At 39.6% G+C, this 140629-nt stretch overlaps 12 protein-coding genes, 1 long non-coding RNA gene and 8 pseudogenes across 21 annotated transcripts in view; 10 read left to right on the top strand and 11 right to left on the bottom strand.

Moving 5' to 3' along the window:
- LOC111330240 (apoptotic protease-activating factor 1) overlaps positions 1 to 17906 on the bottom strand; it is a 23380-nt gene extending 5474 nt beyond the window's left edge. For 3 of the 4 annotated variants that reach the window (XR_015992559.1, XM_088736314.1, XM_088736315.1), the window contains exons 1-16: positions 17470 to 17906; positions 14069 to 14392; positions 12845 to 13731; positions 11796 to 11988; positions 11338 to 11531; positions 10907 to 11091; positions 10254 to 10383; positions 9376 to 9501; positions 8939 to 9064; positions 6391 to 6516; positions 5210 to 5335; positions 4463 to 4585; positions 3086 to 3211; positions 2866 to 2985; positions 417 to 542; positions 163 to 288 (exon numbers count right to left, since the gene is read on the bottom strand). Coding sequence is in view for 3 of the 4 variants with exons in the window: in XM_088736314.1 (XP_088592440.1) it covers positions 163 to 288; positions 417 to 542; positions 2866 to 2985; positions 3086 to 3211; positions 4463 to 4585; positions 5210 to 5335; positions 6391 to 6516; positions 8939 to 9064; positions 9376 to 9501; positions 10254 to 10383; positions 10907 to 11091; positions 11338 to 11531; positions 11796 to 11988; positions 12845 to 13731; positions 14069 to 14392; positions 17470 to 17791 (3360 nt within the window). In the remaining variant the exon portion in view is untranslated. The remainder of the gene's footprint in view (positions 1 to 162; positions 289 to 416; positions 543 to 2865; positions 2986 to 3085; positions 3212 to 4462; positions 4586 to 5209; positions 5336 to 6390; positions 6517 to 8938; positions 9065 to 9375; positions 9502 to 10253; positions 10384 to 10906; positions 11092 to 11337; positions 11532 to 11795; positions 11989 to 12844; positions 13732 to 14068; positions 14393 to 17469) is intronic. The other variant, XM_022935064.2, reaches the window with a different exon arrangement.
- Positions 17907 to 21189: 3283 nt separating this feature from the next.
- LOC111330291 (uncharacterized) lies at positions 21190 to 26545 on the bottom strand. The gene has a single exon (XM_022935129.2). The coding sequence runs from the start codon at positions 26285 to 26287 to the stop codon at positions 23456 to 23458; it is 2832 nt and encodes a 943-aa protein (XP_022790864.1). The 5' UTR covers positions 26288 to 26545; the 3' UTR covers positions 21190 to 23455.
- A 1240-nt stretch (positions 26546 to 27785) lies between these two features.
- On the top strand, positions 27786 to 36413 carry LOC111330292 (protein kinase C and casein kinase substrate in neurons protein 2). Its single transcript, XM_022935130.2, has 4 exons — positions 27786 to 28690; positions 30613 to 30733; positions 34231 to 34364; positions 34748 to 36413. The coding sequence occupies exons 1-4, from the start codon at positions 27891 to 27893 to the stop codon at positions 35022 to 35024; spliced, it is 1332 nt and encodes a 443-aa protein (XP_022790865.1). The 5' UTR covers positions 27786 to 27890; the 3' UTR covers positions 35025 to 36413.
- A 939-nt stretch (positions 36414 to 37352) lies between these two features.
- On the top strand, positions 37353 to 42325 carry LOC111330272 (uncharacterized). Its single transcript, XM_022935103.2, has 3 exons — positions 37353 to 37511; positions 39187 to 40547; positions 40826 to 42325. Exons 2-3 carry the CDS (start codon positions 39211 to 39213, stop codon positions 41055 to 41057), a joined length of 1569 nt encoding a protein of 522 aa, XP_022790838.2. The 5' UTR covers positions 37353 to 37511; positions 39187 to 39210; the 3' UTR covers positions 41058 to 42325.
- Positions 42072 to 48314, bottom strand: LOC111330271 (uncharacterized). Of its 3 annotated transcripts, XM_022935100.2 has the most exons (5): positions 47961 to 48314; positions 46801 to 46934; positions 44381 to 45533; positions 43482 to 43629; positions 42072 to 43384 (listed from the first exon to the last, which is right to left on the bottom strand). In XM_022935100.2, exons 3-5 carry the CDS (start codon positions 45519 to 45521, stop codon positions 43153 to 43155), a joined length of 1521 nt encoding a protein of 506 aa, XP_022790835.2. In that variant the 5' UTR covers positions 45522 to 45533; positions 46801 to 46934; positions 47961 to 48314; the 3' UTR covers positions 42072 to 43152. The 3 variants fall into 3 exon arrangements, with proteins under 3 accessions (XP_022790835.2, XP_022790837.1, XP_022790836.1); XM_022935102.2 differs by lacking the exon at positions 46801 to 46934; XM_022935101.2 differs by lacking the exons at positions 46801 to 46934; positions 47961 to 48314 and adding an exon at positions 46254 to 46759.
- Positions 48315 to 49070: 756 nt separating this feature from the next.
- LOC111330273 (uncharacterized) lies at positions 49071 to 55709 on the bottom strand. 3 transcript variants are annotated; one of them, XM_022935105.2, is made up of 4 exons: positions 55530 to 55709; positions 51085 to 52283; positions 49744 to 49888; positions 49071 to 49453 (listed from the first exon to the last, which is right to left on the bottom strand). In XM_022935105.2, the coding sequence occupies exons 2-4, from the start codon at positions 52223 to 52225 to the stop codon at positions 49288 to 49290; spliced, it is 1452 nt and encodes a 483-aa protein (XP_022790840.2). In that variant the 5' UTR covers positions 52226 to 52283; positions 55530 to 55709; the 3' UTR covers positions 49071 to 49287. The 3 variants fall into 3 exon arrangements, with proteins under 3 accessions (XP_022790840.2, XP_022790839.2, XP_022790841.2); XM_022935104.2 differs by lacking the exon at positions 55530 to 55709 and adding an exon at positions 54193 to 54331; XM_022935106.2 differs by lacking the exon at positions 55530 to 55709 and adding an exon at positions 54193 to 54329 and having other exon boundaries at positions 51085 to 52278.
- On the top strand, positions 54455 to 56086 carry LOC148722290 (uncharacterized). The gene is made up of 2 exons (XR_015992560.1): positions 54455 to 54540; positions 54693 to 56086. It is a non-coding gene; the product is annotated as an uncharacterized LOC148722290 (long non-coding RNA).
- Positions 56087 to 63266: 7180 nt separating this feature from the next.
- LOC148722289 (electron transfer flavoprotein regulatory factor 1-like) lies at positions 63267 to 66200 on the bottom strand. The gene is made up of 3 exons (XM_088736320.1): positions 66042 to 66200; positions 65319 to 65391; positions 63267 to 63689 (listed from the first exon to the last, which is right to left on the bottom strand). The coding sequence occupies exons 2-3, from the start codon at positions 65367 to 65369 to the stop codon at positions 63480 to 63482; spliced, it is 261 nt and encodes an 86-aa protein (XP_088592446.1). The 5' UTR covers positions 65370 to 65391; positions 66042 to 66200; the 3' UTR covers positions 63267 to 63479.
- A 2084-nt stretch (positions 66201 to 68284) lies between these two features.
- LOC111330289 (thymidylate synthase) lies at positions 68285 to 75648 on the bottom strand. 2 transcript variants are annotated; one of them, XM_088736316.1, is made up of 9 exons: positions 75563 to 75648; positions 74271 to 74474; positions 73555 to 73767; positions 72536 to 72727; positions 71664 to 71764; positions 70529 to 70603; positions 69744 to 69815; positions 69410 to 69548; positions 68285 to 68736 (listed from the first exon to the last, which is right to left on the bottom strand). In XM_088736316.1, exons 2-8 carry the CDS (start codon positions 74449 to 74451, stop codon positions 69411 to 69413), a joined length of 972 nt encoding a protein of 323 aa, XP_088592442.1. In that variant the 5' UTR covers positions 74452 to 74474; positions 75563 to 75648; the 3' UTR covers positions 68285 to 68736; position 69410. The 2 variants fall into 2 exon arrangements, with proteins under 2 accessions (XP_088592442.1, XP_088592443.1); XM_088736317.1 differs by lacking the exon at positions 75563 to 75648 and adding an exon at positions 75131 to 75235.
- A 6-nt stretch (positions 75649 to 75654) lies between these two features.
- On the top strand, positions 75655 to 83812 carry LOC111330290 (uncharacterized). Its single transcript, XM_022935128.2, has 4 exons — positions 75655 to 75853; positions 77255 to 77313; positions 78579 to 82948; positions 83172 to 83812. Exons 1-3 carry the CDS (start codon positions 75670 to 75672, stop codon positions 78735 to 78737), a joined length of 402 nt encoding a protein of 133 aa, XP_022790863.1. The 5' UTR covers positions 75655 to 75669; the 3' UTR covers positions 78738 to 82948; positions 83172 to 83812.
- On the top strand, positions 83183 to 83812 carry LOC148722288 (uncharacterized). The gene has a single exon (XM_088736318.1). It carries the CDS (start codon positions 83183 to 83185, stop codon positions 83693 to 83695), a length of 513 nt encoding a protein of 170 aa, XP_088592444.1. The 3' UTR covers positions 83696 to 83812.
- Positions 83409 to 87205, bottom strand: LOC148722287 (uncharacterized; annotated as a pseudogene).
- Positions 87206 to 90866: 3661 nt separating this feature from the next.
- On the top strand, positions 90867 to 92793 carry LOC148722286 (uncharacterized). Its single transcript, XM_088736434.1, has 3 exons — positions 90867 to 91530; positions 91844 to 91900; positions 92159 to 92793. The coding sequence occupies exon 3, from the start codon at positions 92170 to 92172 to the stop codon at positions 92683 to 92685; it is 516 nt and encodes a 171-aa protein (XP_088592560.1). The 5' UTR covers positions 90867 to 91530; positions 91844 to 91900; positions 92159 to 92169; the 3' UTR covers positions 92686 to 92793.
- Positions 92794 to 99024: 6231 nt separating this feature from the next.
- Positions 99025 to 99602, bottom strand: LOC148722285 (uncharacterized; annotated as a pseudogene).
- A 3027-nt stretch (positions 99603 to 102629) lies between these two features.
- LOC148722284 (uncharacterized) lies at positions 102630 to 106813 on the top strand (annotated as a pseudogene).
- Positions 106814 to 116679: 9866 nt separating this feature from the next.
- On the top strand, positions 116680 to 117686 carry LOC148722283 (uncharacterized). Its single transcript, XM_088736671.1, has 2 exons — positions 116680 to 116822; positions 117046 to 117686. Exon 2 carries the CDS (start codon positions 117057 to 117059, stop codon positions 117567 to 117569), a length of 513 nt encoding a protein of 170 aa, XP_088592797.1. The 5' UTR covers positions 116680 to 116822; positions 117046 to 117056; the 3' UTR covers positions 117570 to 117686.
- A 1016-nt stretch (positions 117687 to 118702) lies between these two features.
- On the bottom strand, positions 118703 to 120163 carry LOC148722282 (uncharacterized; annotated as a pseudogene).
- LOC148722281 (uncharacterized) lies at positions 119491 to 120917 on the bottom strand (annotated as a pseudogene).
- A 3963-nt stretch (positions 120918 to 124880) lies between these two features.
- LOC148722280 (uncharacterized) lies at positions 124881 to 125663 on the top strand (annotated as a pseudogene).
- A 5701-nt stretch (positions 125664 to 131364) lies between these two features.
- On the bottom strand, positions 131365 to 131942 carry LOC148722279 (uncharacterized; annotated as a pseudogene).
- A 3477-nt stretch (positions 131943 to 135419) lies between these two features.
- LOC148722278 (uncharacterized) lies at positions 135420 to 139886 on the top strand (annotated as a pseudogene).
- Positions 139887 to 140629: the final 743 nt, after the last annotated feature.

Raw genomic sequence — 140629 nt, 5'->3', positions numbered from 1 at the left:
GATTAATACAGATATTGGCTACTTTGAAAGTGGAATTTTAAGTGCAATGCCATGCTGGATTGCATATAATGCTTAATAATTACCACAAACTATTCACAGTATGATCCTCTTTGGAACTCAAGGGCAAATTAACAAACTAAAAATATAACGTTGTATGTATACCTTGGCAGAGCAATCTTCTGAAACTGACACTAATAGTTCAGAGCCCTTGTTGAATGCACACCACCTAACACGACCACAATGCTCTTTAAATTCTTGAATTGTTTTGCATGTTGACTTCTCTAATATCTAAAATGTGGAAAGGAGGCAACTATATCAGAATACAGTCTAATGTCAAGTGATTCCAAACTGAAAACCACCAACCAGTTCAATCCCCTCTGAGTCAGAGTAATATAGTACATAGTAATTATGTTTACCTTCACACATCCATCATCAAAGCCAGTAGCAACCAGATGTCCATCACTGTTGAAACTAATGCTAGTAATTTTTATCTGGTTGACTTCACTTTGTGATAACAGTTTGGTGTTTTCGCCTTCAAATACCTAAAAGGAAATATAAGGAATAACTGCTAATAAGTTACAGCATGAAGTTAAGGTGACCAAATACAAGAGGTTTCACAGATTTCTTGTAATTTCACAGTGTCAAGAAGCAAACCATATTTATTGACTTTTGAAAATAGATGGATTTCACCCAAGCAGCAGGAACAGGAAGAATCTTCCAGCTTCATGCAACATAGTAAACAGACCAAACTAAAGAACAACTGCTTAGATACTTTAACTGAATTGTCACTTATGACAGTTTATAAACAGACAAAGTGAGAACCACTCTGTTCAAGATATAATAACAAGTACCAAATGTATGAAAGTGATCCTTGCAGTAACCTATTTAACATGTAGTAGTGGAAATAAGGCCCAAAAAAAATTCAGGCCCATACGGGATTTAAACCCATGACCTCTGTGATACCAGTGCAGTGCTCTACCAACTGAGCTAGCAAGCCAACTGGGAGCTGGTCATTATGTTGGTTCATATTAAACCTGTCAAAGTGGTAAATCAATGAATTTGAATATTTGAAAATCATATATGCAAACTATGGTTTCATGAAATGTATGAAAGCAATCTTTGCAGTAATGAACCCCACTTATGTAGTCCCAGTAGTGGACATAAAAGTTTCTTACAGTATCTTGAACCTGAATTTTCACATGCTAAAGTTTCATCTCAAAGGTTTAAAGCAAATCCAGTCACTTACTTTTTCTTCAACTACACCTAACAATACTGGGTCATATAAGAATGACCTATGTTGGACCTGTGTAATACTCTGACCTACATTGGCCCAACCAAAAAGGCCACAACAGCAGAATGACAGAACAGTCAAAAAATTACCCCAAATTGTATGAAATTTTACAGAATGGCAGAAAATCACCCCAAATCCTTAAGAGAGAACTACATAAAATATTACCCACACCCAGCCAATGGATATGGGCAGTCAATGACTTCCTTTGGTACATCACAGCAGTCACTTGGTCGCATATGTAAGTTAGTAAGATCTAAATTGAGCTTACCAACCCTTTTTCCTCTCACGAATTTAATTTCAGAGTGTAAACCATGCGCGACTGAGATTGCCGCTGGATGATAATGACTTGAAATTAAATCAGGATAAGACCAATGTATCCTTAATTCATTCTAAATTCCAAAATGGAGTCTTGCTTGATCACATTATTCTTGGAAATGAAAATATCTCCATTGCTAGGTCAGTTACCAACCTTGGTATTATATTTGACAACAACATGACTTTTGATGATCAAATTAAACATCTCTGCAAAACCTCGTTCTTTCACCTAAGAAATCTGTTCAGGATACGTCGTTATCTGACTAGTGACTGTACCTCAAAGGTTCGCATATTGAATATTGTAATCATCTATTCTATGGCCTACCTAAGCATCAACTTATAATAAAATACAGAAAATACAGAATACAACTGCTCGATTTGTCACTTGCAAGGGCAAATATGATCACGTCGTTCTCTTACTGGTGCAGCTTCACTGGCTTCCTATATCTTATCGTACTGTGTTCAAGCTTCTGTTGCTGGTGTACAAGTCTGTCAATGGTCTCTGTCCATCATATGTTTCTGATCTACTTAAGATCAAGTTATCATCAAGATCTTTATGTTTTCTAGCTCTACGGACTATCTTGTGCAACCTGTGTCAAAGTCAAAGACCTACGGGGACAGAGCTTTTTCTGTGTGCGCACCAAGTTGTGGAACAGTATTCCTTTTTCAATTCGTAAATCTAACTCCGTAACTATTTTTAAAAAGAACATCAAGACTTTTCTCTTTTCAAAATTTGTAACTAGTAATTCTCTTCTGTTTGATTGAATTTTATCTATGTGCATTAGGTTATTTTATTATTTTATGGTATTGTAAAGTGCCCCGAGAAGCTTTTGATGTGTGCTCTATATAAATATTATTATTATTATTACTATTAAATCATGATCTTAGTTTGCTCATAATGTAGCAATATCTTCATGTTGTTGGCTGTTCAGTTTGTTGGAATTATTGTGACTAAGCAGATCTGCATCAAGCAGAATGCACTTGTAATTTATTTATTGCCATAACAATCAACCCAAATAATGGAAAAAATTAATTCATAGCGGCTTTTTAACCCATTTATATCTGCAAGCTTTTCATCTACTTTTTGAGTACAAATTGGCCTGTTGTCTTTATCCTTTAGTGGAATGTGTGTTCTATTATTTTATAATTTTGTCTTTTAGGATTTTGCTTAATTTTCCACCATTGCCCCATTTTGTCATTCCACCATTCCAGCTTTTGGGGTTGCCCTTCTTTTTCAGTAACTAGCTAACCTTACTTACCATCAACCTGTTAGACATGTCTGTAATGGCAATAGTCAGGGAATCCCCACTGAACATCACATCAAACACCATCCTTAGTTTCACGGACTCTTGAACATTGGTCCTGTCAACTTTCCAGATCTACAGTTTTGTTAGTAACTGAAATTTAGGATCATTAACAAATCACACTAATCAGTGAAAATTTGAAAATACTGCAATGTGGTGCTTGCCAGGACCTTACCTTAACAGTCTCATCATCGGAGGATGACACCAACTTGCTGGCATCCTGTGACAAGGCAACACAGTGAACCCAACCTGAGTGGCCTCGGTACACACCTATGCTTCCTTCATTGACTGTATTCCACAGCTGTAAAAAAAAAAAAAAATAAGAAAAAAATTCCTCTTTTGGTCAGTACATCTGTCGTAGGTGACAGATATTTAACCAACAAAAGTGTCAAGTACTTGGTTACAATTATCATGTTTAAAATTCTAGACAAATCAAATTCAACCCTTTAATCTCATGATCTGATTGTAAATCCTCGCCTTGAGCTACCACACATTTCCTTGTAAATTAGTTATAAGAATTTGGTGTTAGATCAAGATAACTTCAACCTGATAAGTTTGAGTACTCTCACTACCTGTTTGCTGGATAATGTATGGATAATATGGGGAGAAGTTACATGCTAATCACTTGTGGAAGTTAAAGGCCAGTATTTCAGTGGTCGAACAGTTTTTGCGTGTGCTTTTGCGGATTCAGCGCATGCACAAGGGTTGCAAAAAACAAACATGCCATCAATAGAGCAGTCATTTTGTTTACTGAACTCATACCCGCACTATCTGTGCTATTTTTCTCAAAAGTTGCCGCAGTGTATTGAGAGCTTAATCTTTTATTACAAAGATATATTAGAAAAGTTAACGGTACGAACTTAACCCAGCAATTCTCAGCTTTTTTGTCATTACCGAAAGAACCCAGTTAATTGCAGCGCATGCGTAGTAAGTAAAAAACTGCGATTGAATGGAAAATTGCTTTCTCGGAAATATGCCCATTTCTTGAGAACCACTCATTAGAATTTTGCGAAATTTGGCATGAAAATACTTTAGGAAATTAGTACCTGGACTATTGAAAAAAGTTGATTTTCAACAAAGGAAATTCTAGATAATCAAGTGAATCTTTAACAAGGGATAATTAGAGATCTCTCTGTTAAATTGTTAGCAAAATGGTGTTAACTTGTGAGTATTGTTACAAGTTCATAGCATGCAAATTATTAAGAAAATCTAATAACTAGATTTTGTACAAATAAACAAAACCAATTTTAAAGGCCTCTTTATATTTATCCATGTCGCCATGGCAACAGCACAGACGTCACCTCAACTATCAAAAAAACAAAGTTTGCGTTGATAACTTACTTGCTGCCAGTTTTGGCGACTGAGAGGTCAAGGGTTTTAGAGAAAATGGCGAAAGAAACACAGGTATCAAAAACTGTGTTCAGCCACCTTAAGCAGGTGTAGTTGAGTAAAGGATTTTAAGAATTTAATCAAGTTTCAAAAAAAAAAATTTAAAGAGGTGCTTTGAATTGTATGAAATTTCTGAAATAAATATGTGAGATTGAAAGCCTACCTGTACAGTTGTATCTGACAGACCCATCACTAAAATGCTATCATCTTGTGAATATGCTAATGAGAGAGTGGTGGAAGAAGCATAAAGGGTCTTTAAGTTTTGACCAGTTTTGGAGTCCCAAATCTAGTGAAGAAATAAAATTTGTTCATCCTGGTTAGTAGATTTAGGATACTGCTCACCTTTTTCAAAGGAAACTCTAGACTTTTGGCATAAAAAGTAACCCTGGAACTTCAAGAATTTGGCCAACATGAAAATGGGAAAGCAATGGAGAAAGAAAAGTTCCTTATACCTGGCCTTAACCATTTACACTCTTAACATCAGTATGCATATTCTCCATACAGTTCCCTATACATTTCTTAAGGTGCCAACAAGGAGAATTTGTTTAACAATAAGAGCTTACTTTAGCTGGTGATCATTTCCTTTATTCTCCTGACCTTATCATGTGATTCAGGGATGATATTGTAAGGAGAAATTAGATGTTAGTCACTCTTAATGGTCAAAGGGTTGACCCTCAGTCCACATAAGCTATTACTCATGATTCAAATTTGAGTTCCAAAGAATATCAGAAAAATTATTTTTCAACTGCTACAAATTCCATAAGGAAAAAAACTATTTGTAACAATTGCTGTACTGTTGGAGAGCTTCAGACCTGTTGAAATAATTTTTCACTTTCTAGTTTCAAATCATGATTATCCTACAAAAGTCTATAAAATCTAACATGAATAATTATAAAACTTGTGTTCTAACCTTGGCAACGGTATCTGAAACTGAAACTATATTTTGTGAAGTTGGCTTAAAACAGCAAAATGTCACTGCACTGGATGTTCCTCCCTCAAGGGTAAATAACTCTTGCCCTGATATTGAATCCCAGACCTTGTAAGGTACAAAGAAAAACAATCCAATTTACCACATGTTAATGAATGATGGTTGTTTGTAGCTAACAGAGGACCCTCCATAACAACCATCACTACCATAAGCCTCAGGTTTTGAAACTTTCAACCTTAATTACATAGCATCATAATCAATTGAACACAAGCAATGTTGGGAGAATTTGAAACAGTTGTGCAAATGCGAGACACAGTAGAGGGTTTGGCTAACTATCTTGAATTCTCCTTACCCCCCCTGAATGTGTACATATTCCTATCCAAACACACCCCTTGACCAATGAGAGTGAGTATACCATCTTAAATATCTTATAATACACTTCTGAAACCTATTAATAGAAGGAATGGATAAACTGGTTTCTTAATTTTGCAGAGGCACATTCACTGGATGACTCTTTACCCACCGTTTCTAAGTTTAATAGGAATTTAACACCTTGGTTTACTGTGGAGGAGAGAAAAGCAGAGAACCCAGAGAAAATTCCTCAGAACAAGGAGGAAACCCAACAACAAACTTGACACTCATGTGAAAACACATTCAGGAGTCACAATTGAGCAACTGTGGTCAGAGGGAAGTTCCCTAGATGTGCTCCCTCTCTTACATGTATTTGGCTTAGTATGAACAAGGTAATTGTGTTTTATCAACCGAGTTAATAAATGTAACTGTAGAGAGCTTCTACTTGACTCTGTAGAGTCAAGTGTTAACCCTTTATCAGAGCAAGGACCCTTGAACATCAGCTTTACCGATTCTTTACAGAAGCCAGTTTACATTACCAACTTAGTTGATAAAACCAAATTATCTTGCAGTACCCCCACTGATGCAGCAGCAGAGTTTCTGCAGTAGAAAGTTATCCCCTTTAAAAATCTAAAGATGGTTGACTGTATATTTTGTACTGTAAACCCATTCTTAGAAACCTTTACTATTGATTCAATTCATTGTACGTTTTCTCTGAAAAGTCTAAGCTCCTGGCTGCCCTGAGGTTTGAATTTCTGACGATTGCTCAAATGTTGAAAAGGTGTTTGGGATTGATGTCTGTGCCACAATACCTTGACAAGAGTGTCATCGGAGCAAGACACAATTCGCGAACCATCAGGAGAATAAGAACAACAGCGGACAATATCTGCATGACCGGTAAAATTGACATATTCTGTGCCATCTATACTATTCCACACCTGAAATTTCCATGTTACAAAAAAGTTGGCTCACAGAATTAAAAGTTAAGAGCCACTGACCATAAATATCGAGAATCCGCCGACAGTTGCAAAATTTCGTAATTCGTTTTATTTTTTCTAAGGGACCCTTTTAATGAACCTTTTTCAAAAGTTATATCAACAAGTTCTATCGCACTTTTTTTTCTCTGAAAAACTGAAAAGTTTGAAATACACCTTAACAATCGTTGTCCCCCTGTAAAACAATGAAAAATTATGCTACTCCAGCAACTTCGTACACTACAATGCATTGCAATCCCGCTTTTAAATTTTGTATGCTCGCAGATGGTCCATTAATCTCTTGGAAAATATTAATTTCTTGTAATTTTGTTACATTTAAGTCTGAATAGTGACCTGTTGAAATAAAGTACTTTGCATTCCTTTTACAGAAGTAAAATAAAGGTCAACTTCAGTGGCCTATGGAACAGGTCTGCCATAATTTCTATACTTACAAATCGTAATGTACATCAACTTAAAGCTTTATCCTTGTATTTTAATTCCTCCAATTCTCTATCCTGGCCCACCATAAGCGGCACTTCCAGCTTTACAAGAGTTTGGGCTATTTTGTCAAAAATGCAATGCAAACTACTGAACAGCTGTAACAACCCATTCAAAGGCCATTAAAAGGTCTTGTATGATCTATTTACAGACCAAATTATATATAATTTTAAAGCTTTATCCTTGTAGTTTAAGTCCTCTAAGTTTCTTTCTTGGCCCGCCATAGGTGGCACGTCCAGCTTTAAAAGAGTTTGGGCTAAATATTGACAACAAATGTAATGCGATCTGTTGAATGACTGTCACACAAGAGGTCAAGGTCAATTTTTTAACTTGGCTAGAATTGTACAAAATACATAACCTCTTGTGTGACAGCCGTCAACGGATTGCATTACATTTTTAGTCATTTTAGCCCGAACTCTTTTCAAGCTAGATGCACTGCCTATGGCAGGCCAAGAAAGAAACTTAGAGGACTTAGACTACAAGGATAAAGCTTTAAGATGATATATATTTTGGTCTGTAAATATATCATACAAGACTTTCTTAAAGGCCTTTCAATGCATCATGACAGCTGTTCAGTGGTTTGCATCGCATTTTTGACAAAATAGCTCAAACTCTTGTAAACCTGGAAGTGCCGCTTATAGCAGGCCAAGATAGAGAATTGGAGGAATTAAAATACAAAGATAAAGCTTCATGATGATGTACATTAGGATTTGTAAGTATAAATGGCAGACCTGTTCATAGACCACTGAAGTCGACCTTTATTTTACCTCTGTGAAAGAGACACGGAGTACTTTATTTCAATGGGTTACTATAATTCAGACTTAAACGTAACAAAATTACAAGAAATCAATATTTTCTAAGAGATTTACGGACCATCTGCTAGCATACAAAATTTAAAAGTGGGATTGCATCGCGTTGTAGCGTACAAAGTTGCCGAAGTTGCATAATTTTTCATTGCTGTACAGGGGGACAACGGTCATTTAGGCGTATTTCGAACTTTTCAATCTTTTGGAGAAAAAAAAATGTGATCATAGAACTTTTTGATATAATTTTCGAAAATGGGTTATTAAAAGGATCCTTTAGAAAAATAAAACTAATTATGAAATTTTGTAACTGTCGGCGGATTCTCGATATTTATGGTCAGTGGCTCTTAAATGTGACATCCTGTGAAAGTCCTCTACCATCAACTTGTTCAACCATTCAAACAATAGGAATTAGAGAGTAATGTTCCATTTATGCAGAAAATCAAACAGACACATTATGCCATTATTAACTGCAAAGAATGTCATCCTGATGTACTGAACATTAAGAAATGAGTCAATTGACATTTGTCTGTTAAGTTATTATACCTTATATCTCGTAAATTTGTCTAGTTCTATTATTATTATATTTATTAATTCAAAAGTCTGTTTTTATTCACAAATCAACTCGAAGTTTACAGCGAACATTCAGTGCGATCTTTACTATATTCTGTACTTCATTTTTGTTACCTTTTCAACTGCTTTTATTAACCCTTTACACCTTTAACATCAGTATACATATTCTCCATACTGTTCTATATACATTTCTTAAGGTGCTGACAAGGAGAATTTTTTGGTTGGTGATCATTTCCTTTATTCTTTTGACCCTTGTGTTTGTATCTGGGGCAAAATTGTAAGGAGAAATTAGATGCTAGTCATTCTCATGGATCAAAGGGTTAATTTTTTCATATTGCATCTATAACTGAAAACAAGGCCTGCATAACTTATAGTTACTAGACAACTTGACTACCTGCAGGTCCATGTTAATGTAAGGTTGTAATATTGAATAAATTAAGCGTGAAAAGTGTGACTGTATAATTTTATTTTAACTAAATTCATTTTGTCTATTAATTTAATGTTAGTAGTACCTTGACCGTCTTATCAGCAGAGCAAGAAACAATTTTTTGGTCATCCGGTGAAAACATGCACTTGAACACTTCTTGATTGTGGCCACTGAATGTCAGCAGTTCCTTTCCACTACTACTATCCCAAATCTACACGAGAATCAATTGAACCAGAAGTTAACTCCTGCTTTTAATTTGTCTACACATGAGTTAAGCATTTCATTCCAAAAAGAGAATACTAATACAAAGTGCAATTACATTTTTTAATTACTAAAATCCTCACTCAGTGAATACTTGCACAGCAAATATTCACCACAGTGAAAACCTTGGATCTCTGTAGTCTGCTAAAAGCAATTAAATTGCAATGTGCAAATGAAAACATTTTCCTTAACAGGGCTAAATATAAAAGACAAATTAAAGCGACTTCCAGCCAAAAATTCAAACCATGGTAGTGGACAAACCTTGACTTTGTGATCAGCTGAACATGAAACGATTCTTGCATCATCAGTGGAGAAAGTACAGCAGTATACTGCATCAGTATGGCTGGTCATGGACAGCAGCTCTTTGCCTGATTGACCCTCCCATACCTAAATGGAATTTAAAGACACCCTTACTGACATTTTTTTAATTTCATTTCATTTATTGAACTGTAGGCATCTCCTTCTTCAACTACTAATAAACAAAAAAAAATTCTGCAGGCCTGATTGACTGAAAATGAATGCATTTTCTATGTAACAAGAGTACAAAGCTGTCACACAAATGCAAAGTTGTAATATGAGTGCAAACTACAAATAGCACGCATGTGCTGCAAAAATTTGACCTGTCTTGACTTTCTGTGGTGCTTTTTTCATGCAAATTATTAATAAGCAACAAAATGATTCTTCATGCAATTTGGTTTGAATAAGCACTTGTAAATTTTCAAAGACTACAAATTGCACCTGCCAGTAATTTTGTTGTCTTTGAAAAATTTACTTGCACTTACTTGCACTTATACCAAGTTTCACTTGAAATCATGTTTTTAATACCTATACTAATTAAAGAGGAAAATACTTCACAATTCATCAAAAAGGTATGAGTAGTGCATGCCTCTGGCACAACTTTATCTACTAGTTCACTGGCTTGGGATTAACCTTAAAACAGAGCTGAGCAAACCAATGTAGCAGGTGGGGTAGCATACCCTGAGACTAATACTGTGAGCTAACAATTTACACAAAATGAATAACGATTAAAACCTTTTTATCAAAGTAATACACTTATCCTAAGTAAGAAATTGAAAAACCTAACACTCCATAATTTAGTATTAAATTGTATTCATCAAAGGCCATTCAAAGTGCAGTACCTTCACTGTTTTGTCAGCACCACAGGATACCACTCTACTAGCATCCTGCGAAAAACCACAGCAGTACACAGCTCCTTGGTGAATTTTCACCGTTATGAGAAGTGTATCCTGGGACTCTTCTCTTTGGTTACTATGGAAACAGTTGGTCAAGTTATCTCAAGAATGCCAATCCCTGAAGGCATAGGCAGAGTTTCTAAAAGAGAAGTCTTCTACCAACATCTAAGTAGTATCTGGGGGCACGCTAGTTGTTTGAGATCAATGCGGGCGATTGAGTATTAAAAGTACTTTGGAATTTCATTTATTTTGTTCCACTTCACTCTGTGACTGGTCTAGTTGACTAATTAAAAGTCATCCTCACAACCATCAGATACAAGACTAAAACCACCTGAAACTTGCTCTTTTTTTTTTCCTGAGCTTTGAGCAGTTTGCCCTCATTTACTTCTCACTGGACAGTGGTCTGGTGATGTCAACTTTTTGTTCTGATTAGCAATCACTAAAAATAATCATTTAGATTAATGAAAAAGAAGAAGGTCATATGCTCCTTAGAGCTCCTCTAATGGCCACTCCCTTGCTTCCCTTCCTTATTTGTGTACATCTAAAAATTGATAACTAACTTTAGCCTTAAGCTATGGGCCCTATCAAGTATATCTTACCTCCAATCAAGGTAAAAATTCCCATCACCTTGTGCCTGAATGGCTTTGTCATGTGCCTGTTTATAGACTTCGGAGTCTCTGGATTCACTTAGACCCATCTGGATTAAGTCTGGAAGAGGTTTCTCGACAAACTGATGGGCATTCACACTTACAAAATGGTAGAAATCACCAATGACTTTCAATTCCTAGAGAGAATATTTATATTTATGGTTAAACAAGGAAGAATCTTCAGGATTCTATCAATAAAAAAATTCCTCGAATGAGCTCAAGTGATCAAAACTTGATAGCAGCAACACATTCAACGTTCAATATTTATCATATACTGAAATACTAATGAAGTACCAGTTGAGCTTTCCTGTGAAAACATATTATCTTCACACCTGAAAATAACATGATATCTTCACACATGAACATAACACCGTTATGGTTACCTTGCTATCTTTGCGTCCTTTGATTGACAAGTAGTCATTCAGAAGATCGGCAGGTCCAGTAACATCAAGTTTAGCAGCCAGCCAACTTGGATCTGTGATAAGTTTCTGAGCCTCTTCTACCAGACCTGCTCTAAGCATGTGTCGCAGAAGATTCCGGTGAATGTAGCCATCATTTGTCATCTCACTAAAGTTTCCTGAAATTATAACATCTCACTAAAGTTTCCTGAAATTATAAGGATATCTGACAAATTATTTTTTTACAAAGGAGAGGGAGACTTCCCTCATGGTTACCTAAAACTTCTTGCTGATTTCTCAAGATGTTGATCTTTCTTTTGATTGGCCGTTGAAGTTGGCTTAATTTTAATTTTATGACACTCGATCAGTTGAATACAATCTGGAAGCATTGAGTCGCATAATGTGCCTATGCTCTGCCAAGGATTAGCCTTCCAGTAGCTTACCCTTATACACCTTTCTGTATCTATCCACCAGCTTCTTGTGCAGAGCTTCCAGATTTGTAGCCTGTTCTTGAAGGAAAGTTAGCTGCAAGTTATGCACAGTGTACCATGTACCAATTGCATCTTCTGAATTCACCGTTCTTCTTGCCAAGGATTTGTTTACCAAAGCTTCCATCCAGTCTTCTACAACTTCAAACTGCAAAAAAATATATTATTACATTAATTAGAAAGCTTTCTAAGCTTATCTAGCTGTAATAATTACAATCCAACCAAGCAGCCATGGTATGAAATATATAATTGAAAGTCAAACAAAGACAGTCTACCTGACTGACTGACTGACTGAGCGACAAACTCATTGACTGATTGACTGACTGACTGAATGACTGACTAACTTGACTGTCTGGCCAACTGACTGACTGACTGACTGGCTGTCTGTTTCACTGACTGACGACTGACAGAATGACAGAATGACTGAATGACTGAATGACTAACTAACTTGACTGTCTGGCCAACTGACTGACTGACTGGCTGTCTGTTTCACTGACTGACGACTGACAGAATGACAGAATGACTGACTGACTGAAGACTAACTAACTTGACTGTCTGGCCAACTGACTGACTGACTGACTGGCTGTCTGATTGACTGACTGACGACTGACAGAATGACTGACTGACCACTTGACTGACTGAATGACTGACTGATCAACTAACTGGCTGTCTGTCAGACTGACTGACTAACTGACCAACTGACCAACTGACCAACTGACTGACTGACCAACTGACTGACTGTCTGACTGATTGACAGAATGACTGACTGACTGACCACTTGACTGACTGATTGACTCACTGATCAATTGACTGACTGTCTGTCTGACTGATTGACTAGCTGACTAACTAACCAATGAACTGAACTCACTGACTCACTGAATTATGGATTAGAACAAATGGACTTGCTAAACAACTGCTCAATAACCCAACCGATTATTAGTTCTGTCTAAAATAAGACCTGCAAGGGTTTATTTTGTAAACAAGTACTGCTGTAGTTACTACACCTCCTCGTCCCACAGTATAGAGAGGACCTGGGCAGGAACTTTGCAATCTTCACAAAACACAGCAAAGCTTTCATAAATGTCCCTCAGTTCATCAGGCAGGTTATTAATGCTCATGCGAATTGCCTCCGTCAAAGTGGGATATTGATATTCAAATTGCGTTTTAAGCTTACTGACATTCTTCTTTTTCAGTTGGCTGACATAATATTTCCATCTCTTTGGATGATCTCGAAGCAGAGCACCTATCATGCTTATTGCTAAGGGAGAACCATTTGTCAGTTGAAAGATTTCTTTTGCTTCAGCTGGGAGGTTTGTCTTGGGTTGCTTTGTCCACTCTGCCAAAATTTGAAGTGATTCTCCTTCTGTGAAACCCTCACTGATGTGAACTTTAGCTTTTGATCCACCCACCATATCGGTGATGGCTGCATCACGAGTAGTAACCATGATACGACAACGGACATCAAAGAACTTTACATCACAGGAATCCCAAAGGTCATCCAGAATTAGCAATGACCTTGGGTGCTGGTGAGCAAAGAGCATTCTTAACCTGTCCTTAGCTTCTTCGGTGTTTCGTGGAGGTTGTCGACTATGATCAGAATCAAGTCTGGCACAAAGATTCTGCATGTGCATGAGAAGTTTAGGTTGATCTACGGGGCCTATTCGTATCCAGTGAACACCACCTGGGAAGCATTCATCCAAGACAGCTGCACCTCTTAGAGCTTCAGAAGCTAAGACAGTCTTTCCACAGCCAGCCATTCCATGCAGAATAACCCAACCATCTTTCTCTTTTAAGGATTTTAATGCAGTTCGAATTTTGTGAATATCTTTTCCTCTGTGCGCAAAAACTGCCGGCCGCTGCGGTACACCACCCTCTAAAAGGACATTTTTCACTGAACAAAGAAAAGCATTACAACTTATTGTGAGAAATTGTTGTAAATGCTGCTAGCAAGTGCTCAATACACATGAGTGTAGAGCAAAATGCAATTCAAACTGACTAAAATAAAACACATGATTCCCCATTACTCTGAGTATCGTGCTTTTGCACTCATCAGAGTAACAGGGAATCATGTGTGTTTCATTTTCATCAGCTTGAATTGTAGTTACAATAACTATGATGTAAAGGGCATTTTAGGAATACACACTTTTTCATGGCACAGACAAAAATCAAGACATACAGTTTCTAGAGTATACTTGTCTTTTAATCGATGTATAATTCTTGCTACTCACCCCTTTCTAATAATTCTTTGGCACTCGATTCTTTCCTTGGAGCAGTGGCATCTTCCTTCAAAAGTTCTACCAAGTGAGGATAGGGTTCTTCCAATGCCTCACGAAAATGATAAAAGGCTGCATCACTTTTGGTTTCCAACAAGTCTAGCAGCTTCCTAGCCTGTCCTCTTGATGTTGTTTCTGCTCTGATTAGTTCAGTATCATGAACATCAAACACCATTTTACTCTGAAGAAAGTTTAGTACATCATCAACCAATAGATCTTCAACAATTTCCACCCGCTTGGTAATAAGGAGATTAGTATGGTCCTGAGTCATGATTTGAACTATGAAAATAAAAAGATTTCAGTTAATAATTTATACCTTTTGTAAATCTTTGCAACTTCGCAAGATGGTAACCAACAAAGGTTTCTGAAGCATTCAGTGTCTGAGAGTATTGGCACACAGCTCAAACCCATATGCAGGAGAATTTAGAATCTGCTACAGGGTGGCCCTCTGGGTTAAAGTGTGAACTCTGGAATGAGATGTACATAATGTCACCCATCACTCAGAAGTATTTAAAGATATGTAGTTAAATAGCAAGAAACCCCATTTAAAAGGTCGGCAAAGTTGTGGACAGCAAATCAAAATACAAACAACAAGCAAAAAAAATACTCAGCAATACAACAAACCAAAGCATCTAATAGGTTAATATTAATTATTGAAATACTTGATTTTATATGCATTTCATTAAAGGCTGCAAAAACCAAGAAAATAAACAAAATAGATTGGTTTGTGACAGGTTTTGAGTAACGTTCATGTTAGATTGGTTCAAGAGTCTCACGCTCTCGGAAATTGTCCCCAAGTTTGTTGCTTCAGTGCTCTAAGATACAGTATATGATGTCCTTCGATGGTCTAACTTTAACTTTACTTTAATCATTTTCTTAACAAACTTAACACATATACAAAACTGAGGGGAATGCGAAGAAGCAAGTACAGGTTCTCTTACAAAAAGCCACCAAATAAAAAAACAAAAAAAAACACTACACATACCTATACATATATATATAATTATAATAATATAATAATAATAAATTAGGTTAATTCAGCATCTAACTAGTATAAATAAGCCTTGCAAAGACTTTGAAAATCAGACAGAGACTCAGAATTTCTGACATGCATAGGTAAACAAATCCAGGCTTTAACTGTTCTATTGAAATAGGAATATTTTAGCATGTTTGTTCTCGCATATAACGACAACAGATTCTAACTGAACTCACTTAGGTGCAAGAAACTCAGAATAGACTTTTGAAAGAAAAATAACTTGGCACTGTTTCTCTTGAGGCTAATGGTAATGCTTTTGAAATAGTGAAATCAGCTAAGATATCAGGCGTCACTGTAAGGAATCATCTTAAATGGAACAATCATGTAGATAATATTACTATGAAAGCGTCTCAAGGAATTTAATTGCTTAAGAGACTCAAGCGTGCTGGCATAGACCGCGAGGCTCTAATTCTATTTCATTGTGCATGCATACATTCCATTCTAAAATATGCATGTCAGGCCTTCCATACTAGTTTGCCAGCCTATTTGTCCGACCAAATAGAGAGGGTTCAGAAAAAGAGTCTTAAGGATCCTATTCCCAGAGGTTTCATATAGCAAGGCCCTGGAAGATGCAGGTTTAAAAACACTCTTCTATAGGCATGAGGAATTATGTAGCAGTCTGTTTAAACAAATAGTAGAGAGTGGCCTGCATAAACTAGCTGGCCTGCTGCCTGTGCGCAATGACAGTGAGAGATATAATTTTAAGACTAGGCGTATATTTTCAATCCCAAATGTAAAAACAACGAGGTTTAGAAATACTTTCATAATGCACTTTGCAATTAAACAATTGTAAATAGAAAATCAATACTAGTATAATTAGGAATTTTCATAGTTTGAATTTTTAAACATGTTGCATATAACACAGGTAATTCAGCTTATAGCTACATGTTGTGGTTTTAAACGATTAAAAAAAAAAGAGAGAGAAAAAAAGAGTCTTCAACCAGTCAAACAAGGTTTCAAAACGATTAAAAATTGAATTTTATTTTCTACATCATTCCCAAATTGTACAAATTTGAAAAAACTGCAAGTACAATAAAGACCTTATATTAATGAAAACTGTTTGAATAGCATATCACCAGTAACAAAACTTGTAGATATGCTGACAGACAAACTCTCAAAGACAAGGATGATCTCAAAAAGACAAGGATGATCTCTCAAAGACAAGGAAGATCTCAAAGCATCTAAGAAAGGGGTTTAACTGAACTTCAAATTCAAAACTACATTTCACTTTTATCATCCAACTCAATCACATAGTAATAGTAATCAAAGTTTAATGTCTTTACGTGGGACATGGTTACCCATATTACCTGAGCCAGAGGCTCATGTATGAAACCAAGACAACAACTCACCCATCCCACCCCAGGGGAGGACATCCATCACACAGTAATCTCATGCGTGGGAAATTAACGTCTCCTGCCCCTAACCCTGCAGGAGATGGGACCTCCATTTATTCGTCCCTATCAGAGAAGACTAGAATATCTAAACCATTTCTTGATGTTATAGAAAGGCAGCATATTCTTCTCAATTATTTTAAGACCTTGAGTGTTGGTCCAGCCGGGGCTCAAACCCTCAACCTCCTGCACATCAGTCCAGCGCTCTATCCACTGAGCTAACCAGGAGGCAGTGGCATGGAGACAACACTTCACAGAAATCACTGCTGCTACTTGAAGAGCAGAAGTTGTGAATCAGGAACAATGGTACAGTCCATTTTCTTTTTCTCTTGGATACAAATCCGGGGCAGGCATAACCATCCTGTCAAACAGGTTTTTTTTACAGTACAAAATAACCAACTGTCCAAATATCTGTGCAATAGCATAGGATATTTGTACCCACTGCGCGTTTTATTTGCACTCTACTAGGTGCACATGGATAACAGGGATAAAATATCAATACATAAACACGTTTACTCTGAGTCTGTTGTCGGTGATTAGGACAATATGAGAAAAACGAAAGTCACGTTTACATGTTCGTGATATTGACTCAAGCACCATCTACTAATGCATTACCCTTCAAACTACAATCCATTAAAGTACTTGCTTAAGAACCCTGATAGCAAAAGAAACGAAGGTAAATGAGAAATGCAGCGGAAGTAAAACAACGTGTTGTGTTTGGCCATGTCTTGTCGCCTGCAGTAGGACACCTAATTAGGCCAAGGTAGCTCGAAGTACAATAAATGATTCCGCTATGTTACGGAATTCACCTATGTCAGGATTAAACGAGTTCCATTCGTATCAGTGTCCAATTAAAATATTACACAGGAAACTAGCATCACTGACTTCTTCCACAAAAGGAAAGGCAAAAAAATTTGACTTATACTTACGCTGCAAAGGTGAATCCGTAACGTGATTGAGCCTGTTCTCATCTTCGCCACTCTCATCATTCGATAACAGTTGCGCGAGATGTGGGTATTTCTCTTTAAGAACGGTGAAAAAGTGATCAAATGCGTCGTATCCCTTCGATGAAAGAATGTCCAGAAGTTTTTCTGCTTGTCTTCGGGAAGTTAGCTCCCTTCGAATGACCTCAGCGTCGTCGGAGTCCAGCACAAACTTGCTCCGCAGGTAAACGAGCACATCGTCCACCAACAAATCTTCCACGATTTGTTGCCTAAACTTAATCAACAAATGTCTGTGCTTCTCTAGCATCTTACCTTGTCTCTATTAAAACAATCGTTTCTGTTTTGATAAAAATAGTCAATGACTTGTCTTCCAGATAAACTTCCGGCCATTTTGAGAGTTCTTCCACTTGAATGCGCATGCGAATAGAGCCTAAGCGGAAACGAGGGCGCTGTCACACACACGGAGGGATCACCGTGTCAAACGTTTCTTGGTTCGGGAAGAGGGGTGCGTCTGTTCTTGACAGACATTACATTTTCCTATTTAATATCGAGTATCACTTTTGAATCACAACTTGACAGATCAGATCCTGCATTTATCCTCACAGATACAAGTTTGACAATTTTTTTCGTGATAATTAATAAAGTCAGGTCAGTGTAGGTAGGGCAAAAAATATGCTCCCCTGCTAGGCTTCATTTTGAAAGACATATTAGAAACCTCTGAAACAACTCAGTTCTTGTGGAGTAATCCTTGTGGACTGTTATCAAGACTAAAATGTTGACCTTTGAGAAAAAGTCATATTTTGAGTAATGCACCACACTCTTGTGAAAACATTCCCTCAGGCTGTCAACATGCCAGTCCCTGTAAACAACAAGTCTTGTTCAGGTCTACCCGTACACAGACAATCAAAACACATGGCTACTTCTCAGTTCAAGCCTTTTGGTCGAAACGACTCAAACTTGATGTCCTGTTGAACTGACAGGATTAATAATTCTAACCAGCTGGTAAAGAGTAATTAGTATAAATGCAAGGGTAGTTTTTTTTTTTTTTTTCCACAAGTTTATCCTCAAGAAATGAGGGGGAAGAGAGTTATTAAACATCTAACCATTTTTGGCTGCAAGAGGTAGTGGGATGAAGTAAAAAAAAATTTCTTGCTATCATATAACAAAACGGTTTAGCTTGTGTCAGTATAACAATAATAACAACTTAATAACTTCTAGAGCGCTATTTTCATTCAATGATCAACAGTGCTTAACAACTTAGAATACTACAGTAAATTCAAATTTATAAAACTAATTACATGTACATTAATATTAACAATGTATGTTAAAAATAAGAATAATATGGAATATCCATAATAAGGATCTTAATTAGGAATAAGGATCTTAATGAGGAACTTAATTAGTAATATTAATAAAAGTAATTGTCAGACAGGGTACTTTGAGAAAGCTGCACGAAATAAATAGGTTTTCAGCTTACATTTAAAAATGGAAAATGATTGAATATCATGTAATTCAGCTGGCAGAGCATTCCATAAGTACGGGGCAGCAGCAGAGAATGATCTGTCCCCCAACATGGCAAGCATTTTCCCCTTAGGAGGGTCAAGTAATAAACTTTGATTTGATCTAAGATTATATATATAGACCTAGGCTTGATGTTAATTAGTTCAATGATATACCTAGGCGCCCATCCATGAATAGCTTTAAATGTTAAAATTATGATCTTAAAATGAACACGATGTTGTACTGGTAACCAGTGAAGTTGACAAAGTGCAGGAGAAAAGTGCGAATACTTACTTAAACTCAGTACAAGTCTAGCCGCAGCATTCTGTACACGTTGCAATTTGGCTATTTGCGACTTAGGAAGGCCATACAAAAGTCCATTACAATAGTCTAAACGACTAGTGATAAAAGCCTGAATAAGCGTTAATAACGAATCGTGAGATAAATAATTCTTAATCCTCCTAATATTATGTAGGTGATAAAATGCGGAATTACAAATTTTATTAATGTGCGTTGACATAGACAATGTATTATCAAACCATGCACCGAGATTTCTAACACAGGAACTAGGATATCACAATCACCTGCGGAAATATTCCATTCATCGTTGATCTTACCTAATTGTCTAGTTCCTATTAAGATCAACTCAGTTTTATCGTCATTAATCATTAGCCTATCCCTAATCATCCAATTTCTTAAAATCACAAACACATCTATTCATAGCACTGACAGTTTCATCAAGACTAGACTTATCATCAGACTTGAAACTAAGATACAATTGTATTTCATCTGCAAAGCAATGCACACTAGGAAGATGTTTCTTTATGATAGCGAATATCTTTCATGCATAAACTATGAATAATAAAGATCCAAGGCAAGAGCCCTGTGGAACACCACAGTCCAATTCAAAATAATTGGACAGAGTACCATGTATAGAGACCCGCTGGCTTCTTTGAGAAAGATAGGAGTGGAACCATTTTAGAGCATTCCCACGTAAACCAACATCATTATGCAAACGATCGAGTAACACATAGTGGGACACTGTGTCGAATGCTGCGCTAAGATCCAATAGAACCAATAACGTTACATGTTGGGAGTTCATCTTTAAAAGAATATTCATTACTCTCAGTAATGCAGTCTCAGTACTGTGGTATTTTCTATATGCAGACTGGAATAAGGGATAAATGCTATTTGCCATCATATGTTAATGCAACTGATTGAAGACAGCTCTTTCAGTAAGTTTTGACACATGCTGAAGATTACTGACTGGCCTATAGTTCTTAAATACCAGATCAAGACCGGTCCTCTTTAATAATGGATTAACCAGTGCACATTTCCAGTTTAATGCGAACGAACCAGACTCCAGGGACGGATTAATGACTTTAGTAATAACTGGAGGAAGCATGTCAACACAGTTAATCACCAAAGACATTGGCATGGGATCCAAAATACAACTTTTGTTAGGAAAACCTTCAATGAGTTCACGCACATCTCCTTCTGACAATGGTTTAAATGATCCATCAAAGCACCAGACCATGATTCGGTATCATCGCCAAAAACTTCTAATAAAGCTGAAGATGTTAATTTATCAAGCTTAGCGTGAATCATTCTGATCTTATCAATAAAGAACGTGCCCATCTCATTGGCAAGAGTTAATAAATCATTTGTACTTTAGATGCTACTAATGATGGCAGCTTTTTCCAAGTATTTGAGTCGCTTCAGTGTGGAGGCAGATGACTTCCTAAAAGCTTGCAGAACAGGCATAATTTTGGACAGCAAGTGCTCAATATTTTCTTGGTATTATTCATAGCTGCCATCTTTGAATTTAACAGCAGCAAAGAGCTAGTGAGAGAAAGAAATTTAGACTAAGGGGGTGGACAACAGTCCAAAGAAAGGAGAGAAGAGGGGGGAAGGTCAAAAGAAATTCTTGCCTTTTCCCAGTCCCTTCCTCTTACCATGCATTTCAATGGCCATTCAAAGAAACAATTGCAAGCTTGTAATGTTAACTTGCCTCACTAAGACACCTGCACTGGAGGTTAACTACCTAAAAGTAATCAGCATCAGCAATCATTGCACCTCAGCCTTTACTCTCATAATCAAAATACTTGATGTCAATATCACAGCAGGCTGAGCTTGCAGCACGATAAATACGACTGTTTAAATGTATTAAAAAATACACTTATTACAGAGAAAACAACAACATGGTTATTTAATGTTTGTTTACTTAAGTCATAACTGTGTTTAAAATAAATCATACATACCATACAAACTCTACTGTCATTACGTGACCATCAAACTTGGAAGCAAAATGATTCAAAGTTCTCTTTTACCACTATTAGGCAATTAGAACACTAAATTAGCTTTGACCGATGCCAGCCTGTCCATATTGGTGCCAGTCTTTCGTACACTGTAGAAAATGCTATGGGAGAGAAACAAAGACTTTCTACCTCAACTGTGAAAATTGTGTAAGTTGAATCCCAGGTCTTTGGAGGACAGACACCATCGGTGTCATTGATGACCTCAACATTAACAACATTTTACATGTATCAATTAAAACACAAAGATTCCATGTTGCCATGGTTCTGTACAGTAATGGAACACAGAAGATATCAAAATGTAGTAAGAACATCAACAACTTGCTCAGCAGCACCTGTGTGCTATTTTTCTGTTCTCGTCACATTTTGACATCATCTGAAAAGAAGCACAGCAACATAAATTCAATTTGTTAAATGCAAATACAGCCATTCCTCTTTGCTTTGACACTCTGCCAAAGAGAGTGCTATGGATCACTCCTGCAATTTTATGATTTACATTGTAAAAAGACTGTCACATAGGTGAAGGCCAGCTACAAATTAAAGTACAATAATAATGCTACCACTATGATGAAATCTAATCCAATAATTTACAGCAGTGTCAGTGTTATTGCTCTAACTGAAAGCCATAGTTAAAAACACTCTTATGATCTGTCAAAGAAACTTTAAAACTTTTAAGAAACAGCCAAATGGTTAAAATATTCCACTGAATAAAACTGATGCATTTTGGTATAGTTTCACCAGAACACCATCACAACAACATTCATTCAGTGTTAAGGATGTTCTTGGTGTACAATTTTTACTACCTAATATTACATTTATCATAATCATGCATGATTTCAAAACTTGTTTTACTTTACGACTGGCAATAATCTAGACTTTAAGCGGCTTTGCCTGTATCAAAATAAACCCTTTGACTTTGCTATGATTTCACTGTGATTCAAGATGTGTTAAAATGCATTGTCAAGAAAAAACAGTAGTTACAAATAATAAAGACAATCAATGTTTGATTGACAGATTTAAACCTACAAGGTTATTAATGATTCATTAATGATTACCATAGACTACTAAAATACAAATATTCCCATAGATTTTTGCAAAAAGACTGTTGTGACCTGTAAAACTACATCAATCAACCCAAACTATTACTGATAGAGATATCTTTAAAAAATTGCATGAACATATGACAAGAAATGCAATAGAATACTTTTTGTATGCTAAATACACCAGTGTATATCTTGCATGAAATAAAATGATACACTTACAACAGAGGTTAACATCCTATCTGGATAAAATAGTCATCCAACTTCACAAAACCAGGCTTGACCTGTGATGTCTTCCCATCACAGAAAATTGCTTTTCACAACCTGACACACCCTTTTGTTGCTGTGCAAACATATTTTTGATTTCAAGATTCAAATTCTCTACTTTTTCTGACCAAATCAAATATTTTTTTCACATTGCTGTTGTTCCAGCTGATTTCCTCAGTGGAGGCCTAATTTTATACATAAGCATTGCTGTAACGATAATGAGTTCTTGAACAAGTATATATAGTAATAGAGTATCTGCTTTAAGCTTCCTTTCTGCCATTGCTCCCTGCCATCATAATATCAGTTTGAAATGTTCTCTAATTTTCTCCAAAAATTTATGTTTTAGACTACTGGATCTCCTAACTGCTAGTGTTCTAATGCTGCATTAGGCTTAATGTGTTCCATAAGTTAATTCACATATAACAGGCAATACAAAACCATGCTTTGTTTTTCAGTTGCAAAAAAGATTTTAACTCTAAATAACCAAGTGCCAAAATTTTGCAATAAGATCTCATGCATGTTAATGCACATGTAGTACATAGAATGCCTGGCACTCAAAATAGCTGCTCTATAGAGTTTTCAATTTACAAAGTTTCTGATCCATGCTTCTGCAAGCAACTCTTTCTTTTCACATGCAATAATGTTAAAGTTAGGCTCTTGAGAACTTTCATTTATCAATCAGACCCTCTTTTTTCCTATTTCTCACTATGTTTAAATCCCAAAGAAAATAAAATCTCAGTTTACGATAATTACATTAGAAACCAAAACACATGCAAATATTTGACAGGTGTAGACAAACCATTCAAACCATTGTTTATGATATAAAGCTTTAACAACTCAAAGTCAAAGTTAAATACCATCCCCTATAGGCGTTATCTTGGCCACCTCTGGAGTGACTGCAACAACTTCTTCCACCACCTCTTCTTGAATCATGACCTCTGGGGTAATCTGACCTTGATTTAATGCCTCTTGGATTATTTCCGCTGGGTTTATTTCTGGAACATTCACCCCATCTGGACATGGTTTTTCCTGGTTAAGTTCCTGTCCAGTTGTGGCCTTTTCCACTATACTTTGATGGCTTTCACCTGTAGCAGTAACAACTGATTGTCCATTAGGTTGCCCTGTTCCAGCAGTCCCAGTACCCACAGACACTTTGTACAATGAGTCAGTCATGGTACCTACAGATGACATAACAGCAGACTGGTCAATGCCACCAGCTGATAAAAGTTGGTTGCTTTCAGTGTTAGTACCGACTGTTGTTTTTCTTATTTCTTCAGTTTCCACAGCAACAGAAACCCTGGATGGGAAAAACTGGCCAGGTATTGCCTGTATGTTAGGAGGGAAGGTATTAATAGGCCTTGCTAGGTTTGCAGCAGTGGCAAATGGCATTCCCATGTTTGGAATTGGACTCCCACTCATGGTATTGAGAAAGGTACTCATATGGGGAATCTTGGCGTTAGTGCTTGAAGAAGGAAAAGTTACTTGCATTTCTGGAAGGTTCACCACACTGGGCCTTACAAGGCCAGCAGCTTCACTCCCAATGCCCACTGCCCCTTGACTTGAGTCTTGAAGAGTTGGTGCTCTGGGTGTGACGGCAACCTGACTGGCTTCCACATTACCCCTCTTGGCTGGAGGCTCCCCTTCCTTTTCTGTTACCCCAGTGGGTGTATGGCCTCTTATCTGGGAGGCCAATGCTGATAACATGGATGACATTGGTGTACTGGTTGGAGGTAAGTTACTGAGGTTGGCTAACATTTCTGCAGCAGAAGTGGTTCTTTTCCTTCCTCTTCTTCCCTTAGGTTTTGGAGAGCTTGCATTTTTACTTTTGGGGTCTGTTCCAGCAGGGTCACTTCCCTCCCCTGGTTGCACAACAGCCACTGTTTCTGCAGTAACACTCTCTGCTATAGGTACTGATGCCACTGTGGTGCTGATGCTAGGACTAGCAGTTCTTATTGGTGTGGCCACTGCACCTCTGATATCTTGAAAAGCTTGAACTTGGCCAGCCGGTCCAGTCATGGGCATTGGAGCAAGGAATGCAACACTTTGACCTGTTCCTTGTATACCCTGCATTGGAGCAATAGGAAGAAGGGTAGAAATGCTGTGCAGGATTTGGCCATCTTTGGTCATAGTTGGTGCCATACTACTAAATGTTTGCATCCCAGGAAGGACTCCACCTTGTGAAGCCGACAAAAATGCACTTTGAGACATGCCTGGCACAAGTCCTTGCATCCCAGAGAAAGGCATTCCGGCAACAGTGCTTCCCTGTACACCGGGCAAAGCTTGTCCTGCAGTTACAGGAATCCCAGGTAACAAAGTTCCTTGAATCCCTGGCATTGTCATGCTGTAAAGTGCACCAGATCCTGGCGGTAATCCTTGGAGAATAGTTCCCTGAGGACCAAGAACGGGCATCCCCGGAGGCAAAGTCCCTTGTGTTACATTTGTAGTTGTGACCGGAAGACTTGCAAGCTGAGATGTTGAAGAAGGCGGTTGTGAAATGGGCTGAGTGTTCTGAATAACACTCGGTGCCATTCCAGTAGCGGCTGGATTTACTTCTAGTGTGACAGCGACTGGTCCTTCAACGCGTGAAGGATTAGGCATAAGAGCGGCAGTCGCTGCGGCTGCTTCGACGCTGTTCAGAGAAGCGACCTTGTTTACCGCTGCTACAAGACTTGCCTCGGGACTAAGACTCGATTCCATTGGTTTTAGAACTTGTGCTTGCTTGTTTTTGATGCTTTGTATGACTGCTTCGCTGACTCCTTTAGACTGAGGGGTTGTTGACCGCTTTCTGATTCCTAAGCGCTCACGCCGTCTTCGCTGTCGTTCACGGTTTCCTTTACGAATTATCTCCAATTGCTCGCTTGTCATGGTTTCCTTTCGTTTTCGTCTCCATTCTCGATATCTCGCCCTCAGCGCTTCAATTTGGTCACTACTCATCCTTTCTTTCTGCTTCCTTTTCAACTCGCGTTGTTTTTCTCTTCTTGCCGTGACCTCATCGTTATTCCCCTGCATTTTCTTCTTTTCACGCTCTCTAAATACCCGCTTTGTCGCGACGTCTTCGGGTGATTTTTCAGTGTGTCTCTTCGGTTCTCGCGTTCTCCGCTTTTTCCCGTCTGCTTTTGTTTCTGAAGTCTCCGTGATTTCTTCGGTTCCGTTTTCTTGTGGTTTTTCATCGATTACTTCCACCTCACTAGCGACAACAAGAACGCTGCTCTCGTCTGAAGCGCCATCAAATCTTGAGTTATTGTCGTGACATGGTGGTGAAATGGCGTTGTTTGCTGATGAGACGGTATCGGATGAAATTTGCTCAGTTGCGCCGTCCTTTCGAGATTTTTGCCTCGTTCTCGTCGATCGCTTCGGTCTCGTAGCTTTCGAAGTTTCTTTGTCTACTTCTTCTGGTACTTCTGTCTCGACTTTCAGAGGTAGCATTACTTCTACAATCGCACAGCCCTCAGACAGAACCTCAAGATCATGGCTTGGGTCCACGTCGTTACTGGTTGTCGATGGCGCTTCACTCTGGCGTGACATCCTTAGCTTTTCGCGCCTTCGTCGCTGTCTTTCTCTATTCAGTCTTCGAATTCTTTCTGTCCGACTCTCGCCCGATGTTTCTGTGATGGATTCCACTGTGTCTGTGTCTTCGTTACTCACTCCTGCATCCGTACTGTCATTAGCTTCGCTATTCATTTTTGCACAAGATATCGCATATCAAACCATCCAAAGTATAAACACGCCAGAAAGCAGGACTACGTCACGCGATAAACTAAAGGCCTTTCGACCAAACTTTTACGTTTCCAATTCGCACACAACAAAAGACAAATCTTTGAAGAATTGCTGTTTGCTTACTGGGTACGAATTCGACGTACCAAGGACTTAAAATAGACGATTTTGGCGTCTAGGTGGCCATATTGGGAATCAGTCAATCAAATTTTTGAAACCTAGGGAAGAGACGAGCCTCGTTTTCATGCTGGGGTGTGACGCGTTTGTTGAATGGCAGTGGCTATTGTCACATGTCTATAGGAAATGTACAGGAAAGCTCGATATGAAAAATATTTGGGATAAACTGCTGGTTTCTCGATGTTTCAACAGGTCTAACAACCTGCACCTCTTTATGCAACTAAGGAGTCGTCATTGTCAACCTGACTGAGTTAAGAAAAATCAAACAAGCCGAAGTTATGTGACGTTAATAAGCGTGATTGTTTCCACTTGGCTGACTGTTTTGACACCCGACAGTAACGAAGTATTTGTTATCAATTCGTCCCTGGCCGGATACAAATACTTTGCAATGACTTTTGGGCATGATAATGCGATTTTGCGTGATCTTTTAGCGCGTCTTTTATCAACTGGGCGAGATGTCTCCGTTGAAATTTTCCAAAACTTTCAAACCCACTGATTTACCGCTAATTTAAACAACTACAACAAAAAACTTCACGCTAGGGTAGAGAATATTAGGGTTGATTTTCCACAAGAATGTTTATAAAACAGTACATATATCAGATGTCAGAAGCGGCTTGTGTGAGTCTCCGCATACTCAATCATTGACCCGGTCAAGATAAGTTCAATATAACATGAAAGGCGCAATTCTCAACGAAATGTGTTGCCAATTACGGTGCGGCCTTCAAGTTTTAGACTGGGGTTGATCGACAACCAATCGGTGCTGAGCTCAATTTATCTAATCCTTCAAAATCCTCCCGAAGAAATTTCCGGAATAATATGTTGGATTAAGAGGCAGGATCAGCAAAAAATATTAAACAGAAGCAAAATAACAAACAAACGAAAACATTCGAGTTAAAATATTCAAATGATGAACCATTCAAATCTTTTGCAAATAATATGTCAGTAATCAAGTCCTTTAATTTACCTACACGTTTCCCAAAGAACTGAATACATTTTTGGGGCGGAAAACCTGAAATTCTTTAAAAAGGCATGGCTTTTTTTACCTTCCCTTCCCTTCTCCTACCCATGCAGTGGGTCTGTGTTGTACCCTCTGAAGACTTTTTGCTCTCGCATCAAACGAACTTTTACGAGAGTGCTCTTACTTTCAGTGTGAATTTTCACTGCTGTTTAGAGTTCACTTCTAAAAACTTAGGATGCACTTAAAATTCTTGAATTAGGGTCCTTGGCTACCAAAAGCCCGCGTTTCCTTGCCAGCGTTACAAACAGTTCTCTGCGCATGCGGAAAGAACTGGAAGACCCCACACCTTCCAAATACTGCAGTTAAATAAATTTGAAAAATGTGAGTGAACTTCGAAAGCAAAAATTCTGGAAATTATTTTGTTTAAAGGAAATTATGTCTATTCGAGGCACACCAAGGGGTTCTGACGAAAACCTGCAGTATAGTGCAGCTAGTGACAGTTTTTGGGATGTTGGAAACTTCAAGCGCACGGTCAAACGAATAGACGATGGTGCAAAGTTATGTGACGAGTTTATGAAACTTGTCACAGAAAGAGCTGAAATAGAAGCAAAGTACGCCTTGAAATTGAAATCCTGGGCCAAGAAATGGGAAGAATGTATTAAAAATGGACCAGAATATGGCTCAATGGAAGTTGCCATGCGAGGCACTGTCACTGAAGCCGAGTCAAGGGCAGAGATTCACTTGTTATGCCGTGATAAACTCATGGACGACGTGCACGAATCGATTAAAAGGTGGAAAACAGAAAATTATCATAAAGGAATATTTCAATGGAAGGAGACCAAAGAGGCCGAAGAAGGATTTACAAAAGCTCAAAAGCCTTGGGCAAAGCGATTGGCTAAAGTTGAACGATCGAAAAAGGCGTATCACACTGCCTCGCGAAACACCGAGCAAGCTCAAAATGTGGAGAATCAGGCAAATAACGACACCGATTTGAAACCAGCTGAGAAACTAAAAAAGTTGTCGGATGCAACAGAGAAAGCGAAACGAGAAATGGATAAATGTAAAGAAAAGTACGAACTGCGCCTCGAAGAAATCACATCTTACAACTCACAATATGAACGAGATATGATTCAAGAATTTGAAAGGTGTCAGGAGAATGAAGACCACCGTCTTGTGTTTTTCAGGGACACTCTAGTGAAGTATCACAAATGTTTGGATATATCGGATAGCCCTGAGTAAGTATTTGGTACTATGTAATAGAGATTTGTAGAGTAAGGAAAGGTATGCTTCAGTTTTCACTCTAAATATAAATTGAACATTGTACTCGAAGACCGTACATGTTGTCGTCCTATTTATATCTTTCTTGACTACTCGTGTTCCGCGTAATTAACTTCTTATTATGCAAATATTACAACAAATCAAACGTAAACATTTTAAACCCACTTTGATATGATTTGCATTTTTAATCCAGTTTCTTGCAGTCTGATCATTTGTTGCTCTGCGTTTGTTTGGTTTTTAATGCAAAATAAGCTAAGAATATATACTTTATTTTATTTCATATTTGCTTGGAGGGGTGCAGAAAGTGAAATTCTGTTCCTCTAGAAAGAAATTCTCATCACTCCTTTTAAATTGATTAATCTTCATCTGTGCTCATTTAACTCTAAGAAGATGAAATTAAATACGGTCATCACTTGTGTGACTGTTTGTGTTTATCCTGGGCAGCAGACCTGAAAATATATGCTTGTTTGTATGCCCGCCATGACGGAAATTAAAACAAAAGAATTCAGGAAAGCATTTATCCCATAAATAACAACACTTTGAAAAATTCTTTGACTTTTCACTTATCAGCCAATGCATTGCTGAGAAGTTTACTTATTTGGACTGTCTCCAGCCAGTTTCATACTTCAAAGAAGTTCTTCCAGATGAAATATGTGAAGTATTTTGATATGAAAGTAAAATTTTCTTCCAGTTCCTTTGTACTAAAAGTGTGCAGTACTGTCGTCCTAGTTTCAGAGATATGCTGAACAGCTTTTTGTTTACAGACAGCATGGGGTCAGTAGTGAGCATCTTGCATCAAAAGTTGATGGTCCAGTAAATATGGCTATTTTGTTCTCAAGATAAAGAGGTCAAGATACTTTTGTGAAATGTTATCCAAATCATAACAGGCTCTGTAAAAGATCTGCTAAGAAATGACAGATGTCAGAATCTCTTTTACGCACACCTTGAGATTGATTCAGTTTGCCACAGTCTTAAAAATTATCAGCTGTAAACTAGTGTTACTTCAGTCTCCTAAAGAGATCATTCTTTAGGAGACTGAGAATTGTGCTAAAAGACTGAGATTGTGCTACTCCTCAAGCTAGTAACAAGCTTTGATTAAATCCTTGGATGAATTTTAGATGTAAGTCAGATATTGCTCTTTAAATGAACAATTAATTGTCAAAAATACCTTAGTTCATTTAGACTTACCAAAATATTCAGTTTTGGTAATGGAGCTATGTTTTGGTGCAATGTTCCTGAAAAATTAAGCTCAAATCAACCTCAAATCAACCATCCTAAGCAGCATTCACTTCTCTTTGGTCTAATATGCTTGCTACAATGTAATTTGTCTGTGGGAAAAGGTCACTGTCTCCCATCAAAAAGACCAACTCAAAATGTTATTAAGAAGCTCCCTCAAATTCCTCCCTTTTTAAAAAATGATTTTAAAGACTTAATATTCTTATCTCTTCTTTGGGTATTATGCCAATAGATCCTCTCTTAAGTATTATTTGAGGTTTGAATAGTTGAGAGGTCTTGGAAAGTATCTCTTTTTTCCATCTAGTGCTACATTTAACACAATTGGCATAACTAGGCAACCATTTGCTACAGCCACCATGCATGCAATATCCAATCCTGGCTGACTTATCATTTTGTGAAACATTCATTGTCAGCTGACGTTTGATTTTTGTAAAGTGACATTTTGTTGATGCTTTTTGTGTTTGAAAATTAACATTGTTTTCTTGATCTAGGATTTTACATGGAGATGTGATGTATTTTAGAACTGAACTCAAGTTCTGCTTCTGTTTTCAATTTTCTTCTCTTCCTTTTTTTTTTTTTTTTTCCTTAGTTTGTTTGTGACTTTTCAGAGGAGCTGCAAATAAGAAACTCTCCTTTTTTGCAGGTTTTCTGGGGTCTTTGTCAACATGGGCCTAACATTTCAGAAGGCAGATGCCCAGGCAGACTTAGACTGGTGGTCACTCAACCACGGTGTAGGCATGCCACAGAATTGGCCAGTGTTTGAGGTACATTCACATTCTGTATATCTTCATTATGAGATTCCCCAAGCGAAGCTACGTTTTATACAATAGAGTAATAAGCTCGGACAAGATATATATCTTATTAACCAAGCGCGAGGGCCATACTGAGAGGATATTGGCCCAAGGTCTTGACAGTATGGACTGAGTGCAGTAAGGTCCGTACAAAAAAGACTGAGAGCCGATATTCTTCCAGTACGGTCCCGAGCAAGCTTGGTTAATAAGAGATTTATTATACGACTGAATTTCAAAGGGACACAAGTGCGGTATCATTCGGGACCATTCGGGATCATTCAGGACAGTGCCCGGTCCAATACTTAGAGAATATTGGACCGGCAATAGAGCATTTTGATTGGTTGATTTTTGTTATTGGCCCTCTGACTGCCCGAGTCGTGTAATAATGAAGGAAAATATTCCTTGAAGTGAAATGCGATGGCTGTTTAGGTAGTTAAATTAAGATTAGTGGTTGCAAGTTATCTCAATGGAATATTTTCATCATATCATCACCCTATTAGTACCATAATGATTCCATTTTAAGGCCTTCGTACCAGTAAGTGCTCCCTCTCTAGTAAGCACCTCCATTCTAATAAGCACCCCTATTCTCTTTCACTGGTAGCACTGCTAGAGTACATTCCCCACCGTTATTATGCAATTATTACACGACTCGGGTAGTCAGAGGGCCACTAACTAAAATCAACCAATCAAAATGCTCTATTGCCGGTCAATATTCTCTCAGTATTGGACCGGGCACTGTCCCGTATGGTCCCGAATGATACCGCACTTGTGTCCCTTTGAACTTCAGTCGTATAATAAATCTCTTATTAACCAAGCTTGCTCGGGACCATACTGGAAGAATATCAACCCTCGGTCCGTACTGTCAAGACCTTGGGCCAATATTCTCCCAGTACGGCCCTCGCGCTTAGTTAATAAGATATATATATTCACTGTATATTTGTTACTTTAAAATTTCTCATATTGTTACTTTTTAGATAAACATAAAGCTTTGTTTCATGCATTCTGCTGTTTCTCAAAAAATAAATGTGCCCTGTTTCAAATGTGCATCCCCTCCTCCCCCCTCAGCCCTGGCCCCCTAGTGGTACTTTAAATAAGTAAGCACCCCAGACTAAATTGAATAGTTACCATTTATTCAGACATAATAACCAGTTATTTTCTTAGGGTATATTCATCATTGTTTTTTACAAAACACATAGTTGTAGTGAATTGTCTTGAGTTCAGCTGTTCTGTGACAACAAGAAACTATACTCGTTTATGATATGGCTAGTACCATGTCTCTATAGGAAACATGCCACAGTTAGCTAGTAGCTAAGACAGGATTTGGTTGCTCAGTTAGGATGTTCAATGTATATGAATCCATAAACAAAATCATCTCTACTGGGCAATGATTGTTTTCTTAACAAGTGCTTTTCAATGGCACTCTTGACATGATATTGGCCTTGGTTGCTAAACCACTTTTATTTCTGTAATCGCATTGAAGAAGAATAGAGATTACCTCAGACTTAAATATTAGAAAAAGATTATCTTTTCATTCAATTGTTTCTTATCTCTCATTCATTTGTGATTTTACTAGCCTTTATTTCATTGGATGTCAATTTTGTGTCATTGCACAAGAGGCAACTTCATCATAGCATCACAGACAAGTCACAGTTTAAACACAGCTGTTTTTTTTTTTAATTTCAAGAGGGTACCTTTCAGGAAGTGTATTCTTTGTTCACTGAATGGCTGAAGTGTCTTGAATTTTATTGAGCTCTAACTAGAAATTTTATAGGTTGTAGTGTAAAGTTATGCTTTTCCTTTATGTGTTTAGTACACCTTCTCAGGGTCTTAAAATAATTGAGAAGAATATGCTACCTTTCTGTAACATCAAGAAATGATTAGATATTCTAGTCTTCTCGGATAGGTGCGAATAAATGGAGGTCCCGTCTCCTGCAGGGTTAGGGGCAGGAGACGTTAATTTCTTACACACGAGATTACTGTGTGATGGATGTCCTCCCCTGGGGTGGCATGGGTGGGTGGGTAACAGTACCCCCATTGATACCAGTGTTTACTACACTGAAGGGGCTATCCTATATAAATATAGATGTCTACTCTACTCTTCAGTGGGAAGGTAGCTCATGTCACTACTGCCTCTGAACCAAGAGTGCAGACCTTTTCTGGTGGATTCAGTCCTAAGAATATTTTCTTTGCCCATGTGTAGGAGAGGAAATGTCCTACTAGTAACTTATTGAAAAGAATGTTGTATAGACAATGTCAGGGTGGACCACTGAAAGAGCAGAAACTACTTCAAAACAAATCCATAGATAAGGAGAGCACTTGTGAGGCACCCTACAAAGTACACAGTTTTCATTCAGACACAGAGGATAATTCTGCTTGGAAGAATGGCCCTACCATTTCTGAAAATCTCATGAGTTTAAACACAGGTGAATGCATTGATGAAGGATTTTTATACAGCACAGTTGAGTCAATAAGTAACTGCTGTGCAAGAGATTCTAGCACTGTTGGAAGTAACTATAAACACATACAAGATGGAAATATTTCTGAGAAGGTAGACAATGAAGAAAGTGCACATGGTAGCAGCAGGACTGAAGTGTTGTACTGGGAAATACTGGATGTGTCATGCAGAAACCAGGTAGTTAAAGGTAGTAAGTCACAGGAACACCAGTAGTTAAACATTTAGTTGGAGTTTGATACTTTGGATAGTACAAGGCAGTTAGAATCAGCTTAGAAAAGAAGGTGCCAAGATTTTACTTAAAACCTTTTGTCTGACAAAGCTTTAGAAAGTTGAGCATTTGCAGTGAATGGTTTTAAGCAAGAGAAGCAATTTCCTGAAAAGAGTGACTTTCTGATGAAGAGAACGGTTAAAAAAAAAAGTACTGGTTACTCATCAACTTTTTTTGCAAGTGAGCATCAACATCAACTGAAACTGTTTGGTTGCTACTAAAGGAAGAGAGGTTGTGCCATTTTAGGTTAAATTTGCTCTTCCTCTGATTGCTAAATACAGGTGCAATCTCAATTGTTTTATATTACTTTTCCAATAATGCTAAACTACCTACAACTTGAAAGGAGACCGACTAAGATAGAAAACAGAAAAGAGAAAAGATTTAAATCAATGGAGAAAAAGTATGTTTTGAGATGGTGAAGATTGAAAATCAGCAATTCAGCAATTTGTGCAGTGTTGCTCCTGTCATTTCCCTTTGGAGATAACTGAAAGCAATATCATTTTTTCTAGTATTTTTGATTAAAAAAAATACACGTCCAAATTCATCACTTTTCCTAGGGACATTCAAAACCTCATTTCCAGCATCATGTTCCTGAACAAAACACCTAATGCTAGAATTAGCTTCTTCTAACTAAAAACAACAACAAACCAAATCAACAAATGCACTCTAAGATACTCACTGACAGTGACGTCAAAGCTTCACACTTGGATGCTTGAGTGTCTTAAAAGTTGAACTTTTTTTTTTCAGGAATACAATGAGCCCCCTCCAGCGAAACGGCCATTAGTGTCACAAGGGCATGAACAAGCACCAGCTGCATCCACCTATTCGACAACTCAAAACCATTTTGAAGAACACACTGATTACCCTCAGCACAATGAAACGTAAGTTTTTGAAATGAGAATAACTTGCGGGCTTGAGCTTTCCAAATCTCCTTGAATATTTTAAAGCTTGCAGGGCTATCAAGACATTCTAATGATTAAGAAGTGTGCATTTAGGCTGTCAGAACCAGACTGTCTCACATGAGTTTTAATCAACCTTGATACAAGCTAGTAAGTCATGTTGTTTTAAAAGCGTGTAAAGTTTTTGGCAAAGCTTACAACAGAATGATAAATCAACAGGATACCTGTACTTAAATAAGCTATGTGTTCAAGAGGTCTCTTCTTTTGTTTCCCTCTAGGGAATCAAGATGCATTGGTTATGAAATGATTCCAACTATATCACTTGCAGTGTTAATTTACTTTTGTTTCATTGTCTTTGTTGATAGAAACAACCCATTTAACAATTACACATCAAATACAAATGAAGACTTCAGTGAACCATCAGCTCCAGATGAATGGGACATTGAGCCTCCTCCCATTGAAGATGCAGGTGTCCCAGTCAGGGCCTTGTATGACTTCCAAGGTGTGGAGGACGATGAACTCAACTTCAAAGAAGGCGATATTCTTACACAACTTTCCTCGCAGGATGACCAAGGCTGGTGTCAGGGAAGATTTCAGGGTAAAATTGGACATTTTCCTGGGTCTTATGTGGAGCCACTGTAGAAGGAAGAAGCTCACAATAGCAATGTAATATTCTGTTTTTTAAACAGAACTTAATTTTAGTGTCCCTTGATAGTCTTCTCCCCAATTGTATGGAACATGGCATCCTGAAAACTCAATAAAATCTCATAGTGCTCGCTGCTAAGTTTCCAAATATTATTTTGGAATAGAATATCTTAAGTATGCAATGATAGTTATTGCAACAAATAGTAATGATACTGATAGTCAATAGAATATGTATAAACACAGCACATTGTGGTTATTTGTGGCTCACGAAAATATCAATATCCATTTCCCTTCGCAGACAGTGTGTCTGAAATTAAAAGGTGGCATGCAAGCAAACTATGCTGTGGATAGACTTTGGTTTGAATCGTTCAACTCCAGAAACTCCAGTTAGCTTTTACACCTTTTTCCCTTCCCCTTTTTCTGTAATTCTGTTAACTGCTAAACCTGAGTGACCAGCATCAAATTTCTCTTTTTAATAATACTACCGAATCAGTCAATAAGATCATGAGAATAAAAGAAATGATTGCCAACTTAAGAAGCTCTGATTGTTAAACAAATTCTTCTTGTCAGGTTCTAAGGAAATACATAGAAAAGGTACAGAGAAAATGGATACTGATGTTTAGGTGTTAACGGTTAACCTTCCTTGAGTGGGTATTGATATTTTCAGAAATCATCATTAATATATACTTTGCGGAAGGTTAGGTTTAGGAATGTTCATCATGATTATTGTCGGTTTGGAGAATACAAATACAATTAATTTAAAACTAATCATTGATAAAATTGTATGGTTTGGGTTATATAATTTCTCCTTGTCTAACAAATCAATGATATAAAGATGAAACTTCCTTTACTACCACCATTATATAAAATGGTGTACTGGTATACTTTTTGAATATGAAACAGAAATAAAATGTACTTCAATGGTTAGAAGGTAGCCTTATTTATGTAGCTCTGTTGTTTGAGTGTAGAGTAAGAAATGTTTCTCAAGTTGATTCTCAAACTTTCATATCGTAGATGAAAGGAGAAATGTATTCAAAAGAAAGCTATGATGTACCCTATTTGTTAGAATATATTAAGCTCTTCAGATGGATATTGAAATGTATTTTCTCCCAATTGTACATTATTTACTGCAAATGCTCCATTACAAGAGATTTCAACAAGTTTCTGGATAAGTTGAAATCTGATCAGAGATAAAGGTTACTGAATGTAAAGTATATTCTGTGAGGATCACCTGGGATAAGGTGTATTTCAAATGAAATGCATTCAAGTTATAATTTTTCTCTTCTCTGCTATCTCAGCAGGGGCCCATCACTTGGGCTCCTGGTCTCAGTTAATCATAGAAACAATAAGTTATTGCCCTAATAAATGTTATATTTTAAAGGACAATTTTATGGTAATGCGTCATGGTTATCGAAGCACGTTTTTTTTCCAAAAGACTTGATTTCCAACTGTCATGGGGGGGGAGGGGGGGGGGTTTGCTAATTCCTCATGTTTTCACAACACGTCACGATTGTTTCGTTGATCAAAAGTCAGTAATATTTTAATTTATTAATCCGTTTGTTGACATTTAATTGACCACGGGATTTACAGCCCATTGCATAATCGCTTAAGGTTGACCTTTGAGTTAATGTGACATTTTGCCGTAACACGCGCTCGAGAGCGATCAGTCCTTTTTCTACCTCGCTACCTGAAGTGTCCTGAGAGAATTTTGCTAACCTGTTTCTCGGTACTGGAGTTTTGATTGGATTGCGCCACAGAAGTGAGTAGTGTGTTTGTAATCAGTTGGCATTTTAGTATCATTCGTTTTCCAGCATGAAATTATCAGGAATCGCTTGCTGTTAGATCGCTCAGGAATTATGTATTATTTTTTGTAGATCGAATAAAAACCAATTAAAAAGATTATACGATTCCGTGTCCAATCAATTACTCGCGGGCCACTTTCCTCCACGATCCAACGATTTCGATAAAATTCTCGTGGTTTTCTGATCGTTACTCTGTTCAGAGAGTAGAACTTCACTATTATTCAGTCGTAACAGCATTACATGGCTCTAAAAGAAAGTTAACCCATTTCACTGACTTGACAAACTTTTTTGTCTCGCAATTTTTCTGTTTCCACGCCCTCTTTATTTCAATTATCGTTTTCATTTTTGACAAGATTTTGTTTTCCTTAGAGCCACTGTGGGAAAATTGTCTACAATGTCCACTGCAGCCTTGCAACAAATGTGGTGAATCTAACGATTGTCCGCTTCACAACCGTAAAGGAGACAAGAGGCGGGAAACGGCTGACATACAAAGAGGTCATTTGTGACGTATCATACACACGATGAATGAAGGGGATCCCCAGAGGACTCTCATGTCATATGATTCCACCTTATGGTAGACTTATGCTCTCGGAGCGTCCATCTACGAACCGGTAAATCTCGACTACGAAGGGAGACTTCTCCGATCTTTGTGGACAGAAATTTCGCTATCGCTGGCATTAAGGTAAGGAATATTGAAAATATATCTTGACTTTTGCTTCTGTACTATGAAAACCGAAACCAGCCACACTTTCGCGAAGAGATAAAACGGCAAACACGCAAACTAGCGCTCAGATATTTTATGCTTGTTTAAGTATTGCGATGTCAACACCAAACTATCATTACGACTAAATGTTGATATGCAGTGTTTCTATGAAACACATGTGTAATAGAGAAGCTAAAACAGAAACCGAAGAGGGTTTGAACTACGCGTTCCTGTCCTTCGACGGCAACGAGCTAGCGACGGTGACTTCCAGAAGAAAGGCCGATTTCCCGAAACCAGCATATCATAACCCTACACCTAACCCTTCTGTTCTTGTGCAACTAACCGTTAGAGACTGACGTCCGCTCACCCGAAAAATCATACTTCTTAGATTTCGTTGAGAAACGAATGCTATTGTTTTTATTAACAATCCGTAAATTTCATTCCATTGTCTGAAAAGTGTCTAGTAAAATTCCTCTCTTCGCGTGCGATCATCTCGCGTGGCCTTCCTACTCAAGGAAAGCTAAAGTTTTCGAGTTTGTCATTACAATCGGTGTCAATCTTCTTAGTGCTCAACCATCTTGGTCTTCATTTAGTTTTTTTCCCTGCTTCATCTGCGTTTTTCTTCATCGGAAAAGTTTATGTGAATATTTCTTTCAAGTGAACGACAATCTTCAGCAACTCTAAACACACACTGCAAAATTTCGTGACGTAGCTCATTTTTCATAATCGGACAAATTCCACCAAGCAGATTTATAGTATTTAATCTTGACCTACAACTAATATGTTACCTAGTTGACCTCTCAAATGTCTAAATTAAACATCCTTCCCCCTTGTGTAGGCGGCTGTGAAACTCGACAACAGTTTCAGTGAGGGCTCCTGTCTCAGTACACGGTGTCTGAGACATCAAAAGTAAAAGTTTTTAATTTTCCTGCCTCTTTTCTCAGTCTTACTTTCTTCTTTTTCTTGTAGAGTCTTGAATTTCATCCTGAAGGTTGTAATCAATGTGCCCTCTATGTCATCACTACAGGTTGTTAGACTCGAGTTTTTACAAATTTATCCCAAGTGTTCGAAGGTATAATTCACAAATCCGTCTTCCTTGTGTCTAAACGAGTCTACTTTGAACAGCTCTCTTTACTTCTGGTGACATTCTTTTTAAGTTTTGTTTTTGGTTTTTTTTTATTTTTTCCCAGTATACTGCACTTTTACTAGCTCTCTCGAAGTTGTATCTTACTACCTTTTCCATTTGCTTATTTAGCTCCTTCATTGGGAGATATTTATGACGCATCTTTTCAAATCCTCAATGTTTGACCAGCGTAACAGGCCCCCCCTTTCCCACTCCCTCTTCGGATTCTTTTTCCCCTCCCCCTCCCCCTCCCCTTTCCCCGTTTTTCTCCTGCTCCGCTCCCATCGCATTTTAAAATGATAAGTAACCAAAATTTTTTAATGTCGGCACTACAGGTTAGTTAAGTAGAAATATTAACAATCCCCGGGAAAAGCGTGTGATATGTTGTTCAAGACCTGCAGGGTGATATACAGCACATTGATTTACTGCCATAATACAAGATTATTGGATATAGCCACAGGATCAATATAACGGGCTGTACTGGACTGTAAATGTGTTGTTTATATCTTTATTACTATTACTATTTTTCAGTGTTAGCTCTGATCTTGTGGCAGTATGCAAGAGCACAAGTTTTCGACGTTCTTCGAGCCTTTCAAAATCAAATCTGTGGAGAAGCTCAAGCAAACAACGCGAGACGAACGAATCAAGCATCTGAAACAAGCCAACTACAATTTGTATCTCTTGGACTCGGATAATATTATGATTGACCTTCTGACCGATTCAGGGACTGGGGCGATGAGTTCTGAACAGTGGGCAGCTGTCATGCTTGGAGACGAGTCGTACGCAGGCTCCCCGAGTTACAGAAAGTTTGAAAAGGTCGTCAAGGAGATCTTTGGCTACCGTCACGTGATCCCCACGCATCAAGGGCGTGCTGCTGAGCGCATTCTCTTCCGGTGCACAATAAAAGAAGGAGATATTGTGCCTAACAACGCACACTTTGCGACGACTTTGGCCAACATCGAAGCGCAGGGGGGGCACGCGATCAATTTTTTGACACCCGAAGCTATGGAGCCGAGTACAGATATGCCATTTAAGGGTAACATGAACATCGGTATGCTAGAAGAAAAGGTCGCCAAGAGTAAAGCCAGAATCCCACTTGTTATGATCACCATAACTAATAACATGGTCGGAGGTGAGCCTGTTAGCATGGAGAATATCAAGGCGGTCTCAAAACTGTGCCGAGCTCACGGTATTCCGCTGTTCTTCGATGCCTGCCGTTTCGCTGAGAACGCCTGGTTCATCAAGATCAAAGAAGAAGGTTATGCCAATCGCACACCCAAAGAAATCGCACATGAAATCTTCTCATACGGAGACGGGTGCACCATGTCAGCAAAGAAAGACGGCCTCGCAAACATCGGGGGATTTTTGGCAATGAATGACTCTGAACTCGCGGCACAATGCCGGAAAGAGCTCTTGATAACCGAAGGGTTTACGACTTACGGTGGACTCGCCGGACGCGATCTCGAAGCAATTGCCGTGGGGTTGAACGAGGTTCTAGAAGAGGACTACTTGCGTTATCAAGTTGGCTTCGTGAAGTTTCTGGGGGACTTACTCGTAGAGAACCAAGTTCCGATTGTCACGCCACCAGGAGGCCACGCAGTGTACATCGATGCAGGCGCAATGCTGCCTCACATCCCAAGGGAACAGTTTCCCGCGTGGGCCCTTGGGTGCGCACTTTACGTCGAGGGAGGTATCCGGGGGGCGGAAGTTGGCGGGGTGATGCTGGGAAAAGCAAAGAATGGCAAGGAGTCTTCCCCAACGGGAGAGAACACAGAGGATGAGGTGAACACTGATGAAGAAGATGATGAGGTTTTTGAAACTGAAGTGGAGGAGCATGAAGAGTTGTTCCGTCTGGCCATTCCTCGCCGCACCTACACTGAATCTCATATCAGGTACGTCCGTTGTACTGTAAAGTCTAGCAGAGTTCTTGCAATGTGAGTGGTCAAAATATGTCACGTGGCATACTTTTCTTTAGCCCTTATGACAGTTGACCACTGAAGCAGGAATATACTGCCCTCGAAACGAAATATATCTTGAAATCCTGATTCTGCACATTCCAAAGGAATTGTATGGAAGACCTCAAAAAATTTCCTTGTTCCCTTTTTAGACTTTTCAAGGGTCATTCTTCTTAACTAAAGTTTACCAATAATTGCATGAATACTCTTTACAGATACGTTGCCGAGGTCTGCGCCCATATTTACAGGAACCGCTCTAAGGTTTGTGGCTATACTATCGCGTGGGAACCACCCTGTTTGCGTCATTTCACCGCCCATCTGGAACCTATTCGTCCGCCGTCAGGGGCTACCGAGGAACCAGATAGAGTGCGCCATCCGTCAGCTGTAAAAGTGTCCAGTGGTCAAATTTTGAGGAGACGCAAAAATTCATCGATGCAGTTTAGTTAGTAAAATTTGAGACTCAGCAATTAACTGAAGCTTCAGAAGAAATTCCGATCGATTTTGATTGCGTTATTACGAACAAGTTTGCTACAATTGTTTGAAGAAGTATTATTCAACGCTTGCATGTCTGTATGCGGTGCCTGTAACAATCGTCACGGTCACCACGTGGGTAGCACTGGGAACGACATTACAGAACGTGACGTAATGCAGTCGTTGAATAATCAGTCACGTTATGATACTCGACACATTGTGTTATCTCCCCCAAACCACGGTAGAACCCCACCAACTCAACTCCCAAGGAAAGCTAAAAATGGTTCGAGTTAGCGGGGGTTCGAGTTAGCGGGGATTCGAGTTAGCGGGGGTTCGAGTTAACGGGGGTTCGAGTTAGCTGATAGGGAGTGACTGAAAAAAATAAGGTCAGGGTAAATCGGATCTTATTCAAGTTACGGCGGGTTTGAGTTTACCAAGTTCGAGTTAGTGGGGTTCTGCTGTATCACAAAAAAGATATGGGCCAAAGCAGAACATTGGGATCTTTTTCTAGTTTTGTGATTTGATTTTTAAGTGGTGGACCGAGGGGGAAGTGGGGAGGGGGGATACTTGCGCCAATTTTTTCTTTTTTTCGGGTAGGAGCCACTGGCCTCTGAGATCCCCTACCCCATTATAGTCTATACTGTGGCCAATTATAGACCCAATCTTAGTTTATTTTTGGAAAGTGTAATTTTGCTATGCCAACAGACCCATTGAGGTCACTTTTAACAGCGTATCTTCCCATTCTTATTCCCCATCAACCAGAATTTTCTTACCCCCAAAATCTCGAAAATGTGCCACCCCATTCTAGTAACTATATTGAAATGCAACCCCATTGTAAACTTCCTCATCATCATTAGCCTATTGCTAGGAAGAGCCTTCCCCAAGTAACGGACACCCCGTAGAAGGGCGTGCCTGCTCAAGTCAGATCTTATATCTACTAAATTTTCTAATGACAACTCTGAAGGTTTTTTTTTTGGGGGGGGGAGGGGGTTACCTTTTGGTTTTAGTCTCTTAACACTCAAATGAAAAGCGCTCGGCGTGAATTATTTTGAATCTTATTTCTTGAATTCTGTTATTGTTAGTCATGGTAAGATCTATTAATAGATCACAAATTTGTTGCATTTTACACTATGATAAAGAAAACATGAAACATTTACTATTGAGAAGACTAACAAAGATGTATTTGATGGAATTTATTTACTTGTTATGTATTAAGATGGCCAAAATGAATTAAGGTTAATCAACTTGTGTAGCCATTTTCTTTTGTCGTCGAAGCGTAACCATTCTAATGGGCGAACTGTGGCGGGAACTGATATTACCTCTCGGGGAGGAGATATTTGATTGGATATTATCAGCATTGATGCCGAGGCATTGCAATCCAACTGAAATTTTTGAACGCTATATTATTTATCTACAGATATTCTCAATGTAGTGTTGAAAGTAATCCCGCATTGCATTTGTATTGCTTTACTTTGCTCTGATTGGTCCAGAACACTCGCACCACTCTCTCAACCAATCAGATGCAAAAATAAAACTAATCACGACTTGGTCGCCCTCGTTTTCCAGCGCTTTAGGCGGTTTGGTTTTTTTACTTTGAATTCCCATTGGCCCTTAAAAGTATTTTCATCTCTTTGGATTGGCCGTTGTAATTACTTTGGATTTTGTTTTACGACTCGCATTCGAAGTGCGCAATCGGTTGGTTAATAATTGAGGGTTGAATAGGAACAGGCGTTATCTGGTTCAGTAACTATAATTAACCAACCGATAGCGATAACTGATATATATAATCATATCCGTACACTGAACTCTATTCGACACATCTAAAATATATATAAGATTGCCAAAGTGCTGGATAGTGCATTATCCTGAGCTGAGACGAATTCGAGGTCCATTAAAACGTTAAATAGGAACGTGGCTAATATCTGCGTTGGCAGGGGTGGGGAGGGTATGACATGATAAGTTAGTTTTGTTAATTTAGTTAATATTGTAAAGTTTGGCCACCAAAATGATTGGTGGTACGAGCTTTAGCCCTTCGTAAGAGCATGCCAAACTGTGATGAGTTTCGCTAAAGTTACAAAAATTGGTAGGACTGTCGACGAAGAGACAGTCCGCGCACGCGTGATAAGAATTCCTCCATGTCATCGACGTCGTCCTCCTCAGGCCCCTCTTCTTTCTTGGCAGATGGAGGAATGGGTTCCAGGTGAGCACTGAAATGACGCAAGACTTCCGGGGCCCAGGTGATTCTGTATCCGTTAACCTTTCTTTTGTGTCTGTATACGTATTGCAATACTTCGGCGACGTACCTATAAAATGGACAAAGCCGTAATCAAAATTTGACCCACGATCAGGAATCCTAGCGCTTTGAAACTACCAACGTACAAACACAAATTCGGTACTCACTTCATGTGTGACTCTGTATACGTCCTTCGTGGTATGGCAAGGCGTAGCAGTTCTCCATTTTCGTCGTCTTCTAGCTCATGGTCGTTTTCAAGAATCTTTTCATCCTTTCCATGCATCACCCCACCTAACTCACCACATCGAATTCCTCCTAAGAAGTTAAAGAAGTAGGAATAAGCGGCGGAATAAGTGCAGGAAGAAGTACACTGTCCCACGCACCTTCCAATTTTGTTTTCTGGTAATGAAGTAAAAAGCACGCCTTACTGTGCTTAGACTACTATCGTATGAAATGTATAATATTTTTTATAGATCTTCTTGAAAACTGTATGCTAATAGATTGCGACTTGAAATTTAATGTTATTCTAAGTGAATGAGTGCACCATTAGAATGCTACATCATTCCATCATTACTGATAGAAATGTGTACACGTTTCTTGTCATAATAGGATAAAAAAAAAAAGTAGTTAGGGACTAGAAACGGGCCCCTTGGACCAGTCACTATTTATTACCTGGACGTGGGGTAGAGGTGGGGGGGGGGCTTGGATTTCAGGTTTGAACAGGTGGAATCAGTCGTCGCCAACAGAGTAGAAAGGGGGAGACTCTAGAAAATTGACTGCTAATTAAATTCTAGTGAGGGGGGGGGGATCAAAACAATACAAAAGAGCCTTAAGGGCGTATCAGTTAAATTCTATCATGACACAGACATAATCCATCTCCCCGCTCCGGGCGATAACTAATTAATGGCCGGTTTCCTAGATCTTCCTCGTGGGCTTCGGTTGTTTCTCAGTGATGTCCGCGCATTTCCTGGCGAATAAAATAACTTAACAGGGAAACGTGATGAATCCCATAAAATCAAAGATCCCAAAGGCTTACACCCACCCATTAACACAAACTTTGATTTACCTTCCACATATAAAGCGCAACCCAAGGCCCAAGCTGGGAACTGCTCTTTGGGAATATGCGGCAACATAGCTGCGGCGTCGATGTAGACTGCATGTCCACCTGGTGGAGTTAACACGGGAATGTGATGTTCCTTCAGCAAATCTGCCAGCATTTTGACAAATCCAACTTGATACCGAAGGTAGTCTTCCTCTAAAACCTCGCGCAATCCTACGGCCATCGCTTCCAGATCTCTCCCCGCTAACCCGCCATAAGTGAGAAACCCCTCCGAGATGATCAACTCCCGGCGGCATTTGTCAGCAAGATGCTCGTCGTTCATGGCCAAAAATCCCCCAATATTCACCAGACCATCTTTCTTGGCAGACATGGTACAGCCATCAGCGTACGAGAACATCTCACGCGCGATTTGGAGCGGCGTGCGATATGCATAAGCCTCTTCACGCGTTTTTATGAACCACGCATTTTCCGCAAAACGGCAGGCGTCGAGAAAAAACGGAATTCCGTGCAAGTGGCAGATCTTGGAAACTGCTTTGATATTCTCCATACTGACGGGCTCTCCACCGATAGCGTTGTTAGTAATCGTGATCATTGCCATAGAAACGCTTTCTTTCATGTCCCCCGACAGTAACTCTTTTAGTTTGTCGACGTCCATATTTCCTCTGAACGGAATTTTTACTTTAGTATCGAGGGCCTCGGGGACTGGCAAATTTAGCGCTTTAGCTCCGCAGTTTTCTACGTTGGCCTGTGTTGTATCAAAATGCGCGTTGTTTGGGACCACATCCCCTTCCTTGAGACTGCACTGAAATAAGATCCTCTCGGCAGCGCGGCCCTGGTGCGTAGGGATCACGTGACGGAAGCCGAAGATTTCTTTCACTACTGCTTCAAACTTCCGGTAGCTTGGTGAGCCTGCATAAGACTCATCACCGTTCATGATAGCAGCCCACTGGTCAGAACTCATGGCGCCCGTACCAGAATCTGTCAACAGATCAATAATGATGTCTTCAGAGTTTAGCATGAAGGGATTGAAATTTGCCTCTTCAAGACGTTGGACCCGCTGAGCTCTTGTGGTATGTTGTATCTTCTCAACTGATTTGATACGGAATGGCTCGAAGAACGTTTGAAAACTATGCTCTTTTAAATCCATTGGTTCTGACTCCTATACGGGAAGGAAAAAGATACAACTTTTCTTTTTTCTTTTAAGAGTAAAACTTTAAGTCTTCAAAATCTAATAAGATCTAATAAGAGAATCCTTAATTAAAGTATATCGATAATTGCATAATTACATAGAAAAATTATTAATATCGATGATAAGAGAAGAATGAAGGAGAGCGGCTTTGTGGAAGACTTAAATACAGAAAGGATTTCACTAAGTATTGAATACTTAAGATATTTTACTTTTGGAATAATCTTGTGTATGTAAGAAAAGGAATTTTCGCTGTCTATAATACTAAGCAGTAAATTTTATATTCAAATCTAAAATGTTCTTTTGCATACTCCCTTAGCCGGAGAGCATGGTTTCTCATTCCATAGTCTTGCATCAATCCTTTAGGAGGTATTTTTGTACTACAAGGTTTAAGTTTTTTCAAGCAGAAATTATCAGAAGTATAATTAATATTCTGACGAAAATATCCGAAATCTGCTATAATAGGTGAAACAACTGCGAACGACTCCGAGTTTCCTTCTTTTCAATAACGAAAGGAAATTTGTTTTTGTGAGCTCTAGATCAACTAGTTTGGCGATATATACCATACAAAGGCAGTGATCGTTTTGACCTGTTAGAAAAAATATAAGAGAAAGGGATATCATAATCATTTGATAATAACTATTTCGGTATGAAAACAGGGAAAAGAGTTGTGAAAATTGGTTTTACAATTACCCAAACGAACAGAAGTAGAACAAGCCGTCTTTTTGCCAACTTTCCGATATACCTGTTCCCCCTACTGAAGAACTAAGCTCAGCGTCTAACCCCTTAATCAATTTAAGAAGGACATTTCCCAGTTTCTAGCTATTTTGATTACGCTAGAATAGAAGGAATATTTGCTTCCGTTTACTGAAATTAAAGCCTTAATTTGATTACGCCTTGAATACGCGTAAAACTTTTGAGTGCGTACGCTTTATTTTGTCAACAGCCTCAGGGATGTTTACAAAATGGAGCGTCTACTCTTCAAATGTTCACATAATGTTTTTTTTTTTTTAACAAACACATCCTACCCTTTGAAATTAGTCGTTTTCCTCAACTTAGAACGATACCGATAAACTGATGATGAAAAATTTTGCAAAAATGAAAATTAGACCTATATGGGAGAACATAAAAACTAACACCAGAACTGGAATCCATTACAAGTTGTGGAAGCTACGAATGTTTTTTTAGGTATCTAATAAATGCAACTTGTTACAACCACTGACATGGATGAGAGATTTACTTTTGTGGTCGCTCTTCCTTGAGGAATATCTTCTTTAGAGTGGAAAACCTTCAGCTCTTAAACCTGTAAAATGAGTTCTCGCATTTTCAACGGATGTTTTACTTCTTTTTATTTACAATTCTCCCGGAAGAATCCTGTTAAAAGATACAATTTCAAACGTCACTTAGGTGGCGAACGTAATATATTTTGAAAGTACAAACTTGTCTTTCGCAACTTGTTTATCTTTTTGTCGAAACATGTCGAAAATAAGTAGGACAGATCGAATAAAATTAAGTAAGGGAAATTTTGCAACGGTACACTGTTCAGGTATTTACTTCTGCCGTTAATTAAATTTCACAACAATTTTCAAGTGCAACATGTCAAAGACCTTAGAGATAACTTACGGATAACGTAACTCCCATGCGTGTAGATAATGATAAAGATGATAAGGAAATTATACTGTCTTCTTTAACTTCGTTGTTCTTGCTGCAGTTTGCAACTCAAGTCTTTCCTCGCACAATCTAGCCTTTCGTTGCAGTAGAGTTCCACCTTTGTCTAGAAAATTATGAAAACCGAATTTGCCCCCTCTTACAGATAAAACAAAACATCTTTATTCCGTGTTTTCATTTTTGTATTGTTTTTAACTCGTTAGCCCTTAAGAGTGTCCAGTTTCCAATTTCACCTGATAAAATCACCCCCGAATCAAAGGTAAAGGTCATGAAGACAAAGGAAATGATCACCAATTTAAGAAGCACCTGATTTTCCAAAATAATATCCTTGTAAATGTTTTAGGTAAAGAGAACATTGTGCAGAATGTAAATGTGAATATTCGGTGGTTAAAAATCAGACCAAAGGCATTTCATTGTTACGAAACGGCAAAAATTTGCTGACTAGGCCTCGAATCAGTCAAAATTTCTTAAATTGCTCGAAAAATATCATGTAAATACGGTGGCACCCATAAACGTAGGGGTTTAACTGAAACCACTCAGAATCGATAAGTGAGCTCTGATATAAAGCAGGCTGCAAACAATCAAACCGATATAAATTCTACATTTTGGAATATAGTCTCTCTCACATGATGTAAAATGTTTATAAAAAAACTTACAAGAGTCACTGTTTCACGATCAGTCAATTTTTCAGTTTAGCCAAAAAAAGTGACGCATAAAATAGCGACTTCTTACCTTGAAAAGGTGCAATTACCAACGCAACTGGTAGCGATTTTTTTCTGTACCAGACAATTGTGGAACAACAAGCTTTTCTTGCACTAACTCTGCCGGAGAAGCAAAGTAACTAATCCAAGGTTTTCTGTGAGAGGTTTTTCGTTCAGTACCATCGCATTTTTAAATTCTTCCATTGACATAAAGGTGTGTTCCTTGTCCAAGTGTTATGTAATCTAAGACGCTTATAAAGGGGAAGCGACGACGCCATAAACAAACTTAACAATCGGAAAGTACACAACGTAAATCGATTTATTTTTTGATAAATTCCGCCAATTTCGTCATATTTGATTTTCATTATCTAATTTTTTTTCAGCATACAGAAAGCGTTGCTCAAGACTCGTATCAAGAACAGATGTTTTCGAATCCCAAAAGAGAATATAGCCATTGCCCATGGTTTCTATACAAATTCTTGAATGAACACATCCGTTGATTATAAAACTCGTGTATGTAGTACCTCATAAAATTTTCATTTACTGTACAACCTCTTTTCCGCAGTGTTTTTTCCTTTCAAATGTGAATAAGATGTGGCACTCTGAGGAAGATTTTGATAATGTATGAGGTAAAGGAATAGTATGGCAAACTAAAAATTATCATCACAATGTCGGGAACTGAGGCGCATTTTGCGGGCTATAATGGAGAGTTTTGCGGATTAAAAAGTATTTTAGCTCGCTCACACGCTGGTGTGACTGTTCAGATTATTTTGTTTTCATTCTCTTAGGTTTTCCTTCCTCAATTTCCTCCAAAGTGATATGATAATTTGTTCTAGGGCATGAAATTTGTTTTAGGTCTTTCTCAGGAACATTTTAATTCTCTCCTTGCGGCTCGGGCTAAAATGACTCTGAGTTGGACCCAAACACATTTATGCCCGCAAATATAAACTGTATCGTTTATTCAGTCAAGTTTTTCTTACAAAGGCTGTTCTCAGAGTATTGCCACTCATATGTACAGAATAAAACGAATTTCGACGCACCTAAAATAAGAATATTGCAAAATTCAACAAGCGGCCGGAAAGAGCCATGGAAAAATTATTGAACTATCATGACTTTCCGGTAAGAAGGAATTAGACTTCAATTCCGGGTTTTAAGTTTATTTGAATCTTGTGTATGACAAACCCTTGCTTTTAAGTTTTCACAAAAGCTTTTGGGATAGTAATAAAATAAGTATACTACGTGCCTCAACAGAAAAGATTAATTCTACATTGGATATATTTCACAATAGTCAGTGAGTTTACGAGCATTCTTCTCGCAATACAGGAAATGGTCATTCACATAACGCGAATTCCAAGCAATTATCTTCCCTCGATTCCAAAGCCGTTCTCATGTTCCTGGTTTGGCGGGAAAATAGGTTCAAGATGAGCACTGAAATGACGTAATACAGCAGGAGCCCACGTGATTCTATAACCGCCGACTTCGTTTTTATGTCTGTTAACGTACTTCAATACTTCAGCGGTATACCTACAGTAAACACACCATGATGAAATGATTTATGAGAACTACGCGTGTTTGATAGTTCGTTTAGACGGCTAAAGAAGACAGGGTTTGCCCGAAGTAGTAATCTTATGCTGTTCACCTGTTTTTTTCTATCCATTCAAGTAAAAATCTCGATAATAACAATAATAACAATAATAATTATCATAACAGTTGAAAACTAACAGAAGCTGCCTTCCCCCGCTCTCCCTCCCCCCCTCCCCCCATGCAAAAGTTGAAAGGTCCACCCCTGGACTCATAGGTTAATAAGTACGTACCTCATGTGTGACTCAGTATATGTCCTGCGTGGAATTGCAAGGCGAAGAAGTTCCCTCTTTCCATCTTCTAGTTCGTGACCGTTTTCCAAGCCTTTATCATCTCTACCGAACATTACACCGCCCAGCTCACCACAACGAATACCACCTGAAAAATACATATATCATCAATGACTTCTTTACAGATACAGCGCAATCAATGTTTGCCGACTTTCCCTTAAATGCCTATTCGTAGCTTCAAAGTCTCCTTCCTATTATTTGAAAAAAGGGTCAAGGGGGGCTTTCATTGAGTTATAACTTGTAAACAAAGCTTTCAGGTCATTAGTGTAGTGTTTTAGTTAATCATTTACCTTAGCTAATTAATATTCTTATGCTATATATATACATGCTGTACATATGTGATCTGTTAATCTGGAATGTAATCACGTGATACCCGTATCCACATTTAGGTATGATTCCTGTGTAATAATAGTTTAGTTGAATAAAGACTTGTGCGCGACTAGAGCTCTGCGTCCACGAGTATAACTCTCTATCGTAATATTACCGAACCCAAGAACTCGTCAATTCGAAGCACCTAGATTCCACGCTTCTACCTAAGAGTAGTTTTATTTGAGATTCAACAGTAATCCGGCGAGTCAAAAGTATGTTTGGTACGGAACAGGTTTGTCTAGTCTCACTCTGTGATTGGCGCTAACCTATCTTCTAGTATGACAACAGATGGCGCGCTATTCGACTGAGCGCCGTCAAACCAAAACCAGATTATAATGGCCAATTAGACGAAAGGAAAATATCTTGAGGAGCCGAGGAGAAATCAAAGTAAAAACAAAACAAAACAAACCACCTAAAGCGCGGGAAAACGCGGGCGATCAAAACGTTATTTAGGTTGGCTGTACATCTGTTTGGTTGAGAGGGAGGCGCGAGTTTTTTTAACCAATCACAGTGCAGAGTAAAAGGAATAAAAGGAAGCCATTGCAATCTCAGATAACTTTCGACACTTCATCTAAAACTGCTCTTGTGTGTAACCTCGAGTTCGTCTCTTAGGTTTTCCCGCGCTTCAAGCAGTTTGCATTTTTTTACTTCATGTACAATTTGCAGTATTTACCTATGCTCTACCTTGGCCATCATTCGTGTTTTGTCGAAGAACGCGCAAACATCCTAGTATAGCTCGCATGAGATTTTCGGCTTTTGTTTATTTTGTTCTGTATTCGTGCCATCTTTTGAAGCAACTGATTTAAAATGTTTGTACCAAACAGCGCTTGATTAATTCTAGTGAGTAAAGAAACTTGGGCGCCATCGCCCACCATCTGATCAAAATATATGTATCATTAGCTACTATTATTTTACCTTCAACATATAAAGCGCAACCCAAAGCCCAAGCTGGGAACTGCTCTCTAGGAATATGCGGTAACATAGCTGCTGCGTCGATGTAGACTGCATGTCCACCTGGTGGCATTAACACGGGGATATGATGTTCCTTCAGCAAATCTGCCAGCATTTTGACAAATCCAACTCGATATTGAAGATATTCTTCCTCTAGGCTCTCGCGCAACCCAACAGCCATCGCCTCGAGATCTCTTCCAGCGAGCCCGCCATAAGTGAGAAACCCCTCGGATATGATCAATTCCTGGCGGCATTTATCGGCGAGTTGCCCGTCATTCATGGCCAGAAATCCCCCAATATTCACGAGGCCATCTTTCTTGGCAGACATGGTACAGCCATCGGCGTAAGAAAACATCTCGCGAGCGATTTCAAACGGCGTGCGATGCGTATACCCTTTCTCAAACATTTTGATGAAGCAAGCATTTTCGGCAAAACGGCATGCGTCGAGAAAGAACGGGACTCCGCGAGAGCGGCAAATCTTGGAAACCATTCTAATATTCTCCATACTGACGGGCATTCCACCAGTGGCATTGTTAGTTACTGTTATCATCACCAACGTAACATGCTCTTTTAGCCCATTCGACAGCAACTCTGTCAATTTTTTGATGTCCATGTTGCCACCGAACGGAGTACATACCTCTGGATTCAAGGCTTCAGAAACTGGCAAATCTATAGCTTTAGCTCCCCGTTTCTCCACGTTGGCCTGAGTTGTATCGAAGTGAGCGTTGTTTGGGACCACATCCCCTTCCTTGAGACTGCACTGGAATAAGATCCTCTCGGCAGCGCGGCCCTGGTGCGTAGGGATCACGTGACGGAAGCCGAAGATTTCTTTCACTACTGCTTCAAACTTCCTGTAGCTTGGTGAGCCTGCATAAGACTCGTCACCTTTCATGATAGCGGCCCACTGGTCAGAACTCATGGCCCCGGTGCCAGAATCTGTCAACAGATCGATAATGATGTCTTCAGAATTCAACATGAAGGGATTAAAATTTGCCTCTTCTAGACGCTGAATTCGCTGAGCTCTTGTGGTATGTTGTATCTTCTCAACTGATTTGATACGGAATGGCTCGAAGAACGTTTGAAATCTGTGCTCTGAGGACTTCATTAATGATGATTTCTTCTAAATCCTTTAGTATTCGCAACCTCGTTCCTAGACTCCTGTCCTTGGAGAGGAAGAGAGAGAGACAACGTGTCAACAAATCAATAGGGCTTGTCATTGTTCCACTATTGCACCACTTTACCATATCAGAGCATCAGAGGGAAAAAACATGCCACGGTATTGCATTGAAGGATTGAGCAAAAATACAGAAGGAGCGCGAAGCAACAGAATGCCCTCTTTGGGCCATGCAAAAAATAATTTTCCCCCCCTTATTTTAGACTTTTGCCCGCACCTTATGGAATCGATGCGACGCTGATTCAAGGCATTAAAAAGTATTTCAAAAATACTACAAACCAACATACTGGAAAATGAAATAATAGTGGAGTAATTTATTCCTAATTCGGAAGAATCAGTTTTAATTACTTCAAAAGCGGAACTCCGCAGGAAACGACGTATGATGTCATGATCGTTGGCCGCACTACCTTGGTAACATGGATAGGGATTTCACGGAGTGGCGCGGAGTTAAGTGCGGTGAATCGTAATTCTTGATATGATGTTGATTGATGCAGTTTTGCAGTTGTTTGGTTTTTTAAGTGCTCCTTGAAGAGCTAATAATCTTCACCACAAATGTGACCGTCATAAGTTGGACCGATACATTCAGAAGTAGCACAGGTGGTAACTGAAATTTGATACACAATCCTCTTCATTCTTGTCAAAACATTGATACTAACGCCATTAGTTTTTTTCACTCACTGAGAAATGCTTGTGAGCGAAAGCTTAGCCGAGGTGTAGCCGCTGAATAAGAACATTCAACGCCTTTATTCACCTCAGCTCTCTCTCCATTGTAACCCGTAGGATAAGAGGCTCGAATAATGACGTAACTCTAGATACACTTCACAGAAACGACTTAATAAAGAATGTAGATGAACAAGAAACTATTTTCGTCAGCCGTGCCTTTTAAGCATCGTCTTTCTGGTAACTGTACATACGGTTGAGTTCATTGCAAAACTTCCACAAGCGTGGATTGCTCAACTAATAGCTAATGAAAACTGCTACAACGAAAGCCACCGGAAGCCAACGAAAACGAGTAATAATCCAGATTCCTGGTTTACTGACCACATTAAGTTTCTCCCTTCCTTACGACTTGACGAGTATTACTTTCCCAAATATTTTCCCGTCCAGTCCTGGTAGGGCTGGATGGGAAAATATTTGGCTCCAAGCCATGACGTACGGACAGAGCGCAGCATTTACTCAGCTTTACTGAAGATTATAGAGGTAGACTGCCTCATCAAAGAAAGAGTTGACGAGGAAAAGAGTCCTCGTGGTTGCTTGAGAAAAATTTCGTCAGGAATGAAAGAGTTGAGTGGCCTTTAAGAAGTACAACGAGATGAAGACACTAATTGCTTGACCAGGACATCAACGATAAAGATATCGACGTAACATGATTAAAAACGTCCTTTCAGAGAATTGTTTGTTGATCATGATGAAGACTGAGTTGTATCAATTGAGGACTGAAATTACCAAGTTTTAGCGAGTAATCAACGAGTGCAAAGGAGAAAAAGGAAAGAAAACCTTTAACATAGCCAGAGCTGTTATAGGGGACCTTTTAATAACGTTGGACCTTCAGAACATTGTCAGCAAAAGAGAGAAAATTGTTTCTCAAATGAAGCGATTTACGGTGTGTATGGAACTAAATCCATGTATTTGAACAGTTGGAAAGTGTGTGTCAAAAATAGGTCACTATACCCCCTGAGTTGCGCTTTAGGAAATTATCGCAAAACTTTTAAATACTCTTAGGTATCTTGATCACCATTCCTTACATCGATTCATAGTTCGATAGGTTCTCTTCATTACAGTGATGATAGTTTGTTTCACGGCTACACGGATACTTAACTAGTTCTCGGCGGAAGACTTTAGTCACGGGAGGGGAGGCCGGGGGGTGTAGCTGGCTAAAGGTCTATCATTTTACTTACTTTGCCCGAAGGAACGGAAACTCGTCTCTACTTTCTGGTGCACTAAGAGCTTCTTCAAGACCTTCTCTCAAGGACATTCAGAATTAGACAGAACTTGCTTTGCAGTGTATCTGCCTATAAACTATCGAATACGTGCTCCTGTTGTTAGACTAATTACATCATTTAAAACCACTCACAAAAGGAGCAGGAAGTACGTCTTCGAAGTTAAGTGCTTCATGGGTAGATAGTTTATTTGCTATTACGAAGAGTAAAGTAATCATTCACAGATAAACGATTTCAAGTTGAATGTTCACGTGCTTTTGAAGTTCTTTTGTCAATACCTTTTTACCCACTCCACAGGTAGCACAGGTATGACATAGAATTTCTTCTCCTTCCCAGGCACCTAACACCTTTTTTATGCTATCTATTGCCACTGGAAGTTTACATCAGTGTCCATTTGCATTGAAATTCTAAAGCAAACACTGGAAACTTTGATACCTTTTTTTTTGTCTTTTGTATAGTAGATAGAAAATTGAATTCTCTGCTGGCTGGGTTTGTCTGCGTTTCAAACGCGTGGGCGGTATTTCAAAAGACCAACAAAGGCATAGGAAGTACTTCTCTGAGGTCAAGTGAGTTCTGGGTGAATATTCCATTTTCCATTAGTAATCAGTATTACACTGAGGAACTCAGTGCTTTACTGCAAAGGATGAAGATTATAGAAGTAGACCACCCTATCTACGAAACAGCTGACAACGAAAAGAGTCCTCGTGGTTGCTCGAGAAAAAGTTCGTCAGGAATGAAGGAGTTGAGCGGCCTTGAAGGAGTACAACGAGACGAAAACACTAAATTCTTGAACAGGACATCAACGATAAAGATATCGACGCAACATGATTAAAAACGCCCTTTCAGAGAATTGTTTGTTGATGAAGACTGAGTTGTATCAATTAAGGACTAAAATTGCCAAGGTTTAAGGAGTAATCAATGGGTGACCTTTTAAAAACGTTGGGCCGACAGAGCATCGTCAGTAAAAAGAGAGAAAATTATTTCTCTACTGGAAAGCGAGTTACGATGTGTATGGAACTGAATTCAAGTATGTGAACAGTTTGAAAGTGTGTGACCAAAATAGGTCACTTTACCTCCTGAGTTGCGCCTTGGAAAACTGTCGCAAAGCTTTTAGATACTCTTAGGAATCTTGATCACCATTCCTTACATCGATTTACAGTTCCATACGTTTTCTTCATTACAGTGATGATAGGCTTTTTTACGGCTACACGGATACTTAACTAGTTCTCGAAAGAAAGAATTTAGTCACAGTGGGAAAGGGGGGTTGAAGCTGGCTAAAGGTCTCTTTTACTTACTTTGCCTGAGGAACAGAAACTCGTCACCACTTTCTGCTGTACTAATAGCTTCTTCAAGACCTTCTCTCAAGGAGGTTCAGGATTACACAAAACTTACTTTGTAGCGTATCTGCCCATAAACTATCGAATACGTGTTACTTACATCATTTAAAAAACACTAACAAAAGTACGGCGGTAAGTGCGTCTTTGAAGTTGAGTGCTCAGTTAGGGGTAGATAGTTTATTTGCTATTACAAAGCGTAGAATAATTTTTTACATATAAACGATTTCAAGTTGAATATTCATGTGCTCTTGAAGTTCTTTCGTCAATACCTTTTTACCCACTCCACAGGTAGCCCAGGCATGACATATGTGTTTTTCTGGTTCCTAGGCACCTAACCTCGTTCCCAGGGCTTTTCCCTTTTTGAATATTTTGGAAGGGAAAAGCCGTGGGAACGAGGTTGGCCTATGTACATCTAACTCCGCTGGGAGTTTATACCAGTGCCCATTTGCAATGAAATTCTGATGCAAACACTGATGCTGTACACTGGTATAACAAATAAAACATTGATTTCTCTGCTGGTTTGTCTGCGTTTCAGACGCGTGGGAAGTATTTCAGTCAAAAGACTAACAAAGGGATAGGAAGTACTTCTCCGAGGTTAAGTGATTTCTGGGCGAATATTCCATTTGGCGTTAGTAATTAGTGCTGCACTGAAGGACTGAGAAAAAATACAGAACGAGAGTGAAGCGACAGAATGGCCTCTGTGGCCACATATTTTAGGCTTTTGCCCGCGCCTTATTGAATCGATGCGACGCTCATTCAAGGCATTAAGAAGTATTTAAAAAATACTACAAGCCAAAATAATAGTTAATAAAATAAGAGTGGAGTAGTTTGTCCCTAATTCGGAAGAATCAGTTTTAATTGCTTTAAAAGCTGAACTCCGTAGATCGAAACGCCTTATGAAGTCATGATCATTGGCCGCGCAACCTTGGTAACATGGATGGAAGTTTCACGGCGTGGCGCGGAGTTAGGTGCTGTGAGGTGGAATTCTTGTTATGATGTTGATTGATGCAGTGTTGCAGTTGTTTGCGTTTTTATGGTTTTTTTGTGGTGCTTCTTGAAGAGCTAATAATCTTCACCACAAATGTGACCGTCATAAGTTGGACCGATACATTCAGAAGTAGCAGAAGTGGTAACTGAAATTTGATACACAATCCTCTTCATTCTTACCAAAACATCGATACTAGCACCATTAGTTATTTTCCTGTCACTCAGAAGTGCTCGTGAGCGAAAGCTTAGCCGAGGTATAGCCGCTAGATAAGAACATTCAACACCTTTATTCACCTCAGCTCTCTCTCCATTGTAACCCGTAGGATAAGAGGCTCGAATAATGACGTAGCTCTAAATACACTTCACAGAAACGACTTAATAAAGAATGTAGATGAGCAAGAAACTATTTTCGTCAACCGTGCCTTTTAAGAATCGTCTTTCTGGTTAACTCTAACGTTAGGTTCATTGCAAAACTTCCACAAGCGTGGATTGCTCAACTAATAGCTAATGAAAACTGCTACAACGGACTTTCATGATTCTACAGAACTTGTTTTGCAGTGTATCTGCCCATAAACTATCGAATATGTGCTCCTGTTCTTAGACTAATTATATCAATTAAAAACACCAGCTAAAGCACGGCGGTAGGTGCATCTTTGAAGTTAAGTGCTTAATGGGTAGATAGTTTATTTGCTATTACGAAGCGTAAAATAATTCTTTACAGATAAACGATTTCAAGTTGAATATTCATGTGCTCTTAAAGTTCTTTCGTCAATACCTTTTTACCCACTCCACAGGTAGCCCAGGCATGAAATACGAGTCGTTCTAATTCCTAGGCACCTAACATCTTACTTATGTACATCTACTCCCGCTAAGAGTTTATATCACTGATCTCTATACACTGGTATAGCGAATAAAAAACTGATTTCTCTGCTGGTTTGTCTGCGTTTCAGACGCGTGGGAAGTATTTCAGCAAAGGGATAGGAAGTACTTCTCCGAGGTTAAGTGATTTCTGGGCGAACATTCCATTTGCCGTTAGTAATTAGTACTGAAATGAAGGAGAGTGAAGCAACAGAATGGCCCCTGTGGCTCCATATTTTAGTCTTTTGTCCGCGCCTTATAGAATCGATGCGACGCTCATTCAAGGCATTAAAAAGTATTTCAAAAATTCTACAAGCCAAAATACTAGAAAATGAAATAAGAGTGGAGTGGTTTGTCCCTAAATTGCAAGAATCAATTTTAATTTTTTCAAAACCGGAACTCCGTAGATCGAAACGACTTATGATGTCATGATCATTGGCCGCGCTTCCTTGGCAACATGGATAGGAGTTTCACGGCGTGGCGCGTAGCTAGGTTGTGTGAGGTGAAATTCTTGATATGATGTTGATTGATGCAGTTTTGCAGTTGTTTGGGTTTTTATGGTCTTTTGTGGTGCTCCTTGAAGAGCTAATAATCTTCACCACACGTGTGACCGTCATAAGTTGGACATACATTCAGAAGTAGCAGAAGTGGTAACTGAAATTTGATACGCAATTTGATACATTCTTGCCAAAACATCGATACTAGCGCTATCAGATTTTTGTCTCTCACTTAGAAGTGCTCGTCAACGAAAGCTGAGGTGTAGCCGCTGAATAAGGATATTCAACACCTTTATTCACCTCAGTTCTCTCCTCCTTGTAACCCATGCGTCTTTGAAGTTGAGTGCTTCATGGGTAGATCTGCTACTACGAAGCGTAAAATAATTCTTTAGAGATAAACGATTTCAAGTTGAATATTCATGTGCTCTTGAACTTCTTTCGTCAATACCTTTTTGCCCACACCACAGGTAACCAAGCGTGACACACAAATTCTTTTGCACCATACTTTTCATTCCCAACAGCAGGGTTTCGTACACATATAGCTTACACACAGCTTACTTTACTGAGAAACAACTTTCATATTTACGAAATGCATCTCGAGGGATACCTCCTAAATAGTGACCGATCTGTGTTTTTCAGGCCTGGGTTGGAGGGTGATAATTTCATCGTGACAAAAGCCCGCCACTATCGAGAGCCATAACTTTCCTAGGTGATTATTGGTCTGCTAGATTTTGAGGTTTCGCACTGATACGATGCACTCTTGCCATGTTGTTGTTGGGTTACATTATTATGTGGTGTTGTTTTGAAGATGTGTGATGAAGTTTTGCCATTATGTCGTGTAATCTTGTCCTCACGTGATTAAGTTTCAACGATACGTGATGCGTTTATATCATTAGGTGGTGTGGTTTTATCGTGATGCGATGGGGATACTTCACTAGGTTTTGCGGTTTTGTCATTAGGTAATGCGGTTACATTGTTTTGGTTCCGTATTTTTCCCAGTACATACTCTTCGGCAGGAAGAAGAAGAAGAAGGCTCCAAAACCTTATCTAGGTCACCGTCGGTTATTTCTGTGAATTGTAATTGACTAACTTTTGTTATCAATTTTCTTTCCGCTGAAGAGTACCCACTAGGACCCATTTTACAACAGGTTAAAACTTAAAACCCTTTCCCAAGATCGAGTAAAGCCTGGGCTCCGAGGATTTGCACCGGAAGTGAAACAATTGAAGTCATGAAATAATCTCCAAACTACATCACTCAGTGCAGTAACCTCACCACGTCACGATAAAACCAGATAAAGAAAATACCGGACCACATAACTGTGTATCCACATTACATAAAGACAAAACCACAAAACATAATGAAGTATCCTCGTCGCATCACGATAAAACCTCACCGCCTAATGATGTAAACGCATCACGTATCGTCGAAACTTCGTCACGTAAGGAACATTCGGAACACGCTGGAACACTGGAACATGAAAAATAAAACATTATGGCAATGCTAAAAAAATACAATTAAAAAAGACTGTAACGACGCATAGAAAATAGTACTTATGGTGTATTGTTTGCACCCTTCGTGAGTCTAGTCTGCCATCTTGATTTTCCGCTCATTGATAACTTCGTCTCGGATCCGGATGCTTCGCGGTTTTTTTTAAATCATCGCAAACCAAGAGTTTATATCAGTGTCCATTCGTTATGAGAGTCTGCTGCAACCACTTCAATTTCTGATCAATTTTTTCTCTTATGTTTGGTTAATAAGAATTTATCTCTATGCTGATGTCTCAACCCCATTCCCAGGGCCTTTTCCCCAACCAAGGGAAAAGGCCCTGGGAACGAGGTTGGATATGTCTGAGTCAGACGCGGGAAGGTCAGTCTTTGCTCAAAGGCTTAACAGACGGTGGTGGAAAGTTTTGCACGGTAGACTGCTGGTAACAACAGACGATAAACAAGTGAAAATTCAAAGACTCCCGGTTTGCACCACTTAATGTTGAGATTAGATCAGAAAAAATGATCACGGTTCTCGGGTTAAGAAACTATCAACTCGTGATCTGTTGATTTCCATCAACTATTTTCAATATCTTGAAAGTGAGGAAAAGTCATTATGGGCCAAAAGATTATATAGCTCAACTTTTAGTAGAACACCTTTTTGCGCTCGAGTTTATATTTGAGAGGAGGACCATATAAGATAAGTCAATGTTCAAGTATTGAGGGAAAGATCATTTGTGGAGGTAAGAGAACGACTCGGAAAGATCTCAAGGCTTTCTCAGTTTTAACTCGCATTTAGGAAAATTCAGTGTATCTTTCACTCATTCATCGTTTTGAAGAATATTGTGATTAACTACGCCATGTTTATGGTTAATTCTCCTCAACAATTTGTTCGTTGTCAAAAGGTGACCGAGGTTTTGAGTTCTAGTACGAATACCTCTACACTTTTGACAAGTCTTTGCAAGTCCGTTCAATTTTCTGAACATTTGTTCCACAAATTACGCAACAGAAATCGAAGGAATCCAATAATTGAATCCTCTTGTTTGTAGTTTAGGTGTCTCATTTTATTTAAGTTTTTTTTTTTTCTGAAAGAAAGACCTGATTTACACACCTGCCACTAGCAGCAAACAAACGAAAAAACTCTCACAACTTCAAAACACGCATTTGAATTTGCTCACAATTACTTTCCCTACCATTTATCGACTGAGCAGGGGTAAATAGTTGTAGATTAATCGTGGATGCAAGTGAATAATACTTTCCGTAATATCATTGACTATTTAAAAAAAAAAAATTATCGTGACAGTCAATGAACTTGAGTTTATTTGCCAAACCAGAATCTTATGGCCTAGACTAAGTCATAAGCTTCTGGCCAAACCAGTACCGTAGTTTTTTAAAAATGGTAAACACCGCAGCGTACACTATTGAGTTATGGATGCACTTGGGAGGTTTGCTGAGCACTCACTGAAGAAGTTAGAGTCGCACTCGGCAATCTCCTCGAGCGACTCCTCTGCTTACGCTGTGGTATTTACCATTTGTTTTGTAGAATAAAAACAATTTCTGGTTAACATTTGCTCACTTGGAAACATTTGCCCACTTGGAAACATTTGCGCACGTCGGCATCATACATCCACGGGCAAATAGCAGGCAGACACTGAATTGACCAATCAGAGCGCGTGCTTTACGTGATTTACGTTGTAATTTCTGAAAGTGTACTTTTCTTTCTTACGCACTCTCTAATTGACAGGTGTCAAATCGTGACAGAAACTTATTAAAAAATGTTACAAAGTTTGCTTGTAAGCCTTTTAAATCACCTTTATCACTACGAAAATAAAAATGTTTCAGTGAAGCCTATCTCTTTAATTTGCATTTACTCCGTTTTCTTTATTATCTTCTCGCTCACAAGTTGATCAGTTTATGGAGGATCTTATAGTAATTACAGCTCTAAGTAATTCGGGTTCCTTTGGCACGCATTTCGTTAACGTAAGAATTAAGATAAAAAAATAAAAATGTTATTCACTAGCCTAGGTCGTTCTGTATTTGAAAAAAACTGCGCCCTCTGTCTTGAGTACCACTCTCGATCGGGCACATTTTTTCCCAATACGGACCTACCGACTGGTTAATAACGTATAGTTACGTAATCGTGGCGGTTAGATTTCGAAATCAGAAAACAATTTCCAGGAACTGTGAACATTGTAAACACAATCGATACAACCTAAGTGTAGCATAAACAATATTGAATATTTTTTGTATATCTTTGTACTGACCATAATGACAAGAAAACCCATGGTAACCATTATAGATGACAACGCCACACGGTACGCAGCTTTCTTGTAGTAAAAGTAGCAACGTAGGGAACACTTGATACAGCATTATTAACAATGTGACACAAAAGCTAATGTTCTCGGAGACAGGTGAGCTGGTCGAATTAAAATGGTAACATACACACATTACGCGCCTTTCAGGACTACTGTTTTTAAAAATTATCTCGAGGAAGAAGAGAAAAAAAAAAGGTGACTTACCTCGAAACTGAATCTAAGATGTACAACTTGTTCTGTTGTTAGGTTTAATTACTTAAAATAAGCCGTACTCTTCGAAATGCAAATTCGTCCTGGAAACGAACAAAAGTTTTTTCAACCATTTACGTATTTCACTCAGATGATTATCTTTTAAACAATCGATTTAAATTTTTTGTAAGTGGTTGATTATTTCGAGCTAATTCTGAGTCACAATAGACATTCAAAAATAAAGTAAAAGCCTTGACGTCAGTGAAATTCAACCAATCGAACAAAAAAAAAGTTCTGGAATATTCCATTTTACCAATACGTATAATACGCATTGGTAAAATGGAATATTCCTTGGTGTTGTGTTATTTAATAGTTTATAAATTTTTCATTCTCAGTAGAAAACAAAGTCTTACTTTTGGACTAAGTAATCTTCCTGATTTGAGGGGAGCAAGGACTTGTTTCTGGGACTAGTCCCGTGTCGTGACAAGCTGAAGTATTATTTTCTGCAGTTTTTCTTAGTTAAGGTTCAAGCACGTTTTCTGGTAATTTTAGTGCGTTTGCGAGCAGAAACGTGTATTGGGTGTTCCAACCTCATCCGTAGTGAAGAGTAGCTGTGGTTTTTTGCTTCCTGTTATGAATCACTAGTGGTAATTAAAGATTGTAATTGGATTATATTCGGTATTTTTTAAAATGACCATTAAAATGGCGAAACAAGGTAAAACAGTCAACGTTAAGGAGATAAGTGTCGTGCGTAAGTCTAAGAGCACAAAGAAACAAAAAAAAAACAGTCTGGTCAGAAATCCCCGGTACCAGGTGAATCTTGCCTTACTATTCCCAACAGCAAAAAAAGGGCACCACTTAACCTCATTTTGATCTTCACCAAATAAAAGTCAGACCTAAGCTGTGATCAGAGCCTTTTAAGGCTTTGTGTTTTGCAAAGCTATTGGTCAGTGCTTAGACATTGATCCTTAATATGTGGTTTAAGAGTCATTAAGTGATTCAAAATCACCCAGAGGGCAACAGGCTTGCCCTATTCACGTCACACAATATTGAAGTAGTGTATCACTTTTTTGAGCTTTTAAGCTGTCAGATAATAACCATGGCATGACTATGAGTACAGTCTACATGTAAACTGGTTTACAGGTGAAGCTATCCTTGTGGTTTTAGTTAGCTTCATCTGTTGTTTTAAAATTCATAATGACTACTTATAACTTTTCAGACTCAAATTTTTTCCAAAATTGCAACAAAGGCTTCATGTTCCCCAACAACTCACTGTTACTCCTGTGCAGTTTCCTCACAAAGTATCTCAAAGATACTGTTCCATATGATCAACAAAATAGAAATTCCAAATAATTAATCTCCTATATGGTGCAGAAGTTGTCATAATTTAATACCCTTACACATAATTATATTAAAAAATCTGTGCAGCCATGTACATTTAGAACAACTGAAGTTCAAACTATTTACAACTGAAATTACCATGCACAGCAATTACATAATCATTAAGCTTGAAGCAATAACATTTGTCACTGAAAAATTTAGATCTGGTATTCCTAATGGATGATGTTTTATTTCTATTATTGGTCCCCATAATATCGTTGCTTTAAAGTCCTGTATTTCCGTAACATGTACAAAGCCTCAACCTCTTTGATGACATATTCTCCTCGGGCAATCAACATTTTGATCTTCTCAGGGTCTGTTTCATCTTTGTTTTTCATAAAAGCTTGTTTAAGTTTGGATTTAAAATACTGTTCCCCTGCTGGATAGTCTCTTCCAAGAAACAATAACTGTAAACAAAAGGACAAAGATCAGCCAACTGTAACCAGCTATACTGCCAGTAAGTAGACAACTGAAGTATTCAATAGGAAAATTTATTACCAGAAAAGGAAATTCCATGTTAAATTGTACAAATCATGAAGCAATGGGGGCCATATCAGTTTTCAAGTGCCATTTAATACAGAATTCATTAGTCAAAAAATGGATTTTCCCTGATTTGCATAATTGAATTGAAAAACTTTTTTGCAGTTGTGGCGTTATAATTTCATGATACTTGTTATGTATATGTAGATGGGAAACAATATCACCTAGCCTCATTTTCAACTCGCAATTCCATGCTAAATACCTTGCTTCTTTAACCAATCAGAATTTGAGATTGTATTCAGTAATGCAATTCTCTCTTGAAACATTGAGTTGTATTTGACTCATTGGGGGTGCGTAAAGCAAGTTGGTAAATCTCTGACAAAAAAGCCTTCACGCTGCAAAATGAAATCACACCTTAACCCTAAACCTCCTGAAGTGACCAAGACAGAATTTCTTGTTTCAATATCAATAAACCTTCTGAAGTGACCAAGACAGAATTTCTTGTTTCAATATCAATAAACTATCAGGCAGACAAGTGATAAGAATAAAAAATATCAGTTAGAGAATTATCAGTTGATCCAATCACAAAGTCTTCAAACTAACATCATATGAATTGTATGGCAGACAGTCATGAGAATTGCTAATGAGATCTTGGCAGTGAAAAGGTTAAACACAATCAAAGGAGCCTCTGACTGGAAGGGTATGTTTCTAAATAACTGGAAAGACCTCAACTTCTAAACCAAGACCAACTTTTTTTAAAGGATGTGTAATATTAACCACTGTTAAACTCGTTGTCTTGAAAGTGTCAGCAAGACACACAAGTAAACAACGAATAAAACACTTTATTATCCGAATGTGCATTGAAGAGTTCAAATACTGCATGATATTTGTACTCCAGAAATATTCATGAAATTTGACTGCACTGAAATAACGATTTGGCTTGCTGGATTAATATATCTTATTAACCAAGCGTGAGGGCCATACTGGGAGAATAACGGCCTGAGGTCTTGACAGTACGGACCGAGCACAGCGAGGTCCGTACAAAAAAGACTGAGGGCCGATATTCTTCAAGTACGGTCCCGAGCAAGCTTGGTTAATAAGAGATTTATTATACGACTGAAGTTCAATGGGACACAAGTGTGGTATCATTCGGGACCATTCGGGACAGTGCCCGGTCCAATACTTAGAGAATATTGACTGGCAATAGAGCATTTTGATCGGTTGATTTTAGTTATTGACCCTCTGACTGCCCGAGTTGTGTAATAATAAACTCTTATTAAACGTTTTGTTATTTAGTATTGCTGAGTATTTTTACTTGATGTTTGTATTTTGACTTGCTCTACAAGCTCATCAAAATATGGCCCAACTCATAAAAATACTCAGCAATACTACACAACAAAGTGTTTAATAAGATTATGTAAATCAATTAAGGTCAAAAGCAAGACATATTTTCTCCATCAACTGAGGATAGTTTATCTACTGGATATCCACGTAATTGATTCTTTCTTCACAACTGGGTTTTAGTGGATAAATTACACGTAGAACTTTCAACTGACCTGCTTGTAGAGATGTTTCACTGCAAACCTCAAATTGTTGGCATTTGTCATGTCTGAGATCAGTGTATCAAGCCTAAAATGGAAACAGCAATCCTCTTCATTCAAGAGACATTTTTACTGGTACAAGTCATTTTACAGGAATCAAGGGGAAATTGACTTTTTGCTTGGAACACACCCAAGGAAACCAAGAACTTACCATTTACCAGATATTGTTTGAGCAGACCAGGAAAGAAGTAATATGATTTGTAATGGGAGAAAATAATACCTTAGATGACCTTTGGTCTTGAGACCCCGTGAGAAAAACATCTGTTATGATTATTTAACAGTGGAGGAAACTGTGCAACTTAACTTGCGAGGCCTTCGTTGAGTGGTGGGCCTTTGATTTGATGATCTACAAAACACTTTACATATTTCACGTCCTTTTAGGGTTTTATTTGTTTTCAGTTGTTTTTTGGTATTTTTCTTTTTATGGTGGGGCTTAAGGTCTCTGATAGCCACGCATATTCCTCAAAAGAAGGCAAAAGATAAAAGAGTGAAAGCTGACCTATTTTTCCGGTACCAACGAAAATATCGCACTCAGATCCGATGCATGGTGAAGGTAAACTTATTGTCTTACGTAATTACACGTTTTAACTGCAAAATTCCATTAATAAATTTTCCACATGTACAGTCAAAGATTTCAACCAGAATCACTGTATAATTACTCTGCTACATTAGACCAACCTCTAGGCTATCAGCAAGCCTGGTGATCTGTAAATTGTACAAATTGTCATCAGAGAAGTGCTACCATCTTCTTTATAGACTAATATTTAACTCGTGTGAAGACTATAAGATTATTACAAAATGGCTGACGACCATCGTAGTCCCAGGCTTTCGCGTTCAATTCTCTCTTCAGTCACGCAATGCGTGACATTACTTTAGGGTTGTGCTACAACTTTAGGCGTTAGAGGTTTGAAGTTAAATGAGCGTGTAAGATATTATTTGGTCTCCAAGGGTCTTAAAGGAGATGTTTATCAAGAAGAGATTTAGATAAATATTTTTGAGTCTTTTAGTAATATTTTTTATTATTTACAGAATACAGGGCCACTTATTTACATCTCATCAAATCACAATACATCCTTTTGAATTCTGTTTCTTCTTCAAAGCATTCAAAAAAGGTGAATCACAGTGGCCCTGTACTGTGCAATTGCTGTTTTAGTTGACTTTCTCATTATACCAAAGGAAATGATTTAAAAAAAACAATAGCTTATTTCTCTTTCCCAAGTGTTGAGTATGGTTATTTTTGGTGATGAAATTTTTGGTTGTTCAGCATGTTTATAAAAGTTGTGGTAACTCCAAAACATACCGTTAAATTTTATGCGTTATTTTTGCATTTAAGACATTAATAATTCAATTTTTTGTGATTGTTCTTATATTATATAGGAGGGAAGGTTGTCCTCGGTGCCAGTAGTTGCTAAAACATGGAACCACCCAAAACATTCTCATTCTAACATTAAACATTGCACATTTTTAGCATCACGCAGGATTTTAGTCATATCCTGCAGGTAATGTTTTTAGGGTGTTTTCTCGCTGTTCACACCCTTGTTGGAATGTGATCTGTACTACAATGATAAGGTATAAAATAAGTTCCTTCACTATCTTGTTCATACTCCCTGATGAAGTCTGTTATCAGACAAAACCAGTAGGAGAAAATAAAGAAGTTGACAAGATCTGTTGCTATGTGCTGCTCACTAGAGTATAATTAAAAAAAACAAAACAAAATTATAAAAAAAAAAAATTTAAAAAATGTGGTCACCTTTCTACATCATTCCAAGGACAAAAACACGTGGAGCAAAAACTTTTTTCGGAATCACTTTCTGAAATTGCTTAGAAACCAGGCTCAACTCAGTAGCCAAGCCTACTTGCCCAGGCCTTTGCTTGACCTTTGTCGTTTTGGGTGGTTCCATATGTTAGTAACTACCCCTCGGTGCCCCTCTGAAGACTCTGGGATGTAAACTGAGGTGAATTTGTATCCATCAAGCTTGGTAGTTGGGCATTGTATCAAGGTACCTATATGTCAATCATTGACCTAAGTATTTCCTTAGCTTCCCTATAACTCTCTTGTGAAATATCATGACAAGAAACTCCAGTGTTCACAGATTTAATCCTAATCAGAAACAGCAATAGGTGCAGTGTGTTTCATCCTAGGTGTGTGAAACCAGTACCTTGTTGGTGAAAAGTGTTTTACAAAAAGGCACGGGCATTTTCTTTAGGTGAAACATTCATATACTAACCTTCATCACACCCCTTGTCTTGATAACCAGCCTCTGTTTGGGAACTGACCTCATGCCCCAGACAAGAGGGTAGCAGGGGGTGGGTGGGTCCCTCATCCCATTTCACACCCAAATTTAGAAAAAAATTCAGGCGTCACATGTTTTTTAAGCAATTCTTAACCCTTTCACTCCCAAGATGACATTAGTAATTCCCTTTATTATCGGCCATAAAATTATTGGTTCAGAGAATTTGGTTTTGGATCAAGTACTATTCCCCCAATTGATATTTTCCTTTATTCTCATCACTTGGCTGCTTGAAATTGTATTGATATTGTTGGGAGAAATTCTGTCTTGGTCACTCAGGGGAGTTTAAAAAGGGTTAAGTGTCACAAATTTGAAAGGGAAAACTTCAAAGCTTTCTTTATGTGTGCAAATATTAAGGGAAATCTCAAGGTTTTCACAAAATGAAAGAAAAATAAAATCAGGTCATGTATATGTCAGGAGGCAAATAATGCCTCGGGCTGGTTCATAACTTCTCAAATCACACTTGCTTTTCTGAAAAATTCACACTCCACACATTAATTTTGGCTTAAATGACGCATCATGCCTAAACCCTTTACCTCACTCAGACAGGACAGGAGAAGTTGCAAAAACTTAACCTGTTATCCCTCCCTTTGACCCTTGTTACAAATTAAAACATCGTGTACTTCTAAATAAAGAAAACATACTTTTTAATACCAATTGTACAAAAAGATTAAATTATGCAGAAAAGTAAACACTCTGTTTTATAAAAATACATATTCATTCACTTTGCTTAGTGATCCACACCAAAATAAGCCCTCCATGCTACAACTAATTTGGTTTTCATGGGAAGTAGGGAAAATAATGAATTTATAGAAAAAGTTGCTAATTTGACTACATTAGTGTTCAGCAGTCATATCGCAAACTAAAAAATTTCCTTACTTTGTTGGTATGATTTCAAATGTAAAATGCAGAGTTTTCATTAAAAGCTGGTCAATGGCAGTCTTTAAGACCCCTCACAACCTGTCTGTTTTGCCAGCAAGCAGGCTCTTGTGTTTGGGTTTCACCTTACAGCATCCTTTCCAGGCACAGCTTCCTACAATTTACACCATCAGTGGCTGCTTATGGAAAAAGTTGTTTAAACCCTGCAGTGAGATCAACATTTGAGTATGTAATATTTGACAAAATCTCCCTCTCTACTTTTTTCTTTTTGTTTTAACCTTTTAGGAGGGGACCATTGTAAAATTTAAGGTCACCATATGGCAACTTTAAAAAAGTTAAACATGGTGTTGGTTCTTAGTTTTTTTTTTTTGTTTAGCTATTACTCATAAACAGTTTCGTTGGGTTTTCAAGTTTCATCATTTATGCCGTGATTGCTAGGAATCAAGTTTCATTACATAACCTTTCGAATCAATGTAATCAGCCACCATCACATTTTTGTCTGTTAGTTGCCCAATCTGTGTTATTCTCTCACTATCAAAGTTTCTTAAGGCTACCTTTCTATCAATTAATACCCGTAGGAGCAAGATCAAATTCAAACCCCACAACTACAACTTATATTTTGTCATCCCATTTCCTGTATTGTTTGATTCACCACTTCTTCCAATAAAAATTCTGATTGATTTTACTTGATGTTTTGGAATTATACAACTGTTCAACATGCATTTGATTGTTCAAGCTCCTGAGGTCAAACTGCAAGTGGCTTTGTCCTGGAAAGTCACAATGCTGGAATCTTCTTAGATATTGTTGTATTATTCCCACAAAAACATGGTCACATGGAGTTTAATTTAAACATTAATAAACAAAAATGTGTTAAACCTTAGACAGCCATTTGCATTTTGATAGTTGGGTATGGGTTGTATCCAATGATCTCAAAGTCATCAAACTTGAAGCTGTCAATGTTTGGGACCTCGCGAGTAATCTTCAGGGTGGGGAATGGGCGAGGCTCCCTCTCAAGCTGTGGAAACAAAATATTTCATTTGGTAAAATATCATATGCTAAGGGCCAGCATTTGAAAATTTCCTTTGTAGACAGTTTTGTTCACTTATATCTTTTATATTTGTCAAACACCATGCATCTGTTATCATCTTGGCTGGTCCACGAGAGGTTTCCAGTAACCTTATTCCACTGTAATTCAATTTTGTGTTCTCACCTGCTTTTTTAAAGCATCAATGTGATTCAGGTACACATGTGCATCTCCCAGTGTGTGCACAAATTCACCAGGCTAGAGAGAAATATTGCAAATTGTCAAGTGTGGAGGCCATATATTAAACTCATGGGCACTGATGAGCTAAGAGAAAGGTGCCATAGCACTGTGGTGGTCGCACTTACTGCCCACAGCAGGGAGGTTACCATGGTGACACAACCTCGGTCTGCCCCCCTGGCACCAGTCACACTGACAAGTCAGTGGAATTATTTATACTTACCAATAATTGACTCACCATAGAGGAGGGGGGGGGGGGTGGGAACACAACAAGCAGCTCATGTCGAGATCTGAGATGATCTCAAAACGTACTGAGCACCACGTGACCCTGCAATTGCATGACTCCCGCTGACCAGCGTGCCTCGATTTTAACCTTGCCTTAATTTCATTCAGCCTCATACAAAATTTGTTGAGGGTCAAGATGTTTGATTCTAGGCATAAAAAGTAAACCATCCCCTTATCCTGTTTTAAACAAGCCTTTTTTTAAGACACTCAAGGCTGTGCTCTCACAGCACCCGGTGGCCCCTGACGCCTTACTTTTGCTCTTGGGTGACTTGGGAATTTTAGTTTTTTTATACAAAGCATATGTTGGGCACCCTGGATTTCACGGTTTCAAAGCACTGGGCTCCATTCAATTTTCCTCAGCCTTGACTCTCAATGACAGAAAATTATAGTTATCGAAAAAAAAAAAAAAAAAAAAAGAATGCAACCAAAATATGTCAGTGTGAACTTACCTTTAAGCCACAGACATGGGCAATCATGTAGGTCAAAAGTGAATAGCTAGCAATATTAAAAGGTACTCCAAGTCCCTAGAATAAGAAAATAAAACATTAAATTGCATGCATGCAGTTTAAGGTTGTTTCTCCCTATCCTATACTATTTGTTGGTAACTAAACTTCTGGCTTTCAATTGGTTATTAGGTTTGATCACAATACTAGAGGGTAAAAGAACCCCCTTTATTCTGCAGTAGATCTTTTTTTTTTTTAAGTGCAAGGGAGTTAGGCTAGCAGTATTAAAGGTACTCCTTTTTTTGTTTATCTGTTTTTTTTTTAGATTATTCTATTGACATTTAAATGCTTAAACAGCTTAGCACCACCATACCTCAGTAATCTTGTAACGAAATATGTGCCCAGACGCAACTTAAGATCAACTAATGACCATTGTTTGGTTAATGTTGATTACAAACTTACCAGAATGATGTGGTTCAAGATCATTTCTGTAGCCTCAGCTAAACTATGGAATGCACTGCCGCTGGAAACCCATTTAAGCAAAATCTTTCAACACATCTTTTTAGGAAAGCTTTTTCGTTAAATATAAATTTATTATTGGTTAGTTAGTGGGTTAGTTTTTTAGATAGGTAGTTGGCTAGTTTGTGAGGTTTTATTATTCTTAGTTTTTATTCTAATCTTAACAACTTAGGTATTTTATTAATTACTTTATCTTAATCATTTTTAAGATAATTCTTTGTGAGATATTTTTAAAACTATTTTAAAGCATTATTGGATAGTGATAGAAATAGCACATATAAGTTTTTAAAAGATTAAAGATTACTCCAAGACACTGCAATAAAAAATTAAAAATTTCAATTATTACATGCACTTAAAAGATTGTTTTTCTCCCTATCCTGTGGCATTTGTTTAGTAGCTAAACTTCTGGCTCTCAATTAGGTGTTATGTTTGATCTTAATTCTAGAGGGCATAAAAAAACTTTATTCTGCAGTGAATCTATTTTGTAAAAGTGCTAGGTAGCTAGACTCTGTGGTTTAATCTGCTCTTGCCTTTTTAATAGATTTGATGAACACTTTGCAGGAACACAGAACAACCACAAAATAAATGTGACCACCCAACTGATTCCTTGTAGATTACATACCATGTCCCCAGATCTTTGATAAAGCTGACAGGAAAGTTCTCCATTACAGACATAAAATTGAACAAATGTGTGACATGGTGGAAGAGCCATGTTTGGTAAATCTGTTGATTGAAGAACAATTTTATTACAGTTATTAGTTTTCCAAAGTGCATGTGGAATTGAAGCTGGGTTTCACAGTGTTAGTTAAGTTTCAAAAGGTTGGAAAGTTGAAAGGACTTTTCAGTCACAATGTAGACTAAGTGCTTGAAAATCCCCACTGGCAGGAGGCAGACCAGTGGGCTATTTACAGAGTGCAGCCGAGGAATTGAACTAGGGGCAACCAAGAACAAATCCAGTAAGTGACAGGGTGGAGGACTTGAAATAGGTCTTGGTATAATCAAAAGTATCCTATAGAAACATCTATCATTCAGTAAGGTTATTGTTTCTTTGTATTTTTACAATATTTTATCAAAATCATAGCCTTCAAACCTGACAGTTTCATTATCTTTCCTTCCAAGAAGTCAAGTTGAATTCAATTTGGATTGATTATACCAGTATGCATAAATAGCACTATTCTGTTTTATTATACGACTCGGGCAGTCAGAGGGCCAATAACTAAAATCAACCAATCAAAATACTCTATTGCCTGTCAATATTCTCTCAGTATTGGACCAGGCACTGTCCCAAATGATACCGTACTTGTGTCCCTTTGAACTTCAGTCATATAATAAATCTCTTATTAACCAAGCTTGCTCGGGACCGTACTGGAAGAATATCGGCTCTCGGTCTTCTTTATACGGACCTCGCTGCGCTCGGAACGTACTGTCAAGACCTCAGGCCAATATTCTCCCAGTACGGCCCTCGCCCTTGGTTTATAAGATATATGTAATTACCAACTGGATTCCAGGCTGACATTATAATCCTCCTGTCATCAGGGTTATTTTTAATCTTGTCAATCACATTAGCCAACTGATCCACTCCTTGGCCATCATAGTTTGTATGCATGTTCTCGTATGTAGCTCCAAAGTGACGCCACTGAAAGCCATACACTGGACCAAGGTCACCAACTTCTCTGTGATTTAGACCTAAAAATTAAAAAAGATTTAGCAACTTGGATGTTTGGTGAGAAAAAAAGGTTGAGCCCTCCCCCCCTCCCCATCCAGTTAACCTTTAACTCCCAAGATCTGATTGTTAATTCTCTCCTCTAGCTGCTACACATTTCCTTGTAAATTAGTTTCGAGAATTTGGTGTTAGATCAAGATAACAACTTCTACCTGATAAGTTTAGCGCTCCCCGGTCAGCTCAATTGGTTGAAGCGCCAGATTGTGTCGTGTGGGAGGTTGAGGGTTCGAGCCCTGGCTGGACCAATACTCATGGTCTTAAAATAACTGAGGAGAATTTGCTACCTTTCTATATCAAGAAATGGATAGATATTCTAGTCTTCTCAGATAAGGACTAATAAACCGTAGGCCGTGTCTCCTGCAGGGTTAGGGGTAGGAGATGTTAATTTCCCATGCACAAGATTACTGTGTGGTGGATGTCCTCCACTGGGGTGGGATGGGTGGGTGTTCACAGGACCCCATTTTAAACTAGCTATCTGCTAAACTGGGCTACCCTGTATAATCAATATTTGTAAATACATAAATACATACATAAGTTTGACTATTCTCATTACCTGTTTGCTAAAGAATGTAAGGCTATTATAGGAAGATGTTACATTTTAATCACCTCTGGGTTAATGCAGTGACCTCACAAGAATTATTATGACCACAGTTTTCAATCCTGAACTAAAGTTTAAAAAAAAATTAAATGTGGTCTTGTCCTTATGTTGTGAAAGTGAAACCCAACCATCTTAAAGTGACAGCCAATTGGCTGGTGATTCAATGAAACAAATCTGTCCTGACGAAATTACCTTGTTTGTCAAGGAATTCCCTTGAGCCATTTGCATCCCAGAAGTGAATTTTTTTCTTGCTCAATTCATTTGCATTTGTAGAACCACTGACAAACCAGAGAAGCTCTTCAGCAATTCCACGCCAAAAGACACGCTTTGTTGTTAGGAGAGGAAACGCATTGTTGCGTAGACTAAATCTCATCTGGGCTCCAAAAATGGATAGGGTTCCTGTACCTAAGAGTAAAAGGTAAAGTCTGTTTACAAGCCAAGTGGCCAACCAGGCTGGTGCTTAACTCCAGTTTCTGTAGCATGAAGTGACTAGAAGTATTTCTACCCCCCCCCCCCCTGGAAGGGATGCTAGTCCATTGCAAGGTTAACCGCAGCATTAAATTTGCCAGTACCCATTTAAACACCTGGGTGATGAGGGACACTGTGAGAGTAAAGTGTCTTGCCCAAGAAAACAACACTGTCCCCAGCCAGGGCTTGAACCTGGACCACTTGATCCAGAGTCAAGCACACTTAACATAAGGCCACCACCCCTCGCCTTACCTGTGGATAATTATGGATAATTTAGGACAAATTGTTCCTTACGAACTCATTGACTGTTATCTTATCAGTGTTCAGACAAAAATTTTATCATTCTTCAAAGGTGATGATCATGCATGCTTTTCACCATCATGATAACCTTTTGACTGGAAAATAATGTGGTTTTAGAAATTATCAATCTTTCATCTCACCTGTTCTGTCCTCTTTCTTTGCTCCATGGTCAATAATGTGTTGAATTAACTCCAGGTACTGCATTTCATTGTGATTTTGTGTCTTCACAAGCTCTTTTTTCGGTGGTGAAGTTTTATCGTTGGAAGTCTGAATATGATTATCACTACAACCTGTAACTGGAGAGCCTGTGTATGACAACATCCTGATGCAGTTGTATCAAAAGCCTGAAGAGAGACAAGTCTAACTGTGAGCCAAATGGCTCTATCAGTTTAATTTTTACCCTTTTTTGGGGGGGGGGGGGAACAATCCAGGAATTTGACCCTCATCTGCGTGTAGGGGTTGGGGAATTTGAACCGGAATTGTTACATACACAAATGTGACATAGATTAATTTTACGTAGGACTAAAGTAGCAAAGTACAGAATGCTTTTCACCCCCACTCCCAAGGGATGCATAATAGAGCGTGCAGGATAAATCAGTGGATAAATCTAACCATGTAGAAGGAAAATATATCAGTAATAAAAAAGATATATGCTGCCCGCTAAGTTGTTGATCTCAAAGAATCGCTCTCAGCGACTCACCAACGAGTTGTGCGAACTACATATCTGCTTTGAGCGAGCGCGCAAATTATTGGTTTCATGCCCTTTGCACAGAACTTTGATTATAACATAACCAAAGTAAAGCGCGCGCTCTGATTGGTCAATTTAGCGTCCCCCATTTGCCCATGGGTGTACGCTGTTGACGTGAGCAAATGCAAAGACTATTTTTCCGCGCGCGCTTGTTTTTTCTGGTCACGTAAGATTTGTTAAATAAACGGGAACTCTTTAGCTACAATGTATCAGTGTTATGTTATAAAACAAATGGTAAACACCACACCGTACACTATTGAGTTATGGATGCACTTGGGAGGTTTGCTAAGCACTCAAGAAGCTAGAGTCGCTCTCGGCTATCGCCTCGAGCGACTCTTACGCTTCTTTCGTGCTTAGCAACCTCCCGCGTGCATCCATAACTCAATAGTGTACGCTGTGGTGTTTACCATTTGTTAATTGTACAACAGCCAGGGGTTTCATCAAAAGCTGGTTACCGACTACTGCCGCCTAAAAGAACTTTTACAATCTTCTGTTTAGCCGCGAGGCAGACTCTCGTGTTTGGGTTTTGAGTGCGCTGCCGCCAATCTCACGACTGGCATTAAAACACAAGAGAACAGCACACATTTTTAAACATTCGAATAGTTTTCGACCTCGCTATTGGACTTGTCTCGTACATTTTTGGGCTTACTTAAGAAAAAATGATCAGGAAACAAATCTACTCACCGCGCACCAAACTTGCCGAAAGATTTGAAATTCAAGTTTTGGCGGTACAACATTTATGAGGCATAATTTATAATGAGAGAGACCAGCCTCGATTTGAAGAGTTGAGCATGAGAAAGAGGTCAATACAATTCAAAATGGCGGACAAGCTAGAAGAAAAAATTACTAGGATCAGGAAGGAGAGATCATTCCCAGAGATCCCGGGAGTTCCAAACAGAAGTGAACTCATGAAGCCGCTAATATTCCCAAACAGTCAACGAGGCTTCAAAATATTTACTTACCTGGCTACCTTAGGTGAGTATTTGAGATGTTTGTGTTTCAATTAGGACTAGTTAATTATCGCGCTAGTATTGTACTTTTAGGAACATGAATCAAACAGTAATTATGTGAGTTTTCAAAACATCTGACTATGAACGTAGGAATAGTGACAAGGATATCTATCATGGGAGCATTTGTGTGGGGCTAAACTACAGGGAGCAACTACAGTTCTGACACATTACAGTTATATTTACAGTTATGACAGTCATATTACAGTTATGACACAAGCGCTGATCCTCTTTTTGAGCAACTTAACTGGAGATGGTTAGATACTCAGCAACAAATACAAGTGGCCACCATGGTCCATAAATCTATACATGGTCTTGCACCCGACTACTTTGGTTCTCTTTTCACTAAATATGATCCTCATAATCTAAGGAACTCTGAAAACAAACTAGCTGTTCCATTGCCCCGCACCAATTTCCTGAAAAATAGCTTAAGCTATCACGGTGCGGTTATCTGGAATAGCTTTTCCCCTGAATTGCGGCAAGCAAAATCACTTCAATCTTTTCGAAATGGTTGTCGCGATTTCTTCATCTGAATCGACAAAACGTACACGGCATTTATGTAAAGCAGAATTTCTTTATTTTTTCTATTTCACTTTTAAATTTTAGATCATGTTTATGTAGATTAAAGTAGATTGTAATTGTAATAATAGATTGTAATGATATTATTATTTACCGTGTCTAAATAAAAATCAAGTTCAAGTTCAAGTTCAAGTACAGAATACAGGGCCATTGAGGTCCACGTTGTCGGCATGCTTTGGAGAACGAGGCAGAAAACAAAAGAGTGCATTGTGATTCAATGAGATGTAAATAAGTGGCCCTGTATTCTGGTGGTTCCATAATTAGTCTAAATAAGCCAAAAGAGAGCTAGATATGTCAGACACTGGCGATCTAAAGCCTGGAACTCTCTCCCTCTTTCGTAAGCTTGTGAAGCATAGGAAAACTCCTCTTCTATCTTACAGCCTGCTTGGATTCTCCCGACAACAAGAACATACACGAGGCACTGGTATTTTAATCCGTGCCAGCTTTTAACTGCTGTTACACCAATCTACCACCTCCCCTATTAAGTACAATCTTCATCAACTCTTTACACCCTGACATCAGCATGCATATTCTCCATACCATTCTCTATACATTTCCTAAGGTGCAGACAAGGAGAATTTGTTTAACAATCAAGACCTACTTTTGTTGGTGATCATTTCCTTTATTCTCATTACCATAATGTTTGGTTGAGGGGTGATATTGAAGGAAAAAAATTAGATTCTAGTCATCCCTAGAGGCCCAAGGATGAAGAAAACATTTTTGACCAGAACAATCTGGAGCACTGGAATGCATCTGGTGGTAAATGTTTTTCTGTTTTTCATCTTTTCAGGAGCTGGATTGTATTGTGTATTTATACCTGAGTATGATGGAGATCACTGCTTTGTTCCAGTAAGTTGATGTTTTGCAACTTATATTTATCCTAAAAAAAGCAACAATTGTAGGGCTATTCTACACTGATAAGAACATGGAGTGATGAAAGATGAATAGATAGATAATTGATTGAAAATTACATCACAGTCTGTTGGCTCAATTATGTAATTATTAGTACGATATATTGTAATTGATATAGTATAAAATTAGTTTGAATATATCAAAAAAGTTGAAATGGTAAATTGGCCACCGTTATGATTATAAAAGCTGACGTTTCGAGCGTTAGCCCTTCGTTGGAGCAAATAGAGGAATTGTAGGTTGTGTGTATTTTTAAAGGCAGAAAAAGGAGCTACGTGATTGGTGGGAACATGGCAACGAGAAAAACACAAATAAATTAGTGGAATGAAAAGCGTTCATTGATACCTGTGGGATTTAGACTGCCGGTTTAGTATGTGTAATCAAATGGCGATGAGTGAAATTAGGAAATAATTTCATGTGCGTTTTGTCAAAATTCTGATAATCTCCCGAGCCTTTAGGCAAGGGAAATTATCAGAATTTTGACAAAACGTAAGTGAAATTATTTCCTAATTTCACGAGAAAACCATTTGATTACTTTTAAATATTGTGAGTGACAAATTACGTCTTGTTTACACACGGAGGCGTAAAATCGCTTGAGTACTTTATCCAACTGCACGGGAAGAATCATCTCTAGGTTTTTCTCAAGGCTATTTTTGTCACACCACTTCTCAAAAACTAGCACCCAGTTAATTGTGCTCTTTCGCGTATTTAAATTTTTGGCCGCTTCTTTTAATTTCGTAACTTCTTCAAGGGTCACCGTCTTAAATCTCGATGCCATCTTGGCTCTGATCGAGATACAAGAGATGTTACCATGGCAGTTTTGTTATTTCACATGTGAAATTAAAAATTAACGCTGAAATTCCGTGCCAAAATTAAGGAGTAATATGTCATCTATGGTATTTTCTAAGAAAACTTTTGGCATAAAATTTACTGCACTTGCACACACTATGAATGATCTTATTATATGCACAAACTGTATATAATTATGGTATGAACAAAGAACATGCCATCTAGGGAACAGCCATAGAAAGTGTGCTAATTTAATATGCAAAGACATATTACAGTAGTCTTCCTGTCTTTTTAGAGCATTTTCTCACCCAAAAGTTGAAATATTTGAATTAACCGTAAGAAAGAAACTTGCTATTTTTTTATTTTTGATATGAAGACTACACACATGGATAACTCACTAGTATTTTTTCTCCTAGATACGTGAATGGGTACAGAAACAGAAAGGAAAATTTTTGAAAATCCGTCCAGAGGATGAGGAGTATGTGAAACAGCGGACAGCAGAGATGGCAGAAAAAGTTGCTATGGCAGCAAAACAAACAGCTGGGGAGACAGGGGAGAAAATTGGAAAGTCATGAGTAAAGAAACTTTCCAACCAAAATGTAAGATCATCAGAAAGAGTGTACGCAAAAGAGACTTGTGGTATTTAATGAGGAACATGATGCATTTGGTTTTCAAGTGAATTTGCATAGATTTGAGGAACAATTTGTATGAGCAGAGTACCAGAAGTGTTATGTCAAGGACACAGCAGAGCTGTTAGTTGAGATATCTTGCTCAGGCCAGTTGACTTTAGAATGGACAGATGCCAGCTGTAGAAATATGAAAAGAGCTCAGTCCAGAGTATTTCTTTTATAAAAATCATTAATCATTTGAACCTTGAGAGTGACTAGCATCTAATTTCTCCTTACATAATTCCACTGAATCATTCCTTAAGGTCATGAGAATAATGGAATTGATCATCAACAGAAGGAGCTTTGATTGTTGGACGAATTCTCCTTGTGAGTACCAAAGGAAACGTATAGAGAACAGTATGGAGAATATGCATACTGATGTTAGGGTGTGCGATATCTACAGAGCAATTTCCCATCAGATTTTGATGTTTTTTTAAATTTATTTAAACGTCATTCTAAATTTGGCCTGAGCGAACAATTTCGCTCTTGACGAACGATATGCTGGCAATTATCTGTGATAAAGAACGCGTAGCTCATTTTAAGGTGAAGTAAACCGCAAACAATTTAATTTGGTTGTATCAACTTTTATTTTTATTTATTTTTATTTACAATTTAATGACAACATATTAAACAAAAGAGAGAGAAAAAGGTAAAAAAAAAGAAATGCCATAGGGATAGTCCGTAAAAGAGTCAAAGTCCCCATGCTAGACAGACCACCCAGCTAATGAAAAATATACATAATAAATTTACAAGGACAAAGAAGATATAAAACTACAATATACAATTAAATGGCCTCTAAGTTATTCAATAAAAAAATTATCACACCACGCTTAAAAATTGGAATGCTAGATGCTGATTTGACGTGAAATGGAAGCGAGTTCCACATATCCACAATACGATTGAAAAAACTAAATTTAAACGCGTTTGTTCGAGCATAGTTCTTCTTTAAAGTAAGGCTGCCTTTACCTCTTAGGGGGTACCTATCAGTATCAGAGTAGAATTGGACATATGTAGACATGTCTGAGTTAAAATTGTAAATTGGCCACCGTAAAGAGTTAAAAAGCTGACGCTTCGAGCGTTAGCCCTCCGTCAGAGCGAATGAAGGAATTGTGGTGTGTGGGATTATATGCAGAAAGTGGAGCTACGCTATTGGTGGTGACGAGAAAAACACGAATAAATTAGGAAACGAAAAGCATTCGTTGATACCGGCCTATGGGTTAAGAGTGTCGATTCGAAAGAAAAACTTTTGTTCAAGAGTTTTGCGGCTTTCCGAGCTACCTTAATGCAAGGAAAGGCCGCAGATTGCCATATGCTGCTTAGAATGATTAGGTAGATTAAAGTGTCAAGCGACTGGTTTTGGTGCGTCCTTGTCATTCCTTTCTACGTCGCGAAGGTGTTCTCGGAATCGGTCACCTAGTCGTCTTCCTGTTTCGCCGATGTATATCTTTTGCAATAAGTAAAAGTTATGCAATAGATGACGTTGGCGGAGGTGCACGTAGTCTCCTTCGCAGCCGCTCGGGCCGGAGTCACGCAACGCTCCCCGTCCCCACGTGGGGACGGGGAGCGTTGCGTGACTCCGGCCCGAGCGGCTGCGAAGGAGACTAAGGTGCACGTGGAGTGATCAGTGATCAGTGATCTTGGACCGTTTGGTTCCCGATATTTTCTAAGCGTTGTTTCATTCACAAAACCAGTCGCTAGACACTTTTATCTACCTATTCATTCTAAGCAACATATGGCATTCTGCTGCCTTTCCTTACATTTAGGTAGCTCGGAAAGCCGCAAAACTATTGAACCAAAGTTTATCTTTCAAATCGGCACTCTTAACCCCATATGTATCCACGAAAGCTTTTCATTTTACTAATTTATTCACAAATGACAAACATCACATTCTTTGAAACTAAGAGAGGTCATTTTAATTTCCACTAAAATCAACATACATTGCTTTAAGACCGAGTACGTGTACACCCATAGCAAAATATATTGAAGTTCCACTCATTGCAGTAATTAAATCATTGTCATGCCGCCAACATTAGTATTATTCAAAATTAAGTGGAGATGATTATCACTTTCGAGTTGATTCCATACTGTTTAGTTAGATTATTAGGTCTATTTTACGAGGAACACAAACTCGAAATTGTAAAAAAAAGAAACAGTAGACATGGGCAAAAAATACAGAGTTAAAACCGTCTGATATCTCAGGGTTGAAATTAATCGAAAACGGCCATTTTAAACATTTTTGTTCGTAACATTTTGACCGAAGAAAAAACATCGGCGGGTTGAGTAAGAGTTAAGTTATCGATCACGAAATTAATGGGGTTTTCGTTTCGTTTTGTCCCAAGATTGCCTCCAAATTTTTCAGTACACCCCAAGTAAATAATGCGCCTTTCCTCTGCATAAACTCGTAAAATCGGGTTGCAAGCCCTCGGGTCATTAGAGTTAAAATTGCATCCTTCTTGTTCAAGATACGCTTGATACGCTCGCTCATTGAAATGCAACGCCTCTTCCGGGATCATATTTTAATTAAGACTGCACTGAGCCAAACCAAATCCATAAGGAGTTAATTAAGCGAGGAACCGAACGTATTAAGTATTTCGTGAACAAAACATGCAAACATGGAAATAAGTTCAAATTTACTATCTGCTCCGACCAAGGGCTAACGCTTGAAACTTCAAAATATAAACTCTTTACGGTGGCTAAGTTACATTATCAACTCAGTTGATAAAACTTGATTATCTTGTTGTACTTCCCCATCGACGCAGCACCACAGCGGTTTCAGTTCTTTAGAAACTTACCCGCCTTTTTTATGGTTAAAGTTGAGGCTGTTAATATAAGCGAGACCCAAGGTTTACCTTCGACAAGTAAGGAGCGAATTAAGACAAAGCAAACTAGATTGGATATGAATCCTAATGACTCCGACTGACATGACCTTTTCTTCTCTGGGAATATAGGGACATTACTCTCTATTATGTCTGTCCAACCCAAAAAAAGGTTCCCACTGAGATCCCTTTGTGTTTTTCACAAGAAATTTCGAAAGGTGTTTGAAAGTGACCTAATACAACACGTTTCTCTTCAAACATGTTTAAAATGGAAAAAGTGTAGTCGGAGATGTCACGAGTTTTATGGAAAATGGTTGCCTCTGGCTGTTGTTATTTCTGAAGCAGACGTTTCGCGAAGGTCAAAGTAGCCTACAAACCACAACAAACAATCAACAGCCCTTTTCCACGCCCCAAGGAGCGAGACGAACCTGTCCGCAAGAAGTCAGGCATGGTGTACAAAATCAATTCCACACAGTGTAATTTTAAGTACTATAGCCAAACAGAAAGGTCATTAAAGACCAGAATTGCGGACTTTACAAACGTCAGGGTCGTCGGTTTCGAATCTAATTACCACGAGAGACTTTTCCTTAAGCCTGGCACTCTAATTTGGATCCGAATGCTGGGAACGATTACATCGTACTTCCAGAAGCCTATAAAGACCTCGCGCGAGCATCAAATACATAGTTACGCGCGCAAGCTTCGCGTCACGTTTTTAACTTTTAAATAGTGCATGATAACGATCTTCTTTTTTTATAACACTGATGAAGGCTTAAGCATTAGCCGAAACGTCTGCTTCAGAAATAGCAACAGTCAGAGACAACCATTTTCCTTAAAACTCTCTTCAAATATGTTGGTGTTGTTTTATCAGAGCGGCTAGCGCCACGTCAGTTTGTTTAAAGTTACAGCCGGTGAACGAGTATTCCAGTGAATTAATTTTGCATTATATACTTAAGAGAACTCGGAAAGACTCAGAATTTGAACTTTATCTTCCAAAAGCCAGCGAGTCAGTTTCTAGGTACAGTATATCAGAAAGTAAATGCGGAAAAAAGAACTGACAATAGTAACTTCAAAATCAATTAGCTTTATGTCGCGTCATTCCCGTGTAAGCGTTGTTGACAATTTAGAGACTTCCTTTTCAAACGAGAAAATTCGAGTTGGTTACCTCTTATACAATGCACAGAAACCTATGTCAATAAAGGTTATCAACTCGTCTATGAGTTCTATATTCCCGTTTGTCTTTTAAAGGAAACATTCGATCGGAGAAAAGAACACTGTGTTGAATTGAACGCTGATTTTCTAAAGGTAAGGTATTGTAAGTAATTCATGAAGTGCTCTTGATCAATAACTTTACGGAGTGGAACAACGAGCTAGGACATAAAGAAATCGATCCCTCAGGTGTTCAATTGAAAAGCGCGCCGTAAATGATAGATTACCTCATAAGTAACATGCTCTAGATGTTTTTTGCTGCGATCGATTGAAATCGATTCCGCCTTTATCTAATTATTTTTTATTTAATTTTCTTTAGATCAAAACCAAATGACGACCACGTTTTTCAAGTTCGTTGTGGTTGTCTTGATATCCGCCCTGTTCATTGACGAAGCTTCAGCGAATGTCTGTCCTCGTTGGGTGAAGCTTAACAAGAGTCCGGTCTGTTTCGGGGCTCGAAGTAACCAGTACGGTCGTTTTACCTACCCTCGGAACATCTTCGTGAGCTCGTTCATGCTCGTCCACCGCTCTGGAACAGTGACGTGTAATAAAAAAAATTACAGCTACTGGGGATGTCATCCTAATAACGCAGGTCTTGTTGTTGTCTTAACGGACCATCAAAACAAGCTTTTGGCCCCAGCTGCTACCAATAGTGGTGGATGGTACAATCTGGCAGGTTACACCTCCTCGTCTTCTGCTCTTGTGTTCTGTGCTCCCAAGAAGCCCCACTGTATCTTCGCCAATACCGAGCTGCGCCTGTGGTACGGAGAAGACTTACGTGGCCACACAGAGAGTGATAACGGCGGCCGAACATGCGCAGATGTGTATGGTCTGTTGGCCTAAACTGTTCCTAACAAGAAACCTCGAACATTAGACTGAATAGATCAGTTGCTGTTAAAAATTTAGTTTTTTCTTTGTACTAAGCTATCGGAAAAAAGAAAATAAAATTATTCGAGGTGAGGCGACTGGTATTTAATTATGACCAAAGCCTATTTATTGAAAAAAGTACTGTAAACTTAGAGACTGAATGCTTCTTATTTAGCACAGTTTCATTTAAAACCTACAGAGAAAGTCCAAATTAGTGAAGCTCTTGTATCATATGGCCATTCATTATTGTGATCGAAAAAAAATATCTAGAAGCATAAATTTAGTCATGATGGCATACAAACTAGGCAAAAAAATTACTCGGATCAGAAAGGATAGATCATTCCCAGAGATCGCGGGAGTTCCCATTGCCAGAAATTTGGGACAATATTTCGGAGGGGGTTGTCGTGTTACAAGCAAAATGGCGCCGAAACAGTATAAGGAAATGAAAGGAAAAAGATTGTTTTTTCAAAATAGCTGTCTAAGAATGGGATATTCTTTCGCTGCTTGGTTGGAAATGCACCCTGAATCGGTTAAAGCGTCCATCGCTACGAAAAAGAAATACTCAAAGTCAAGCCCACCTTTTCCCAAGGTATACGAGTAAACTCACAATTCTGACTCCAGTTTTCCCATACAAAATCTTAAATCTGCTTTGACTAGGTGTTACAATTCTTTTGTGGTGTGAACAACCTCGTGAAGATTCGCAATTGCATAGTTCGACATACATTCTGCAGAAGTTTGCTCAACTAAATCACTCGTAAATGGTCGAATATGTTGGCCCACAAGTTTTCTTTGAGCCGGGAGACTCTTCGTATTTTCAGAGAGCTCAAAAGCCCAATACGCCATTTTTAAATACCCCAATTTTAGGAAGGAAGAACACGAAAGATACAAGTCCCTGTAACTGCACAATTTGGCCGCCATTTTCCTTGTTTTGACGTCTCCTTTGGCTTTCTGGGATAGTAAGGTACCAGGCCTTTCTCTGACGGGGTTTTACGAAAGTAGAAAGTTACTTCTGCTCTGTGAAGTTCACTTCACTTCCATCGTCGCCATATTGAATTGTCTGTAATACGATATACCGCTGACATTTCGTCACGGGTTCGAAATGTACCCGATTGCTGGTGATGAAACAGAAGCGAACTCATGAAGCCACTGATATTTAACAATTATTCCACGAGCGCGCGTTGGATATGAGATGATAGATAGCCAACGAGGCGCGTAGCGCTGAGTTGGCTATAATCATCTCATATCCAACAAGCACGAGTGGAATAATTGTTTTAATAAAAAAAAAAACGCCCCCAAGATATTAGACAAATCTTCTCGACTTTATAATGTAAGAAGAAACCGGATGTTACAATGTACAGATATTAGATTATGGTATATTGGCTCATATACCATAATGGCTTAGCCAATAAAAAGTCTTGAATTGCATTAACCAATGATCCAGTTTTTAATAATCCCAAATATTTAACGAGGCTTCAAAATATTTACTTACTTGACTACCTCAGGTGAGTATTTGAGAAGTTCGGTGTTTCGACAAGGACGTTAATGATCGCCCTAGTAATGTACTTATAGGAACATGAATCAAATCAGTAATTGTGTGAGTTTTCAAAACATCTGACTGTAAACGAAGAATTATGACAAGGGTGTCTATCATGGGAGCATTTTTGTGTGGTTCCATAATTAGTCTAAATAAGCCAAGAAAGAGAGCTAGATATGTCAGACTCTGGAGATCTAAAGCCTGGAACTCTCTTCCTCTTTCGTAAGCTTGTGTAGCATAGAAAAATTCCTCTTCTATCTTGCGGCTAGCTTGGCTCCTCACTGACGACAAGAACATACACAAGACACTGGTATTTCAATCCATACCAGTTGTAACTACTGTGACACCAATCTACCACCTCCCCTATTAGATACGCTTTTTATTAACACTTTACACCCCGATATCAGTAAACATAAACTGGGAAACTTATCTGTTTTGTAAACAGTGCTGCGGTCGGAGCTTACAAACTTTGCCCATTCTTTCTTGACATCGGTTGGTAATTTCTTCTCTATCGCGCTCATAGAACTGGTTGTAGTTAGTTCTTTTTCTAGTCCGAATCTCTTTAAGTCTCGGTAACCATCCTCGACGACGTTGATTAACTCGATGAGTCTGTTGTTTTCGCTGTCCCTGATATTTCTTGAATTCTGTATTGCGTTCATGATGACATCTACAACTTTCGTGGGATCACCATGTTTTTCATCTAATCGTTTCCACATAGCTTTAAGTTCGTCATCAGTACTTTTCAAGACATCAGCCTTTACTAGGACATGATCGAAGGATGTAAGGAGCGCTTTCGATGTTAATTGTCGGCATGACTTGTTTCTCAAAGTCCATTTAAAATCGAGGATAATCTCTTATTTCTCCTGTAAATAATGGCATCTTGACTTTTTCTAGTTGAAGTGGATTCTGTTTTCGTATGCTGTCGTGATCTGTTTCCTTAGCGATAAATGATTCGATCCTTCAGCTGACTTCATTGCAGTGCGCGTGCACGTTACGAATCCATTCGATCTCGTATTCTGCGCGCTTACTGTCTACTAGCCCGAGCGCTTTATTGAGTAATTCATTGCAGGGCCCGGTTGTTCAAAGCCGTGTTAAGATAACCCAGGGTTAGTGTGAAATTTGATTTCAGATCTGAAAGCTCTGAAAGAAAATTAAGCTTAATTCCATTTGTCTACAATTTGATGATTGAATGTCCTAAAAAGAACTAGGAAAATTATCCCAAAATGGCTTTTGATTAGTGAAATTTAGAAACCTGGATTAAAATTTAACCCTGGGTTAGAGCTAATCGGCCTTTGAACAACTGGGCCCAGTTCTTTAGCGTAGTATCTAATTATTTAGAAGTCTTGCGCAAAGCTGGTGTTGTGTCTTGACCGTTACTTTGTGATTCCATTACTGTAGACTTTGTGCATGCTTTGTAAGAGTTTCAAAGATTGTTTCCATTGATTTTTTTCTTGTTTACCTGCTCCATCAAGCTTTGAAATCTTTCTTGTTCCATTCTGATTGCTTCTTGTCGATCTATTTCTTCTCTTTGCTTCTTCTCGATTTGAATCTGTTCGTTCTTGTATTGAGCTTGTATGTCTGCTGCCTCATTGTACAGCTCTTGAAGCTCAGTGATCCATGATTCACTTTGTTCAACTTCTTCCTCTGTTAAGTGTATAGTATAAATGTCATGCTTATCTTCAACTGTATTCCAGGCTTCACTGAGTTCAGCGAATATTTCTCTTCACAGTATCGATACCTTTATTTTCCTTGATGGACTTTGAGAATTCGTTCTGCTTTCTTGTAAAACGTGTTTTAGCTGAGTTCCTTATCTTTTTTGCTTCTTCAGCCATCTCATCTCCTCCAAAACGGATTTCGAACAACAAATGTATTGCTGTAACCAACGGTTTCAAACTGTGTTCTTTAATATCTGTTAATATACATGTGTGTTCGAAATCTGATGGTTGTCATCAATTAGTGATAGTTTCGTTTTGTGATTGTCCAATTATAGCTTATTAATGATTGTTGCGTTTTCACGCATAATTGATTAATCTAGAGTGAAACAGTAATTATAGTACTAACAAAGAACGTTCCATGAAGAGAATAACCATAGTAAGCTTGCTAATTTAATATGCAAATGAATATTACAACAGTCTTCCTTTCTACTTCAAGCAATTTCTTATCCAAAGTTGAAATAACAGTTTTAACTCTAAGTACTGTAAGAGACTTTTGCTATTTTTCTACAGTGTTAATATGGAGACTTTGTTGAACTAGAATCCATTTTTTTGCAATCTGTTGTTTGCTATTGATGCAAATGCTCTGCTCAGTTTCAGTCATGTTGAATCTGCACAGAATAGCAATGTTTAACAGTCAACACACATGCATAACTCACTTGTATTTTTTCTCGTAGATACGTGAATGGGTACAGAAACAGAAAGGAAAATTTTTGAAAATCCGTCCAGAGGATGAGGAGTGAGAGGATGAGAAACAGCGGACAGCAGAGATGGCAGAAAAAGTTGCTATGGCAGCAAAACAAACAGCTGGGGAGGCAGGGGAGAATATTGGAAAGTCATGACTAGAGAAGCTCTACATCCAAAATGTAAGATCATCAGAAAGAGTATACACAAAAGAGACTTGTGGTATTGAATGGAGAACATGATGCATTTGGTTTTCAAGTGAGTTTGCATAGATTTGGGAGACAATTTGTATGGACAGAGTACCAGAAATTATTTGTTAAGAACACAGCAGAGTCTTGAGGTGAGGTATCTTGCTCAGGCCAGTTGACTTTAGAATGGACATTTGCCAACTGTAAAAACATAAAAAGAGCTCAGTCCAGAGTTTTTCTTTCATAAACATCATTTACAGTTAAAACTCTACGAATGATCGGCATCTAATTTCTCCTTACAGTAAAACACTGAATTATCCCTTTGGTTGCTGAGAATAATGGAAATGATCACCAACACGAGGAGCTTTGATTGCTAAAGAAATTCTCCTTGTCAGTAGCAAAGGAAATGTATCGAGAAGAGTGTGAAGAAAATGGATAATGATGTTAGGGTGTAAAGGGTTAAAAAAGAGCTTGTTAATAATATCCAAGTTTATCAGTTTATTGGCTGAACACATAAAACGATTCATTTGGTGCACGATCCTCGCAGTAGATAGCGCTATTTAAGCAATAGCGAAAATCAGACCTGAAAAAAATAAGGCCTGTACGGGATTCGAACCACTGACCTCTGCGATACTAGTGCAGCGCTCTACCAATTGAGTTAACAAGCCAACTGGGAGCAGGCCGTTAAGTTGATTCGTAATAAACCCGTGAAAGTGATAAATCAGATACAATGAAATATATGAAGTTCATATATTTTGAACTGCGGTATTAGATACATATGGTGCACGATCCTCGCAGTAGATATTTTCTCTGGTGAGAATTGCACTCACTAGAGAGCACTGACAGAGACTTTTGGAAAATTCTTATTTGGGTGGTATACCAAATAGAACATAAAATGTATTATAAAATGTATTATATGGTATATAAAATGTATTATTTACCTGTTATTTCTTCTTCTCCTTTTTTAACTTATATGTCCCGTAAATATCGTTGTTAGACATTGTAACCAAAAAGCCTAAGTTGAGAGTTACAATAAACGTATATTTGTAGGTATGTATGTATGTATGTATGCATGTATGTATGTTGTACTTTATATCAATTTGGTTGATCAAGAAAGGGTGGTGTACTGCGTCTGAGCCCGCGATGTCTACAGATGTAGGTACCAAAATTGAAGATGAAGCAATTTCCCGTCTGATTTAGACGTTTTTATTTTTCTTTTAATTCATTTTGACATCTTTTTAAACTTGCCAGAGCGAACAATTTCATTCTTGAAGAACGACATGCTAAAAATTCTCATTGATAAAGAACGCATGGCTCATTTTAAGGTGAAGTAAACTTTAAATTTTTGCTGCGCTGGGGTAAATTTTCAACGCTTGCTAACTTTGCCGGCTCTCGAAATAAACAATTTATTCCTGATTCTAATGAAGCAAAATCTTTTTGCTATGTAATAAATCCTTTATTGACCGAGCGTGAGGTCAAGATGGCTGAATATTGGCCGAGTTTTTTTTGTTGTTGTTTTTTTTGCGTTTTTATGGACCTCGATTTCGTCTCAGTCCATAAAAGCGCATTAGAGAACTCAGCCAATATCTAGCCATCTTGACCTCACGCTTGGTCCATAACGCATATTTTTGTGACAAGTACATCGAAATGGGCGCTAAGAAAGAGGAACATGTCACTTAACTGAACTTGTGGCTGCGAAGACACAACGTATACAGTCGTAAAACTTGTTCATTTCAGTCTTGGCCACGTACGTATCACAAATGACAAACTTCACAATCTTTGAGACTAAGAGAGGTCATTTTAATTTCCACTTCACTAAAATCAACAAACATTTGATGTAAGACCGAGTACGTGTACACCCATAGCAAAATGCAGCAAGGTTCCACTCATTGCAATGATTAAATCAATGTAGTGCCACCAGAATTAGTATTAATCCAAATTAAGTGAGAGTGATTATCTGGCTTTCGAGTTTATTCTACACTGTTTAGTAAGATTATTAGGTCTAAGGGAAACACAAGTTCCAAACTATAAAAAAAGAAGCAGTAGATATGGGAAAAAAACACAAAAGTAAAACTGTCTAATATCTGTGTTGAAATTAATCGGATAACGGCCAATTTAGACATTTTTGTTCGTGATATTTTGACCGAAGGAAAAAACATCGGCGGCTTGAAGTAAAAGTTAAAGGGGTTTCGTTTCGCTCTCAAGTTTGCCCCAAACTTTTTCAGTACACCCCAACTAAATAATGCGCCTTTCCTCTGCATAAATTCGTAAAATGGGCTGCAAGCCCTTGAGTCACTAGATTTACAACATCCCATCCCTCGTGTTCAAGATGCGCTTGCACACTGAAATGAAACATACCTCTTACGGGATCATATTTTAAACATGGACTGCTCCGAGCCAAACCAAATCAATAAGGAGTTGATATTCCCACAACTGATCATTAATAATCCGCTAACCTGAAACACGCTATGACGTATGCTGAACCGGCTGTTAAAAATGAGAATCAATAACTTCTGTATTGCATCAACTGTCAAGCCACCATAAGTCAGTCTTGTTTTCTCTGACAAAATGAATTAGATTAAAAGAATCTCACGGAGCCATTAGCGATCTCAGTTCAAGAAGGAAATTACACTTCGTGAAAACATCAGTAAGGAAGTGAGGAACCGAAAGTATTATTTTATTACGTGAACAAACCATGTAAACATAGAAATAAGTTCAAAGTCATTACTCGCTCTGACGAAGGACTGAAGCTCGAAACGTCAGCTTGGAAACTCTTTATGGTGGCTTATTTATATTATCAACCCAAGTGATAAAACCAAATTATCTTTTTATACTTCCCCATCGACGCAGCACTAGTTTCAGTTCTTTAGAAACGTGCCCCCTCAATTATGGTTTAAGCTGTGGCAGTTAATATAAGCGAGACCCTATCTTTATCTTCGACAAGTAAGGAGCGAATTGCGACATAGCCAACTGGATTAATTTCGAACGGCCCGAATAACATGACTGATTTGTTTTTTTTCCTCAGGGAATGGAGACAGTACTCTGTGTTATGTTCGTCTGACCCGAAAAAGAAACAGGTTCCCACTGAAATCTCTTAGTGCGTTTCAAAGGAAATTTCGAAAAGTGGTTTGAAAGTGACCCAATACAACATGTTTCTCTCCAAACAAGTTGGTCTTGTTTCATCAAAGCGACTGGCGGCACGTTAGTTTGTTCAACTGACTGATAGCCGGCGTACGAGTATTCTGAATTCATTTTGCCTTGGCATAATCCAACAAAGCAAACAATATGAAGTAAATATTTAGTGTGTGACTTAATACATACATACATAGGTTAATTGACCACTCCCTATGCGGGCTTTTCAGGGCCAACACCCACCCATCCCACCCCAGGGGAGGACATCCACCACACAGTAGTCTCGTGCGTGGGAAATCAACGTCTCCTACTCCTAAACCTACAGGAGACAGGGCCTACGGTTTATTCGTCCTTATCCGAGAAGACTAGAGTATCTATCTATTTCTTGTTATAGAAAGGTAGCAAATTCTCCTCAATTATTTTAAGACCATGAGTATTGGTCCGGCCGGGACTCGAACCCTCAACCTCCCGCACAACACAATCCGGCGCGCTAACCAATTGAGCTATATCTTAATTCTTTCAGAATCAACGTGCATGTTATACTATCTAACTGATGAGAAGGTTGGCGTTCAGGATTAAAATTTGACTACAGGTCGGACATACTGAAGAGAACTCGGAAAGACTCAGAATTAAAACTCTAACTTTCAAAAGCCACTAGAAAATGAATGCGGAAGAAAGAACTTACAATAACAACATCAAAATCAATCAGCTTTATGTCGCGTCATTCCCGTGTAAGCTTTGATTACAATTTAGAGACTTCCTTTTCCGACGAGAAAATTCGAGTTGATTACTTCTGATACAATACACAGAAACCGATGTCGAAAAGAGTTATGAACGCATTGATGAGTTCTATATTCCTTTTTGTCTTCTAAAGGAAACATTCGATCGGAGAAAGGAACACAGTGTCAAATTGAACACTCATTCTCTAAAGGTAAGGCATTATGAGTAATTCATGAAGTGTTCTTGACCAGCAACTTTATGGACTGGAACAACAATCTGGGCCGAAAAGAAATCGATTCCCTCGGTGTTCAATTCAAAAGCGTGTAGTGAATATAGAATACTTAAAAAATAACTTTCCCATGATTTTCTTCGCTCTGATCGATTGGAATCGATTCCGCCTTTATCTAAATGCATGTTTTTTTTTTGTTTTTTTTTCATGTCGTACTGTTTTTTATTCTATTTTCTTCAGATCAAAACCAAATGAGCATGTTTTTCAAGTTCGTTGTGGTTGTCTTGATGGCCACCCTGTTTATCGACGAAGCTTCAACGAATACCTTTCCTCGTTGGGTGAAGCTTAACAAGAGTCCGGTCTGTTTCGGGGCTCAAAGTAACCAGTATGGTCGTTTTACCTACCCTCGGAACATCTTCGTGAGCTCGTTCATGCTCGTCCACCGCTATGGAACAGTGTCGTGTAATAAAAAAAATTACAGCTACTGGGGATGTTCTACGAATAACCCATATCTTTCGGTTGTCTTAACGGATCATCAAAACAGGATACTGGCCCCAGCTGCATCAAAATTAAACAAGTATGGATGGTACAATCTGGCAGGTTACACCTCCTCGTCCTCTGCTCTTGTGTTCTGTGCTCCCAAGAAGCCCCACTGTATCTTCGCCAATACCGAGCTGCGCCTGTGGTACGGAGAAGATTTACGTGACCATACAGAGAGTAATAACGGCGGCCGAACTTGCGCAGATGTGTATGGTCTGTTCGCCTAAACTGTTCCTAACAAGAAACCTCGAACATTAGACGGAATAGATCAGTTGCTGTGAAAATTTTATTTTTTTCCTTGTACTAAGCTATCGGAAAAAAGAAAATAAAATCATTCGAGGTGAGGTGACTGATATTTATTTACAACCAAAACCTATTTATTAAAAGGAAAACTGTAAACTTAGATGCTGAATGCTTCTTGTTCAGCATAGTTTCATTTAAAACCTACTGTTCGGAAGCGAAACGGAAAATCCAAACAGACACTTTAAATTTAATTCCAACACGGAAAACTGTAGACTCACAGTAAACGACAACGACCGTTAAACAAACCGCCACACGATAAAACTAAAAACTTTCTCAACTCTTCTCTATAATTATAAAATAGAGGAAAAAATTACTGAATGCTGATTAATCAATGAAGAGGGTATTTTTCCTTAATTTTGTTTGAGAAGAGGGCAAAATTACTAGCTCATGATTGGTACTCAGGTTGCTTAGCAACAGCTTATGCTATCGAAAAGTTGTTGCCGAAGATTTTCTGTAACAATGGCGTCTCGTTTCGAGATAGTTGACGAGGAATATATCGAAGAATTAAAAGACAAGAGTGAAAACGTTAACACGAGAAAAAGTACGGAGTACTGGAAGAACGTTTTTAAAAAGTGGGTGAATGAAAGAAACTTCCAAGCAAATTTAGAACAGTACGAGAGCGATGTCCTCGACCGAACTCTGGCGCAGTTTTATGCCGAGTTACGAAAAGAAAACGGGGATGAATATGAGCCCGACTGCCTGAAAGTAATGCAGGCATCACTGGAGAGATATCTAAAATCAAAAGCCTATCAAAAGTCCTGGTATCTTTGTGCAAAAATAAAATTTCATTCAGCTCATTCGTGTGTTTGTGGCCATTGATTCTCTGTCAACTTTAAATGGCTTCCTATGACTGATTACCGAAGAACGCATTCAGAAATTCAGTAATTTTCCCTTCAATTTCATCAACAAGTAATCGCAATGGGTCCTCGTAAAATTAAGGATTAATATCACTTGTGTTTTCAGAAATTGCTGAAAACACAAGTGATATTAATCCTTACTTTTACTCGGCCACGTGCGATTGGTTGGAGCGCCGGATTGTGTTGTGCGGGAGGTCGAGGGCTCGAGCCCCGACCGGACCGATACTCATGGTCTTAAAATAAGTGAGGAGAATTTGCTACCTTTCTATAATCAAAAAATGGATAGATTTTCTAGTCTTCTCGGACAAGGACGAATAAACCGTAGGCCCCGTCTCCTGCTGTGTTAGGGGTAGGAGACGTTAACTTCCCACGCACGAGATTACTGTGTGGTGACTGTGGTGGATGTCCTCCCCTGGGTGGGATGGGAGGGAATTGGCCTTGAAAAGCCCCCATGGGGAGTGGTCAAGTGACGTATATATGTATTACCTATATTAATAATATTATTACCTATAATAGTATCGTATATGAGAACGATCCTTCGCAGTAAAGCACTATTTGAGCAATAGTGAAAATCAGACCTGAAAAAAAAAAAATTTCAGGCCTGTACGGGATTCGAACCACTGACCTCTGCGATACTAGTGCAGCGCTCTACCAATTGAGCTAACAAGCCAACTGGGAGCAGGCCATTAAATTAATTCGATATAAACCCGTAGATGATAAATCAAACAACAACAAACATATGAAACATATGTGTGAACTGCGGTTATGAGACGTATATGAGAACGATCCTTCGCAGTAAAGCACTATTTGAGCAATAGTGAAAATCAGACCTGAAAAAAATTTCAGGCCTGTACGGGATTCTCATATACGTCTCATAACCGCAGTTCACACATATGTTTCATATGTTTGTTGTTGTTTGATTTATCATCTACGGGTTTATATCGAATTAATTTGATGGCCTGCTCCCAGTTGGCTTGTTAGCTCAATTGGTAGAGCGCTGCACTAGTATCGCAGAGGTCAGTGGTTCGAATCCCGTACAGGCCTGAAATTTTTTTTTTTTCAGGTCTGATTTTCACTATTGCTCAAATAGTGCTTTACTGCGAAGGATCGTTCTCATATACGTCTCATAACCGCAGTTCACACATATGTTTCATATGTTTGTTGTTGTTTGATTTATCATCTACGGGTTTATATCGAATTAATTTGATGGCCTGCTCCCAGTTGGCTTGTTAGCTCAATTGGTAGAGTGCTGCACTAGTATCGCAGAGGTCAGTGGTTCGAATCCCGTACAGGCCTGAAATTTTTTTCAGGTCTGATTTTCACTATTGCTCAAATAGTGCTTTACTGCGAAGGATCGTTCTCATATACGTCTCATAACCGCAGTTCACACATATGTTTCATATGTTTGTTGTTGTATAATAGTATCACTAATAATAATATTAACAATATTATTAACTATAATAGTATTACCTATAATAACTAAGTAGTTGTCAGTTGTCAGTACAACTTTTGTAATTTAAAGGTCTAATAAAGTTCTTCTCTTCTTCTCAAAACTGACAAAATCTTGCCACATTCGCTTAACAAGACCGGAATATCTACGAAACAAAGGCGACCCCAAACATCGGCGACAATCCGCAAAAAATACGTATCCTCATTCAAGTCTGATTTTACAGCGGTGAAATGGTAAAAGGAAATAATCAAAAGGAAGTTTTGACAAAATACAACTCTGACTATTAATTTACAAAGGGGAGAAAAAACATGACAGGTCAGAGAATCTCTCAGAACTGCACACGTGCTACAGAAACTAAACGAGTACTTTTAAAGAACTGGAGCCGTGGGGCTAAATTAAACAAACAGGTATTATTTCTAAAGATTTGTACATTGTACAGGTGGGAGAACAATAGGACACGTAGTCCCCTACTAGGTTCATCTACCTAAACCCAACCCACCCATCCCACCTCGGGGAAGGACATCCATCACACAGTAATCTCGTGCGTGGGAAATTAACGTCCTACCCCTCCTGCAGGAGACGGGACCTCCATTTATTCGTCCCTATCCGAGAAGACTAGAATATCTAACTATTTCTTGATGTTATAGAAAGGTAGCATATTCTTCTCAATTATTTTAAGACCTTGAGTATTGGTCTGGCCGGGGCTCGAACCCTCAACCTCCCGCACAACAGTCCAGCGCTCTATCCCTTGAGCTAGCTGGGAGGCGGTTATTTTTCATTCGGTCCGATTTTCAAGAAGGGTAACAACAGCAAAAAGTGGAGTCGAAAGTTTTTATAAAGATAGAATCGTAACGCAGAGCAGAAGGCTTATAAGTGGGATTATTAAACTCTAGACTTGCTACAGTCATTACACAATAGCGTGTCAAGTTGATATGATAACCCAATATCTGCAGCAGATATTAGGTTGTCGTGTGGAGTTCAAAGTCTGTCTAGTTTCCAAGCCCCTCGTCCGTCTAGTGTCCTCAAACTCTCCCAACTCAGAGAGCAATGTCTTCTTTTGCAAACCGTTTAAAAGAGTTTAATAAGACAATTAGTGAATTTGGTTTTCGCGTGATGTCACCTAAAGTGATCACTACACTGACCAAACATTCTTTGATGTGTGAAAACTGTATTTGATTCCAACGAAACTTTGCATTGAACGAAAAATGGCGACTAAACCAAAACAAAAAATAACAACAACACCACGAGGTCTCGAATCACGTCATTATCACATGATGTCGATCATAGGTACGTAAAGCGTACAAATTGAACTAAATGTTATTTGAATTAAAACAAGGTAATTATAGTCGCGACACGTGATATCATGGATTATGAAACCTCGTGTTAGTGTTATCTGCCAAAGCTATCTGCCTCAGCCTTCGGCTCCAGTATATAACTCAGACCACTGCACTGATAATTCATAATACCATGCTCAACCTCATCCAATAATTGCTTAATGGTACACGTCAACTTCACTTTTCTCTATTGCTAGGAAACCTATGCAGTTATACGTTATCTCGGGCTCATTCGAGTAATGGTGCTCCCAATTTAGTCGACTAAGATCTTCTGCGTATCGCAAAATATTATAGCAGACTTCTTTCACTGCAGAATACAATCAAACCCGTATTAAGCGGACAACCACAGGGAATGGCGCTTAATACAGGTTGACCGCTTTATACAGCTTCGCAAGATCTTCCACTAGTGCTGCTCCCAAGTCGAAGTCTTAGGCCTAGTTTATACGTCGCGGTACAGTCGAATTTAATTCAGACGAATTTAATTCAAGGTCCCACAAGCAATTAAATTCGACGATAGCGGAACATATAAAACGAATTAAATTCGTTTGGTAAATTAAATTCGTCCTTGACGTTTTATCCGTCTTGGTAAGAAGGATAAAATGTCGATAACGCGTCTTCAGTTTTAACGTCGCACTAGCGTCGCGTCGAATGAAATGCATACATTTTCTTAATGTATTTCAACCGCGCCATGTTTGTTTCCAAATGACACCTCTGACCAGAGGCACTGCATTTGGGAAGAGAATTAAATTCGATCGTATTGATTTCGCCGCATAAAACCACGCCACGATTTACGTCGACGGAACGACGAATTTAATGGAATTAGGGCTGATAGTTTCTAAAGAAACTGTTTGGGGCTGGATCGGTGGGTGTAATGAAATAATTTGAATATATCAACAAAGTTGAAATGGTAAATTGGCCACCGTTACGATTAAAAAAGCTGACGTTTCGAGCGTTAGCCCTTCGTCGGAGCGAATAGGGAAATTGTGGTTTGTGTGTGCTTTTAAAGGCAGAAAAAGGAGCTACGTGATTGGTGGGAACATGGTAACGGGAAAAACACGAATAAATTAGTGGAATGAAAACCGTTCTGCATCCTGTGGGATGCAGTCTAAATCCCACAGGTATCAACGAACGCTTTTCATTCCACTAATTTATTCGTGTTTTTCTCGTTGCCATGTTCCCACCAATCACGTTGCTCCTTTTTCTGCCTTTCAAAGCACACACAACCCACTATTTCCCCATTCGCTCCGACGAAGGGCTAACGCTCGAAACGTCCGCTTTTATAATCGTAACGGTGGCCAATTTACCATTTCAACTTTGCTGATATATTCAAATTAATGGAATTAGATTCGTCTGAATTAAACTCGACTGTAGCGCGACGTATAAACTAGGCCTTAGTCGACTAGGATCTTCCGCGGTCCAAAGCAAGGATGAATTTTATTTGTCAGGTTAAGTTTGATAGACTCAGGCATTCAACCTTTCAAAACCTCACAGGGGGCAGATAGCTTGAATATTGATGAATTACGAACCCTCAACATAAACGCAGAAAGAAGTAACGAACCCTACTTAGGTTTGGAACGAGAGCTTTTTGTGGCCTCGCTTCGCCGATGCCTTAAGTCCTGTCCAGACATCATATGACACAAGAAAAAGTTTTGGCAGAGAAACATCAATGATTGGTAGAATTTTTGCGTTGAGATACAGTCAAACCCCGATGTCTCCGTCCTTCTACCAGAACTGTTTTGTTTATCTATCTATTTGCTTATGGTCTCCATCACTGAACATTCATTCTTTTATTTCCGGCGGTATCTTATTGCAACTAGAATTTTATAAGATTAAGATGTCTATGCAGATATAACTTTTGTATCGTTCACTGAGTGAGTTTCAAGACACACCAAATGGTGATATGCTTTGTCTGAGCCCACGATTTCATGCTGAAGCGGTAGATATACAGTATGAAGTATACTTTTGACGTTCTACTGACATGGCTTAGAAAGTGCGAGATGTTTGTTTAAGAAAGATATGCTTCAAACTGAGTTTGTCAAGGATCGTGGTGCACGCAAGCTTTATCACGCCTACATTCGGAAATCGTTGTTTTCTGACAATTTTTTGTCTTCAGAACGTTCTTCTCTTTTCATCTCCGCATACGCGAACGTCGTAATGACTTAGGTGGCGTACTTGTAGGCTTTCAGAACCAGGTTCTCTCCCTAACTTACTAACAACTATACAAGCCGGAAAGTCACTGTGTTTAAGAATCGTACGACGCTCAGCCGGTTTTTAGTGAAGCTCAAAACAGGATGGTGAATCAAAAGAAAACCCGTACTGTCCGAAAAGTTACGAGTTTTCCTTTTCGCTTTTTTTTTCCCTTTCAAATATTTCTATGAACTTCTCAATTTTCTTTCGCTTATTTTGCGAGAGCAGTTGTTTCATTTGTTTTACTTATAAATTTTTGCGCGGGAAATTGGCCCCCCGCCGGCCAAAATTGATCCCTTCGCGCATGCCCGACGTTTGACCATTGTGTTCTTTAGAGTTTCAGTAGCTCTTGGATTAATATTTGGATATGGGATCGCAGGCTCATGTAAACTGACTCTTCTTTTCTCTCACCTCGAATCACCTTCGTCTTGGCGACTTGTTACAAGGACAACCTTTCTCTGTCAACTATTATCTCGTTCAGTCTAATGTTCGAGGTTTGTTGATTGCAGTTTAGACCAGCCGACCATAAACATCTTCGCAAGTTTTGCCGCCATTGTTGTGCTCTGTGTAGCCACGTAAATCTTGTCCGTACCACAGGCGCAGCTCGGTATTGGCGAGGAAACAGTGGGGCTTCTTGGGAGGACAGAACACGAGGACAGACGAAGAGGAGGTGTAACCTGCTAGCTGGTAAAATCCAGCATGGTTAGTATAGCCAGGGGCTAACAACTTCTTTTCTCCTGTTATTATGACGGTGGTAAGTTGTCTGTTATTTGGTAAACAATCCCAGTAACTATAATCTTTTTTATTACACGTCACTGTTCATTGCGGTGGACGAGCATGAACTGGCTCACGAAGATGTTTTGAGGGTTGGCAAACGATCCGTATTGATCGTCTCGGGCCCCAGAGCAGACTGGACTCTCGTTTAGCTTCACCCAGGGAGGACAGGAAGTCGCTGAACCTTCGCTGATGAACGCTGTGGCCAGCATGCTGATTAGAGCGACCTTGAAAAGCATGGTGATTTGGTTTGAACTGAAGGAGAGAAGAAAAAACCAACATTTGGAAGCGGAGTTAGTAGACACAGAGGCACCTCTTGAGCATATTTTGTTAACCCTTTCACTCCCAAGATCTCATCAGTAATTCCACAGCCCAAGCTCTCTTTGAGAACCACAAAAGGAACACAATTTGCATATCGATTTATAAGGATTTGTATGGGATTTTCTACAAGATATCCATAGAGATAGTTAAACGTGAAAATATTAAATAAAAATGGCTTACCTCATTCCATGCGAGTGTTGCTTGCTCCTGGTGTCGTTATTTTACCGATTTCACTTGATTTAAGCGGTTTCTTTTTATCCTGGTTTTCTCTTCTTAAAGGGAAGACAAGGTCGAACACTTCTGTCCAGACAGCCTCCAGAACGAAGTAAAAAATCCCGAGCTAAAATGTACCCACGGCCACAAATCCACAGCAGAATTCAAGGGCAAAGATTGACCTTTCATTTCGATTTTCTAGCCACACAATCTCAGCCCTGCGATCGACACCGGGCGGCTCTTCGTGTCCTCAGTGAAACGCAGAAATGTTTGTAGACATCCACGTGATTTTAAACACGACACAACGACCGTTGAAATCGGCTTGGTAACCTCGTCATGTTAGCAAACCAAGACTCGCGGGGGTACTAGACCTGAGGGGACCCCGGGTTTTACAAGAAGTTTTGTTGACAATTTGAGGTCTAGATTTGGTCGGTTTTTGTTCTAATTTCGCCAATAGGTGTAGTACTGTTGTGAGGTAAAATTGGAAGTTGTCATTTTGAGACTTTTTCAGTTAAGCTTTCTGTTTTGTTGAGCCTTGCCTTTTGCGCCTACGTTTTATTTTGGTAGATTTATAGTTTTGATCTTTTATTTTTAGTGTGTGCTTGAACTTGGCTCAGCTCGTGGATTTCCTTCTTATCGTGCTAGACATTTCAATCGCTTGTTATGGTTGAGAATAATTAGTTTCATAGGTGGTCATGTTTGGGTTGGTAAAATTGACCGCGAGTTTTACCCACACTGAGGATCCTGTTTGTACGCGCGATTCTCGTGCGCAGCTCGATCACTGGCGTTTAATTGGTTCCTTGGTGCTCGCTAAGTACCATGGAGCGAGCCACCCAATTTCCCTTTTTGCAAACAACGGATACACTATAGAAACTCCCACGGTCAGCTAACCCAAACATGTCTGTGATTTTTGTATTTAATGTGTGGGCACTCCTCGCTAAAGGTAGTAGAAAAAGTAGTAGAAAAAGTAGTAATAGAAGAAGAAAAGATCTGAAGCGTTGTAGTAGGAGAGAATAAAAAAGAGAAGAGTTTTGGTACCTCTCGTTAAAAGTTAAGCGAGTTGCTAAACCCCTTAACAGCACATTTGACTTGTTCAAAGTCACTTTTTTACGAAAGTGATACGTGGACGATGTTAGTCGACCAAATAAGAATCATCAATAGTGAGAGATCTTTCGTAACCCTGTTGTAAAGGGGAAAATATTATAACCCATTAAGCCTTAAAAGAATGACTGGCTTCTAATCTATCTTTACAACATTATCCTTGTATCAACCATCAAGGTCGTATAAATAGAGGACATGATCACCGATTTAGTAAGCTCCTGATTTACGATTAAATCTCCTTCTCAGCAAAAGAGAACAAATAAATAATTAGAGAATCTAAGACCTGAGTTGGCAACAGAATAGTTTGTTAGAGGCTCAACTGAGCCCGCGATAAGGTGTAACTACATATTCGGTTTCCTACCAACAGAGAAAAGTTAAGTTGAAATGTATTGCAAATTGATTGTCACTTGTCAGGTTTCTGCTCTGTTTTATAAATTTCATAGTTATAAAAACTTTCGTCTCTCCTTTTTTCGTGGTAAGCTCCTCGAAAACCGAACATGAATGAAAAATAATGTGGTTTTATCAGTTAAGTTAATCATGTGAATTGGCCGCCGTAAAGAGTTTGTAAGCTGACGTTCATAGCGTCAGCCCTTCGTCATTCGCTCTGACGAAGGGCTAACGCTCTGAATGTCAGCTTACAAACTCTTTACGGCGGCCAATTCACATAATCAACCTCGTAGGCAAAACCAAATTATGTTGTTATACCTCCCCACCGACGCAGCAGCACAGATTCTTTATAAACTTAGCCCCTTTATCTATTAAAGAGAAATACCTTTCTATTTTATTTACCTCCACGACATCAGTTCTTTGAACGAATTCGTTCAGTTTCTTTAACACGTGTGTTGTCCTAAGATTAAGAGTTTCTTAGACTTTTTTTAATGTCTTTTTTTCCTCCTGAAAAGTTTGAAATATAATTGGAAAAATATCGGAAAAAGATCGAGGAGTTCCAATTACGAGTACGCTGTCTTGGCCCTCCCATATACACGCCATCACTGCCAAGGCCAACAAGCTCCTTGGGGTTCTAAAGCGGACATGTCCCTTATTAACTGACGTGTCTACCCAGCGCACACTATACTTATCGCTAGTCAAGTCACAACTCTGCTACGCTACTTAAATCTGGCCGCCTGCTCAGATTTCCCTGAAGGCACGAGTCGAGCGAGTGCAGCGGCGCGCTTCCAGATGGATCTTAGAAGCCCGGATTGGCGAGATTTCCTACAGAGATAGACTTATTACCCTGGGCTTACTCCCTCTTACCTACGACAGAGAACTGAAAGACTTGGTATTCTTTTATTCTTTTATCTTTTACCATACCGACCTTGATGTACATAGTTTCACAGACTTTATTTCTCACGCCCGTACTAGACTGAGCAACTCCTTTAATTTGAAAACACCAATCTGTAAAACGAGCACTTTTCAGGCCTCCTACTTTAATTGTAATACCGAAGAAAACGTGGACGTCGTGGAAAGGAATCTGATTGCTCTTCGCGTCATCGTAGAAGAACTAACGAGATGTGTCGCTGCTCTGTTAGACGACCTTGAGGACGAAGGTAACCAGCTAAACGTTGCTAACGAATGGTACACAGAAAGGAGTAAGCAAACAAGCGATTTTATTGAAAAAACCGCTTGTTGGATTTCGTCTGCGAAAGAGGCCATCGAACAAAATTTGGAAGTTAGATCGCAAGCCAGTTCAAAGCGTACACGAGCATCGCACCGTTCGCACGCGTCATCAAGATCCTCGATCACCTCTAGCAGAGCGAAAGAAAAGGCTAAGGCGGCCGAATTGCTGACAAAAGTAGCTATGTTGGAACAAGGGTAAGAGCTGGAGAAAAAGGCTGAAAGGCTACGTTTAGAAGAACAGTTGGCAGTTGCTCAAGTTCGCCGGTGAACGTATGTTTGCAGAAATCGAGAATGGGGCCAAGGAAGATTTAAGCTACCAATCGGCCGAAAATGCATCAGAAGCCCTTCGTGTTCCAGAATTTTCCTTCCTAGGCCGTCTTTTCCGCCTGTGATCAGTCTTTATACCGATCGAAGCGCAACGTCGAACACTGTAACGAACGTGAATTTCTCTGCGGGTTTACATGTTGACACTCCTATGATACGAACACCTCCTCACCCTACGCGACATCCTTCTAAGTTAAACCCCCTTGCACCTGAGTTTCACGTCGGCAACTTACGGCCAATATACAGTTTTGTGACGTTCTTCAGAAACAAACAAGATTAACCGAATTGTTGGCAGAACAACAACAACAGAGTTTACTTCCGTCGTTCACGCTGACTAAATTTACTGGCGATCCCTTGGAATATTCCACATTTGCCAGAAGCTTTGAATCGCAAGTGGAAGCTAGAGTCAGCGCAATTGGTGTTCGTTTGCAATACCTGGAGCAATACTTGCAAGGGGAGCCGAAGGAGCTCATCAAAGGATGTCTTCCCCTGGATAGAAACAGCGGCTACATTGAAGCTAAGAAGCTCCTTAAGGAGAAGTATGGAGATCCGTAAAAGATTTCGAGTGCGTATATTAAGAAGATTAACGAGTGGCCTTACATACGGTCGGGAGATGAACTGGCGTTAGAACGACTTTCTATCTTTCTTGGTCAGTGCCGGAGTGCAATGTCCACCTTAACCTATCAATCCATACTTGACCATCCGCACAACTTGCAAAGCCTGGTGTCAAAGCTTCCTTTTCCACTGCAGGACCGGTGGCGTCGAGAAGCCAATAAGAAAAGGCTTGCTAGAGGAACGATCCCTACATTTGATGATTTCGTGAGCTTTGTAAGCACCGAAGCAGGAATTGCTACAAATCCCGTCTTTTCCCGAGAGACCCTTCGTCGCGTGGATTGCTCATCGGATCGACCTGATCGCTCAAACAAAGGCAAAGGTCCTGGGAAGCCTAAAACTTACGGAGACCGTACTCGCGCCTCGCATCACGTCTCCAATCATGCAACTGGTGTAACCGCTGATCACAAGATTGATTCTCGTAACCCTGCCATCACCCGTAAACTTTGCAATAAGGAGCACGACTTAGATGACTGCCAAACCTACTTGATGAGATCTTTGCCAGACAGGAAAGAATTCCTTAAACAGAAAGAGTTGTGCTTCGCATGTTTCGAATCCCGGACACAGATCCAACGGATGCGCACAAAGGAGAACCTGTCGGAGGTGCTCACGAAGTCATCCTGCGCGACTTCACAACGACAAGTTTCGCATAAATGAAGTGGCCTCTAGGCCGCAGATACCCCCGCCTACAAAGCTTAAAGATCATGTTTTGAACGCTCAAGCTGAAATGGATGAAGCAACCTGTAATGCCACTGGCACAGAGAAATCTATTTCTGTTGTACCCATCGTTACCGTCAGGCTGAGATCTGCAGAAAGTAAAGTAGTTACGTACGCCATGCTTGATGCCTGCAGCACCGGCTCCTTTGTTCTTCAAGATATCGTATCCAGCTTGGGTGTAAAGGGCACTGATACGCAGCTGATGGTGAAGACCGTCAACGGCACCAAATTACACAACGCTCAGGTTCTGAATGGATTAGTCGTTACAGACTTAAAGGGTGACAATACCGTGCAGTTACCTAAGATCTTCGCCAAGAACGACCTTTCTACCTGCGAAAACGTTCTTACGCCAGATCTTGCTCACCGGTGGAAACATCTCAAAGGGATAAAAGCAGAACTGCCACCACAGTTGCCTGATGCCAAGATCGGTCTTTTGATCGGTTCTAACTGTCCGAAAGCTCTCGAGCCTATAGAAGTATTAGCAAGCGAAGATGGTGGTCCATTCGCGATTAAAACGTTTGCTGGATGGGCAATAGTAGGCCCTTTATACATGTGCAGTGAAAGGCATCCTATAGTAGATTGCCATAAAGTTGCTGCAATGGAAGTCTGTTCTGGTAAACACCTCGATCACCACTTCGTGGTAGAGAACAAAGTCCGAGAAATCGTTACCCCACGAGCGTTGAACAAGATGTCTGAGCTAGACTTCAGCAAAGGAACTGATGATAGGGACAAGGATACTCACAGGAAGACAAGAGGTTTCTCAAGGTTGTTACCCAGGGTACTTGGCGTACAGAAGATAATCATCATGAGATTCCCCTTCCATTCCGCTGTGATGATGTACGCTTCCCTGAGAACAAGGAGCAGGTCCTTCAAAGAGCACACTGGTTAAGAAAGAAGCTTATCAATAATGAGAAATTTTACAAGGACTGTGTCAATTTCACGAACAGTATCATTGCCAAGGGATTTGCTTGGAAGGTGCCGTCAGATCGTCTATTTGCAAAGACAGGCCAAGTTTGGTACATACCCCATCATGGAGTCTACCGTGCTAAGAAACCCAACGAGATCAGGGTCGTATTTGACTGTAGTGCCAGGTTCGGAGGAGCATCGATGAACGACCAACTGTTACAGGGGCCTGACCTGACGAATCGACTCGTGGGTGTTCTAACAAGATTCCGTCAAGGACCGGTCGCCTTCATGAGTGATATCGACGCCATGTTCCATCAAGTCCGGATACCAGAAGGGCAGCGAGACTTCTTGCGCTTCCTATGGTGGCCTGATGGAGATTTAACGAAGAATCTTGAAGAGTATCAGATGAACGTACATCTATTTGGCGCAGTTTCCTCGCCGAGTTGCTCAAACTTCGCGCTGCGGAGAGCAGCCGATGATGCCGAGAAGATCGTTGACCCAGAAACCGCTGACGTCCTGAGGAAGAATTTCTACGTTGACGACTGTCTTCGTACGGAGGAAACTTCGGAGTCTGCTATCCAAAGCCGGAATAAGTGGTGTTCGCCATGTCTACGCACATGGAGGTTTCAATCTGGCCAAGTTCGTCAGCAACAGTAGACTTGTACTAGAAAGTGTCCCAGACGAAGCACATGCCCAAGACATTAGAACATTGGAGCTAGGCAGCGGTAAACTTCCGCTTGAGAGAGCTCTCGGCGTGCAATGGGCAACCGACTCGGATACGTTTGGTTTCAGAATCATTGTTAAGGACCAGCCGCCAACCCGAAGTGGAAAGTTGTCTACGATATCTTCCGTTTACGACCCCCTGGGAATAGCAGCACCCTTTCTATTGGTCGGAAAGTCAATACTGCAGGATCTATGTCGCACGAGGTTAAGCTGGGATGAAGAGATTGGCGAAGAGTACCGCGTACGCTGGGAGAACTGGAAAAGCCAGTTACCTGCCCTGGAAAGTTTTTCTATGGAGCGATGTCTCAGACCTGCAAACTTTGGTACAGTTGTCTCTAGACAAATCCACAGTTTTTCTGATGGTAGCTCAACGGGTTACGGTCAAGTTACATACCTCAGAATCAAGAATGAGAAAGGAGATACCCATTGTGCGTTCCTTATGGGGAAAGCCCGCGTAGCTCCCATCAAGATCATGACAATTCCACGCCTTGAGCTTACCGCGGCCACAGTTTCAGTTAGAGTGGGGGAGATGATTTCAAGAGAGATAGACGAACCTCCTGTGAGCAAGACTTATTGGACGGACAGTACAACTGTTTTGAAGTACATCCGAAATGACAAGAAGCGTTTTCACGTGTTTGTAGCGAATCGCGTGCAAACAATAAGAGATGCTATGAATCCTAACCAGTGGAGGTACGTTGGAACCGACATCAATCCAGCTGACGACTCGTCACGTGGTCTAAAAGGCCACGAGCTATCCAAACAACATCGATGGATCCCTGGTCCAAATTTCCTATGGCAACCTGAGAGCGAATGGCCTCAACTTCCTAGTGACTTGGACGATGTTTCTAATTATGATCCTGAGGTTGAGAAGGTTCTTGCGCACAGCATGAATGTTGAAGAGACCGCAGACCTTTAGAAGAGGCTCACACGCTTTTCCGAGTGGTACCGCATGAAAAGATCTATTGCATGGATAATCCGCCTAAAACCAAACTCTGATGACAGGGCATCGCTTCCCAAGGATAGAAAAGACAAAGTGGGACAAAGTGGGACGTACAGCAAAGGTGAAACGCAAACCCCTTAGAGTAGAAGAGCTGGACAGAGCAGAGAAGACCATTCTGAAACTGGTGCAAAGCAGTACATTTCCTAAAGAGATAGAGGCTCTACAGAAAGTTCGACGGGTAGATTGTGAGAATGACCGCCAGTTCGCGAGGGAAATGAAGTCCGAAATTAAGAAATCTAGTACCTTGTATCGCCTTGGTCCTTTCTTGAACCAGGGCGGACTCGTACGTGTTGGCGGAAGGCTAAGCAAGTCACAGGAGTTTTCAGAAGGCTTTAAGCACCCTGTGGTCCTCTCCAGGAAGAGTTTCATCGTGGACCTCATATTTCGCGACGCCCATAAGAAGGTTGCTCATGCAGGCAGGGGTATTACGCTGAGCCAGCTAAGAAGTCAATATTGGATACTTAATGCCAATTCCGTTGTGAGGCATTTCATCTCCAAGTGCGTAGTGTGTCGTCGTCTTCGCGGAACGGTTGGTGAACAGAAGATGGTGGATCTTCCTAAAGAGCGAATAACCCCCTCTCCTCCCTTCACGTACAGTGGCGTTGATTACTTTGGTCCCTTCTACATCAAGCAAGGACGGAAAGATGTTAAACGGTATAGACCACTTTCATAAATGGCTGCCGTGTAAATATTCTTTTGTTTAAATTCAAATTAGCCCTACTGGCCTCGCTTGAGATAATGTATTCTTTTGAATTTTGTACTGGAGAACGAGGCCAGTAGGGCTAATTTAAATTTAAACAAAGGAATATTAATCCGGCAGCCATTTATGAAAGTGGTCTATGGAGTACTATTTACATGCCTAGCTAGCCGAACGGTGCACATCGAAACGGCCAACTCATTGGAAACGGATTCCTTCATAAACGCCCTACGACGATTTATAGCAAGAAGAAGGCCAGTATGCGAGATCAGATCAGACCAAGGCACCAACATCGTAGGAGCAGAAAGAGAACTAAGGAAAGCTCTAGACGAGCTGGACCATGGTGCAATCCAAAAGAGCCTTTGCAGAGATTCAAGTGGACAAGTCAGATCCGTCAGAGTTACCACGGCAACAACAACCCTAGATCGTCCAATCGACAAACTCGTCCTGATACTGGAGAATGAAGAGTGGGGAAATCCAAGCCAGAGGAGCCATTAAGAGAAGAAAACTGTTATGAGCTTTAACGTTAAAGAACTGAGATCTTAAGAGCTTTAGCAAACTCTTAGGGGAGCCAGATGCTACCGCTGCATGGCTGTATTTGTTTCTTTAGTTTGTTTTCTCGTTTGTACGCGCATTATCGCATTCTTTGTCTATTTTTTTCGCCTTTACGTAATCAATATTCTGTTAGGTGTTTTGGCATAATTCGTCTAGTTAAGGCCTTTTGCATGCGTTTTTTAGGGAACTTGTGCTTTTGCCATTGCTACGTTTCATTTGTCCAGTTCGCTTACCGTCTTCTCCGTTTTTGATTTTCGTGTTCCTAGCCGTCCTAGTCATACAACGTTTCTACTGCACGCTTCGCATCGCTTTCGCTAATATCGTACATTTCGTGAAATCGATTAAACGACACGTAGCGTATTGGACGTTTGACTACAATATCGTTGTAATTTAGGTTTCCTGTGTTTTATTGTATTTTAGTTATATCAACTAAGTTGAAATTGCAAATCGTCTACCGTAGTGTTAAAAAGGTGACGTTTCGAGCGTTAGCCCTTCGTCAGAGCAAATAATAATAATAATAATAGGTCTTTATTGTTTTTAAGCAAAAATACGTGCTAAAACAAGAAAATTTCCAAAACAATAATTACAAGGCTATCAACATCACATAATATAAGACATTACATTAGATAGCTACTCTATATTTAAAAAGAGCCTATTAAAAAAAACTATTTTAAAACGCTGGGTATTAACCCTAGGGAGTTGACTACTAGGAACTCGGAGGCGCGCTGAGCTTTCTTTCGTTCTAGGGACAGAACGGTACAGAGAGTGACCAGGCATACTGGAGATCTTCTTGAATAGAGAGCGATCAACCTCTTCTAATACTCTTTATATATCAATTTGGTACGAAATATATTTGCGTTTAAAGCAGCGCTGTAGAAAATTCTGGACCGTTGTTAATTCAGGTATTGAGGAGGCTTGTATGGGTAGACCTTACTTTAGTTTAGGTAAAACAATTGATCTAAAAACGTAATCTACATCTGGTTGTTGATATCCCTCTTTGCGCAAACTCCTTATCACATAAAGACACTTATTGGCCTCTTGCAGCTTACCCTTGATATGCTTATTAAACCTGTGATTACTCTGTAAAGTAACCCCTAACACTTTTAGACAAGAAACTTGCGTTATATTGCTCACAGGGTCTATATCACGGGCAACCTTCTTGCAAAGTATTAGTTCATTACATTTTTTGGGATTACATGCCATGGCGTTATCTTGGGTCCAACTAAGAAACTGATTGACAACCTCTTGAGAAAGATCTATTTCATTTTTACATACTTTGACTAGTAAGGTAGTGTCGTCAGCATATTTAACTATGCTTGTAAGGTCACTATCTCTAATGGCTAAATCGTTGATAAACAAATTGAAAAGATGAGGCCCACTGACACTACCCTGGGTCGTTCCTTCGTTCACATTATGCCATTTGTAGATAAAACCCTTAAATATTAGTCTTTGTTTCCTATCCTTTAGAAAACTTAAGTACCAGTGGACAAGATAAGGATTGAGATGAAGAGCCTTTAGCTTTTCCCCTACTAACGAGTGTTTTACATTATCGAAGGCTTTCGAAAAATCCATCGCAAAAAGCCTAACATAATTACAATCCTTATCATCAAGTGCCCTTAAGTAATTATGCTGTATTTGAATCAAGGCGTCTGTACAGCTGCAGCCCTCCCTATAGGCATATTGTGTGACCATCAGATTTTCCCCCAAAACGTTCTTACTGTAATGATGGTATACAGTTCTTTCAAAACAGCGTGCTATAACTGGAGTCACATTAATTCCCCGAAAATCCGAATATTGAACAGGAGTGTCTACCTTTGGGAGGGGTTTGATGTTAGCTTCTTTCCAAGGTGTCGGCCAAGTGTAAGAGGACAGAGACTTGTTCCACAAAGCAGTCACCATAGGAGCGAGACTTGTGCAATTGTCCCTCCAAACCCAAAACGGTAACCCATCAGGGCCAGTAGCGGTTTTTTTAATCTTTGATAATGCCATCATCACATCAAATTCGTGGAACTTTGGGGGTGGGTGTGTCTCGGGGTTTACCCTTAGAGGTACTGGTTTGACATAGTTCTCGTTACACAAGTCCCCAAAATAATCACTAAGACCAGCAAGAAATTCCTTTTCTAAATATAGCTGAGGTTTCTCTTTCCTTAGGGTGATTTTGTCCACTCTCCTCCACCAGTGCAAAGTCCCCTGTGCTCCATTCCTGCCCCAGTTTTTTCTATTTTCACCAATCAACTTGTAGACCTTCGATGACAAGTGATCCACTTTGTGAACGTGGCCCTTATCAGCAGCTCTTTTCTTTTTCCTTAGAAGATATTTAATTAGTGGAGTAATCCAGTAGGGGTCACGTGAAGACATCACAACTCTCCTCCGCAGGGAAACACTTATCCATAAGATTGTGCAGTTCCCTGTTTAATATGCTAGTTGCCACTTCAACATCTGGAGCATTGATCACAGGTGTCCCATCGAAAAATTCTAACTCTGAGGTAAATTTAATCTTGTGATCCTTTCTAAAATCCCTAAAGCAGCATTTAGATCGAATTGATTTAATTTTATTCCCCGGAGGAAGTATCACGCCCCAGTGGTCAGTTTTTATCAGCGCTTGAAAGCGTTAAGGGTCGTTGAACAGCTCAGGGTGGTTTGTGAGGCAGTTATCCAAGATGGAAGACCCTCTGGTGGCGAAATTCACCATAGGCACTAGTTCAGATGAAGTGGAAAGACAGTCCAGATCTAGCCGGTTCAGATCACCTCCACAGGGTACTACCCCATTTGGATGCATGTCTAAGAATGAATCACAACGATCGATGATGGTACCAATAAGATCGCCTTCATCATACTGAAAACTTGGGGGATGATATAATCCAGTGATCAGCATATGATGTCCTGACGGAAGTAGTAATTCCACACTCGGCATCTCGAAGGAGCGTTCACGGTTAACATTCAAAACCTTTAAGTTTTCCCGCACATCTACTGCAACTCCAATGGAGGAATTGTGGGCCGTGTGTGGGTTTATATGCAGAAAGTGGAGCTACGCTAATGGTGGGCCTGGTAAAGAGAAAAACACGAATAAATTAGTCTGAAAAGTGTTCGTTGATATCTATGGGATTAAGAGTGCCGATTTAGAAAATAAACTTTCGTTCAAGAGTTTTGTGGCTTTCAGAGCTGCCTAAATATAAGAGAAAACCGCAGATTGCCAGATGCTGCTTAGAATGACTAGGTAGATTAAAGTGTCTAGCGACTGGTTTTGATGCGTCCTTTTCATTCCTTTCTACGTCCCGAAGGTGTTCTCGGAATCGGTCTCCTAGTCGTCATCCTGTTTCGCCGATGTGTATCTTTTTGCAATAGATGACGTTGGTGGAGGTGCACGTGAAGTGATCAGTGATCGTAAGGGATCGTTTGGGTCCCGATATTTTCTCAGCGTTGTTTCATTTACAAAGTCAGTCGCTAGACACTTAGTACACAGGTTAAGGCAAAGAATCCGATCTTACCGACGTACCACCGACACACTACCAACGCGTCGGCCGACACACTACCGACGCGTTGGTAAGATAGACCAACGCGTCGGCCAACGCATCGGCCGAAAGTACCAACGCGTTGGTATGATCGACCGCATAAGAAAAGGAACTTTAAATCACCACAATTTGAGAAAGAAACACTACCTAAGCGTTGAAAGCAAGACCAGTGTGTCGGCCAACGCGTCGGCCGACACACTACCGACGCGTTGATAAGAAAAAGGAATTCTAAATCACCGCCATTTTGAGAACGAAATACTAGTACTTTGGTCTTCTCGGATATCAACGGAGTTAGCATGTTAGCCGTTGTTTATTGGCAAGATTAGAAAGCGAAAAGTCTTTATTGATCATTGACTTTTTGAATATGTGGGGGCTCCTAAAGGAGCCAATTTTAATTGCAGTTTTACTGCACTGGAAACTGTTCGGCGATGTCTTCAAGCAGTCGAATGCTCGGTCTCTTCCGAAGTTCCTGAACCAGGTGAGCTCATCTAAGTAGCTCGGTAGGTACTCGTCAACTGGCATCAGCAAAGAGGGAGAAAACTGGATAGAGAGCCGTAGAAAAGCCAGAAACTGAGCCAAACTATAGAGCCATAGGTAGGCAGCTCATACAAAAAAAAATCAGCAACTTGGTAAAGGCTACAAAACAACCAAGGCCCAGTACGATGAATTGAGAGATCTGCCAAGACAAGGACGAGCTACTAAATCAGGCCCAGCTAGACGCCGACGAGATGGCAGATCTGGTTCGACAGAGTGAGGAGCGTGTCGCCGCCCACAAAGAGGAGATCAAGGAGAAAGGTAAGTGGTTTAAGGCCCTAGAAGAGCAGCTCCGAGCAATGCCAAATTCTGATGTACCATCATCTGCAAATCAGGAGGCTTCTGCGAAGGCAGGCCGAAACGACCTGGCCGAAATTCATCGACGCCACGCAGCTGTGCTTTCCACCCTCCAGGAGAAGAAGTGCAGCCTAAACCATGCTTACAGACTGGCAGGAACAGCACGTAGCATCATTAGGGACTTCCTGGGTATAGCGAAGCTGAGAATCATGAATGAGGTGAGATTTCAAAGCACCTTGCTTAATGGAGAAGCTAGGGGACCCCAAACTTGCCGTAAAAACCATCGAACAGGAGCGTCGAAAGCAGCTGGATGGACTCTTTCCGATCGTTAAAAGACTTCGCCTCACGAAGAAGCTGTTGCCGCTGGCATTGGACGATGCCTTCTATTCGTAAAGGCTTCCTCATCGAAAAAAAAAAAACGACTCCTTTAGGAGCCACGAATTTGAAAAAGTCTATGGCCAACGTAATAAATTTGCAGTATTTTAGGTGATGAAAATGTGAAAACTAGACGATGCGAATCGCTTTTGAATATTAAAGAGTCCTTATGGAAAATATACAAAATTGTTCATCTAATGCTTAGTTAGGATAAGTAACTAAGTGGGGACTGGGTTCCAATAACACGACAAACAAGATGGCGGCTAAAAGGAAATTATTCATTTTCACATCGCGAGTGAAAGTTTTCCAAAGAAGACGTTACAGATAAGTGTGGAAATTAAAGGAAGGTTTAGCATTGCTTAACGTACATAAGGCCCAAAGAAAGTCACCGACTCACCACCGACGCACCACCGACACACCACCGACGCATCTTGTGCGTTGGAGGGATATACGGTCACGGGTGACGCGTTGGTCGACATGTCGGTAGGATCGGATTCTTTATCTTTACCTTTTAAACTACCTAATCATTCTAAGCAGCATATGGCAATCTGCGGCCTTTCCTTACATTTAGGTAGCTCAGAAAGCCGCAAAACTCTTGAACAAAAGTTCACCTTTCAAATCGGCGCTCTTAACCCCGTAGGTATCAACGAACGCTTTTCATTCTACTAATTTATTCACAAATGACAAACATCACAATCTTTGAAACTAAGAGAGGTCATTCGAATTTACACCTCACTTAAATCAGCAAACATTGCATTAAGACCGAGTGCGTGTACACCCGGCCCATGGCAAAATACAGTGAAGTTCCGCTCATTGCAGTAATTAAATCATTGTCATGCCTCCAACATTAGTATTCAAAATTAAGCCGTGAAGGTGGCATGGCTTTCGAGTTGATTCCATATTGTTTAGTTAGATTATTAGGTCTACGAGGACCACAAGTTCGAAATTATAAAAAAAGAAGCAGTAGATATGGGCAAAAATACAGAAGTAAAACCGTCTGATATCTCAGTGTTGAAATTAATCGAAAAACGACCATTTTAGACTTTTTTGTTCGTAACATTTTGACCGAAGAAAACTACATCGGCGGCTGGAAGTAAAAGTTAAGTTGTCAGTCACGAGAGTGAAGAGGTTTCGTTTCGTTTCGTTCTCAAGTTTGCCCAAAAACTTTTCAGCACACCCTAACTAAGTAATGCGCCTTTCCACTACATAAACTCGTAAAACGGGTTGCGAGCCCTTGAGTCACTAGAATTAAAACATCACACCCCCCTTTGTTCAAGATGCGCTTGCTCATTGAAATGAAACATACCTCTTCCGAGATCATATTTTAAACACGGACTGCTCCGAGCTAAACCAAATCAATAAGGAGTGAGTTAGAAGTCGCACAACTGAACATTAATAATCCCAAAAAACACGCTGCGACGTATGTTGAACCGGCGTTTAAAAATGAGAATCAATAACTTCTTTATTGCATCAACTGTCAAGCCACCATGAAGTTTTCTCTGAAAAAATGAATTAGATTAAAAGAATCTCACGGAGTTATAAGCGATCTCATTTCACGAAGGAAATAACACATCGTGAAAATATACTAATGAAGTGAGGAACTGAAAGTTTTAAATATTTCGTAAACAAAACGAAACCTCTTTACTCTCGTGACTGACAACTTAACTTTTACTTCCAGCCGCCGATTTAGTTTTCTTCGGTCAAAATGTTACGAACAAAAATGTCTGAAATAAGTTCAAAGTTATTATTCGCCTTGACGAAGGGGTAACGCTCGAAACGTCAGCTTAGGAACTCTTTATGGTGGCTAATTTACATTATCAACTCAGTTGATAAAACCAAATTATCTCATTATACTTCCCACAAACGCAGCGCTATAGTTTGAGTTCTTCAAAAACGTACCCCCCTTTAGCATGATTAAAGCTGTGTCAGTTATTATAAGCGAGGCCCTATGTTTATCTTCGACAAGTAAGGAGCGAATGGAGATAAAGCCAACTAGATTGCTTGCGAACCCTAATGACTCCGGCCGACATAACCTTTTTCTTTTCTCTTGGAATAGAGACGTTACTCTTTGTTATGTCCATTCAACCCAGGAAAAGAAACTGTTCCCACCAAGATCTCTTAGTGTTTTCCAAAGGAAATTTCGAAAGTCGTTTTGGAAGTGACCTTATTAAAACATGTTTCTCTTCAAACATTTTGGTGTTATTTATCAGAGCGACTGGCGCCACGTCAGTTTGTTCAAAGTGACAGCCGGTGTACGAGTATTCTGAATTCATTTTGCATTGGCATGATCAAACAAAGCAACAATACGAGGTAAATATTTAGTTTGTGACTTTCAACGTACATGTTATGCTATCTAACTGATGAGACGGTTGGTGTTCCGGATTACAATTTGACTGCAGGTGACATACTGAAGAGAACTTAGAAAGACTCAGAAGTTGAACTTTAACTTCCAAAAGCCAGCAAGCCAATTTCTAGTCACAGTATATCAGAAAATAAATGCGGAAGAAAGAACTTACAACAACAACATCAAAATCAATTAGCTTTATGTCGCGTCATTTCTTTGTAAGCTTTGATGACAATTTAGAGACTTCCCTTTCCAACGAGAAAACTCGAGTTGGTTACCTCTGATGCATGAACAGAAATCGATGTCAGTAAGAGTTATCAACTCATCCATTTTCCTCTTTGTCTTCTAAAGGAACCATTCGATCAGAGAAAAGAGCACTGTGTTGAATTGGACACTCATTCTCTAAAGGTAAGGTATTATAAGCAATTCATGAAGTGCTCTTGATCAATGATAACTTTATGGAGTGGAACAACGAGTTGGGACAAAAGAAATCGATCCCTCAGGTGTTCAATTGAAAAGCGCGCTGTATTAATAGATTACCTCATAAGTAACATGCTCTAGATTTTCTTTGCTGCGATCGATTGCAATCGATTCCGCCTTTATCTAATTATTTTTTATTTAATTTTCTTTAGATCAAAACCAAATGACGACCATTTTTTTCAAGTTCGTTGTGGTTATCTTTATAGCCACCTTGTTCATCGACGAAGCTTCAGCGAATGCCTGTCCTCGTTGGGTGAAGCTTAACAAGAGTCCGGTCTGTTTCGGGGCTCGAAGTAACCAGTACGGTCGTTTTACCTGCTATAGCCAAACAGAAAGGTCATTAAAGACCAGAATTGCGGACTTTACAAACGTCAGGGTCGTTGGTTTCGAATCTAATTACCACGAGAGACTTTTCCTTAAGCCTGGCACTCTAATTTGGATCCGAATGCTGGGAACGATTACATCGTACTTCCAGAAGCCTATAAAGACCTCGCGCGAGCATCAAATACATAGTTACGCGCGCAAGCTTCGCGTCACGTTTTTAACTTTTAAATAGTGCATGATAACGATCTTCTTTTTTTATAACACTGATGAAGGCTTAAGCATTAGCCGAAACGTCTGCTTCAGAAATAGCAACAGTCAGAGACAACCATTTTCCTTAAAACTCTCTTCAAATATGTTGGTGTTGTTTTATCAGAGCGGCTAGCGCCACGTCAGTTTGTTTAAAGTTACAGCCGGTGAACGAGTATTCCAGTGAATTAATTTTGCATTATATACTTAAGAGAACTCGGAAAGACTCAGAATTTGAACTTTATCTTCCAAAAGCCAGCGAGTCAGTTTCTAGGTACAGTATATCAGAAAGTAAATGCGGAAAAAAGAACTGACAATAGTAACTTCGAAATCAATTAGCTTTATGTCGCGTCATTCCCGTGTAAGCGTTGTTGACAATTTAGAGACTTCCTTTTCAAACGAGAAAATTCGAGTTGGTTACCTCTTATGCAATGCACAGAAACCTATGTCAATAAAGGTTATCAACTCGTCTATGAGTTCTATATTCCCGTTTGTCTTTTAAAGGAAACATTCGATCGGAGAAAAGAACACTGTGTTGAATTGAACGCTGATTTTCTAAAGGTAAGGTATTGTAAGTAATTCATGAAGTGCTCTTGATCAATAACTTTACGGAGTGGAACAACGAGCTAGGACATAAAGAAATCGATCCCTCAGGTGTTCAATTGAAAAGCGCGCCGTAAATGATAGATTACCTCATAAGTAACATGCTCTAGATGTTTTTTGCTGCGATCGATTGAAATCGATTCCGCCTTTATCTAATTATTTTTTATTTAATTTTCTTTAGATCAAAACCAAATGACGACCACGTTTTTCAAGTTCGTTGTGGTTGTCTTGATATCCGCCCTGTTCATTGACGAAGCTTCAGCGAATGTCTGTCCTCGTTGGGTGAAGCTTAACAAGAGTCCGGTCTGTTTCGGGGCTCGAAGTAACCAGTACGGTCGTTTTACCTACCCTCGGAACATCTTCGTGAGCTCGTTCATGCTCGTCCACCGCTCTGGAACAGTGACGTGTAATAAAAAAAATTACAGCTACTGGGGATGTCATCCTAATAACGCAGGTCTTGTTGTTGTCTTAACGGACCATCAAAACAAGCTTTTGGCCCCAGCTGCTACCAATAGTGGTGGATGGTACAATCTGGCAGGTTACACCTCCTCGTCTTCTGCTCTTGTGTTCTGTGCTCCCAAGAAGCCCCACTGTATCTTCGCCAATACCGAGCTGCGCCTGTGGTACGGAGAAGACTTACGTGGCCACACAGAGAGTGATAACGGCGGCCGAACATGCGCAGATGTGTATGGTCTGTTGGCCTAAACTGTTCCTAACAAGAAACCTCGAACATTAGACTGAATAGATCAGTTGCTGTTAAAAATTTAGTTTTTTCTTTGTACTAAGCTATCGGAAAAAAGAAAATAAAATTATTCGAGGTGAGGCGACTGGTATTTAATTATGACCAAAGCCTATTTATTGAAAAAAGTACTGTAAACTTAGAGACTGAATGCTTCTTATTTAGCACAGTTTCATTTAAAACCTACAGAGAAAGTCCAAATTAGTGAAGCTCTTGTATCATATGGCCATTCATTATTGTGATCGAAAAAAAATATCTAGAAGCATAAATTTAGTCGTGATGGCATACAAACTAGGCAAAAAAATTACTCGGATCAGAAAGGATAGATCATTCCCAGAGATCGCGGGAGTTCCCATTGCCAGAAATTTGGGACAATATTTCGGAGGGGGTTGTCGTGTTACAAGCAAAATGGCGCCGAAACAGTATAAGGAAATGAAAGGGAAAAGATTGTTTTTTCAAAATAGCTGTCTAAGAATGGGATATTCTTTCGCTGCTTGGTTGGAAATGCACCCTGAATCGGTTAAAGCGTCCATCGCTACGAAAAAGAAATACTCAAAGTCAAGCCCACCTTTTCCCAAGGTATACGAGTAAACTCACAATTCTGACTCCAGTTTTCCCATACAAACTCTTAAATCTGCTTTGACTAGGTGTTACAATTCTTTTGTGGTGTGAACAACCTCGTGAAGATTCGCAATTGCATAGTTCGACATACATTCTGCAGAAGTTTGCTCAACTAAATCACTCGTAAATGGTCGAATATGTTGGCCCACAAGTTTTCTTTGAGCCGGGAGACTCTTCGTATTTTCAGAGAGCTCAAAAGCCCAATACGCCATTTTTAAATACCCCAATTTTAGGAAGGAAGAACACGAAAGATACAAGTCCCTGTAACTGCACAATTTGGCCGCCATTTTCCTTGTTTTGACGTCTCCTTTGGCTTTCTGGGATAGTAAGGTACCAGGCCTTTCTCTGACGGGGTTTTACGAAAGTAGAAAGTTACTTCTGCTCTGTGAAGTTCACTTCACTTCCATCGTCGCCATATTGAATTGTCTGTAATACGATATACCGCTGACATTCCGTCACGGGTTCGAAATGTACCCGATTGCTGGTGATGAAACAGAAGCGAACTCATGAAGCCACTGATATTTAACAATTATTCCACGAGCGCGCGTTGGATATGAGATGATAGATAGCCAACGAGGCGCGTAGCGCTGAGTTGGCTATAATCATCTCATATCCAACAAGCACGAGTGGAATAATTGTTTTAATAAAAAAAAAAAACGCCCCCAAGATATTAGACAAATCTTCTCGACTTTATAATGTAAGAAGAAACCGGATGTTACAATGTACAGATATTAGATTATGGTATATTGGCTCATATACCATAATGGCTTAGCCAATAAAAAGTCTTGAATTGCATTAACCAATGATCCAGTTTTTAATAATCCCAAATATTTAACGAGGCTTCAAAATATTTACTTACTTGACTACCTCAGGTGAGTATTTGAGAAGTTCGGTGTTTCGACAAGGACGTTAATGATCGCCCTAGTAATGTACTTATAGGAACATGAATCAAATCAGTAATTGTGTGAGTTTTCAAAACATCTGACTGTAAACGAAGAATTATGACAAGGGTGTCTATCATGGGAGCATTTTTGTGTGGTTCCATAATTAGTCTAAATAAGCCAAGAAAGAGAGCTAGATATGTCAGACTCTGGAGATCTAAAGCCTGGAACTCTCTTCCTCTTTCGTAAGCTTGTGTAGCATAGAAAAATTCCTCTTCTATCTTGCGGCTAGCTTGGCTCCTCACTGACGACAAGAACATACACAAGACACTGGTATTTCAATCCATACCAGTTGTAACTACTGTGACACCAATCTACCACCTCCCCTATTAGATACGCTTTTTATTAACACTTTACACCCCGATATCAGTAAACATAAACTGGGAAACTTATCTGTTTTGTAAACAGTGCTGCGGTCGGAGCTTACAAACTTTGCCCATTCTTTCTTGACATCGGTTGGTAATTTCTTCTCTATCGCGCTCATAGAACTGGTTGTAGTTAGTTCTTTTTCTAGTCCGAATCTCTTTAAGTCTCGGTAACCATCCTCGACGACGTTGATTAACTCGATGAGTCTGTTGTTTTCGCTGTCCCTGATATTTCTCGAATTCTGTATTGCGTTCATGATGACATCTACAACTTTCGTGGGATCACCATGTTTTTCATCTAATCGTTTCCACATAGCTTTAAGTTCGTCATCAGTACTTTTCAAGACATCAGCCTTTACTAGGACATGATCGAAGGATGTAAGGAGCGCTTTCGATGTTAATTGTCGGCATGACTTGTTTCTCAAAGTCCATTTTAAATCGAGTATAATCTCTTATTTCTCCTGTAAATAATGGCATCTTGACTTTTTCTAGTTGAAGTGGATTCTGTTTTCGTATGCTGTCGTGATCTGTTTCCTTAGCGATAAATGATTCGATCCTTCAGCTGACTTCATTGCAGTGCGCGTGCACGTTACGAATCCATTCGATCTCGTATTCTGCGCGCTTACTGTCTACTAGCTCGAGCGCTTTAATATTTAATATTTAATATTTAATATTTAATATTTTATTTAATATTTAATATTTAATATTTTAATATTTTTTAAATAAATAGTGTAATTCATTGCAGTTCTTTAGCGTAGTATCTAATTCTTTAGAAGTCTTGCGCAAAGCTGGCGTCGTTTCTTGACCGTTACTTTGTGATTCCATTACTGTAGACTTTGTGCATGCTTTGTAAGAGTTTCAAAGATTGTTTCCATTGATTTTTTTCTTGTTTACTTGCTCCATCAAGCTTTGAAATCTTTCTTGTTCCGTTCTGAATACTTCTTGTCGATCTATTTCTTCTCTTTGCTTCTTCTCGATTTGAATCTGTTCGTTCTTGTATTGAGCTTGTATGTCTGCTGCCTCATTGTACAGCTCTTGAAGTTCAGTGATCCATGATTCACTTTGTTCAACTTCTTCCTCTGTTAAGTGTATGGCATAAATGTCATGCTTATCTTCAACTGTATTCCAGGCTTCACTGAGTTCAGCGAATATTTCTCTTCACAGTATCGATACCTTTGTTTTCCTTGATGGACTTTGAGAATTCGTTCTGCTTTCTTGTAAAACGTGTTTTAGCTGAGTTCCTTATCTTTTTTGCTTCTTCAGCCATCTCATCTCCTCCAAAACGGATTTCGAACAACAAATGTATTGCTGTAACCAACGATTTCAAACTGTGTTCTTTAATATCTGTTAATATACATGTGTGTTCGAAATCTGATGGTTGTCATCAATTAGTGATAGTTTCGTTTTGTGATTGTCCAATTATAGGTTATTAACGATTGTTGCGTTTTCACGCATAATTGATTAATCTAGAGTTAAACAGTAATTATAGTGCTAACAAAGAACGTTCCATGAAGAGAATAACCATAGTAAGCATGCTAATTAAAACTCTACGAATGACCGGCATCTAATTTCTCCTTACAGTAAAACACTGAATCATCCCTTTGGATCCTGAGAATAATGGAAATGATCACCAAAACGAGGAGCTTTGATTGCTAAACAAATTCTCCTTGTCAGTAGCAAAGGAAATGTATCGAGAAGAGTGTGAAGAAAATGGATAATAATGTTAGGGTGTAAAGGGTTAAAAAAGAGCTTGTTGATAATATCCAAGTTTGTCAGTTTATTGGCTGAACACATAAACGATTGTCAACCAACAAAATAAACCTTCAGTGATAAAGGATTACATATTTAATTTTGGTAATTATTTTTGTTTACAGTATTAGAAGTCACAAATGTTAAAAGATGTGACACTCAAACTTTGAATACATTCAAAATTCAGGAGAAACTGTAATGAATCAAAATCAGAGAAGGAAAAATGCAATGATCACTCATGTTAGAATTGCACTCACCAGAGAGCACTGAGAGAGACTTTTGGAAAATTCTTATTTGGGTGGTATACCAAATAGAACATAAAATGTATTATAAAATGTATTATATGGTATATAAAATGTATTATTTACCTGTTATTTCTTCTTCTCCTTTTTAACTTATATGTCCCGTAAATATCGTTGTTAGACATTGTAACCAAAAAGCCTAAGTTGAGAGTTACAATAAACGTATATATGTAGGTATGTATGTATGTATGTATGTATGTATGTATGTACTTTATATCAATTTGGTTGATCAAGAAAGGGTGGTGTACTGCGTCTGAGCCCGCGATGTCTACAGAGGTAGGTACCAAAATTGAAGATGAAGCAATTTCCCGTCTGATTTAGACGTTTTTATTTTTTTTTTAATTCGTTTTGAAATCTTTTTAAACTTGGCCAGAGCGAACAATTTCATTCTTGAAGAACGACATGCTAAAAATTCTCATTGATAAAGAACACATGGCTCATTTTAAGGTGAAGTAAACTGTAAATTTTTGCTGCGCTGTAAATTTTTGCTGCGCTGTAACTTTGCCGGCTCTCGAAATAAACAATTTATGCCTGATTCTAATGAAGCAAAATCTTTTTGCTATATAATAAATCCTTTATTGACCGAGCGTGAGGTCAAGATGGCTGGATATTGGCCGAGTTTTTTTTGTTGTTGTTTTTTTTGCGTTTTTATGGACCTCGATTTCGTTTCAGTCCATAAAAGCGCATTAGAGAACTCAGCCAATATCCAGCCATCTTGACCTCACGCTTGGTCCATAACGCATATTTTTGTGACAAGTACATCGAAATAGGCGCTAAGAAAGAGGAACATGTCACTTAACTGAACTTGTGGCTGCGAAGACACAACGTTTACAGTCGTAAAACTTGTTCATTTCAGTCTTGGCCACGTACGTATCACAAATGACAAACTTCACAATCTTTTAGACTAAGAGAGGTCATTTTAATTTCCACTTCACTAAAATCAACAAACATTGATGTAAGACCGAGTACGTGTACACCCATAGCAAAATGCAGCAAGGTTCCACTCATTGCAATGATTAAATCAATGTAGTGCCACTAGAATTAGTATTAATCCAAATTAAGTGAGAGTGATTATCTGGCTTTCGAGTTTATTTTATACTGTTTAGTAAGATTATTAGGTCTAAGGGAAACACAAGTTCCAAACTATAAAAAAAGAAGCAGTAGATATGGGAAAAAAACACAAAAGTAAAACTGTCTAATATCTGTGTTGAAATTAATCGGATAACGGCCAATTTAGACATTTTTGTTCGCGATATTTTGACCGAAGGAAAAAACATCGGCGGCTTGAAGTAAACGTTAAAGGGGTTTCGTTTCGCTCTCAAGTTTGCCCCAAAATTTTTCAGTACACCCAAACTAAATAATGCGCCTTTCCTCCGCATAAATTCGTAAAATGGGCTGCAAGCCCTTGAGTCACTAGATTTACAACATCACATCCCTCGTGTTCAAGATGCGCTTGCACACTGAAATGAAACATACCTCTTACGGGATCATATTTTAAACATGGACTGCTCCGAGCCAAACCAAGTCAATAAGGAGTTGATATTCCCACAACTGATCATTAATAATCTGCTAACCTGAAACACGCTATGACGTATGCTGAACCGCCGGCTGTTAAAAATGAGAATCAATAACTTCTGTATTGCATCAACTGTCAAGCCACCATAAGTCAGTCTTGTTTTCTCTGACAAAATGAATTAGATTAAAAGAATCTCACGGAGCCATTAGCGATCTCAGTTCAAGAAGGAAATTACACTTCGTGAAAACATCAGTAAGGAAGTGAGGAACCGAAAGTATTATTTTATTACGTGAACAAACCATGTAAACATAGAAATAAGTTCAAAGTCATTACTCGCTCTGACGAAGGACTGACGCTCGAAACGTCAGCTTAGAAACTCTTTATGGTGGCTAATTTATATTATCAACCCAAGTGATAAAACCAAATTATCTTGTTATACTTCCCCATCGACGCAGCACTAGTTTCAGTTCTTTAGAAACGTACCCCCCTCAATTATAGTTTAAGCTGTGGCAGTTAATATAAGCGAGACCCTATCTTTATCTTCGACAAGTAAGGAGCGAATTGCGACATAGCCAACTGGATTAATTTCGAACGGCCCGAATAACATGACTGATTCGTTTTTTTTCCTCAGGGAATGGAGACAGTACTCTGTGTTATGTTCGTCTGACCCGAAAAAGAAACAGGTTCCCACTGAAATCTTTTATTGTGTTTCAAAGGAAATTTCGAAAAGTAGTTTGAAAATGACCCAATACAACATGTTTCTCTCCAAACAAGTTGGTCTTGTTTCATCAAAGCGACTGGCGGCACGTTAGTTTGTTCAACTGACTGATAGCCGGCGTACGAGTATTCTGAATTCATTTTGCCTTGGCATAATCCAACAAAGCAAACAATATGAAGTAAATATTTAGTGTATGACTTAATACATACATACATAGGTTAATTGACCACTCCCTATAGGGGCTTTTCAGGGCCAACACCCACCCATCCCACCCCAGGAGAGGACATCCACCACACAGTGGTCTCGTGCGTGGGAAATCAACGTCTCCTACTCCTAAACCTGCAAGAGACAGGGTCTACGGTTTATTCGTCCTTATCCGAGAAGACTAGAGTATCTATCCATTTCTTGTTATAGAAAGGTAGCAAATTCTCCTCAGTTATTTTAAGACCATGAGTATTGGTCCGGCCGGGACTCGAACCCTCGACCTCCCGCACAACACAATCCGGCGCGCTAACCAATTGAGCTATATCTTCTTTCAGAACCAACGTGCATGTTATTCTATCTAACTGATGAGAAGGTTGGTGCTCAGGATTAAAATTTGACTACAGGTCGGACATACTGAAGAGAACTCGGAAAGACTCAGAATTTAAACTCTAACTTTCAAAAGCCACTAGAAAATGAATGCGGAAGAAAGAACTTACGATAATAACATCAAAATCAATCAGCTTTATGTCGCGTCATTCCCGTGTAAGCTTTGATTACAATTTAGAGACTTCCTTTTCCGACGAGAAAATTCGAGTTGATTACTTCTGATACAATACACAGAAACCGATGTCAAAAAGAGTTATGAACGCATTGATGAGTTCTATATTCCTTTTTGTCTTCTAAAGGAAACATTCGATCGGAGAAAGGAACACAGTGTCAAATTGAACACTCATTCTCTAAAAGTAAGGCATTATGAGTAATTCATGAAGTGTTCTTGATCAGCAACTTTATGGACTGGAACAACAATCTGGGCCGAAAAGAAATCGATTCCCTCGGTGTTCAATTCAAAAGCGTGTAGTGAATATAGAATACTTAAAAAGTAACTTTCCCATGATTTTCTTCGCTCTGATCGATTGGAATCGATGCCGCCTTTATCTAAATGCATGTTTTTTTTTGTTTTTTTTTTTCATGTCGTACTGTTTTTTATTCTATTTTCTTCAGATCAAAACCAAATGAACATGTTTTTCAAGTTCGTTGTGGTTGTCTTGATGGCCACCCTGTTTATCGACGAAGCTTCAGCGAATACCTTTCCTCGTTGGGTGAAGCTTAACAAGAGTCCGGTCTGTTTCGGGGCTCAAAGTAACCAGTACGGTCGTTTTACCTACCCTCGGAACATCTTCGTGAGCTCGTTCATGCTCGTCCACCGCTCTGGAACAGTGTCGTGTAATAAAAAAAGTTACAGCTACTGGGGATGTTCTACGAATAACCCATATCTTTCGTTGTCTAAACGGATCATCAAAACAGGATACTGGCCCCAGCTGCATCAAAATTAAACAAGTATGGATGGTACAATCTGGCAGGTTACACTTCCTCGTCCTCTGCTCTTGTGTTCTGTGCTCCCAAGAAGCCCCACTGTATCTTCGCCAATACCGAGCTGCGCCTGTGGTACGGAGAAGATTTACGTGACCATACAGAGAGTAATAACGGCGGCCGAACTTGCGCAGATGTGTATGGTCTGTTCGCCTAAACTGTTCCTAACAAGAAACCTCGAACATTAGACCGAATAGATCAGTTGTTGTGAAAATTTATTTTTTTCTTTGTACTAAGCTATCGGAAAAAAGAAAATAAAATCATTCGAGGTGAGGTGACTGGTATTTATTTACAACCAAAACCTATTTATTAAAAGGAAAACTGTAAACTTAGATGCTGAATGCTTCTTGTTCAGCATAGTTTCATTTAAAACCTACTGTTCGGAAGCGAAACGGAAAATCCAAACAGACACTTTAAATTTAATTCCAACACGGAAAACTGTAGACTCACAGTAAACGACAACGACCGTTAAACAAACCGCCACACGATAAAACTAAAAACTTTCTCAACTCTTCTCTATAATTATAAAATAGAGGAAAAAATTACTGAATGCTGATTAATCAATGAAGAGGGTATTTTTTCTTAATTTTGTTTGAGAAGAGGGCAAAATTACTAGCTCATGATTGGTACTCAGGTTGCTTAGCAACAGCTTATGCTATCGAAAAGTTGTTGCCGAAGATTTTCTGTAACAATGGCGTCTCGTTTCGAGATAGTTGACGAGGAACATATCGAAGAATTAAAAGACAAGAGTGAAAACGTTAACACGAGAAAAAGTACGGAGTACTGGAAGAACGTTTTTAAAAAGTGGGTGAATGAAAGAAACTTCCAAGCAAATTTAGAACAGTACGAGAGCGATGTCCTCGACCGAACTCTGGCGCAGTTTTATGCCGAGTTACGAAAAGAAAACGGGGATGAATATGAGCCCGACTGCCTGAAAGTAATGCAGGTATCACTGGAGAGATATCTAAAATCAAAAGCCTATCAAAAGTCCTGGTATCTTTGTGCAAAAATAAAATTTCATTCAGCTCATTCGTGTGTTTGTGGCCATTGATTCTCTGTCAACTTTAAATGGCTTCCTATGACTGATTACTGAAGAACGCATTCAGAAATTCAGTAATTTTCCCTTCAATTTCATTAACAAGTAATCGCAATGGGTCCTCGTAAAATTAAGGATTAATATCACTTGTGTTTTCAGAAATTGCTGAAAACACAAGTGATATTAATCCTTACTTTTACTCGGCCACGTGCGATTGGTTGGAGCGCCGGATTGTGTTGTACGGGAGGTCGAGGGCTCGAGCCCCGACCGGACCGATACTCATGGTCTTAAAATAAGTGAGGAGAATTTGCTACCTTTCTATAATCAAAAAATGGATAGATTTTCTAGTCTTCTCGGACAAGGACGAATAAACCGTAGGCCCCGTCTCCTGCAGGGTTAGGGGTAGGAGACGTTAACTTCCCACGCACGAGATTACTGTGTGGTGACTGTGGTGGATGTCCTCCCCTGGGTGGGATGGGTGGGAATTGGCCCTGAAAAGCCCCCATGGGGAGTGGTCAAGTAACGTATATATGTATTACCTATATTAATAATATTATTACCTATAATAGTATCACTAATAATATTATTAACAATATTATTAACTATAATAGTATTACCTATAATAACTAAGTAGTTGTCAGTTGTCAGTACAACTTTTGTAATTTAAAGGTCTAATAAAGTTCTTCTCTTCTTCTCAAAACTGACAAAATCTTGCCACATTCGCTTAACAAGACCGGAATATCTACGAAACAAAGGCGACCCCAAACATCGGCGACAATCCGCAAAAAATACGTATCCTCATTCAAGTCTGATTTTACAGCGGTGAAATGGTAAAAGGAAATAATCAAAAGGAAGTTTTGACAAAATACAACTCTGACTATTAATTTACAAAGGGGAGAAAAAACATGACAGGTCAGAGAATCTCTCAGAACTGCACACGTGCTACAGAAACTAAACGAGTACTTTTAAAGAACTGGAGCCGTGGGGCTAAATTAAACAAACAGGTATTATTTCTAAAGATTTGTACATTGTACAGGTGAGAGAACAATAGGACACGTAGTCCCCTACTAGGTTCATCTACCTAAACCCAACCCACCCATCCCACCTCGGGGAAGGACATCCATCACACAGTAATCTCGTGCGTGGGAAATTAACGTCCTACCCCTCCTGCAGGAGACGGGACCTCCATTTATTCGTCCCTATCCGAGAAGACTAGAATATCTAACTATTTCTTGATGTTATAGAAAGGTAGCATATTCTTCTCAATTATTTTAAGACCTTGAGTATTGGTCTGGCCGGGGCTCGAACCCTCAACCTCCCGCACAACAGTCCAGCGCTCTATCCCTTGAGCTAGCTGGGAGGCGGTTATTTTTCATTCGGTCCGATTTTCAAGAAGGGTAACAACAGCAAAAAGTGGAGTCGAAAGTTTTTATAAATATAGAATCGTAACGCAGAGCAGAAGGCTTATAAGTGGGATTATTAAACTCTAGACTTGCTACAGTCATTACACAATAGCGTGTCAAGTTGATATGATAACCCAATATCTGCAGCAGATATTAGGTTGTCGTGTCGAGTTCAAAGTCTGTCTAGTTTCCAAGCCCCTCGTCCGTCTAGTGTCCTCAAACTCTCCCAACTCAGAGAGCAATGTCTTCTTTTGCAAACCGTTTAAAAGAGTTTAATAAGACAATTAGTGAATTTGGTTTTCGCGTGATGTCACCTAAAGTGATCACTACACTGACCAAACATTCTTTGATGTGTGAGAACTGTATTTGATTCCAACGAAACTTTGCATTGAACGAAAAATGGCGACTAAACCAAAACAAAAAATAACAACAACACCACGAGGTCTCGAATCACATCATTATCACATGATGTCGATCATAGGTACGTAAAGCGTACAAATTGAACTAAATGTTATTTGAATTAAAACAAGGTAATTATAGTCGCGACACGTGATATTATGGATTATGAAACCTCGTGTTAGTGTTATCTGCCAAAGCTATCTGCCTCAGCCTTCGGCTCCAGTATATAACTCAGACCACTGCACTGATAATTCATAATACCATGCTCAACCTCATCCAATAATTGCTTAATGGTACACGTCAACTTCACTTTTCTCTATTGCTAGGAAACCTATGCAGTTATACGTTATCTCGGGCTCATTCGAGTAATGGTGCACCCAATTTAGTCGACTAAGATCTTCTGCGTATCGCAAAATATTATAGCAGACTTCTTTCACTGCAGAGTACAATCAAACCCGTATTAAGCGGACAACCACAGGGAATGGCGCTTAATACAGGTTGACCGCTTTATACAGCTTCGCAAGATCTTCCACTAGTGCTGCTCCCAAGTCGAAGTCTTAGGCCTAGTTTATACGTCGCGGTACAGTCGAATTTAATTCAGACGAATTTAATTCAAGGTCCCACAAGCAATTAAATTCGACGATATCGGAACATATAAAACGAATTAAATTCGTTTGGTAAATTAAATTCGTCCTTGACGTTTTATCCGTCTTGGTAAGAAGGATAAAATATCGATAACGCGTCTTCAGTTTTAACGTCGCACTAGCGTCGCGTCGAATGAAATGCATACATTTTCTTAATGTATTTCAACCGCGCCATGTTTGTTTCCAAATGACACCTCTGACCAGAGGCACTGCATTTGGGAAGAGAATTAAATTCGATCGTATTGATTTCGCCGCATAAAACCACGCCACGATTTACGTCGACGGAACGACGAATTTAATGGAATTAGGGCTGATAGTTTCTAAAGAAACTGTTTGGGGCTGGATCGGTGGGTGTAATGAAATAATTTGAATATATCAACAAAGTTGAATTATAACATAACCAAAGTAAATCGCGCGCTCTGATTGGTCAATTTAGCGTTCCCCATTTGCCCATGGGTGTACGCTGCTGACGTGAGCAAATGCAAAGACTATTTTTCCGCGCGCGCTTGTTTTTTCTGGTCGCGTAAGATTTGTTAAATAAACGGGAACTCTTTAGCTACAATGTATCAATGTTATGTTATAAAACAAATGGTAAACACCACAGCGTACACTATTGAGTTATGGATGCACTTGGGAGGTTTGCTAAGCACTCAAGAAGCTAGAGTCGCTCTCGGCTATCGCCTCGAGCGACTCTTACGCTTCTTTCGTGCTTAGCAACCTCCCGCGTGCATCCATAACTCAATAGTGTACGCTGTGGTGTTTACCATTTGTTAAATGGTAAATTGGCCACCGTTACGATTAAAAAAGCTGACGTTTCGAGCGTTAGCCCTTCGTCGGAGCGAATAGGGAGTTGTGGTTTGTGTGTGCTTTTAAAGGCAGAAAAAGGAGCTACGTGATTGGTGGGAACATGGTAACGGGAAAAACACGAATAAATTAGTGGAATGAAAACCGTTCGTTGATACCTGTGGGATGCAGTCTAAATCCCACAGGTATCAACGAACGCTTTTCATTCCACTAATTTATTCGTGCTTTTCTCGTTGCCATGTTCCCACCAATCACGTTGCTCCTTTTTCTGCCTTTCAAAGCACACACAACCCACTATTTCCCCATTCGCTCCGACGAAGGGCTAACGCTCGAAACGTCCGCTTTTATAATCGTAATGGTGGCCAATTTACCATTTCAACTTTGCTGATATATTCAAATTAATGGAATTAGATTCGTCTGAATTAAACTCGACTGTAGCGCGACGTATAAACTAGGCCTTAGTCGACTAGGATCTTCCGCGGTCCAAAGCAGGGATGAATTTTATTTGTCAGGTTAAGTTTGATAGACTCAGGCATTCAACCTTTCAAAACCTCACAGGGGGCAGATAGCTTGAATAATGATGAATTACGAACCCTCAACATAAACGCAGAAAGAAGTAACGAACCCTACTTAGGTTTGGAACGAGAGCTTTTTGTGGCCTCGCTTCGCCGATGCCTTAAGTCCTCTCCAGACATCATATGACACAAGAAAAAGTTTTGGCAGAGAAACATCAATGATTGGTAGAATTTTTGCGTTGAGATACAGTCAAACCCCGATGTCTCCGTCCTTCTACCAGAACTGTTTTGTTTATCTATCTATTTGCTTATGGTCTCCATCACTGAACATTCATTCTTTTATTTCCGGCGGTATCTTATTGCAACTAGAATTTTATAAGATTAAGATGTCTATGCAGATATAACTTTTGTATCGTTCACTGAGTGAGTTTCAAGACACACCAAATGGTGATATGCTTTGTCTGAGCCCACGATTTCATGCTGAAGCGGTAGATATGCAGTATGAAGTATACTTTTGACGTTCTACTGACATGGCTTAGAAAGTGCGAGATGTTTGTGTAAGAAAGATATGCTTCAAACTGAGTTTGTCAAGGATCGTGGTGCACGCAAGCTTTATCACGCCTAAATTCGGAAATCGTTGTTTTCTGACAATTTTTTGTCTTCAGAACGTTCTTCTCTTTTCATCTCCGCATACGCGAACGTCGTAATGACTTAGGTGGCGTACTTGTAGGCTTTCAGAACCAGGTTCTCTCCCTAACTTACTAACAACTATACAAGCCGGAAAGTCACTGTGTTTAAGAATCGTACGACGCTCAGCCGGTTTTTAGTGAAGCTCAAAACAGGATGGTGAATCAAAAGAAAACCCGTACTGTCCGAAAAGTTTCAAGTTCTCCTTTTCGCTTTTTTTTCCCTTTCAAATATTTCTATGAACTTCTCAATTTTCTTTCGCTTATTTTGCGAGAGCAGTTGTTTCATTTGTTTTACTTATAAATTTTTGCGCGGGAAATTGGCGCGCAGCCGGCCAAAATTGATCCCCTCGCGCATGCCCGACGTTTGACCATTGTGTTCTTTAGAGTTTCAGTAGCTCTTGGATTAATATTTGGATATGGGATCGCAGACTCATGTAAACTGACGCTTCTTTTCTCTCACCTCGAATCACCTTCGTCTTGGCGACTTGTTACAAGGACAACCTTTCTCTGTCAACTATTATCTCGTTCAGTCTAATGTTCGAGGTTTGTTGATTGCAGTTTAGACCAGCCGACCATAAACATCTTCGCAAGTTTTGCCGCCATTGTTGTGCTCTGTGTAGCCACGTAAATCTTGTCCGTACCACAGGCGCAGCTCGGTATTGGCGAGGAAACAGTGGGGCTTCTTGGGAGGACAGAACACGAGGACAGACGAAGAGGAGGTGTAACCTGCTAGCTGGTAAAATCCAGCATGGTTAGTATAGCCAGGGGCTAACAACTTCTTTTCTCCTGTTATTATGACGGTGGTAAGTTGTCTGTTATTTGGTAAACAATCCCAGTAACTATAGTCTTTTTTATTACACGTCACTGTTCATTGCGGTGGACGAGCATGAACTGGCTCACGAAGATGTTGTGAGGGTAGGCAAACGATCCGTATTGATCGTCTCGGGCCCCAGAGCAGACTGGAGTCTCGTTTATCTTCACCCAGGGAGGACAGGAAGTCGCTGAACCTTCGCTGATGAACGCTGTGGCCAGCATGCTGATTAGAGCGACCTTGAAAAGCATGGTGATTTGGTTTGAACTGAAGGAGAGAAGAAAAAACCAACATTTGGAAGCGGAGTTAGTAGACACAGAGGCACCTCTTGAGCATATTTTGTTAACCCTTTCACTCCCTAGATCTCATCAGTAATTCCACAGCCCAAGCTCTCTTTGAGAACCACAAAAGGAACACAATTTGCATATCGATTTATAATGATTTGTATGGGATTTTCTACAAGATATCCATAGAGATAGTTAAAAGTGAAAATATTAAATAAAAATGGCTTACCTCAATCCATGCGAGTGTTGCTTGCTCCTGGTGTCGTTATTTTACCGATTTCACTTGATTTAAGCGGTTTCTTTTTATCCTGGTTTTCTCTTCTTAAAGGGAAGACAAGGCCGAACACTTCTGTCCAGACAGCCTCCCGAACGAAGTAAAAAATCCCAAGCTAAAATGTACCCACGGCCACAAATCCACCCCAGAATTCAAGGGCAAAGATTGACCTTTCATTTCGATTTTCTAGCCACACAATCTCAGCCCTGCGATCGACACCAGGCGGCTCTTCGTGTCCTCAGTGAAACGCAAAAACGTTTGTAGACATCCACGTGATTTTAAACACGTCACAATGACCGTTGAAATCGGCTTGGTAACCTCGTCATGTTAGCAAACCAAGACTCTCAGGGGTACTAGACCTGAGGGGATCCCGGGTTTTACAAGAAGTTTTGTTGACAAGTTGAGGTCTAGATTTGGTCGGTTTTTGTTTTAATATCGCCAATAGGTGTAGTACTGTTGTGAGGTAAAATTGGAAGTTGTTATTTTGAGACTTTTTCAGTTAAGCTTTCTGTTTTGTTGAGCCTTGCCTTTTGCGCCTACGTTTTATTTTGGTAGATTTATAGTTTTGATCTTTTATTTTTAGTGTTTGCTTGAACTTGGCTCAGCTCGTGGATTTCCTTCTTATCGTGCTAGACATTTTAATCGCTTGTTATGGTTGAGAATAATTAGTTTCATAGGTGGTCATGTTTGGGTTAGTAAAATTGACCGCGAGTTTTACCCACACTGAGGATCCTGTTTGTACGCGCGATTCTCGTGCGCAGCTCGATCACTGGCGTTTAATTGGTTCCTTGATGCTCGCTAAGTACCTCGGAGCGAGCCACCCAATTTCCCCCTTTGCAAACAACGGATACACTATGGAAACTCCCACGGTCAGCTAAACCAAACATGTCTGTGATTTTTGTATTTAATATGTGGGCACTTCTCGCTAAAGGTAGTAGAAAAAGTAGTAGAAAAAGTAGTAAAAGAAGAAGAAAAGATCTGAAGCGTTGTAGTAGGAGAGAATAAAAAAGAGAAGAGTTTTGGTACCTCTCGTTAAAAGTCAAGCGAGTTGCTAAACCCCCCAACAGTACATTTGACTTGTTCAAAGTCACTTTGTTATGAAAGTGATACGTGGACGATGTTAGTCGACCAAATAAGAATCATCAATAGTGAGAGATCTTTCGTAACCCTGTTGTAAAGGGGAAAATATTTTAACCCATTAAGCCTTAAAAGAATGACTGGCTTCTAATCTATCTTTACAACATTATCCTTGTATCAACCATCAAGGTCGTATAAATAGAGGACATGATCACCGATTTAGTAAGCTCCTGATTTACGACTAAATCTCCTTATCAGCAAAAGAGAACAAATAAATAATTAGAGAATCTGAGACCTGTGTTGGCAACAGAATAGTTTGTTAGAGGCTCAACTGAGCCCGCGATAAGGTGTAACTACATATTAGGTTTCCAAGCAACAGAGAAGAGTTAAGTTGAAATGTATTGCAAATTAATTGTCACTTGTCAGGTTTCTGCTCTGTTTCATAAATTTCATAGTTATAAAAACTTTCGTCTCTCCTTTTTTCGTGGTAAGCTCCTCGAAAACCGAACATGAATGAAAAATAATATGGTTTTATCAGTTAAGTTGATTATGTGAATTGACCACGAAGGGCTAACGCTATGAACGTCAGCTTACAAACTCTTTACGGTGGCCAATTCACATAATCAACCTCGTAGGCGAAACCAAATTATGTTGTTATACCCCCCCACCGACGCAGCAGCACAGTTTCTTTATAAACTTACCCCCTTTATCTATTAAAGAGAAATACCTTTCTATTTTATTTACCTCCACGACATCAGTTCTTTGAACGAATTCGTTCAGTTTCTTTAGCACGTGTGTTGTCCTAAGATTAAGAGATTCTTAGACTTTTTTTAATGTCTTTTTTTCCTCCTGAAAAGTTTGAAATATAATTGGAAAAAGATCGGAAAAAGATCGAGGAGTTCCAATTACGAGTACGCTGTCTTGGCCCTCCCATATACACGCCATCACCGCCAAAGCCAACAAGCTCCTTGGGGTTCTAAAGCGGACATGTCCCTTATTAACTGACGTCTCTACCCAGCGCACACTATACTTATCGCTAGTCAAGTCACAACTCTGCTACGCTACTTAAATCTGGCCGCCTGCTCAGATTTCCCTGAAGGTACGAGTCGAGCGAGTGCAGCGGCGCGCTTCCAAATGGATCTTAGAAGCCCAGATTGGCGAGATTTCCTACAGAGATAGACTTATTACCCTGGGCTTACTCCCTCTTACCTACGACAGAGAACTGAAAGACTTGGTATTCTTTTATTCTTTTATCTTTTACCATACCGACCTTGATGTACATAGTTTCACAGACTTTATTTCTCACGGCTGTACTAGATTAAGCAACTCCTTTAATTTGAAAACACCAATCTGTAAAACGAGCATTTTTCAGGCCTCCTACTTTAATTGTATTGTGAAACTTTGGAATTACACTTGTTCTACTGCTCCTTTTTCTAGTTTTTTGACTCCGCTCTCCTTCCAGCTTTTCGTTAAACAAACACTTTTTTGATCGCCTGAAAACGTCCTGTGACATTGACTCGCCTTGCATGGGATGTGGACACTAGTTACAATTTGCTCGTGCCACAAGCTATAGGTGCAGCTGACGCGGCACAAACTCGTTTGTTACCGCCGCATGGCTGTTTGTGCGCGCATCTTTTTCTCTCATCATCGATTCTTTGTGTTTTTTTCACCTTTACGTAATCAATATTCTGTTAACTGTTTTGGCATAATTTCGTCTCGTTAAGGCCTTTTGCACGCGTTTTTTAGGGAACTTGTGCTTTTGTCATCGCTACGTTTCATCTGTCCAGTTCGCTTACCGTCTTCTCCGTTTTTGATTTTCGTGTTCCTAGCCGTCCTAGTCATACAACGCTTCTACCGCTCCCTTCGCATCGCTTTTCGCTTATATCGTACATTTCGTGAAATCGATTAAACGACATGTAGCGTGTTGGACGTTTGACTTCTATATTCGTAGAAACGTTATGGATCTAATCGACGGCATACAGTTGGAAGCCAACAGGAACAAATTGGTTCGGATGGCGACAGTTTGGAATTTATGGACGCGGCCCTCGCAACCGGTGTAACAAGGCGGAGGTAGCGCAGCGAGAAACGAAAATCCTTCATAGTGCACCTTCGATGGAAAGACTGTCAAACTGTCGGTAAAAGAATCCAAGGGCAAATTAGTGAAATAGCTTCTTTGGCGACTACCGAAGAAAACGTGGACCTCGTGGAAAGGAATCTGATTGCCTTTCGCGTCACCGTAGAAGAACTAACGAGATGTGTCGCTGCACCGTTGGACGACCTTGAGGACGAAGGTGACCAGCTAAACGTTGCTAACGAATGGTACACAGAAAGGAGTAAGCAAATAAGCGATTTTATTGAAAAAACCGTTTGTTCGATTTCGTCTGCGAAAGAGGCCATCGAACAAAATTTGGAGGTTAGATCGCAAGCCAGTTCAAAGCGTACACGAGCATCGCACCGTTCGCACGCGTCATCAAGATCCTCGATCACTTCTAGCAGAGCGAAAGAAAAGGCTAAGGCGGCCGAATTGCTGACAAAAGTAGCTATGTTGGAACAAGGGCAAGAGCTGGAGAAAAAGGCTGAAAGGCTACGTTTAGAAGAGCAGTTGGCAGTTGCTCAAGTTCGCTGGTGAACGTATGTTTGCAGAAATCGAGAATGGGGCCAAGGAAGATTTAAGCTACCAATCGGCCGAAAATGCATCAGAAGCCCTTCGTGTTCCAGAATTTTCCCTTCCTGGGCCGTCTTTTCCGCCTGTGATCAGTCTTTATACCGATCGAAGCGCAACGTCGAACACTGTAACGAACGTGAATTTCTCTGCGGGTTTACATGTTGACACTCCTATGATACGAACACCTCCTCACCCTACGCGACATCCTTCTAAGTTAAACCCTCTTGCACCCGAGTTTCACGTCGCCGACTTACGGCCAAATATACAGTTCTGTGACGTTCTTCAGAAACAAACAAGATTAACCGAATTGTTGGCAGAACAACAACAACAGAGTTTACTTCCGTCGTTCACGCTGACTAAATTTACTGGCGATCCCTTGGAATATTCCACATTTGCCAGAAGCTTTGAATCGCAAGTGGAAGCTAGAGTCAGCGCAATTGGTGTTCGTTTGCAATACCTGGAGCAATACTTGCAAGGGGAGCCGAAGGAGCTCATCAAAGGATGTCTTCCCCTGGATAGAAACAGCGGCTACATTGAAGCTAAGAAGCTCCTTAAGGAGAAGTATGGAGATCCGTAAAAGATTTCGAGTGCGTATATTAAGAAGATTAACGAGTGGCCTTACATACGGTCGGGAGATGAACTGGCGTTAGACCGACTTTCTATCTTTCTTGGTCAGTGCCGGAGTGCAATGTCCACCTTAACCTATCAATCCATACTTGACCATCCGCACAACTTGCGAAGCCTGGTGTCAAAGCTTCCTTTTCCACTGCAGGACCGGTGGCGTCGAGAAGCCACTAAGAAAAGGCTTGCTAGAGGAACGATCCCTACATTTGATGATTTCGTGAGCTTTGTAAGCACCGAAGCAGGAATTGCTACAAATCCCGTCTTTTCCCGAGAGACCCTTCGTCGCGTGGATTGCTCATCGGATCGACCTGATCGCTCAAACAAAGGCAAAGGTCCTGGGAAGCCTAAAACTTACGGAGACCGTACTCGCGCCTCGCATCACGTCTCCAATCATGCAACTGGTGTAACCGCTGATCACAAGATTGATTCTCGTAACCCTGCCATCACCCGTAAACTTTGCAATAAGGAGCACGACTTAGATGACTGCCAAACCTACTTGATGAGATCTTTTCCAGACAGGAAAGAATTCCTTAAACAGAAAGAGTTGTGCTTCGCATGTTTCGAATCCCGGACACAGATCCAACGGATGGGCACAAAGGAGAACCTGTCGGAGGTGCTCACGAAGTCATCCTACGGGACTTCACAACGACAAGTTTCGCATAAATGAAGTGGCCTCTAGGCCGCAGATACCCCCGCCTACAAAGCTTAAAGATCATGTTTTGAACGCTCAAGCTGAAATGGATGAAGCAACCTGTAATGCCACTGGCACAGAGAAATCTGTTTCTGTTGTACCCATCGTTACCGACAGGCTGAGATCTGCAGAAAGTGAAGTAGTTACGTACGCCATGCTTGATGCCTGCGGCACCGGCTCCTTTGTTCTTCAAGATATCGTATCCAGCTTGGGTGTAAAGGGCACTGATGCACAGCTGATGGTGAAGACCGTCAACGGCACCAAATTACACAACGCTCAGGTTCTGAATGGATTAGTCGTTACAGACTTAAAGGGTGACAATACCGTGCAGTTACCTAAGATCTTCGCCAAGAACGACCTTTCTACCTGCGAAAACGTTCTTACGCCAGATCTTGCTCACCGGTGGAAACATCTCAAAGGGATAAAAGCAGAACTGCCACCACAGTTGCCTGATGCCAAGATCGGTCTTTTGATCGGTTCTAACTGTCCGAAAGCTCTCGAGCCTATAGAAGTATTAGCAAGCGAAGATGGTGGTCCATTCGCGATTAAAACGTTTGCTGGATGGGCAATAGTAGGCCCTTTATACATGTGCAGTGAAAGGCATCCTATAGTAGATTGCCTAGAGTTGCTGCAATGGAAGTCTGTTCTGGTAAACACCTCGATCACCACTTCGTGGTAGAGAACAAAGTCCGAGAAATCGTTACCCCACGAGCGTTGAACAAGATGTCTGAGCTAGACTTCAGCGAAGGAACTGATGATAGGGACAAGGATACTCACAGGAAGACAAGAAGTTTCTCAAGGTTGTTACCCAGGGTACTTGGCGTACAGAAGATAGTCATTATGAGATTCCCCTTCCATTCCGCTGTGATGATGTACGCTTCCCTGAGAACAAGGAGCAGGTCCTTAAAAGAGCACACTGGTTAAGAAAGAAGCTTATCAATAATGAGAAATTTTACAAGGACTATGTCAATTTCACGAACAGTATCATTGCCAAGGGATTTGCTTGGAAGGTGCCGTCAGATCGTCTATTTGCAAAGACAGGCCAAGTTTGGTACATACCCCATCATGGAGTCTACCATGCTAAGAAACCCAACGAGATCAGGGTCGTATTTGACTGTAGTGCCAGGTTCGGAGGAACATCGATGAACGACCAACTGTTACAGGGGCCTGACCTGACGAATCGACTCGTGGGTGTTCTAACAAGATTCCGCCAAGGACCGGTCGCCTTCATGAGCGATATCGACGCCATGTTCCATCAAGTCCGGATACCAGAAGGGCAGCGAAACTTCTCGCGCTTCCTATGGTGGCCTGATGGAGATCTAACGAAGAATCTTGAAGAGTATCAGATGAACGTACATCTATTTGGCGCAGTTTCCTCGCCGAGTTGCTCAAACTTCGCGCTGCGGAGAGCAGCCGATGATGCCGAGAAGGTCGTTGGCCCAGAAACCGCTGATATGCTGAGGAAGAATTTCTACGTTGACGACTGTCTTCGTACGGAGGAAACTTCGGAGTCTGCTATCCAAAGCCGGAATACGTGGTGTTCGCCATGTCTACTCACATGGAGGTTTCAATCTGGCCAAGTTCGTCAGCAACAGTAGACTTGTACTAGAAAGTGTCCCAGACGAAGCACATGCCCAAGACATTAGAACATTGGAGCTAGACAGCTGTGAACTTCCGCTTGAGAGAGCTCTCGGCGTGCAATGGGCAACCGACTCGGATACGTTTGGTTTCAGAATCATTGTTAAGGACCAGCCGCTAACCCGAAGAGGAAAATTGTCTACGATATCTTCCGTTTACGACCCCCTGGGAATAGCAGCACACTTTCTATTGGTCGGAAAGTCAATACTGCAGGATCTATGTCGCACGAGGTTAAGCTGGGATGAAGAGATTGGCGAAGAGTACCGCGTACGCTGGGAGAACTGGAAAAGCCAGTTACCTGCCCTGGAAAGTTTTTCTATGGAGCGATGTCTCAGACCTGCAAACTTTGGTACAGTTGTCTCTAGACAAATCCACAGTTTTTCTGATGGTAGCTCAACGGGTTACGGTCAAGTTACATACCTCAGAATCAAGAATGAGAAAGGAGATATCCATTGTGCGTTCCTTATGGGGAAAGCCCGCGTAGCTCCCGTCAAGATCATGACAATTCCACGCCTTAAGCTTACCGCGGCCACAGTTTCAGTTAGAGTGGGGGAGATGATTTCAAGAGAGATAGACGAACCTCCTGTGAGCAAGACTTATTGGACGGACAGTACAACTGTTTTGAAGTACATCCGAAATGACAAGAAGCGTTTTCACGTGTTTGTAGCGAATCGCGTGCAAACAATAAGAGATGCTATGAATCCTAACCAGCGGAGGTACGTTGGAACCGACATCAATCCAGCTCACGACTCGTCACGTGGTCTAAAAGGCCACAAGCTATCCAAACAACATCGATGGATCACAGGTCCAAATTTCCTATGGCAACCTGAGAGCGAATGGCCTCAACTTCCTAGTGACTTGGACGATGTTTCTAATTATGATCCTGAGGTTGAGAAGGTTCTTGCGCACAGCATGAATGTTGAAGAGACCGCAGACCTTTAGAAGAGGCTCGCACGCTTTTCCGAGTGGCACCGCATGAAAAGATCTATTGCATGGATACTCCGCCCAAAACCAAACTCTGATGACAGGGCATCACTTCCCAAGGATAGAAAAGACAAAGTGGGACAAAGTGGGACGTACAGCAAAGGTGAAACGCAAACCCCTTAGAGTAGAAGAGCTGGACAGAGCAGAGAAGACCATTCTGAAACTGGTGCAAAGCAGTACATTTCCTAAAGAGATAGAGGCTCTACAGAAAGTTCGACGGGTAGATTGTGAGAATGACCGCCAGTTCGCGAGGGAAATGAAGTCCGAAATTAAGAAATCTAGTACCTTGTATCGCCTTGGTCCTTTCTTGAACCAGGGCCGACTCGTACGTGTTGGCGGAAGGCTAAGCAAGTCACAGGAGTTTTCAGAAGGCTTTAAGCACCCTGTGGTCCTCTCCAGGGAGAGTTTCATCGTGGACCTCATACTTCGCGACGCCCATAAGAAGGTTGCTCATGCAGGCAGGGGTATTACACTGAGCCAGCTAAGAAGTCAATATTGGATACTTAATGCCAATTCCGTTGTGAGGCATTTCATCTCCAAGTGCGTAGTGTGTCGTCGTCTTCGCGGAACGGTTGGTGAACAGAAGATGGTGGATCTCCCTAAAGAGCGAATAACCCCCTCTCCTCCCTTCACGTACAGTGGCGTTGATTACTTTGGTCCCTTCTACATCAAGCAAGGACGGAAAGATGTTAAACGGTATA

The sequence above is a fragment of the Stylophora pistillata genome, chromosome 10, assembly GCF_964205215.1.
Source record: "Stylophora pistillata chromosome 10, jaStyPist1.2, whole genome shotgun sequence".
NCBI classification, from domain to species: Eukaryota; Metazoa; Cnidaria; class Anthozoa; order Scleractinia; family Pocilloporidae; genus Stylophora; species Stylophora pistillata.
This window is presented reverse-complemented; position numbering and strand designations above follow the sequence as displayed.

What these genes read in the sequence shown, in the direction of transcription:
- LOC111330271 (XM_022935100.2), bottom strand. Translation starts at nt 45,521, where the DNA reads ATGGATTTAAAAGAGCATAGTTTTCAAACGTTCTTCGAGCCATTCCGT. An exon ending in TTGCGCTTTATATGTGGAAG is followed by an intron (nt 43,630 to 44,380) that starts GTAAATCAAAGT and finishes TTAACTTCTTAG; the next exon opens with GAGGAATTCGATGTGGTGAG. An exon ending in TATACAGAGTCACACATGAA is followed by an intron (nt 43,385 to 43,481) that starts GTGAGTACCGAA and finishes TCCATTTTATAG; the next exon opens with GTACGTCGCCGAAGTATTGC.
- LOC148722288 (XM_088736318.1), top strand. Translation starts at nt 83,183, where the DNA reads ATGACGACCACGTTTTTCAAGTTCGTTGTGGTTGTCTTGATATCCGCC.
- LOC111330291 (XM_022935129.2), bottom strand. Translation starts at nt 26,287, where the DNA reads ATGAATAGCGAAGCTAATGACAGTACGGATGCAGGAGTGAGTAACGAA.
- LOC148722286 (XM_088736434.1), top strand. Translation starts at nt 92,170, where the DNA reads ATGAGCATGTTTTTCAAGTTCGTTGTGGTTGTCTTGATGGCCACCCTG.
- LOC111330292 (XM_022935130.2), top strand. Translation starts at nt 27,891, where the DNA reads ATGTCTATTCGAGGCACACCAAGGGGTTCTGACGAAAACCTGCAGTAT. An exon ending in GATATATCGGATAGCCCTGA is followed by an intron (nt 28,691 to 30,612) that starts GTAAGTATTTGG and finishes CCTTTTTTGCAG; the next exon opens with GTTTTCTGGGGTCTTTGTCA. An exon ending in TACCCTCAGCACAATGAAAC is followed by an intron (nt 34,365 to 34,747) that starts GTAAGTTTTTGA and finishes CTTTGTTGATAG; the next exon opens with AAACAACCCATTTAACAATT.
- LOC111330289 (XM_088736316.1), bottom strand. Translation starts at nt 74,451, where the DNA reads ATGTTGTCATACACAGGCTCTCCAGTTACAGGTTGTAGTGATAATCAT. An exon ending in GGAATTCCTTGACAAACAAG is followed by an intron (nt 72,728 to 73,554) that starts GTAATTTCGTCA and finishes TTTAATTTTTAG; the next exon opens with GTCTAAATCACAGAGAAGTT. An exon ending in TTGATGCTTTAAAAAAGCAG is followed by an intron (nt 69,549 to 69,743) that starts GTGAGAACACAA and finishes TTGTTTCCACAG; the next exon opens with CTTGAGAGGGAGCCTCGCCC.
- LOC111330290 (XM_022935128.2), top strand. Translation starts at nt 75,670, where the DNA reads ATGAGAAAGAGGTCAATACAATTCAAAATGGCGGACAAGCTAGAAGAA. An exon ending in TACTTACCTGGCTACCTTAG is followed by an intron (nt 75,854 to 77,254) that starts GTGAGTATTTGA and finishes TCATCTTTTCAG; the next exon opens with GAGCTGGATTGTATTGTGTA. An exon ending in GAGATCACTGCTTTGTTCCA is followed by an intron (nt 77,314 to 78,578) that starts GTAAGTTGATGT and finishes TTTTTCTCCTAG; the next exon opens with ATACGTGAATGGGTACAGAA.
- LOC111330273 (XM_022935105.2), bottom strand. Translation starts at nt 52,225, where the DNA reads ATGAAGTCCTCAGAGCACAGATTTCAAACGTTCTTCGAGCCATTCCGT. An exon ending in TTGCGCTTTATATGTTGAAG is followed by an intron (nt 49,889 to 51,084) that starts GTAAAATAATAG and finishes TGTATTTTTCAG; the next exon opens with GTGGTATTCGTTGTGGTGAG. An exon ending in TATACTGAGTCACACATGAG is followed by an intron (nt 49,454 to 49,743) that starts GTACGTACTTAT and finishes TGTTTACTGTAG; the next exon opens with GTATACCGCTGAAGTATTGA.
- LOC148722283 (XM_088736671.1), top strand. Translation starts at nt 117,057, where the DNA reads ATGACGACCACGTTTTTCAAGTTCGTTGTGGTTGTCTTGATATCCGCC.
- LOC148722289 (XM_088736320.1), bottom strand. Translation starts at nt 65,369, where the DNA reads ATGACAAATGCCAACAATTTGAGGTTTGCAGTGAAACATCTCTACAAG. An exon ending in TGAAACATCTCTACAAGCAG is followed by an intron (nt 63,690 to 65,318) that starts GTCAGTTGAAAG and finishes TTTTGTTTACAG; the next exon opens with TTATTGTTTCTTGGAAGAGA.
- LOC111330272 (XM_022935103.2), top strand. Translation starts at nt 39,211, where the DNA reads ATGCAAGAGCACAAGTTTTCGACGTTCTTCGAGCCTTTCAAAATCAAA. An exon ending in TACACTGAATCTCATATCAG is followed by an intron (nt 40,548 to 40,825) that starts GTACGTCCGTTG and finishes TACTCTTTACAG; the next exon opens with ATACGTTGCCGAGGTCTGCG.